The following is a 144,179-nucleotide window of genomic DNA, read 5'->3' on the forward strand; positions in this document are numbered from 1 at the left end:
TGTTCCTTTTGAAGGAAACTCCACTAATATCCCACAGCCATGGAAAAACATCAAAGACAAGCTAGCCAGAAGTGAAGCAAATGGTTTGGCAATGAACTATAGCACGGCTGCATGCACATTTATTAACATAGCTGCTAAAATTACAGGCCCGAAATCATCAATCGAGATCAACCATCACTCGCATCTATCAGTGAGGAGCTTCTGTGTCTTCAGAGAGAGATGTAATCACTGGAGAACCAAAAAAAGAGGCTGATGATTTTGTTAAGTACTTAAAAGTGCGAGATTCAAGGACTTTTACATGTACAGGTATAAACCCTTTAACAGCAACGAGCACAACATTAACAACATTACTGCTAACAGCGGTAGATGTTGCTATGGTAGCACTGGATTTAGGAGGTGTGAGGAAAGAGAAGCTCATTTTCAGACGTTAAACAGTTTGCAGTGTGAATATCAGCCTCACAGGCACTTTCAGACGGACAGCTGAGGGAGAACCATGAGCTCTATATGGAACCAGTTCGTGCTTAAATGGTTCACTGCATGGTGAAATGTTTCTTCAGATGGAGAATGTATATGGTTCTATGGAGAACTTGGTTCTGAATAGTGCCGAAAGGGTTCTTCTATTGTTAAGAGCTTAACATCCTAACAATAGAAGAACTCTTTCTGGTGCTTTATAGAACCATTTTCAAAAAGTTCTACATAGAACCATATATATATATATAAACACCCATATTTTCTTGGGTACAGTGAAGCATGCAGCTTTTGTCTTTTGTAAAAAGTAGTTTGGTTACTCCTGTTACTCGGTGCAAATTTATGAAACAAACACATCCATATTTATATTTTGCATTGTATCCTAAGTTTGTTACTGTACTATTTCCATCTCATGCATACAGCTTCTGTTCTCTTTTCGCACCCTTTCATTTTTTCAGTCCTCCTTTCCCACCAGGACTCTACCGTCTCTAACACCTCTTCGCCTTTTTTCCTTCGCCAGATCCCCCTCTCCCCCTCTCCCCCTCCCGCCCTCTCTTACGTGGCCTCTATCTTTGCCAGTGTTGTTTTAGGCACAGCAGTGGAAGGTAAACAGTGAGATTGAAAATTCATGTCAGTCACTGGAGTGAAAGGGAGAGAGAGAGAGAGAGAGAGCGCAAGCGGGAGAGAGAAAGAGAGAGAGAGAGAGAGAGAGAAGGATACAGGGAGCTAAGGAGAGCGAGCGAGGAGGGAGAGGAGGCCGAGGGAGGGAGGGAATGTCAACACGTTTTACTAACACAACACTGAACACTTTGGGGAGCGAGAGCGAAGGAGGGAGAGAGACCGAGCGAGCGAGAGCGAGGGAGAGAGAGACAGCGTCTGGACCTCATCTAGAACAAAACTTATTCCAGCTAATCATTTCCACAAGAAAAGGAAACCTTAAGCGCTTCCGCCGGGTTGTAAATTTACTTTAAAGGTCGAGTGGTGCACGCAAATGCTAGCCAAACCAAAACAAATGTGTTTTTTTTCCTTCTTTCTATAATCTTTCGGCCTTTTGTGCGTAGGATCCATCTCCACCACGGCCCCATCCGTCATGGCGCTGTCTGGGGGGGAAGCACTTCCCGTGTCAAAAGTTCACTCAGCCGGGCCGCTCTGCTGGTGATTGCCGGGAGAGGAGCGGGAGAAGCCGCGGCCGGGGGAGGTCTCCTATTAGATTGAGCAATATGAGGGCAGGGAGATTGGATTTGAGCGAGGGAAGCGGAGCGCTGTGACGGATAGAGAAACGGAGCTAAATGTCATAAGGGCCGCTGTGTCGGGGGCGCCGGAAGTGCCGGCGGCGCCATTTTTCATCATCCGCCGCGGAGAGGGAGACGGGCCGATTGGATTGGGAGGACTGTGCTGAAGATGAAAGTTGTTTTATGAAAACTGACAACAGCCTCCCTTCTTACACAAAACCTCCCCTCTGCTGATGTATGGAAGGGGTCGTGTTGCTGAAGTGTCATTCAAAGTGGGACAATTTTCCTTACTTTTAGGACAGCTGTGCATCTTTCACAACTTGAGTGGAATGTCAAAGGAAAATAAGTGGGAAACCAGGAGTTTCCAAAAGTTTCCTAACAACCACCTGGAAAACCTGACCACCAAAACTGTCCCCATCAGATAAACAGTGTTTAAAGCTTTTACCTTTGAGAGAAAATCAAGCTCCACTCCTGCTTCTGAAAAAGATCTACAGGTGTTTCTATCCATCCTTCCACTGTGAGAACACAACGCTATGGATGTGTAGCTGTCAAGAAGCCTCACTGAGAAAAGGAAAAAGACAAAAGCTGCTGGTGTTCTCAGAACAATGGACTGACCACCCAGAAGTCCAGGCCTTAATGACGTGGATCATGAGAAGCAGAAAGTGCAACCAAGTTCTAAAACTCTGGAGATGTGGAAAAATATCCCTGCAGCTGAAAGTCTCATAAACAGAATGAAGGCAATGTGTGGACACTAAATATTAAAAAAATGATTCTATATTTAATTGTTGAGACCCTTCATGGCTGTTTCGACTAGACATTAAATACATGAAGCGTGTCTCTTTTACATACTGTACATTGAGGAAATCAGATTTCTTTGATCATTCATTTGTCCTTCTGCTCCATTTATGCAATATTTTAAATCTAATCAAACTGATTCATCTATAACTGATTCTGAATGTAATAAAGTGTCATCTTTTGTTACAAAAAATGAATTGGACAGTAGTTTGAGAATTTAGTTAAAAAAACATAAGTGACATCAGTACATCTAATGAAGAAGACAAAGAAGATGTTGGAATGTAAAATAATTGATTTTTTGGGAAATAAAAATGTGAATTTTAAGGTTTTTTTGTTTTCCCACTTTTTTGTAGCAATACTCTTATTTGGTTATTAAGTTCTGGTTGAAAACAAAGGGGTTAAATTCTATAAATGCCCAATGAAAAATTGTCCAATCAGATTTTTTGCTCTGTAGCAAGTGCGCTCTCCCATTGGTTAGGCCTTCAGGAGCTGAACTGAAGGACTAAAGTTTCAGATTAACTACTAAGATAATTAGGAAGTGACAGTGAAATCAACCAATCATGTCTTGATTCCTAATAGGTTGGACAAATTTTGTGAGAAAAAGGTCACTCTAGGCCTTCTCGAGGTTCTAGATATGTCACTGAAGATATAGAGTCTAACCAGTCAGTTCTTAGGAATGGAAAAACAGTAGCAGCTCTATGTCAGGGCTCTTTTTGAACTGCTACAAGGTAAAATGTATGTTAATCTCTTTTACAAGCTTCAAATGCATGTGTGTTTAATCCAGAATGGCTAAAAATTTATCATAAGAATGCCATTAGCTTAGTGCTAACATACTACTAGAAGCCCATAGGTGCGCTAGCAGAAATTACGATTATGGTAGAGGTGTTTTTCCCTTGTTTTTGACCAAGTTTTGATACCTATGACCTGAACTGAAGGCCTCACTCTAATTATCATGGTTGGCCCCTTGTTAGAAATGGAAAACAGTGGCAGGACAATGTCAGAGCTTCAGATAACTTTGTTTAATCTAGAATGACCAAGAAAGGTTCATGTGAATCACTGTTAGCGTTATGGTAGAGGTGTTTTTCCTTGTTTTTGACCATACACTGTTTGAACCAAAGGCCTAGCTTTAATAGCCACGGTTCGAAACTTGTTAAAAAATGGAAAGCAGCAGCAGCAGCTCTATGCCAGGGCTCTTTACTGAGGTGCTACAAGGTAAAATATACATTGATATGTATGTTAAAAGCTTCAAATAAAACAAGGAATATCTTTTATAAGCTTTAAACATCTGTGCTTAGTCTAGAGGTTCATGTGAGTCGTCATTACCTTAGTGCTAACATACTACTAGAATCCCATAGGGGCAGTTGGTACCCGATTTGAACTCGATTTGGACTACGCATGTGCAAAAGTGTACGTCAACCAACCCAATTTGGGCTAGCATACGTAGTCCAAATCGGGTTTCTGGTGCAAATCGGACAGTGACAGGGATGCTAGCAGAAATTAGCATTGTTTGTAGAGTTATTTTTCCTTTGTTGTTGACATTTTGCCTGAATTGAAGGCCTAACTCTGTTACAGTTGGCTACTTCAAATGGAAAACAGTTACAGCTCTATGTCAGGGCTTTTTACCCAAATGTCCAAGTTTAATCTAGGAGCTTAGCACAAACATACTACTAGAGTCCCATAGGGGTGCTAGCAGAAACTACCTTTATGGTAGAGGTGTTTTTTTCCCTCATTGTTGACTAAGTTTTGGCATTTATGGCCTGAACTGAGGGCCTAACTCTAACAGTCATTGGATTTACAATCGTGTGCAAAAGTTTTGGCGCCCCTGGTTCAGTGACGTTCCGTTGATTTTCTAAGTGAAAACAAGTTAGCACATCCTCTATCGACACACGCTTGCACAATTATTGTATATTTGCTGAATCAAACATATAAATTGTGGCCTGTGCCAAAGTTATGGCACATTGTATGTTTCATTTTTTCCTCGTAAATTTCCTCAGCAAACAAATAGAAATTGTGCACCAGAATTAATGCCATGCTTGAGTTCGTTCAGGATGTGGTCATTTATTTTCACTTAGAAAAGCAACAAAATGTGTCATTTTTTAACTTTTGCATACGACTGAATGTGCATAGATGCCAGTGTTGATGATCTGAATGAATAAAAATGAGTTAAACTTTGAGTAGTGGAATTGGGCGGGTGTGGTTTTGAAATGCCTGCTGTTTTTAAGGTGGTATAGATTTGCCAAGGCACTTTATAGACATATTTGAAATCAACCCTTTTTTTTCTTGCCAAATGCATTTGCATTGCTTTCACCACCGCCTCAAAAGTTGTATGCTGTCAGCGAGAGGGAGTGAAGGATGAAGGGAGGGAGAGAAAACACTCTCTCCTGCGCCGGCTTTAAAAAATCTCACAGAGAGAGAGAGAAAGATAGAGAGAGAGAGAGAGAGAGAGAGAGAGAGAGAGAGAGATAGAGATGGATGGCAGACAGATGAGTACAAGGCACACAAAGAGGTGACAGGTAGATCACGAGAGAGCGAGGGAACAAAAGAAGGACAGAAATAGACTCCAAAAGAGTCAGTGTAGCTTGACACAATGGGTGTAAGAGAAGACAGGGCCAGCAAAGTGTAGCACACATACACTCCGAGCTGCCGGCTGTGCCCGACCGTATAGACAGCTGAGAGATAGTGGAAAAACAGAGGAGGAAAAGGAGGAGGAGGAGAAGACGGAGGGATTCCCCAATGACACCTCATCTCTCCCTCTCTTTCTCTCCATCCCCTTTTCTTCTGTTCCCTCCTTTCTCCACCAATAAATCATTCTGACTTCTCTTTAACCAACTCATTCCCAGCAGAGGGAGAGCGAAACACTGAAAACTATCCCTCTTTCTCCCCATCTCTCTCTCTCTCTCTCCCTCTCTCTCTCTGCATCTCTCCCCTTCATAAAAACACCATCGCCACAGCAACATGCCCAGAGGTGACACGAGAGACAACAAACCATCCTTGATGTAAAAACATAGCATGATGGGAAGGCGAGCATGTGTGTGTGCACGCTCTGCCTATCGCAGGTGCGCTCACCATTAACACTGAGCCCTGCATGCAGATGAGCTATAGGCGTAGGAGTGAGTGAGTGAGAGAGAGAGAGAGAGAGAGAGAGAGAGAGAGAGAGAGAGAGAGAAAGAGAAGCGAATCAATTTACTCGCCTAAGAGGATTTCACATAATAATACTGTATTAGAGGAGACTTACACATACTGTAGAGGCGGTGTGGGGGTGGGAGTGGTAGTGGGGGTGGTGGGAGTATAAGGTTTAGGTGTATATAATAGGCTGGGAAAGTGAGCGAGTGATTAGGAGAGAGGGGGGGGGTGAAGGGTCTGTTCCTGCTCCTCAGCTGTAATTACCCCAGTGGCTAATATGCTAATGCTAATTTAAAGGTAAAATAAAGTTTTGCAAAGGGGGAGGTGACGGGTAAAGAGTGAGGGAGGTAAGGGGGAAGAGAGAGAGAGGAGAGGAGAGGGGAAAGAAAAGAGGAAGAGAGATGGTAGGAATAAAAGAGAGAGAGAGAAAGGAAAGAGGAGGGAGTGGGAGAGAAAGAAAAAAGGTAGAATGGGAGAGAAAGAAAGAGGAGAGAGAAAAATAGAAGAAAGAGAGAGAGAAAGAAGAGGCAGAGAGAGAAAGAAGAGGGAGAGAGAGAAAGAAAGATGAAAACAGAGAGAATGAAAAGGAGAAAGACAGAAAAAGAGACAGAGAAAAGAAGAAAGGCACAAGAGAAGAAGATAGAGGAGCGAGAAAGAAAGAAAGAAAGAAAGAAAGAAAGAAAGATTGGGAGAGGAGGGAGAGATTGAGAGAGAAAAGAATTATGGTGGGAAAGAAAAGAGGTAGAGAGATAGTAGGAATGAAAGAGAGAGATGGAAAAAGAGGAGGGAGTGGAAGAGGAAGAAAAAGGAAGGGAATAAGGGGGAGAGAGAGAATGTGGGAAGAAAAGAGAGAATACGAGAGAGAGTAAAAATAAAAGATGGAGCGAGGGAAAGAGGAGAAGAGGCAAGAAAGAGGTGAGAGAGAGAGAGAAATGAAAGGGAGAGAGAGAAAGAGAGAGAGGGAGGAAGAAAGATGAAAACAGAGAGAGAGAGAAATGCGAAAGACAGAAAAAGAGAATAGGATAGACACAGAGAAGTGAGAAAGAAAGAAAGAAAGAAAGAAAGAAAGAAAGAAAGAAAGAAAGGAAAACAGAGAGAGGGAAATGGGAAAGACACAAAGGCAAAAGAGAAGAAGATAGAGGGAGGAGCGGGAAAGAAAGAAAGAAAGAAAGAAAGAAAGAAAGAAAGAAAGAAAGATTAAGAGAGGAGGGAGAGAAAGAGAGTGAAAAGAATTATGGTGAGAAAGAGAAGAAGGAAGGAGAGGCAGGCCAAAAATAAAAGATGGAGAGAGACAGCTAGTGAGAAAACGGGAGAGAGAGGGTGATGAAGAAAGAGGGAAGAAAAGAGAAAGTGCAGAAAGACAGGTTGAGTGAGTGAATGAGAGAGAGGAAGAGTAAACAAACGAGAGGGGCAGAAAAAAGAGAAGAAGACAGAGAGAGCGCGAGAGAAAGAAATGGGAAAAAAGAGACGTGTAAAAGAGATAGAGAGAGAGAGATAGAAAGATGAGAGATAGAGACGGGGAGAGAGATAAAAAGACAAGAAGAGAGAGAGAAGGAGAGAGAGAGAGAGAGAGAGAGAGAGAGAGAGAGAGAGAGAGAGGAAGACAAGGAGAGACACAGAGAGAGAGAGAGAGAGACAAGTAGAGAAAGAAAAGTAGAGAGAGGGAGAGAGAGAAAGAATGAGGAGAAAGAGACAAAGAGAGAGAGAAAAGGAGAAGGAGAGATAGAGAAGCAAAGAGAGAAGGAGGAGAAAGAGACAGAGACAGAGAGAGAGAGAGAGAGAGAGAGAAAGAGAGAGAGAGAGAGAGAGACAAGAAAAAAGGAAAAAGAGAGCGCAAAAGATTCGGAGAGAGAGACATGGGGGGAAGGGGGAGGGAGAACAGAGGGAGAGTAGTGGGAGGAGAGAGAGAGAGCGAGAGAGAGAGAGAGAGAGAGAGAGAAGTTGAGAGGCTGCTCTCGCGCTCGGGCTGAATAAACTGGCCCCTCCTCCGTGCGCGAGTGTAAAATGTCTCGGAGGCGCGTGGAGGATCTTCAGCTATAGAAGAGTGTCTCGCGCGCGGGACCTGCAGCATTCTCAGAGCGGTCAGCCAGGAGAGAGGAACGCTGGTCAGCGCTTTGAGGGACACTTCTGATTTTTTTTAACCTCATCTGAGCAGCTCGAGCGATTCGGTGGTCCCCGTGGGAGAGGGCGGCCAGGAGGGGGTCGAGTTTAAAATCCTCAAACCGAACGAGCGGAGCGCCGCTGAGAAGGAGCGATGGGGACCCTCAGCATGGATCCTGACTCCCACCACCACCGCCACCACGCTTCCAGCGTCCGCGCGCCTTAAAACACGCGCTCTTGACCCCCCGCGTTCGTGCTTGCCTTGCTCTGGGATGGTGGCATCGCCGCGGTGACCGGAGAAGGAACCGGAGGGAAAAGAAACGGATACCCGGGGAGGGAAGGGGGGGATTATGGCTCTCGCCGGGCTCGCGCTCGTTTTCCTCACCAACTTTTACGTGGCCGACGGCAGCAGGCACGCGGTGTACTGGAACAGCTCCAACATACAGTAAGTCCAGGCTTATCTGCTGAAGTCCTGCAGGTCCTGCTTCTGCATTCACATTGGGTATTCCTCATTATAGCTCCCAAATTTATGGAATTGTTTCCAATCCAGCACCCGTTCCTGCTTGGGAATGCTTCCATTTGTCCACTTTTGCTGTAAAAAAAAAGAATTTAACGGTAACCTTTCGTAAAAAATATCACAATTTCTTTGCGCCTTGAAAACCTTGTTAGAAGTTTTTGTCGTATCCATAAAACCAGGAGTTCCGCTCCATTTGAATCCCGTTCTTTTCCGGAACTGGTCTCCAAAGGTCTTTGTAGATCGTTGGTTCTAGCATAAACTTGTAATGGTAAACATCTCCAGTGTTGAGGGGACGTCCTCCAGCCAGACATTCTAAATGTTCCTGCTCACTGTAGTCCTAATCCTAGTCCTTTACAATCCTAATCCTGAACCCCAGTTCTCTCTTAAAATTGGTCCTTCGGAACTGAGGAACCACTTGGAGAACCTTTTTTAATCAAAGTTTGAAGAACCTCCTTGAGATGTAAGCATTTGATACTTCCACCATACTTGCAAGACAAGGACCATTTAGGAACCGACATTTTTAAGAGTGTAGTCCAGCTAAAAAAGATGGTGCAGGGAAGGGTTCTATTTAGAACCATGAGTTCTATGCAGAGCTATCTGCATGCTTAAATGGCTCTTTGCATGGTGATTGATGGAGAATGGTTATATGTAGCACCAAAAAGGGTTCCGATGTCAAGCTTGTAACCCTTTTTGAACCCCTTTTTGGAGCTAGAACCTCGACGTACAGCCATAAACAACACATTATCCATCAATCTGAAGAAAATTCAGCATGCAAATGGTTCTCTGAGTGTTCATAGTTCTATACAGAACTGTTGTCTTTACTAAAGAACCCTTGAACATCCATTTTTTGTAAGAGTGTAGCTCTTGCTTGTGCAAATCCCAGTCCCAAGTCCTAGTCCTAGGCCTCTTTCCCAAGACCCTAAAGAGGCTGAATGAAGTGGGTTAGTGAAGGGAAGGCTTCACGAGGCTTTGTTGACTTGTCTGCTAGTTGCCGTTTCCTTGCTTTTCCAGAAAGAGCTGGGCCTGTTCTTGGATTAACGAAGGTGCAAATGGCAAAGAATCCCAGATTCACTGACTGCTTCTTTCGGAAGGCCAATGCTTTACAGGAATTTGCTTGAGCTTAAACAATGTTTTGAGCTCCATGTTCATGGATATGTTCTCGTGTGTGTAGTAGGCTGGGCTGAGGGTGCTGTAAAGTCCCCGGTTGGCACACTACGGCCTGTTTTCCAGGTAGAAATGTCCCGTCGCCGAAGCAGAAGCTGCTGTGTCACAGTTGTGGCTTCTATGATATCACATTCTGGGTTGTATAGAAGCGAGAGGTGTCCTTCGTAATCAATCATACAAGATTCTATCTGACTAATTGTACCTATTTCTTTATATCGTCGCTGCCCAACTTTACATGAGAAGGCAAAAACACTCTTACCTTTCAATGTAAGTGTATGTAAAGATATTTTATTCGAAGTGATTTTAGAGCATTTCTATTGGTTCGTTCATCATGAAATTTTCACACAGCATAAAGGATATCATAAAAAATCGACAAAAATAGAGATGCATGGTTTTCTTTGGACATCTACGATATTCATTTACGTTATTGGGAGTTATGTGTAGCTATTTCTGCAACCAGCTAATTTCCATATTGGGTTTAAGTTTGTATACGGTTAAGATTAAGTATACAATGTTTCTTATGAAGTTAAGCGTTTTATCGAACGGATTGAATGTCGGGAAAGGTGTTAAGCATACATGGTTCCTTAAAAAGTTAAACGTTTTATCAAATGGATTGAATATCGTGAAAAGCGCTAAGTGTACAAGGTTCCTTTAAAAGTTAAGCACTTTACTTGACATATTAAATGCTGAAACAATCTTTTATGTGTTTGCGCTTGGAATTTTTTGAAGGTAGTTTTAATTGAAGGTAAAATATCGTTGACCACTTTTTTTCACAGTTTTAAGGTGGACGAATGTTTTCCACTCCTACATTTATTAGCTTTAAGCTACAGTGGCTTTTTGGTTTTGGCTACGAAAACAGGACGCTGTTGTGCTACCCCACATGGCCACATGGTGGAGAGAGCTGGGGGTTTTTTTTGCGGCCTGGTTATTTGGCGTGAGGCCTTTTCGTTCTTAGCCATCGTAGCGCGAGCACTTTCTGCGGTGGATTTAACAGCGGTTCTAAATGGGCTTCCCGGAGTCAGACTCTCCTCATCCCTCTCTCTCTGGCACGGTTCTCCCAGGGAGTCTCCGTCTGTCTTTCGTCCTCCTCCTCCTCCTCCTCTCTGCGCCCTCTCTTCCCTCGTCTGCCGTTTTTCACCGTGACCTCAATGTGTTAGCTACGTGTCACCATTCCACGATTCCATCTCTCCCTCTCGTTCCCTCTCTCCCTCAGACGTTCAGATAAGTCGGACATTTGGTAGATGACACATAGAAGTCCATTAGCATCAAACAGTCCAGTCGAAAGTGACAGGCCACTGCTTTGAGAACTCTCTTTGTTTCTTTAAGAGAAAAAAATCGACAAAATAATGCAGAATCTGACCTAGTTTTGGGGTTCTAGCCACCTGGGGTGGAATACAAATTTAGTTGAAATCAAGATCAAGTGAAATCCATCTACTCCAGACGAGACTCCGTTCACTGCATGGAGAACGCTCGTAGATGTAAAGGTGCAATCACTATTTTCATGTTTACACTTCATTAAAAGTTCATTGTAAGTTTGACGCTACGGCGCTAACCAATATTTAACCCATGGTGGTTGTTTTTTTTGTAAAGTTCTACGCACATTCTTACTAAATATGTAAAATTTATATGTGAATGTACATTTAACATCGTTGCTGTTAGGACACAACCTTGGATCTCTGTATGTTTTTTTTTTACAGAGTTTGAAAACATCACCTTTCATTTAAAATAATAAAATTTCACAATGAACGGACCAACAGAAATGCTCCAAAATGACTTCAAAAAGTTTTGTTCCTTTGACCGCCATGCAAAGTTAAGAAGATTTTTTTCTTCTCCTGTAAAATTAGCGTTTTGGAAATATGGATCTAACAGCGATGATATATTTTCATTTACTCTCTTTAAATAGTTTATACTTCACGCATACTAGGTTCCATAGTATCACTGGGTAAATTTAACAATAACAAAGCAAAGAATATTGCAGTTAAAGCACATTAAATGGATTGTGTTTGTGTTATGGATTGCTGCAACTTAGATAACTATATCATTATATAACCATAATATTATATATAATTAAATAATACTAAATAAAAAAATAACTAATCATATTTAAAAGCAGAATCACTGTAAAAAGTATAGTAAATTACCAGTTACTAACTACTTGCATTATCATATTAACAGTAAATAACAGTTAAATAGCTACTGTATACTGTAACTACACAGTCATTGGGGCTGGATTTATTTTTTCATAGCAACTGTGAATGTTATGCAACTCAGTAGCCAATATTTTACAGTACACTTGCATATCCTTGCTGTTCACAAAATTATTTTTTTCTTACAATTATTTTTTCTTCATAATTTGAGCTCAGCAGTTGCCCTTTACATTATTTGAAAATTTCATGATGATAGGACCAATACAAATGCTCCAAAATTGCTTGGAATACACTCTCTTTACATTAACCTGTATTAAAAGTAAAGAAAGTTTTTGCCCTCTCCTGCAAAGTTACAATTTCTGAGATACATCTTCTTTCTTAGGACAGTGATGATAAAGAAATGTTTACCCGAACTATAAATATTTGAAAAAGACAATATCAGTGACCGTATTTCGTGATGTTTTGCACTCTCCAATTTTTAAAAATGCAAATATACATTTAACAGATGTTTTAATTTTGTTTATATTTTGTACAAATATGACCAAAAACATGTATAACCAATATAAAATAGCACTTGTGTCACCGAATCATTAAAAAAGTCCTTAAAACACCAAAACCTGAATCATCAGAAAAAACAACTTCAAATGTATGAAGTCATTACATTAAAATGTTTATGCCTCTTTAACTCTTTTTTGATGTTATATTACATAAAGCTGTGTAGCACAGCTCAACCTCGACCTTACGGTAATTGGCTGCGTTATTACAGAAAATACCTTAAGATGAGCTGATTTCACAATAAAATGATAAATACGGTATTTTACTGTAAAAATGTGTTAAATGTTGTCAATTCATAATAATCATTTGTTAATAATTAACAGTGTGGGCCCAGACTTCGCTGACACAATGAAGACAGTTTGGGATTAGGTGCATTTTTAAGTGAAAAATAACAAAAATAATAAAAATAAAATTCACAATTAAAAGAAAAATCCTGTATTTTTACATAGTAATAATAAAGAGCTCCTGCACTCTCACTCTAAAATGGAATTCACACAAATCTGAGAAGCAAAGCAGGAATGAACATTTAGTGGTAGTGATAGTAGTAAAACAAAATGATTATATTTTAATTTCTCTCTTTTTTCAAACAGTAGAAACAAGAGCTCTTGTTTGAAACTTTTATTCATGGGCTGCCCATCGAGGCAGTAACGCAGATGCTGCAGTGTTCAGTGCTGGAGTCATAAAAATTCACACTCCGTCTGCGCTTCCGTGAGTGGTCTTGTTTAAGGAGCGGGAAGGTTGTAGGCGGTGGAGAGGATTTGCGGGTAATCCCCGATTTTTCCGTGAGTAGAATCCCGCATGTCTTCCCTGCTGTTCTGAGGGAGTGAAGGAGTAGTGGCCTCAGCTAAAGAACAGGGTTCTTCATATTTATCACATCAGAACCTTTTCACTCGAATGCCGAGCGCTTCGATTCAACTCCTCTGAACTTCGCCATAATGACCTGATGATAGATTGAGGACAGCTTCTGGGTGTGGGTGCTGATTGTGAGGGAGGAAAGGTATGAAATGAAGAGAGTTGGAGTGGAAACAATCATTTTATTAAGAGTTTATATTGTTATTACTGAGTTTATAAAGTGCTTTGTGCTTTGAAAGATCAAAACCGTTTCTCTTTGGTTCCCGAGGTTGAGATTAGGGTTAGGGTTAAGGTAAGGCTTGGAAAATTCTGACCACACATGTTGCTGTTTGCCAGGCTAAACCTAATTTTGGACTAAATTTCGGGGTCTGTGGTGTAGAGTTTGAAAATGCCTGTTTCAATTTCATGATGAATGGACCAAAAGAAACGGCCCAAAATGACTTTACATTGAAAGTAAAATAGGTTTCTTGCTTCTCCTGTAAAGTTACAATTTTGGAGATACGAAGTTTTGTTCCGACAACAACAATATATAAGATATGCTATTGTAACATATAAGTATTTACATATTATGCTGTTGGGCCGTTTTTTCCACAATATTTGTTGACTACAAGTCAATATATATGTATAGATAACTACATGTATATAATACATACCCTATGTAGTACACACCTCTGCACATTTTACTGCACAATTACTGTTAATTTACTGAATTTGAAATATTTAAAAAAATTAATAACATGAGGCCTGAGCAAAGCCAATGGCAAGTTATAGTGTATGTTTTTTTTCGACAATATATCACAGCTGCAATATGTATAAGTTTTGGTGATTTGAAACACGCGGAAGAATATTTTGTAACGAGGTGCTCCGGACCCCTTCCCCGAGCGGATGAATCTGACTTTTGCAAGCACCTTGAAAGAGTATTCAGTGAGAACTCGGTCAAAACTTGGTGATGGACGTGTCTTCTGAGGATGTACCTGAATGATCTACTGTTGTCATCATATCTTCATCAGTATAATGCTGATTTTGCGTATATATATATATATATATATATATATATATATATATATATAGATACACACACACAATATAATATATATATATATATATATATTCTCCATTTTTGTCTTTCAGTTTTGGACATAATTCAAAAGTACCATTGTACTATACATTGTTTGTAACTTTCATGCTGAATGGACCAAAAGAAATGACCCAAAATGACTTGGAAAGACATCTGGTTCCATTGACTTACATTAAAAGTAAAGTAGGGTTTTTTCTTCTGCTGTAAAGTTACCATTTTGGAAATATGAGGTTTTGTTCCGACAGCAGTGACATACATATGTATGTGTATAGATGTTATTACATGTTGGACATGATATTCTGACATGGTATAACAGACTTGTATATGTGTGTGTGTGTGTGTGTGTGTGTGTATGTGTGTGTATGTGTGCATGTGTATGTGTGTGTGTGTGTGTGTGTGTGTGTGTGTGTGTGTGAAAATGTTCCCTCTCTCTAACTGTATTTCAACACTGATGACACCCTCTTACCTCAGCTTGGCCTAGTTACACTGCACAGAGAGAGAGAGAGAGAGAGAGACCTGATATTAAAGCACTGCCTCCATGTATGAACATCAGTCTGAGCTGGGTATTATTAAGCATTATCTGAACATATCATTTCACATGCTAATACTTTTACTCAATTATATTACTAAGTACTGTACGACTGACTGAAATGGGTCTCTATTGTATCATCAGTATTGCGCTCTACTATGACTAGAATGCACATTCAATTCTTTGTCCATTCCTGCAGTAACCTACACTTACCAGTCATCACTTCTGCTGTGTGAAGAGCAGCAGGTCTTTGTTTTTAACTGCCACCATTTAACAGTAGCTAATGTTCTTGCAATGCACTTTGGTACATATAAGGCTTGGGAATGGACGTCACATCCCATTGCATTAAGGGACCATTCCGCCTTATTGGCACCAGAAAGGGTTTGTCTACTGTTACAAGCTTGTTATCCTAACAATAGCAGAACTCTCTTTGGTGCTACATAGAACCACGTTCATAGAGGATCTTTATAGAAACATATACAACACTTTCTCCATCCATCTGAAGAACCATTTCACATTTCAAGTTCTACATAGAACTTGTGGTTCTGAATATAGCATTTGAGCATATAGACTGACTAACCCTGCCACGATTTGAAGAAACATGGCCGATGGAATCAATAGTGCCTGAAAATGCAAAAAAGAGATCAATTTCATTCACAGCCTACATTTTATTCAGTTCCAATCAAGCCATTCTCATTAAGTTCATTCTGTTGTGCTGGTTCTGCTCCAGGATGGCTTTGCTGCTGCTCACACCTCCACTTTGGAGTGTTAGCATTGTTTCAGATCCAAATGATCCAGAAAAGGGAAGAATAGAGTCTGACAGACTTCAGTTCCTGTGCTAATAGAAGCTGGATGTACTAAGAGGTTCCACTGAAGTTCTACAGGCGACCCAGTAGCAGTAATATTGTGGTATCTAGAAAAGTGCATTTCCTGAAGAGAATGCAGTGAATATGCAGCTTGAGGTTGCTAGAGTGCTGACAAATGGTTGCTATGGTATTTTAGGTGGTTTGTAAAATGTTACCAACCATTTCTATGGTGTTCCATTTGGTCACATAGTGGTTGCTATGGTATCCCAAGCGGGTGCTAGAGTGTTGCAATGATATCCCAAGGGGTTGCTTGGGTGTTGCTTGGTGGTTGCTATGGTATTCCTGATGGCTGCTAAGGGGTTGCTACATTGTTGCTATGCTATAGTATCCCACATGTTTAATACAGTGTTGCTAATGGACTTGTATCATCATAATACAAGCATTATACATAATAGTTTTGCCCCTTGTTCATTACTTTGGAGGACAAAAATTGCCAGTTAGCGATGATTTCACGAAAGCTGTTTGTCCAATCAAAAAGCTGAATACAAGCACACTATTCCCAATCAGACCGAGCATTAAAACTATGAAGAAAAAGAATAATAGTAATATACCGTCAAATACCAACAGTGTTGCGTGTTGCTTTGCAATCTCTAACAAATTTGTATTTCCAAAAAATTACATGCTAATTTTTTAGGTTGTTACTAAATAATACATCAGTAATTGTAACAGTAACAAGTTGGTGATAAAATAGTCAAGAATTAGATGCTAATCTTCTAGTTGTTAATAAACAAGACTAAGAAAGATAAGGAAGTTTGTACAGTGATATATGTGGCATGGCGGTTTTTCCGTCCCTGAACTAATTTCAGAGCTTTTTTCACATTTATAGGTGTCAGTTTTATTAATATTATTTTTCTATTTTGTTTTGCCAACTAGTTAGCACTAAAATTACTAACTTAGTATTTATTAACACCTAGAAAACTGTTATGTAAGTTTTAGGTTAGTAAAACTGTTATCATTATTTTAAGGTTCAACAGATTTTTGAATAATAATTGCATAATTTTAGGTTAGTATAACTTGTTATTATTATTTTACCATTTTATTACCAATTACAGCCACAATTACTGCAACCTAAAAATTACAACATGAATATAATAATAACTTATTATTTGTTAACAACTAGAAAATGATCATGCAATTGTTAGGATAGTATAACTTGTTACCATTACTATACCAGTTAATTACCAATTTGTCATGCTATCATTATGTATTATTTATTAACAACTAGAAAATTATCATGTAATTTTTGGTTAGTATAACTTGTTACTATTATTTTACCATTTTATTATCAATGTAAGCTACAATTACTTATTATTTATCAATTACTACAACATAGTGATGTAATTTCTAGATTGATATAACTTCTTAGAATTATTTTTGTTATACTACTTTTACCAACTAGTTATCTCTACAATAACTAACTTATTATTTATTAATGACTAGAAAAATATCATGCATTTTTTAGGTTAGTTTAACTTGTTATCATTATTTTACCATTTCATCACCAATTTGTTACACTATAGTTATTTATTTTTTACCTTTTTTATTACCAATCTGATCTCATTACAGTTACTAACTTATTGTTTAGTAACAGCTACAAAATTAGCATGCAGTTTTAGGTTAGGTCTTGTAATCACAATATTACCCCATCATTACCCACCCTTTATCAATCTGTAATGTAAAGCACTACCGGAAACTCAGTACCGACTTTTAAAACCACCTACTTTTTACTCACATTGTTTTTGCTAGGCTAACTCAATTCAGCGGGACGCATTATTTCATTGGCATAACAAAACTTTAACCTGAACATTGATTTAGACTACTTTACCCACCTCTGCGTGTGTGTTTGCTCTGTTAATGGTGTATCACCATTATTACTGCTTTCTGTTCTTACCTTTTGTCCAATCAGTTAGTCCTACACTGCTGCACTGTAGAGCAGTATAAAGGCTGAGCCAGCAGGGACACCAAGAGTTCCACTGATTAAACGTTTAACAGAACAAGGCGTGATAGCAGGTCGCTAAAAGCAAGTGACTGATCAAAAACGAAGCTCAGAAAAAGGCTTTGAAGGCTGGCCTTCTGAACTGTGGCAGGCATAATAGGAGCTATTGCTGGCAGTTTCTCCATTAACCCTCAGACTTGGAGCTAGTGGTGGACAATGTGGTGATTTCTTTGTAATCTTGGTAGGTTCTGTTACAGTCTGCTTTAGTGAATATATCAAGAGTACAGTCAGTACTTCTAGATCTCTGAACAACTGCATGGACAGATGTAGGCCCCTTCCAAACATAGATTTAGGCCCCATCTACACAAGATTTCTGAACACTCAGTTTTCCGTATTTTGTTTTGGATGCTGACATCAACTTTGAGCTGCCGCTGGCATGAAAGGTGGTATATAAATAAAGATTATTATTATTATTATTTAGTTGTTATTTTTATTAACTTGCACATACCTGTTGCTGTGTCCATTTATTAAGCATGCAGGACTCAAACTCAATATTAAAACTCAGCAAGTAAACTTAAACTGTGCGCTAAAGTTTGCGCAAAATGCCATATTTACGTGTGTTCCCTGTAGAGGATGTGTTAACTTATTTTCACTTAGAAATCCACAAAGCCTACTTTGAATTGCTTTTGGAGATGCAGCTGCACACATGACGAAGCAAAAGACAAACTTCCTTTTGATGTCCATTTGATACAACAGAGATTGTTGTAGTGAGTTCAAATCAGTTGCAAAAGTGAGCAGAACTGTGGCCCTGAATGGTTGTACATGGTCAGCAACAATACTCAAATAGGCTGTGGCATTCAAGTGATGACTGGTGCCAAGAAAACATTACCCACACCATTACACCACCTCCACCAGCCTGGACTGTTCACACAAGGCAGGTAGGGTCCATGGTTTCATCAGACCAGACTACTTTTTTCCAGTCTTCAACTGTCCAGTTTTGGTGAGCCTGTGCCTCCTCTCCCACATAGAAGTGGAACCTGATGTGGTCTTCTGCTGTTGTAGCCCATCCACCTCAAGATTCAATGTGTTGTGCATTCTGAGATGCTTTTCTGTTCCCCACAACTGAGTGGTTATCTGAGTTACGGTAATCTTTCTGTCAGTTTGAACCAGTCTGGCCATTCTCCGTTGACCTCTCTGATCAACAAGGCATTTCCGTCCACAGTACTGCCGCTCGCAGGATTGTTTTCATTATTGCACCATTCTGAGCAAACTCTAGTGATTGTTTTGTGGAAATTCCAGAAGATCAGCAGTTATAGAAATACTCAAACCAGACTGCCTGGCACCAACAATTATGCCACAGTCAAAATCACAGAGATCACATTATGCACTACATTGCTGCCACATGATCGTCTGATTAGAACTGCACGAATGACTAGGCATACAGGTGTTCCTAATAAAGTGCTTGGTACGCACACAGCGAACAAAGTGATCCAGTTACTCCTTCGTTCTGCACTGGGAGGCGAAGCGGTATCAGAGTTAAAATAGCACTGGCAGCAGAGTATTCTCTGGGTAGAGCTTTGACTTGGGGGTGCGGTACAGCATATGTGTGTGTGTTGTTCTACAACTAAACGTCTTTGTTTTGAACAGAGTGGATTTGGTGTAAACAGTGAGGGAGAGGGCCCGTTGGCCACGGAGAGCCAGAAAAACAAATAAATAAATAAACAAACACAAAACAAAGCGAGCAGGCCGCCTCATTCATCTTTCCGGATATTTGTAGCAGAGACAGCACCTCTCTTACAGACACGCGCATATCTCTGACAATTACTGTCCGGTGGTCCTAACACCCCTACACCCCTGCACTCACGCTTCAGTGATGCGAGACCCGGAAAAAAAACACTGCACATAATTGAGAAACAGAGGTGAATAAATACATACTGGATCACCTGCTCATTCCCTATATCCCTCTCTCTCTCTCTCTCTCTCCCTCTCTCTCTCTCTCGCTCCACTCCTGTGGATGTATGTTTTATTCATTTACTTATTAGCTCTCCACACACCAGAATGTGTGAATGAGAAAGAGAGAGAGAGAGAGAGAGAGAGAGAGAGAGAGAGAGAGAGAGTAGGGGAGAGAGGGAGTGGAGGAAAAAGATAGAGGGAGAGAAACAGATAATAAGAGAGAGGTGGGAAAAGAGAGTAGTAGCGGAAAGAGAGATAGAGTGAGAAAGAGATATAGAGACAGTTGTAGCAGACAGAAAGAGGTGGGGGGAGAGAGAGGGAGAGAGAGAGAGAGAGAGAGAGAGGGAAAGATATAGACAGTAGCAATGAGAGAGAGGTGGAGAGAGAGAAAGAGTGGGAAAGAGAAGAGAAGTAAGATAAAGAGAGTGAGAGAGGTGGAAGAGGAAGAACAAGGGAGAGAGTGGGGGAAAAGTGATAGAGTGGGGAGAGTGAGAGAGAGAGAGAGAGAAGTGGGAGATAAGAAAGTGGGAAGAGAGAGCTGGAGAGATAGCGTGGTAGAGAGAGAGATGGGGAGAGAGAAAGTGGACAAGAAAGATATAAAGAGAGAAAGAGACAATAAGAGAGAGGTGGGAAGAGAAAGAGATAGTGGGAAAGAGACGTTGAGACAGTGGCAGTGGACAGAGAGGTGGGGAGAGAGATAGTTGTGGAGAGAGAAAGTGGGAAAGATAGCAGAGAAGAGAGATAAAGAGAGTGAGAGAGAAATGGGGAGAGGAGGAAAGAGAGAGAGAAAGTGGGGGAGAGAGATAAAGCGAGGAGAGAGAGAGTGGAGGAGAAAGGTAGAGAGAGAGGGAGAGAGAGAGAGATAAGAGACAGGTGGGGAGACAGAGAGTAGTGGAGAGAGAGTGGGAAAGAGATATAAAGACAGTGGTAGCAGAGAGAGAGGAGGAAAGATAGATAGTGGTGGAGACAGAAAGAGAGTGGGGGAGAGAGATAAAGCGAGGAGAGAGAGAATGGAGGAGAAAGGTAGAGAGAGAGGGAGAGAGAGAGATAAGAGGTGGGGAGACAGAGAGTAGTGGAGAGAGAGTGGGAAAGAGATATACAGACAGTGGTAGCGGAGAGAGAGGAGGAAAGATAGATAGTGGTGGAGACAGAAAGAGAGAAAGGGAGAGAGATAAAGAAAGTGAGAGAGAGGTGGGGGAGAGAGGAAGAAAGAGAGAGAGAGAGAGAGAGAGAGAGAGAGAGAGAGAGCTGGGGTGGAAAGAAAGTGGGAAAAATGAGAGAGAGCAGGGGAGAGAGTGATTGGAGGCAAGAGAATGGGGAAGAGAGAGAGAAAGGGTAAACATAAACCCCAGCCCTCTGAGAGCTCAGCCCAGGAGCCCAAAGAGGGGGACCAGCCTGGGACAGTCAGAGAAAACACGAAAAACTGCATCACAGAAAAGGCAACACAGTAAAACAGCAGAGCTAAATTTTGACACAAGGGCACTAGTGGGCATTATTTAGTGCAGGATCCTCCATTGGAGGGCAGGAGCCTCTTTGAGGGCCACATGTCCTCAGGAACAGGGAGGTGGGCTCCATTTACGGTCAACCCCTTTTTTTGGCTGAAAAAAGTAAAGAGTTTTAAACAGATCTAGTACAAGACCCCTTTGAAATCATACCATTCCAGTCCCATTCCAGTCCTCACGAACATGGGATAATGCAGCAGCTCCGGAAATGGCACGCAAGTCAGTCCACCAGATAAGGCACTGGTTACAAAAGGCATTAAAGAATAGAAAAAGGAGGCACTAATTAAGCTATATGTCATCCTTTCAGACCTCAGGCCAACACAGTTATTTATCTCTGTACCTGATTGCCGTTTCCCTGCCCTTAAATCAATCAGTTTCCCAATCCTTATAATACTTGCTTTGGTAAACCCAGCCACAGCAGTGTTTAAAACAATGAACCTCTTAGAGAAAAAATGGGTTTGAGAACAAGGTTTCATCTAATCCAGGGGTCGCAACCCAAATGCTAAGAAGAGCCATTTTGTCCCTTTAATAAAAATCAAACCACTTTGGGAGCTGCAACATTTTATGTCCATTTCACCATCTTGGCTGTAAACATGCCTCAGTATGTGCTAATGTACTAGTATATGCTAAAAATATAATATATAAACCAAAACACAGACTTACTCTGCTCTGCTTTAAGTTTAGCCCAGCTATAGCCACTTTTCTCGCATCTCTGGCAGGAAACGTTTCCTCAAAAGTGGAACAGTTTCTTGTAAAATGTCTCTCAACGTTTGATTTTTTACGAGGCTGAAGTCAGCTCCTCATTCGCCAGCTTCTTGTTCAAATGTTCCCGTTCCACCTTAAATGGTGCCTGAGGTGCCAGAATGTAACCGCTGCACCATTTAAGGTTGAACGAACGAAACTCTGATTTCACCTTCACGACTTTTTAGTGTTTGACAGTTTCTTGTTGCAGATTAAACATATCCGGAAACCAGCTGAGCGCTTATAAACGCAAATAAGTCAGTTCGTCTCCAAATTATCAATATTCATCTTAAATCTTTCTCTTTGCCTTTTCATTAGCCACTAGCTAGGTGAGATTGTTGTCTGCGTTGCTGTGAGACCAGCAGTCTGCAGGCCAAACTTTAGGGTTAAAGGGTGAAATAGCAGATATAGGCTACATTATCTCCAGTATTTAGGACCATTTATTGTTAAAACTGTGTTGAACAATAAGCAGAGCTTTATTTTACTGCAAAGGAGGATTATTTTATTTTTACCTAAAAATCTAATTCTGTGGTGGAGCTGCAACAGGGCAATAGAAGAGCCGTATACAGCTCCAGAGCCTGTTGCTGACCTCTGACGTAACCCATAATGAGCCTCATTTTCCCTTAATATCTTAAACAGCCCACAAGCCTCTAGTACATAAAACCCAGACACACATTTTTCCATGACATCAGGTAAACTGTTTATCAGAGCCCAATCCACCAAATGACCTAAGTATCGCCTACCCACATGGCACTATAGGGAAATGACAGGAATGGAGCCCCCTGAATGGACATTTTTTAATTATTTGAGGCTCTGAGGTCCAGAGTAACTGTGTGTGTATGTGTGTATATATATATATATATATATATAGTACCAGAACCGTACAATATATGTCATTTGTATTTTCATGGGGCCCTTGGCTCATGGGGGTCTTAGGTGGCTGTCTATATTTGCCTGGAGACCATCCCTGCCAACCCAACACTGCCCTCAGGGAACAGCAGCTTTTGAGCAGCCTGCAGCCTCATAGTCTTCATTCTAGCTGCAACTCAGATTAGACCTTGGCTTCCTTTCATGCAGGGGCAAATACAGCACTCCACTGGTGCCCATCCTGAAAAAAGACCCCAAAAGCCTTCTGAATATGGTGTACCAGATTCTCATATGATAAACTGGGGAAGAGAGAGAGAGAGAGAGAGAGAGAGAGAGAGAGAGAGAGACAGACAGAGCGACAGAGAGAAAGGAATATAAATAGAGAGAGGACAAGAAATAGAAGAGGAAGGGCAGAGGAAGAAAGAAAAGAGAAGAGAAAGAGAGAGAGAGAGAGGTGGGGTGGGAAAGAAAGTGAGAGTGGAGTAGAGAGAGTGGTGGGGAGGAAGAGAAAATGGAAGAGAAAGAGAGGGTACATGGGAGCAGAGAGAGAGAGAGAGAGAGAGAGAGAGAGAGAGAGAGAAGGGGGGTTGAGTTGGTAATTATGGGGTTTCGTGTAGCACTCTGGTGTCTTCTGTGCACTAAAGCTGTCACCAAAATCACAAAATACAAAGCGTTCTCACAAGCAGAATAACAAACACCCACCACAGCCCTGCAGCCACACTGTATTACAGACACACTCTTCCATTAGACCTGTCACCACAACAGAGCTGTACAGAACACACAACACTGCTGTCATACTTACTACGACTGTGAAACACGTTACGATTAATGTAACATGGTTACAGATTGGCTGTTATTTTGATCAACATATTTGGCTTTTTTGGATTTTGTAAAAACAAAATTTAACAAAATAAAACAAACTTGGCATCATTTTATTGTCTATATTGCACTACTAAATAGGGGAATAAACAGTGATAAATAAATGTGTAAATAAATATAAATGAATATTTATGAATAAACAGAATGAATGAGTGTAGAAACAAGGAGGAGTGCTTAATGAAGTGGCTAGATGGTGTATACCACTGCTGTCGGAACAAAACTCTCCAAAATGAGAACTTGAAAAAACCTACTTTACTTTTAATGTAAGTCAATGGAACCAGAATTTTTTCCAAGTCATTTTGGGCCGTTTTTTTGGCCCATTCATCATGAAATTCATACACAATGTAAAGAGCAACAGGCATTTTCAAATTATGTCAAAAACTGAAGAATGAGGTTTTGTTCCAACAGCAGCGATATATATATGCTAAACTGAGATAACCAAGGTGGCTCACTAGTGATCAAATGAAAACGGGTGAAAACCTTTATCTTAAATATGACATAATTTCATGACAGTATACTACAAACTAATGATAGCTAAGTAAGGTTCTCACTGCCATCTGCTCGGATATGTCCTCATCCTCCTTAAGTAGCTTTTTCATTATTCTTCTCGGTGTCTCCCTGTTTATGTTCAAGTCCTTACTGCTGTTCTCCATCTTCATATGATTTATTTATAAAAACCTCTACATCTGTTTTGAAAACAAACAAACTCTGTATAGTGCTGCCTGTTGGTATCATCTTTATTGCCTATATTTCACTACTAAATAGAGAAATAAATAGTGGTAAAAAGCTTCTCCAGTCATATTTGTGAAGTGAGCACATACGCATACATTTGCATAATAGATATATTTGCATAATAGATATGTAATATTTCTCTGGCTGTTTTGCCTTTTTTTCCTATATCTATACACCTCTCTCTTATTTATCTACGTATATGTATATCTATGGTTCTTTACCATCCACTTGCAGCTCATAACATTGGTGTGATTTTGGTCATTATTAATGTTTACAAGACCATTCTCTAAACTCTGTCCTTTCAAATTAAAACAGCCTTTTTTTACCCTGCCTTTAGGAATGATATATGTAAAAGAACTATGTTCTGATTGGCTGTCCAGTGTTGTGCCTCATTCAAAACCCACACAAAGCTGAAACACTGCTTATAACTTCAGTGTGAGTGGATGATGTAGGTTGAGTAGGCGGATACATGTAAATGAGCTGCTTATCATGACATCACAGAAGCATTTAATCTAAAAACAGCATAGTTTCCATGTATGGACTGTGTGGACTATATAAACCATCTTCTGCTGTATTTTCTCTTCCATTGATCTGGTAAGCTCGTTTTATTTCTTTAAGTATGTCGGCTGATGTGATTACGTGACACATTAATGCCGTTTTTAATGGCTAGTTCGTAACACTTCTGCGAAGCTGAGGCGATTTCGACTGTTGCGGCTGAGGTTCGAATGAGTTGCGGGACACTTTACATTGTGCAATTCAGTCGCAATTCAGTTTCATGCAGGTTTCAAGCAACTAAAGTTGAAGGCTTGAATGAAATAAAAGAATAATGGAACTGACTGATCATGAATGCTTTTAAAATTGTAACAGTGCCGTTATAATAGATTTATAGTGCAGATTTGCGGGATTGAACAAGTGTGAGATTTCATGCTTAAATCATCTGCAGTCTGTCGCCGACGAGCTGATGTGTGTATGAGAGCACAGGTGCGTCCAGATGTTGTGCAGATGGCTGGTGAGACGCGGGTTCAGCTGAGGTGAGCTTGCTGCAAGCCAGCTGCGCTCTCCATCATATCACAGCGCAGAGTCCTCCCTGAACCTCTGTCCATCACTTGTCCTGCTCGGCCTGACGCTTATTCGGGTAACACTGTGGAAAATAACTTGGTTAGGGGGTGTTTGTTTTTTGGAATTATTTCATAAAGGTTATTTTACATGCAATTAAAAAAATAAAAATAAAATAAAAATAATAATAATAATTAATAATAATAATAATGGCAACACTTTGTCATCCAGTAATTTTGAGATGGTTCCTGATGTGAGTCAAAGCATATTAAATAAAAGAACATGAGAGTGCAGTTTCGGAAAAGTTGTAGTTGTAGTATCAGCTATAACATTAAAACTACCGACTTGCTACACTTATTGTCCGTTTTATCATCTCAACTTACCATATAAGTGCACTTTGTAGTTCTACAATTACAGACTGTAGTCCATCTGTTTCTCTGCATACTTTATTTGCTCCCTTTCACCCTGTTCTTCAATGGTCAGGACCCCCCACAGGACCACCACGGAGCAGGTATTATTTGGGTGGTGGGTCATTCTCAGCACTGTAGTGAGACTGACGTGGTGGTGGTGTGTTAATGTGTGTTGTGCTGGTACGAGTGTAGACACAGCAGTGCTGCTGCTCGGATATGTCCTCATCCTCCTTAAGTAGCATCTTCACTCTTGTACTGTCGATTCCACCCTGTTCATATTCAAGTCCTTGTTGCTGCTCTCCATCTTCACACGATTTACGTATGAAAACTGCTACATCAGTTCTAAAAAAAAATAATGAACTCTATGTAGCGCTTGCCCTGCGATGGACTGGCGACCTGTCCAGGGTGTATCCTGCCTTCCGCCCAATGACAGCTGGGATAGGCTCCAGCACCCAGCAAAAGTAAAAAATTACACTGTCGTTTACAACAGAATTGTGTGAAGAGATGCGTAAAGCTACATTTTTTAGAGTGAAAACATAGGCACTCATTCAAAAACACTCATTCTGTTAGCATACATGCTAAAACATTAGTATTATTTACTTAGCCAACAAATAAACATGACTCATGCTGCCCTGAAAACATGTTAGAGCACCAGCGTTTTTTGTTTTAAGTTTCATCATATGTCATAAGAAATAAATGTACTGTTTTCTTTTATTTACATTCATTTTTCACAACCCAGCACACTCAGTTCACATTTAGCTTGTTGAAGTGTAATATAATATGATGTGAATCTAATGACTGTGTGAAATTATTGCAGTCAGCTTGAATAATTGCGATCATCTTAAATAATTGCAATCATTTAAAAATTTTGTCTGAGCATTTTGGTGCTAATATGCATGAGTTTATATATTAGCTCACGGTAACCGGCCCAAAACTCGATGGGCTACCAGAAATTCTCCGGACTCTGATGATTACCCACTGGTCTGAAGCCACTTAGCTTAGCCTGATGCCTTCTTATTTGAAGCCATTTCGCCTCAGGTCGCTTGAAAGCCCATTTCCACGACTGTTACCATGCTAACTTGATTAACTGTCCTCTACCATGGACGCCAATAACACACATACACACGGTTGAACAAGAAAATGTCATCTCTTTCTTTCATCTACACATTATAAACCGCATAATGTGAAAAAAGCTTAAAAATATGTCATAAAACAATGACTTGGAACAGCAAAACCTCTCTCACATCTCACTGGTTATAAACATCATCTACTGCCAAAAGGATGAAACAGTAAAGCCAAAGGCAAAATAATAATTTTTACGTTAAATGTTTTTTTCTCTCCATTGAAACCCTTTATGAGGGAACAGCATGTGGTGAAATGTACCAAAACAGCAACCTGGGAACACCAAATGATCATGAACACTATCTCTATAAGTTTTATGCTCTATAAGTGTTTTCCTCTCCATAAAACCTATTGTTATGAACTGGCTTGACTTTAAGCATTTTTGAATGGGTTTCTGTGGAAAAAAAGCTTGATATAAAACTTTATGGTTTATCTTTAGTTTACAACATCAGAAATGATGCTGGTATTTATAAAAACCTTATGGTACTTCAGAATTATGATGTGTCAAATTTGTATTCAATGTGTGAACGGCCAAAAAGCACATTTATATTTTAGAGGGGTCACTGATTGATGGTGTGAGAGCTAACTGATAGAAAGAAAAAGCATAGCCAGGAAAAACCTGCCATGTTAGCAGTACGGCGATAGCTAAGCACTACACACACCACAGAACATGTTCTATTTCAGCTTTCATGCTAGTCACTTGACTTTGCACTCTCAGATATCCTTGAAATGGGTGTTATTTTAGCCTAAGTTAGCTGGAACCAAGCCTGCTGTGCTGTGTGGCACATCTGACCTGCTAAATAAGCTCTCATTAGCTTAGCCAATACGCTACAGTCCCAAACACCTCAGAATGGGTTTAATTTCAGCTTTCTGTCACTCCAACACCGGTCATTCTGCTTTTCTCTCTCAGACATTAGTATTTATCATCTACACTTGTTCCAGCAGAGCAGCAGTTATTCAGAAATAAGCCTGTACTGTGGTGTGTGGCACTGTTTGTGTCTGTAGCTGCTAAGCTAACATGAAGTTAGCTGATCAGGCTGTAGATCCAAACACCACAGAACAGGTTGAATTTCTCCTTTCTGCTCCTTTAGCAACAGCTGCTTGACGTCACCCCTCAGATTTGAATCATTATCATCTAACTAACGTGTCAGTGCTTAGTTCAGCAGAATTGAACATGTTTTGTGGTGAGCAGAGCTGTTATTATGCTAGCTAAGCTAATGCCAACCAGTTTCTCTCTACAGTTGGCATCATTTGATGTTTAAAAATAAACATTACCTACAAAACCCAGAAAAAGCATCCTACAGCCACATTATTCACATGATGTCAGCAATTTTTATGTTTCCATACATCATTTTTCTCTCACGATAATATCCAGCATACAACAGCCATTGAGTGGCTGAAAAAATCATAGAAACCATTAGCTAACTGTTGGTGTCCAGTCACTGAAGGTATAGTGTTGTCCTGAAGTGTTGAGAGCACAGAGAGAGAATTTAATGGCGTCCTACAGGAAATTAGTGGTCCATCAAGTTTTAATCCTAAAAGTTTGTCTTTTTCTTTTAGCGGGGTGGAAACCCCTGTGGTGTTAACCAGTTCTGCCTGCTATCCTTTGCTAATGGATTGATAAGTAATAAAGAAATAATACTTTAATAATTATATAAAAAATATAATAATAAAAGAAAAAAACAAAAACAAAGTAGGCCTCCCAAGAGGGGCCCAAAGTAGCACAATATTAGGCATATAATTTTTATTATTTTCTTATTTATTATTCCATAAAGAAAGAAAAAAGTTAAATCAGTTGACTAAATGAGATGAGTGCCAATGCTAGCTAGCACCACGGATATATCAGTATAGCAGGATTGGTTGACACCACAGGGATTCCCAATGGCTGTGTGATGTATTTGCATAATCACAAATTTGTGTACTTGCCTCGTTCTCTCTTGGTGGGTTGGTGGTCTTCCCTCTCCCCTGATGACTTAGCCTGATGCTAGCATCTGTTAGCTGACGAAATAGAATTGGCAGCTAGCGAACTCCCCCAAATGTGCTGAGCTAGCTAATAAAAATAAAGCCCACACAAAAGCACTTGCAGCCTTTCAAAACTGACTTCCACCTTCAAGACGCATCATCGGATAGGGGTTTTCCTAGTCTTTAAACCGGGAAGTCTCACTCTTAAGACTAACCCGTTACTGCTATAAGAGGCAATTAGGCATGTTTACAACAGACGGTAGCGATGGTACCTTTTTTATTTTGGCCGGAGTGCGCCTTTAACGTAAAAATCACTGTTTTGTCTTTGGATTCTAGTTTTGTTCTTCTGGCAGTTGATAGCATTTATGATAAAGAGTAAGGGGTGTGATATTTGATGTGTCTAGGTGTCTGTTTTGGTACATTTAGCCACTTTAAGCCATTTCTTCATAATGAGTTAAGAAAATGAGGAGAAAAACACTGAAGGTAAAAATGCCGTTTTGTCTTTGGGTTATGGTTTCTTTCATTTGTCAGTAGACAGTGTTTATGATCAGTAAGGTATGAGGGAAAATTGATGTTCCTTGGTTGTTGTTTTAGCACATTAAGCCGCATTAAGCCTTTCCGAATGGCCCCCTTCTCGTCACCATTATGTGCACGGCGTCAGAAGTTTGATCGACGGCGGGGCGGCTCGCGCATCAGATAACGGCGTTGACTTTGCATATGCAAATGGGCCGCCGCATATTCATGAGCAAACAGAGAGATGTATCTGTGTGACAGAGAAGACCTGGCACTCATTTATCAACACGCTGTTATCACAGAGGCGGCCTGTCAACCAGCCCGCGCCTCACGCAGGGGTGTGTGTGAGTGTGTGTGTGTGTTTTACGATGCTACGTCGAGCGAAACGCAGTTAATTAATAACAGTAGTTAAAGTAGGCCTGTTGAAAGGGGGGGGTTACATATCTACATCCACTTATCAGAGAAATCAGCGTTATTTATTGGAGCAAGTTTGATTCAGTTAACTGAATTGATTATTTTGAACTGTTTGATTCAATGATTCATTGATTAAGTTTACTCTCAACTCCTTCATGTACAGTTATGTTTTTTAAACGAATGAATCTGATGTTGTTAATATTGGTTGTTCTACGTTACTTCTAATGTAAATCAATGGAACCAGACTTTTTTCCAAGTCATTTCGGGCCATTTCTTTTAGTCCACTCATCATGAAATTCACATACAATGTGAAGGGCGACAGGCGTTTTTAAATTATGTCAAAAACTAAAAAACAGCATAAAACATAACGTATATTTATGTTGTAGACATTGTGACCCCTGGTTCCATTCACCACCACTGTAAAGAACTGAACGAGTCTGTTTACATCTCAGTGATTGAACCATGCAGACTTTTTTGTTTATTAATAAGCATTAGTAAGTATTGATGAATTATTATTTCAGCAAAGTCTTCAGCAAAAAACATGGACCTGAACATCATATGATACTGGAAAACAGTTCGATTTGATTCAGTGTATCAAACAATTTTTCTGTACATTCAAAAGAGTCAAACATCCAATTAAAGGATTCAGTGATTCATGAGCCAAGTTCAACTTTACTCTCGCCTCTTTCACGTACAGTGCCGTACTAGCTACGGTAGCTTTAGTCATTCATCCTTTGTGAAGGAAACAGAAATTTAAGTGTACTTTTCAAAAGATGTATGTAATGAAAAGTACATACAGATGGACGCTCCTCAAACCAATCAATGTCAAGTATAGGGAGACACAGCCCAAGTATGTCAGGGGTGTCAAACTCACCCACTAAAAGGGCCATGTTAAAAAATCTCAGCTGTGTTTTTGTCATTTTGCCATGACCTGAACTGGCCACTGTTTATTCAGAATATGCCAAAACTGCAACAGCAAAATAGGCATTGAATACCTATTCAAAAATAATTCTAGATAAAAATAAATAGTTCTAAATAGCTTTTTAAAACTGCCTATTTTCTTGAACTAGACACCAGATATCTTTTCTTTTTGCATAACTGCTGGGTCATAGAGGGTTGTTGGGGTAGGGGGTCGGAACGCACAATATGTTGCAGTGCATGCTGGGGGTTGTAGTGCCTCTCAGGGTGAAACGGGCTGATAAGAATAGTAAATTAAAATAATTTTGCGGGCCGAAAAGGACTGAGTCACGGGCCTGACTTATCCCGCAGGCCTTGTGTTTGACGCATTGGATGTAGGTGATGACAGCAGGACGTAGGTGTGCCATGCTATTTCGTGCGCTTGCTAAATTGCAACAATCTTTCGTCTCCTCTCCTGCCCTTTTCTTCAATTCCTCCTTTCTTTCCTAATTTGGACATTCATTTTTTCACATCACCACACTTTGCCACCTATCTGCTCTCCCAGATATCATCATGGGAGTTGAAGTCTCTTAGCTGCTGGGGTTGAAGAAGCGGGATTTTTTCTATTTTTTGGAGGAATAGATTTCTGTAAACAGTGCTGTGTATTCTGTGTATTTTTCGAGGCTTTATGCTCGTTCTTGTCTCTGATTATTCACTTCAGAAGCAGGGCACAGATGTGACATGCGTTTCATTACTGCTCCGGATAATGATGCAACACCAGCACCCCTTTCTTGTTCTCCTTTTATCATCCCATCCCTTTCTCTCTCTCCCCAGTGTGAACATGCTTTGTATTTATGCAGGTTCTGGTAATGAAGAGATGTGTGAAATAATGAGTGATGATGATGATGATGATGATGGTCTGGGCCCATTGCAACTTCTATCTTGAAACATATAAACACAGTGTAAGCCAATAACATAGTGGCTAATCTGTCTACATATTTGACTATTTAACTACTTTATTTACTGTTTATTTTTGTAAATATCATTACTATTTTAACCCATTCATGTGTAACAACTGAGGCTGTGTTCCAAAAATTAGGCCCCGGCCTAGGTGGGCTGTAGGGCTGCTGCGATTAGTTGAATTGATGACGTTGACACTGTAAATGCATCAGCATTGATATTTTAAACTGTTGTTTTTTTTTATTTTTATAAATTTGCCTTTTAAATTTGTAAAACACTTCAGTTCAAATAGCAAAAGCATTGCCTGAATACCACTACGTAACTGTTACGTGTATGACATCATTCGTTTTTGGCTCCAGTCATTGGTCGGCTCCATTCAATGCTACAGTTTTAAAAAATACTGGCTTGGTTGCGAAAGAGGCCTTTTAAAAGTTTCCAAAGATCCAAGTAGCACAAAACAAAAAGATGGTTTGTACAGTGTGCAAAGTTTTGGTGACCTCCACGAGCAGGGATTATTTGGGTGGTGGGAGCTAGTGTAGATATTTCAGAACTGGAGTAATGTGCTCTATTCTCTTCGTCCTGGTTGCTGCTGGCTTTTAGGATTAGCATCATGCCACCAACAGGCCACGCTCCTCCCTTCTTTTACTGTACATGTGTCTTCAGCTTATATGAAGCTGTTCATCACTAGAGTCAATATAATGTTTGCATTATATGTTTGCATTATATTGTTCATATGGTTCATTTAGAAAGTAAGCATACCCACATACATTATAACTTCCACCAGAGACTGCGCCTTCAAAATAGCCCAGTGTGGTGGAAAAACTGCAAATCTGGCAACCCTGAGCAGGTGAATTACGCTTATGCGGTGTCTGGTTGCCATTGTAATCCCACATGCCTAAAATCCCTACTGTTTAAAAGATTGGGATTGGGAAGGCATTGCTCCCCTCCTTCTTTAGTTTTGGGGTTGGGTGCAATGACCCAATACTCTGCACTACTTGAAGAGGAATGCCACCAATTTTTCTAAATTTCTGCAAAATGAAATGCCTAAGATGTAAACAAAGTAGTTTGGTGTGAAGTGCTCCGTTTTAAGAAACTTACCGATTCAGAGCTGTTCTCAGTGGGGCGATAGGAACCAGACATGCCTCTGAAAGACACCGTTTTACAGTAGCTTTGAGATTAAGATGTTAGGGGATGTACATGCAGAGCATTGTGAGGCAAATTAGTCCCTAAATAAAACTTTTTTTTCAGATTGGATTTAATAGTAAATAAAATGGCTATATTTGTGTTGTAGACATTGTGACCCCTGGTTCCATTCGCCACCACTGTAAAGAAATCAGTAAGAGTCAGTAAGTTTCTCTGGAACTAACCATTAGACACCAAACCGCACTTAATGACTTTGCTTACCTCTCGATGCCTGAATTATGCAGGATTTTTTTAAAAACTGGTGGAGTGACCCTTCAGCAATGCTGTAATTCAGTGCATCAATTGACAATTGGGGGAAAAATGTATACAGGCCAAAATGAATCAGGTCTGGAACACTTCAGTCTACCACAGGACGTGATAGCGAATACACCATTCATTTTTCCCACAGAGAAAACCAGCTTAGGCCTCACTTCCTTATACGGGCATGAGGCCGACTACAGAACGACGCACGACTTCAGAGGTCTATAGACCAGGCCACGCCCTCTCTCCCCCCCACACACATGCACACAAAGCATCGGACGCTCCCTCAGTGCTCTCCTCTTCTGAGCTCTGGCCTGCACACAAAACACCCGCTATCTCACACTCAGCCAGCCATCGGAGACAATGTGAGAAACACACCCGCGGCCGCACATGCTAGCAAAGACACCTGGCTCGTGTACACACAGACGGAGAGAGAAAAAGCACAGCTCGGCCTGGCTTTGGGAATTCGGGCTACTGTGTGTTCTGCCTTTCTTTTTTGTGGAATTAATTTGGCTCAGAGGTTTTGTAGGTAATCAGGTAAACACAGAGAACGATTTCAGCAAGAAAAGAGGAAAAAACAGCGACAGAAGTCCAGCCAGCGCAACACGCGTATTTAGGGTACACGTGTATGAGCGCTTTTTAGCAAATGCGAGCGTAAATGTGGGCATTCAGGTTCATCAAGAATAATGTGTTATTTACTAAATGGACGCTCTGGTCAAAATTAAATGTGTAACTATCGCTACTTCGGCTGTAAACATGCCTACTCGCCTTCTACAGGTGTGCCACAGACGTCTCTATGGTGGTACCTTCTGATGATCTTGAAGGTGGGGGGAGCTTTTAAAAAACTACAAGCACTTTGTGAGTTCAGACCATGCCTTCAACGTGGTGGTGGAAGTATGAGAAACGACTGATTGAGGGAGGGGGGGACTCTGAGAACTTGGGCTGGAGTTCTGAGCAGCTTCTGCTTGTAGCTAGAAAGCCGAACCCCCATAGCTGTAGAAGGACTGATGCAGGACTGAGGAACAGGGAGGAGATGGGGTGGCGGTGGGGATTGCCAACGCTTCGTCACAGCAACGGAAGGTGAGGATGTGAATTTATAGGGTGTTAGATTGGAAGAAGGAGGGGTTTCAGGCATGTTCCTCCCCCCAAACTTCAGTTATAACATAACTACATTTTGAGGGAACATCACATTTGTATTTATAAGCCTTATCAGTGGCTATGCTAGCAATTAGCCGTTCTTTATCATAGTGGTGGGATTCCCAATGATTATATGAGATACATAATATGGTCAGAAATATGTGGACACCATTAGCACAAGAACTGTGCATTAGTAGCTTCATGAAATGGGTCTTCATGGCTGAGCAGCTGCAGAGAAACCTAAGATCGCTATGTGCAATGCCAAGTGTCGGCTGGAACGGTGTAAAGTACGACTACTGTACTCTAAAGCAGTGGAAAGGTTCTCTGGAGTGATGAATCATGCTTCACTATCTGGCAGTCTGATTAATAAATCTGGGTTTCGAGGATGCCAGGGAAACACTACCTATTGGAATGCATAGTGCAAACAGTAAAAGTTTGGATGAATGGGAATAATGGTCTGACTGAAACATTTTTAATAAAAAAAACTTTTTAATAAGGATGTGCATTTTGATATTTGAGTATGTGCAAGGATTCATGAACGGATATCCAGTTAACCACAGAGAAAGAAAAAACATGGAAAAAAAAGCTTTTTTAGGTTATAGCACTGGTGTTGCACTAAAATATAGCAGCACACAGAGGAAAGTTCGGTGGAAGAGGGATAAGGGGTCTAGTCTGGACCCTGAAAAACGGCCCCCAGACCATCATCCCTTCACCTTTGCATGGTCTACCGCTTCATGGCTGAGCTGTTGTTGCTCCTAGACACTTCCATTTTCCATTTCACTTACAGTTGTCTAGGGCAGATCTAGCAGGGCAAAAATTTCACTAACTGACTTCTGGCAAAGGCCGCTCTCCAGTACGACCCATTCTACTGTCAATGTTTATCTATGGCTTTGTGCTTCATTTTACACACCTGTTAGCAATGGGTGTGTTAACTTTTTCTTTTTCTTTTTTTTCTTTTTCACTCTCTCTCTAACACACACAGTCTCATTACACGTAACTCATTGCGGCAGACACTGTAATTAAGAACAACAAATAACCCCTCCGAAAAAAACGCAATACAAATGCTTAATATACATCAGCTCGGCCTGGTTGAGCAAATGTCTCATTTCATACCTTGTTAACACATGCAGAAACGTGCAGAGCGGCAGTGGCTAATATCTGAGGCCTCCTTAACGTAGCGGCTCGAATCGGAAATGCAATTTTCATCGCCGATTATAGATTGGGAGGTGTTTAACTGTAAGATGGAGGTTCTGGAGAAGTCTCATTGCCCCCTTCAACATTAAAATATCTCCATATTCCCCTCTAGCAGCAGCCGGGGGGGGTTAAATGGAGAATTTTTAGCTCTATTCTTTTTTTTGAGTGTGTGTGTGAAGTATGGGGATTTTTTAATGGAGATTTTGTCCATTAAAGCCATCATTAGCCAGGCCAAGAGTGCTGCCTGTTCACCCTAATCACGAACATAATTAGAGAATTAGCGGGAGATGGAGTGTGTGTGTGTGTGTGTGTGTGTGTGTGTGTGTTAATGAGCAGATTTAAAATGGACAAACTGAATTATGACCTTGTCTCATGGCCGGCTTTATCAGCCACTGTCAGGCTAACATGCGTGTATGTGGTGAGAAAACTTGGCCTGTGCTGCTCCGCTAGCATCTCACTCCATTTAAACCTGTTTATCTGTCTCAATGTCTCTCATCCTCTCTCTCTCTCTCTCTCTCTCTCTCTCTCTCTCTCTCTCTGTATCTCTTTCTCTTGTTTGGTCTCTCTGTCCTTCACGTTCTCTCTTTCTGTCGTTCTTATTGCTCTTTTGCTCTCTCTCTAATTCTCGCACTCTTTTTTTGCTCTTTCTCTCATTCTTCCTCTCTTGCGCATGCTTGTGTTCTCTCGCTCCTCATTCTCTTTCTCTCTCTCCTTCTCGCTCCATTCTCTTCATCCCCTCCTTCTTTCTCTCTTTCTCTTCCCATTCTCTTTCTCTTGCTCTTTTTCTTTCTCCAGTTCTCTCTCTCTCATGCTCTGTCTTTCTTGATCTCTTTCGTTCTGTCTTTCTCTTTTTGCTCTTTCTCTCGTTCTTCCTCTCTTGCTCTTGCTCTCCTTCTGTTTCTTTCTCTCTGTTTCTCTCTTGCTCTCTCTCTCCCTGTACCCATTTCTCTCAGTCTCTCTTTCTCTGTCCCTCTCTCCTTCTCTCTCTCTTCCGCTTTCTCTTTGCTTTTGTTTGCTCTCTTTTGTCTTTTTCTTTCTCTTTCCTTCACTTTCTCTTGTTTTCTAATAATTCTTTTTCTCTCTTTCTCTCATTCTCACTTTCTCTTTTTTGCTTTTTTCTTCCTCTCGCTCTTCCTCTCGCACGAGTGCACTCTTTTGTTCTTTGTCTTTCGCTGTTTCGCCCTCTTTCTTTCTTTCTGCCTCCCTTTCTTTGTCTTTCTCTCTCCTTTTCCGCTTATTCTCTCTCATTCTTTCTCTCTCCCCATTTTCTCTCTCACTCTCTTTCTATGTATTTTGCTCTCTCTCTCCCTCTCCTTGATCTGTCTTTCTTTCTCTTGTTCTTTTTGTTCTCTCTCTCCTTTTGTTCCATTCTTATCACTCTCTCTCTCTCTCTCTCTTTCCTCATTCTTCCTCTCTCGCTCTTTTGTTCTCTTTGTCTCTCTCCTTCTCTCCTGCTCTCTCTCTATCACTTTTCCCTTTCCCTCTCTCTCTCTCTCTCTCTCTCTCTCTCTCTCAATCTTTCTCTCTCTCTATCACTTTTTCCTTATCTCTCTCTCTTGCTTTCTCTCTATTTTCCTGTTCTCTCTCTCTCTTTCTCTCATTCTTATTGCTCTCTTTCACTCTCTTTACTCTCTCTCCTCTCTCTCTCTCTCTCTCTCTCTCTTTCTCTCTCTCTCTGTCTCCCCTCTCTCTCTCTCTTTCTTGTTTTTTCTTGTTCTCTCTCTCTCGCTTTCTCTCATTCTTATTGCTCTCTCTCACTCTCTTTTCCAACTCTTCCTCTCTCTCTCTCTCTCTCTCTCTCTCTCTGTCTGATGTTTTAATGTTGATGAAATGATCTTGGTTGGTTGTCTAATCCATATGATACAGGATACACAGCATGAGCATCTAGTAAATCAGTTCCTGAAACACACCCGCTCATCCGTGTGTAAGTGTGTGCGTGTGTGTGGGGGGGTTTGGGTGTGTGTACAGATGCTGAGCTCCTCCACTATGAATGCGGCTGTGCTGAATATCAATGCTGTCCCACCGCAGCCCTCATTGTGAGTGTGTGAGTGTGAGTGTGTGTGTGTGTGTGTGTGTGTATGTGAGAATGTGTGTGTGTGTGTATGTGAGAATGTGTGTGTGTGTGTGTGAGTGTGTGTGTGTGAGTGCAGCTTTACACTGTGTCATGTCTCAGGAGACGATGCCAAACAGAGCAGGATTCAGCGGAAGAGAGCGTTCATATAAAAACAGACAGGAACAGAGGAGGTGAGACGGCCGAGTCCCATTACAGCAACATTAATGTACAGTATAAACTACAGCTCTCCATCAATAATGAAGACTAACAGGGGTGATGATGAACCACTTGCTAGAAATGATTAACGATCGTTCACCACTGCTTTAAATTTTAGATCATTGGTCACATTAATAATTATTATTGTATTCTGTAATAACTTAATGTAGATTTCATTGCTATAAAAAACTTGAAAATACATTTTTAAATGTTTTATTCAATATTTCTGAAACTGGGAAAAGTTATTAAATGGTAAATATTATACTGCAATTATTTCTATATCTGCCTGGAGATTTGATGACAATTTTTCACATGTGAGGCATTTTGGATATTAATTTTATTATAACTTTGTTCCTGATATTAATTATAACTTCATTCTCCATATTAATTTTATTATAAGTTCTTTCTGGATATTCAATTTATTATAATTTCATTCTGGATATTAATTTTACTATAACTTCATTCTGCATATTAAATTTAATTATAGCTTCATTCTGGATAGTAATTTTATTAGAAGTTCTTTCTGGATAGTAATTTTATTGGAACTTCTTTCTGGTTATTAATTTTATTATCACTTCATTCTGGATATTAATTTTATTAGAACTTCATTCTGAATAGTAATTTTATTAGAACTTCTTTCTGGTTATTAATTTTATTAGAACTTCATTTATGGACAGTAATTTTATTATTAATTCATTCTGGATATTAATTTTATTAGAACTTCATTTTGGATATTAATTTTATTACAATTTCATTCTGGATATTAATTTTATTAGAATGTGCATGTGTATATTCATTGGATTATAACTTAAATTTAGATATTGCCTTTACTTGAACTACATTGTGAAAATTCATTTTATTAGAACATCATTCTAAATATTTATTTTATTTTATTAGATATTTTATTAGAACTGTATACAGGATGTTAATTTTATTTGAATTTTCTTCTGGATTTCAATTTTATTTTAATCAAATACTGGATGTTAATTTTATTATAAATACATTCTGGATATTCATTTTATTAGAAAATAAATGTGTATATTTATTTAATTATAACTTAATTGTAGATTTTAATTGTACTAGAACTGTGGAAATAGTTCAGTATACTGGGTGTTAATTTATTCTAGATGTTAATTTAATTATAAATCCATGTTGAATATTTTTTTTATTATTTATTATTAAACTTTTATTAGTTTTTAACTTTCTATTTTATTAGAATCATGTATGTGAATGTTACCGTTAATTCATTTAATATTAATTTTACTAGAACTTCATTCTTGATATTTATTTGATTAGATCTGTATTTTGATTTTATAAAATTTTTATTCTAAATATTAATTTTATTATAACTTTATTATAAATGATAACTAATTGTTTTGCTGAAAAAGAGAAGCAAATGATTTAGAATGGAAGCAGCATTTAAATAATGAAGTGTTTATGTGTGTTTACTACATTTACACTGTACAAACTCCCCTGTCCACACAGAGCTGCAGAGTGAGGCTGGCAGAGAGCAGCTTTACTGCTGAATTCACAACCAGGACAAACATCACACACACACACACACACACACACACGCGCACAGACGGTGCCAGACACGTAATGAATGACAACCCAGAACTCACAAACACTAAATATATACAGGTAAACACACACACACACACACACACACACAGCTGTACACTCTGTGTGAGGATGAACAGAGCAGGTTCTGATGTATTGCACTGTCACAGGTTCTCTTTTAGAAACACTGCCAACATCTGTCACCAGTTAACCATGATAGAGAGAGAGAGAGAGAGAGAGTGAGAGAGAGACAGTGAGAGAGAGAGAGAGAGTAAGAGAGGGGGAGAGAGAGGTGAAGAGAGAGTGAAGGAGGAAGAGAGGAAGGAGAGAGAGCGGGAACATGGAGTGAGGGTGAGAAAAAGAGAGAGGACTGAGAATGATGGAGAGACAGTGAGAGAAAAAGACAGTGAGGGAGAGAAAGAGGAAGGGAAAGGGAGAAAAAGAGTGAGAGTGATAGAGAAACAGTGAGAGAGAAAGAGACTGAGGGAGTGAAAGAGTGGGAGAGACAGTGATTGGTAGATGAGAGAGAGAGAGTGAGAGGACTGATGGAGAGAGAGAGATTGAGAATGAGGAAGAAAGAGAAGGAGAGAGAGAGTTGCTTGACTAGAGAGGCTGAGGGAGGTGGAGAGAAAGGAGAGCAGAGAGGAGAGGTGGGGAATAAAGGAGGAAGGAAAAGAGGAAGGGTGATGATGATGATGATGATGATGATGATGATGATCTGATCCCTAAATGTACACTTGTAAAAATAATACTTTTTTTTTTTATTTTATGATTTTTTTTTTATTGTTTTAATATACATACTTTTAGGTGTATCATGAGTTTAATTTTTAATAAGAAAAACTTGCTGTTCTACATTTTTGTCATTAGTGAAACACTGAGTTTTAGTATATGGGCGTAGCCTTATTTTAGCCACACCCCTGCATTTTAGAGCAGGAATTGAGACTGCTTCCCTGCCCTCATGGCCACATGGTGAGGAGTTAGATCCCATTGTTTTGTCACCGAAGTCTGAAAATCAGTGTGGAAAATTAAGAATTGTCAAACCCGAAACACATTTTATGCAGTTAAGTAAACTTTTTGGGGTTTTAAAAAAATGTATTTTTTTACGTGTGTACAGCTGTTCAAAGCTATGTTTGCTAGTCATATACTAGCTAGCATTTATGAGTTCTGCACAAAAGGAGCTAAAACTTGTCATTATCGAAACAATCAGGTAAAGCTGAAGTAGTGATGTGAGCGCTTTGACAGTGAAAATATCTTTGTTTTGATAAAATAAGCATAATTTAGGTATTTAAGTTTGAAGTCCAAGTTGGTTAAAAGTCTGAAATAGGTTTTCAACTCTGAACGAATTTAATAGAATGATCCACATAACACTGTAGGACCCTACATTCCGATGTGCCACAGAAAGAAGTGAACGTATATGAGTGAGAGAGAGAGAGAGAGAGAGAGAGAGAGAGAGAGAGAGAAGAGAGAGACAGATTTCCGGTCGAAAGTTGCAAGTGGGTATTGTTCTCTCTGAATGGAGAGAAGGTAGTATTCAAACTCTATGGTCATGCCAATGAGACCTATTTAAATTTGAATCAAGCCTCTGGAACAGCGAGAGGGCGAGAAAGCAAAGAGCTGGTGAGTGAGAAAACAGAAGAGCAAAAAAGAACGACAAAAAGGCTAGCAGGCCGGGGGGAGACATGTGACCCGCCTTGACGATCAATTGTAATTAAAATGTGGGTCAACTGTGATTAAATTGAACTTTCACGTGACATCACTGCGGTTATGCAGGAGCGTTTACCATCGCCATGCCTGTCTTTGTGCGTCTGAATGTGTGTGTGTGTGTGTGTGTGTGCGCTCGCGCTGGGCTTCACCCAGTAATTTGTAACATGTTGGTGGTCAGAAATAGCTGATGAGAATACCTCTGAGATTTGGCTCAGTTTGGTACAGAGCTGGTGGTGGGTTTCAGCAGCACAAGCCTAGAGGTTTAGGGCCTGGAGATTTAAATACATTAGCATGTCAATGCTGTGCTTGGGCTTACATTTGAATTGGCCCCCTCTGTCTGCTGCGAGTGCAAGCTGTCCGTAGCCAGGGTGAGCTCGGGCGTTCGACATAGGCTGCTCCACTCACTCACCGGCACATGAGGGCAACTGGAAGAGGAAGTTTTGGGAATGTTCCTACTTTACAAATGGTTTTGCTTGAATAAAAGAGCAAAGGAAGATGAACAAAGTGTAAAGAAATCAGAAAGTTTTCCTGAGTGCCTATCGTCAGGAGATTGATCTTTCTGGATGGGTCTCCTTTTTTCACATCGCTCAGCAAAATGATGGCTAACATGAGCGTCTGTTAGTTAACCTAACAGAATTAGTTAGGCAGTTAGTGTTCTCCTCCAAGCATGTTGAACTTGCAGTAAGCGTTAACAACTGTTAAAAAGATGTGCAGTGTTGTCAGGTTGGGTGGGTTCCGACCACATTGGGTGGACTGAAAAGTGCTTTAGCAGGTGGACAAAATTTGGGCCAGTTTGTCATTGTTTTAGTGGGTTTTTGGACAAAATTTGGGCCAGTTTGTCATTGTTTTGGCGGGTTTTTGGCCCATTTGTCTTTTTCCACACATCCAATCAGCTATCAAAACTTTGACTGACATACATTTTAGCCGCTCATGTTCATCTTATGCAATACATTAATTATAGTAGTACATATGTTAAAATGACCTTTTCTAATTTGTACTTTTTGGTTATTTTTAGGGCATTTTGGCATGTTTTGAAAATTTTTAAGCTGTGAACAAAATCTGGCCACGCTGAAGATGCAGGGTACATGCTAGCCTTCATCCTCCTAGCTTGGTAGCTTCATATCATAGGGGGAGACCTGGCTAGAGGGAGGGAATTGGCCATGACTAAATTTGGGTAAAATTTGGGTAAAATTTGGGAACAAGGTCCAAAAAACGGTAATATATCACAAAACTATATTGCAATACTTAGCAAACGAAAGATATTTAAAAGAAATAATATAGAAGCAAGTGATAAAATTGTATATCGGGGCCTCTAGTAATTCCCACCCCTAGCACAAATCATTCATAACCAGCTTTAATGAAAGCCCAGTTGAGAAAGGCCTACTAGTATTTTGACCTAGCATACAATATTGTTGATGCTTTTTGTAATCATTGCTATACGGTTTAAAGTCGTGTCGTATTACAGAATGATTGACAGTGGCGTCTCCCTGGCAACGTAAACAACCAATGGCAGTTGTGAGCAACACGGCCAAAGATGCTAGGGATGGACACGCAGCGGGCAGGATCGATGTGGTTTGATTTTGATTTTGAAGATCGAGAGCGTCCCCACAGGAAAATAGACAACTTATTGATCACTTTCTAAAAAATGATTGAAAGTGCCAAACTGGTCATTTTAAAGGTCTGGGCTGTGCTTCTGAAATTAAGGTCACACAAGCTCTTGTTATGAGTCAGCATGGTCATTTTTGTGGACACAGTGGAAAAACTTCTTATTGTGCACCACACCTGTAAAGTATAATTGCAGGAAAACAGAGTGAGCCTTGATGTTAAGGGGGTAGTTAACATAATGCTTGGCAAAGCTAACAGTTAAGGTGGACCACTAGCTATCGCGCTCTCGTAAATAAAGTGAATTGCTTATAGCAGGATCCTGCAACAGGTGGCTAACACAAGTAGGAAGCAGTGCCTAGCTACGCTACAAACAGGAAGTTTTAGCTTCCTCTCCCAGTTCATAGCAAAAATGGCACAAACACTATAATAAAAGAAAAGCATGAAAATGAGGAGGCTTTAATGTTGCTTGATCTGTGGTGTTCACATGGTACCAGAGAACATTCTGGCTGGTGATACCTCACAGCTCTTAACGTGGAACTTGTATTTACAGCTTTGCTAGCTTTGAGTGCAACTTCATCGTAGTAAACATTTAAAGTTACAAGTTTACAGCGATCGTTAATTACATGTGTACTATGCCACCAGTCAGACCCAGCACTCATGAAAGATGCGGTGCGTGTGAGATGGCTGAGGCTCGCTTTTGTCACTTGTGATTAGCGCTAAAGTTTTTGGACTTTGATTCGAGCTTTGGCATGAGAACATGTTGGCGGCTATTGACAGCGCAGGCGAGCCAGTGAGGCCCCATCAGGGCCTCGAGTCTCCTGCCGACAGCTTTGTCGTTTGTAATTAGAGGCAAATTTTCTGATTTGTTGCTGGGTGTTTTTCCTCTCCCCTCACTTCGCGTCCCTGCCCCGACAGGCCTGTCTGAGGTTATTGACAGCAAGCAGGAGGCTTGTCACAGGCTCCGTTTGAAAACAGTACACAGGAGTGAGTTAGCATGGGGGAGAATGTTGAACAGGGGCTAGCAGGCTAGGCTAGGTTGCTAGTAAACACAGCAGGTAAACAGATATAGTCAGGGGTTAGACTGGAATTTGGAAGATGGTGGGGACGACTGCAGGGGAGCTCTGGCAAGACTGGAGGATGTGAATTAATAGACACTGAGTTAGTTAGCTAGCTAATCACCAGACAACTGGCTAGCTAGCTCTATTTACATGTAATTTAATAAACAGATTTGGAAATTACAAGGGCTGAGGGCTGTAAAGGTAAGATCACTGCATATCCCTGCTGAAAAAACCTAAAGAAACCCTAAAGCTAAGCCAATTCCCATTAGAAAGCAAAGTAGGTTAGGTTTTAATCCTAACGTTCTTTTTCAGCAGGAATATTAGTCAAATTTGGGAGCATAACTATGTTCTCAGGGTCTTAATTTCCCTCAGCTTTTTATTTCATACATCATACCTCAATATGATATATTAAAGAATCTCATAAAAGAGGGAACGCACTTGCACTTGGCTGGGCTAGCTTCAGTGACCTCTAGCTAGCTGAGCAAACTTTGTAGTGCAAACCATTTTTTTGAGAAATCGAAATCTAGAATACATATAACTTGTAATGCTTGATTTGTCCGGTTGTAGTAAGGTGCATTTCCCTACTTTTTGTTGCAGTCCTTTACTAGCTAAATAGCATGATAACAAAGTAAGCTAACAAAATCTAAAGGAACGGATACTAGCTGGAGATGTTTGCTACATTAAGCCCTGTTTGAAAGTGGCTTAAATATCATAATTTTGAAATCCTGGGAAGATGAATGAAAGCTGAGTCATGCTGGTTGACCAGAATACCAACATCCAAAACACAACATATGCTGGTGTTTCTAGCAGGAGAAACATACAACCCTGGAAAAATAAAGCTGTTCAAAATTACAGGGGTCTTGACATTTCAGTGAGAATTCAAGAAGAACAGACATTTCAATGGGGAACACAGAGCCCTGGGAACATAGGGAAAACCACTAAATTTTCAGTTTGTTGTTTAGGTGGACTTGTGAACTAAACCCACCAGCAGGGCTAATATTATCTTAATTGTAAGCTGCTTTAACCAGGTTAGGTCAATGCTACCCTCCTTTGAATGTCATTCAGTCCACAAGGAATTCCATTTTGACCAGTTTTTTCCTTTCACTCAGGAGTTTTACTCCTCGCAAGTAATTACACATCACACACACACATGACTCTATGTGGGGAAGCACAGCCCAGAGCCTTCACAGGTCTCTATCATGGCCTCTGGACACAGCCTGTGGCATTCGGCCTTCGACATTAACGAGCTGTCTCTCGGTAGCTGAGCCAGGCTGACCCATCTGCAGAAATCATCTTTAAAAGCTTCCATGCCTTCTACTACTAGCAAGCCTCATATGAGCAGAATATCACCAGGGACTTTTCACCTGTGCTCTATTTATAGCGAGCTCAAGGTCAAAGAATAGCAGCTGCAAAGTGAAGAAATGTAGCTATCACTGTCTCCCAGTGCTCCCTGCAAACTGTCCGGCAGGCACCTGTAAGGAAGCTTGGGTTTTTACATCTAATAGCCAGGTGGTGAGAAAGTCCCGCACCCAATTCCGTTAAATTTAGATTTGTCACTTGGCCAGATTGGATGGGCCTTAATGCCTGCTAGCTAGAACGTCCGTTGCGCTAACTCCCCAAATATCAGAGGATTTCTGAAGGCCCAATTATTTCGCCTCCATCTAGGTGCTCCAACTGTTCCAGTTAAAGCTAATATAGATCATATTTAACTCATTAAAGTTCAGCAGTTCTCAGTTTAAGAGAGAACATTTAAAGTTTGCCTTCACCTGCAGCGGATTTGCGTGAAGGCTTTTGTGAGGGCTTGTCAGCTCCCGCTGAAACAAATCCAGTATCTTAGGCCTGTAAGCGCTAGCCTGCGGCTACGCTGACGCCACAACCCTTCTGGGGAGGGAAAACAGGTCTGAAGCCCTAAGAGCACACGAGAAAGCCATGCCACACAGCCTAGATCCCTCATTTGTGAGGCAGCTAACTATGTGGCAGGAGATTTCCAAAGAGGATTTCTTTACCAGCTCACCTTGTAGGCCCGGAATTTCAAATGAGATTTCATCGGCTGCTAGTATGCTAGCTGTTTCGTGGAGGGTCTAACTTGCCGGGTGGTGGGGCCAGAGTTTATCAGTCCCTAACCACCTTTCATGCTGGGGAGCCTCCCGCCAGGTGCTTATCGCTGCTCACCCACCTGCCTGGCCCCACCGCGCCGCCGAACAGCACTTTAGCCGCTAGATATTTACTATGTAACAGAGCATGCCTCCCCTGTTAGCCCACACTGCTCGGCTAAACAGAACACGACCTTACATGCTGCGCTATAGGTCTAGCTGTGTTATCTGTCTTGGGATTAGCTTGCACTTCAGATGCTGGTCAGATTAGCATGTGTGCTACCATAGTGGTGGTGTGCGTTAGCCAGGAGGTTTGGTATGTTGGTGTCTGAGGGAGGCAGATTTCAGGGCAGCTCTACAGTGTTTTTATGTGCGAGCCAGGTTTGTTTGGGGGATTTTGAGTGATGTAGCTTTCTCTTGATTGATAGAGGAAAGAGGCCTGCCAATGTTTCATGGCCCTCAGCTAGCGCTTAGCATCTTTTGATGTGTGCAAAGGACTTGTGTCTGACACCATTTGGTCTCCCTGTGTTTGAGCACTGAACAAGAAATCTGATATGTTGTTTTGCTCAAGGTTTTCGTCATATTTGACCCACATTGTGTTTGTGTTTCCTGTACATGGTTAGCGTAATATTGAAGTATCTGCCGTAGGGACTGTGTTAAGCTGTTGGAGCTGATAGAGGGATCTCCGCAATTCACACATAATGCTGTGAATCAGTGAAAAACAGCTGCCACTATGAACAGTGACGTCTCAAACATGCACAAAATCACACTACATGCTAAGGAAGTAATCGTTTTATTACAGCATGTTTACAGTTTGACTAATAATTTTGGAGTGATATTAATCCAGTATAAATCTGCAGTGTGTGTAGATTTACAGTCTGACAGTAATAATTGTGGAGTGATTTTAATCCAGTATGAATCTGCAGAGTGAAATTTTTACAGCTTGACAGTAACTGTGGTGGGAATGGTCTTCTGCAATTGGCTGAACCCAGTTAACCACATGCTAATGGAAAAACAGAACCAGGTAATAAGCATGGCGATGCTACGTGTTGTTATTGTTATTGAGCACGTCCCGTGACGCAACGCTGGCGTCTAGGACAGGGCCTGTCAATCTGGTAGTTTCAGGGAGATTACGCTGATACTTTATCCTCTATGAATCAACCAGATGGATCCTGCACAGACTCCATTACCCAGACTCCTCTAGTAACACTAATCCAGATGTAATAGTGCTGTAAAAGGGATGGCGCTTGGAAAAAGAAGCAGATCCAGCATGTATAACTGGATGGACAGATGAGGAGCAGAGCGATGGAGGAGGAGAAGTAGTGGGCTGTGCAGTGTGGGGTTTCTCTGAGTGTGCGGCTGACAGCGTGTAGAGGCCCAGCGTAAATCCCGGCTCAGAGTGAAACCACAGGGCGAAATAGAACAGCTTACACTCGCAGAGGGAGCCTTCAGAACATCACATTCATCCTCTATCCATCCCTCTCTTCCCCACTTCTCCCCCCGACACTGTCTGCCCCCCCTTCTGTTTACTCCCATCTCATCTGCTTTTCTTTTTTTTCTCTTTCTTTCTTCTTCACTCCCACCTTTTCTTTCCATCTCTTTCCATTATTTCTCTCTTTCTCTCTCTCCTTTTCTCTTTATCATCTTGCGCTCTCTTTCACTCTTTTAGTCTCTCATCTTTTTCCTTGCGGCTATTATTCTCTCTTCCATGTCTTTATTTCTGTCTTTCTTTCTCTCCTCTTTTTCTTTCTCTCCTCTTTTTCTCTTCCTTGTTTTCTCTCTCGGTTTCTTTCACCCCATCTCTTTTTCTTTCCATCTGTCATGCTCAGTATTTTTCTCTTTCTTTCTTTCTTTCTTTCTTTCCATCTTTCAATCTCCTTTTTCATTCTACCTTTTCTGTCCATCTTTTCTCTCCCTCTCTCTGTCTGTCTTCCCCTTCTCTCTCTTCCTTTTCTTTCTCTCTCTGTCTCTATCTTTCCTTTCTTTCTCTCTCTCTCTCTCTTCCCCCTTTCTTTCTCCCTGTCTCTCTTTATTTTCCCTTTCTTTCTGTCTCTTGCTCTCTCTCTGTCTCTCTTTCTTTCTCTCTCTCTATCTTCTGTCTTCCCTTCCCCCTTCTTTCTCCCTCTCTTTATATTCCCTCTCTCTTTTGCTCTCTCTCTGTCTCTCTCTGTCTCTATCTTCCTTCCATCTACCCCCCTTTTTTCTCCCTCTCTTTTCCTTCTCCCTTTTCTCTCTCCCTTCTCTTTCTCTCTCTCTCTCTCTCTCTCTCTCTCTCTCTCTCTCTCTCGGGACGTGCTGTGACGACCCATAAGAAGAGTAGTCACGGTCCATTGAGCTGGACGGCCAGCAATTTGGAGGAGTCCCGCTCACAGTTGTACCCACGGGGGCTTCTTCTCTTTACTGTGGAGGTGTGTGTGTGTGTGTGTGTGTGTGTGTGTGTGTGTGTGTGTGTGTGAATGAGGTATGAGGTTTGATTTTGGAATTTCAGATGATTCATTCTGGACATTTTGCTGTATTGTAGTTCAGTTTATTCCTCTCTCTGCCTCAGGCTGGCTTTGTGGCTCTGTCTGTAAGAAAACCTCCTGCCCAGTAGTCATATAGATATGTATGTGTGTGTGTGTGTGTGTGTGTGTGTGTGTGTGTGTGTGTGTATGTGTGTGTGTTTTGTAGAGAAAGAGAGAAAGAAGACATGCCATCAGTGTTGGGGTCAGATGGGTCAGATTTAATGGGAGACAATAAAACTCTTCACGTCACGTTCGTGAAAGCACTTCTGAGAAATATGGAGCGAGTCTGCAGACACGTCTTTAATGTTGAGCAGCATCTCGTCGCTGTTTTGTTTCATTTTAAGACTACGGTTGATTTCATTAGAGCTCAGAGGCGAAACACACTTCAATCAGGCAAAAACACAAACACATAATTAATCATATGACTGTGATATTTTTATTTCTATATGGATTATTCGACTGAATTGTTTAAAGTCAGTGTTCAAAACACATTTCAGACTTTTAACAGACTTTAGACTAAAGTCCTTTTGTTTTGAGTAACTCTATGCCTTAATTATGTTTATTTTATTAATCATAATTAAGGTATGGGGTTAATAAAGGTATATTGAAAGTATATTGTAGCTATAATAAAGTTTATAAAGTATATAAAAGGTGCATTAAGGGTGAATTAAGGTATATTAAAGGTATATTAAAGGTTAATTAAGGTATATTAAAGTTATATTAAAGGTTAAAATATATTAAAGTTATATTAAAAGTAATTAAGGTATATTAAAGAAATATTAAAGGTTAATTAAGGTACATTAAAGGTATTTTAGAGGTTAAGGAATAAAAGATATATTAAAGGAAAAATAAGGAATATTAAAGGTATATAAAGGTTAGTTAAGGTACATTAAAGTTATATTAAAGGTTAATTAAGGTATATTAAAGATATATTAAAGGTAATTAAGGTATATTAAAGGTTAATTAAGGTACATTAAAGGTAGCAAACATAGCTTTGAACAGTTGTACACACATAAAATTATAATATTTTTATTAAAACACAAAAAGAAATTGTGTTTTGGTTATGATAGTAATGTTCCAATTTGATTGTTAGACTTTGGGACAAAACATTGGGATCTAAGTGCTCCCCATGTGGCCATGAGGGACAGGGATGCAGTCTCACTTCCTGTTCTGAAATGTAGGGGTGTGGCTAAGATAAGGCTTCACCTATGGACTAAAACTCTTTGTGTTTCGGGTGTGATATGAAACTGTAAATTTTTTTTTATTTAAAAGTAAAACTCATAAATCACAATCTTCACTTTAAAAGAAATCAAAAAAGTCTATTAAAAATAAACAACATGGAAAAAAATGTAAGGATTATTTCCACAAGTGTAAATGTAGGGGTCAGGGATTTTGTATACATGAACTGGCCACTTCATTAAGTTCACCTCCTTGTTTCTACACTCATTGTCCATTGTTACAGACTGCAGTCTGTCTGTTTCTCTGCATACTTTATTACCCTGTTCTTCAATGGTCAGGACCCCCACAGGACCACCACAGAGCAGGTATTATTTGGGTGGTGGATCATTCTCAGCACTGATGTGGTGGTGACATATTAGTGTGTGTTGTGCTGGTATGAGTGGATCAGACACAGCAGTGCTGCTGGACTGAGAATAGTCCACCAATCAAAAATATCCAGCCAACAGCGTCCTGTGACCACTGATGAAGGACTAGAGGATGACCAGCACAAACTTTGCAGCAACAGATGAGCTATCGTCTCTGACTTTACATCTACAAGGTGGACCAACAAGGCAGGTGTGTCTAATAGAGTGGACAGTGAGCGGACATAGTAGCACTGCTGTGCAACACACACTAACACCACCACCACGTCAGTGTCACTGCAGTGCTGAGAATGATCCACCACATTATCTACTCTCATCGTCATTTTATCAGCTTCAGTCATATATATATGTGTATAAATTCAATAAGTTATTGACTAAATTAAACCAGGGTGTTCACACTTTTGCACAGGACATTATGTTGTTTACTGTAATGCCCACAATATGAATGACAAACAATAGAGATATGATTATATGATCAGGTAGTAAAATATTTAGTTAGATGTCGTTTAAGTTAACCTTGAAAACTAAGAAAGAAGGGGACGAAATCCCTCTGTGGCATCCCTCTCTCTCTCTCTCTCTCTCTCTCTCTCTCTCTCTCTCTCTCTCTCATTTTTTTTCTGGAGTGTGCACTTCTTATTTGGGCCGCTGGAAAAAAAAAGGTAAAACTGCATGAATATAAATATTTTCGCCTCTTAATTCTTCGGCGCCTACGGTTGTTTTTTCCACACTTTGTTCACGCGTGGCTGCTTGCGATTTATGACGTGCGGCGGTCCAAAGCATGCTGGGTATTATTTTCACCCTGCCGAGTCTTGTCCTTGGGTTTAATGTGTCGATAAATGAGGTGTATCCTTGCTCCTGGTTCCACACACACACACACACTCACTGAGTGCGGCACTGATTGGCAGTAAAGCTGCTGTGCTGGTGGCTAAAATATACCTTAATGTGTTAGTCAGTCACCTGTAAGAGCGTTGCAGAGTGCACATCTGTATTTGATATAGTCTGAATATTAATATACAATAACTCTATTCTGAATATTAAATTTACAATAACTTCATTCTGAATATTGTTTTATTACAACCCCATTCAGAATATTTATGATAACTTTATTCTGAGCAATATTTTTATTATTATTACTTAAGTTGGAATGTTTTTTATAATAACTTTATTCTGAATATTAATTTTACAATAACATCATTCTGCATATTAATTTTAGTAAGACTGCATTTAATATACATTATGTGTATTAGCTCTATTAAAACATCATTGTGGATATAGATTTTATTAGAATTTGATTCTGAATATAAATTTGATTAGAACTTCATTTTGGGCAGTAATTTCATCATAACTCCCTTCTGGATATTAATCTTATTAGAACATCATATTATTTTCATCAGAACTTTATTGTGAATATTAATTTTATTAGAACTTTGTTCTAGATATTAATTTTATTTAAACGTTTTAGTAACTTTATTTTTGATATTAATTTATTAGAATTTCATTATTGATATCAATAATAAAAAATTTTTTTCCTAAATTTTAATTTTATAGTAACTTCATTCTGCATATTGCGTTTATTAGAACTTCATTTTTGGATATTAATTTTATTAAAACTTTATTCAAAATATAAATTTTATTATATTTCATTCTCAACTTATTAGTTTTATTATAACATTTTTCAGAATATTAATAATAACTTTATTATGGATATTAATTCTATTAGAACTTTATTCTTAATTCATTTAATTAAAATCTCATTATGGAAATTATTTTAACTTCACAGTGGGTACCATCTTTATAATAATGTTGTTACTAATATTAACCTTATTATAACATCATTTTGGATTTCATTCTAGATTAAATGGATATAATTCTGGAAATAAATGTTATTATACGTTTTCTTTGGAGATACACTTTATTATAACTTGATTCTGGTTATACATTTTATTAAAAATGATTTCTGGATATACATTTTTAATTATATTAGAACTATTTCTTGATGTTACACAGTTTTCTCTAAATACTATAACTATAAATATATATCTTTAACTAAAGAATTCACGTGAAAAATAAAAGTATTGGTATTGGTGATACTAGCCTGAGTAAAAATCATAATCACCCATCCCTAATTTTCACGTTTTGTCTTGCATGTAAAGCCCAGCAAGCATTTCAGAAATGGCCTGGCCATTAAGAACTGGACAAGAGCTCATAATGAAACAATAAAACAATTAAAGTGTGGCTTCAGCAGCAGCGATTGCTTTCTAAACGAGCTTTTCATGCTCCGCTCGTCTGGCAGGGCAACAGTATTCCACACAATTCCACATCATTACCAGCAGCATCACCTCTGCATGTCACGGCTTTACAACACTATTACATTACAGACTTACAGAGCACACACACACAAACACATTAGCGCTGATCAGGGTCGTTTACTCTATTTAATCTCTTAGTCTCTCGCTCATCACTCTCACTTTCTCTCTCCCCCTTTACTCTCATACACACAGTACACATATAGCAAGCCAAACAGTAAATATTTAGGAAACACTGATATGAAGTTTGATATATATTGAACTTTATATAACGTGTCAAACACAAGGCCCGCGGGTCAGATCAGGAACACCACACAATCCTGTCCGGCCCACAAAAGTATTTGAGTGTTCTATTAATATTAGCCCGTTTCACAATGTGCTGCACTACAGTCCTTAGGATGCACTGCAACATAATGTGCTCCGACTCTTCTACCCCAACAAAAATCGAAGGGACCGCAGTTACACCTCAATTCTACACAATTCTATGCAATTCCACACCAGCCATATCACCAAAATGCATCTCAGCTGCAGTTCAACCAATATAAACACTTAACGTTAGCTCAGCAGCTTGGAAATTAGGCCCAAGTCTTAATGAACTTGCAGCAAAGAAAGGATGCCAGGTGTTTAGTTCAAGCAATTAAGTAAATGACTGAGCTCCTAGGGGACATTTAAATTTTGAAAATTTCAAGTGTCCATGTAATATTTCAAGGTCTACGACAAGTGTAGTTTGGGTAATTAGCTGATTAGTCATTAGCATTTGTTCATGGGTTATTCTGATAAGGAATCTTATTATGAAGATTTTGCTGGGGAGATGTATGTAGATCAGGAAGAACTGAGAGGCTAAGCTGTAAGCTGAGGCTTAGAGCAAGCTGTTGGAGAAAGTTCTGGTTTTGCATGGCATAGCTGTGGCTAACAACAGCTGGTTAATAAAGCACCATTACTTGTGCGAAACATGTCTTATTTAATAGTGGTGAATGCTCCAACTGGTGTCAGAAGTGGGATACTTACATTTTGACATATATTGGATGTACATTGAAATATACTGAATGAATATTGACAAATATACAATGATCTTTAATATATACATATACTATATACACTGATATATATCTAAGGAACATTGATTTATGTTGAATGAACATTAAGATATTTTGAATGACCATTGATGTGTTTACACTGCACTGTGATATATATCGAATGAACACTGGGATAAATTGAATGAAGTATGCAATGTACTTTGATATTTATGGAGTAGATATTGAATGGGCATAAACCTTGATATATATTGAAGGAACATGGATATACATAGACTACTGTATACACTTACTGAGCACTTTATCAGAAACCCCTGTCTTGTAGCTTCACCTTGCTGAAGTACACAGACTGTAGCCCATCTGTTGAGGCACAGTTTGTTAGCCACCCTTTTGCTCTTCATCAAAGGTGACTTTCTGATCACAGAGCTGCTCTTGGCTGGATATTTTTGGGTGGTGGACCACTCAATCTAGCAGCGACACTGACATGTAAAAACCTCAGCAACACATATATTACTTTTTATTGTTTAATATATGTGTTCATTCTGTAAGTGAATATGGATCTGTATATATCCATATTCATTTAATATAAGTTTCATTACATTCCAATATTCATACACATATAACGTGCATACAGATGAGCCAAAACATTGCAACTACTCACAGATGAGACTGTAAATAACGTTGATTATCTCGTAACAATGGCGCATGCCAAGGTCCGTTAGACAGTAAGTGAACAGTCGGTTCTCATAGTAAACATGTTGGACGTAGGGGAAATAGGCAGGCATGAAGACATGAGTGACTTTGACAAGGGTCAAATCGTTTTGGTCAGTTGACTGGGTTGGAGCATCTCTGAAACGACAAGGCTTGCATGGTGCTCCTGGTCAGCAGTGGTGGGGTGCTGCATATGACCAGTCTGATTGCCTTTGCTAACCGCTGTTCACCTTTGAAAGTGCCTAGAATAAGCGTGCAAGCCCTGGAACTGGACCTTGAAGCAATAGAAGGTGGTCTGATGAGTTCTGTTTTCTTTGGACAAAGTTGACGTCGCTGATGATGCCACGAATGAAACCACAGCAGGGAATGCTTTGCGACAAGTGACGTTAAAAATCCATGACAATGCCAAACTCCACACATCAGCAGAGGGCGATGCACCCTTTCCAATGAGACCCGGATCGCATTGCTACCTTCAGGGAACCCGAGGCACAAACTTTGCCATAACTTGGCAAAAATAAGAGTGATTGACTTCACACTTATCAGGATTATAGGGTGCTATGCCCTCTCTAATGCCACAACTTTTTATTTAGTTTTCGGGAAACCAGAGATAACGATATTCAATATCTGATCTTTGAAGCACTGTAGATTTGTGGTGAAATGATAGAACGTAGCCAAACTCCACAGGCCAGAAGAGCATAACGAGCCCTGGATTGCATTGCTAGCATTCAGGGAACCTGAGATATGGACCCCGGAATCTTGCAAATTTTTGTATCTGACTTAGGTGCACCCCAGGTGGCCTTGCCAAGGTGCTCGCCCGTGGTGGAGGTCTGGAAAGCCATGGAAATTTAGAGAGGTGTAACTTTGCAAAAGTAAGAGTAACTAAAACTAAGTAACTTCAAACTTTACAGGATAACTTTTTATTGTAGTTTTTGGGAAATCGGAGATAACGATGTTCGCTATCTGATCTTTGAAGCCTCATGAATTGGCGGTGAAATGATAGAACAAAGCCAAACTCCACAGGTCAGAAGAGCATAACGAGCCCTGGATCGCATTGCTAGCATTCACGGAACCAGAGATACGGACTTAGGCCTACCCCAAGCAGCCTTGCTGAGGTGCTCGCCCATAGCAGAGGTCTGGAGAGCCATGGAAATTTAGAGTGGTGTAACTTTGCGAAAATAATAGTGACCGACTTTAAACTTAACAGGATTGCAGGACGTTATGCCTCCTTTCCAACAACACGTGGCTTTTTATTGTAGTCTTTGGACAACTGGAGATAGATGTTTGAAGCACTGTAGATCGGCAGAGAAATGATAGAATGAAGCCAAACTCAACAGGTCAGTAGAGCATAATGAGCCCTGGATTGCATTGCTAGCCTTCAGGAGACCAGAGATACAGACCCCGGAATCACCAGGCTCCTCACCTGTTGTTATCTCTGAGGTATCCATGTTGTTAGTGGGATAATCACGTGATCAGCTCCTAGTCAACATACCTTTAAAGCGCCATCAACGAGTGGTAAGGTCGACAAGTTTGTACATCCCCTAATTACAGTGGGCTGTACAGTGGAGGCAGTTGATAAGAGTTTTTATCACTGCTATTAGAGACGCCTGAAGCCTCAGTGAAAACACACACATTTCACACACTGTTCAGATCAGATTTCTCTGTTGTGTGTGTGTGTAAAATAACAGACAAACGCTTCTCAAACATGTCACCCAGTGTGAGTGTATGTGGATATATCTGACATATGAGAATATAGTGTGTGAGCGTGGGGGTGGGGGTGGGGGTGGGGTGGGGGTGGTTATCTGTAGAGAATTAGAAATCGAAAGCTATTTACTGAGCTTATGTACATAAACACAGCCTATTTGTCTGACATGAAATCGAAGCTTTATTCACCAACAATCTCTTCTTCACTCGCAGCACTGAGCAACAGAGCGGGGTTAAAGCGTCTGAAACAATGGGAGAGAGATACAGAGAGAGAGAGGGTTCTTCACTGATTATGCTCTCTCACTCCTTCTCTCTCCACCCTGCTGTAAATGATTAGAATGAAATTGAATGGATTTTTTTTTTTGCCTTTTGCAGCCGCTGGCTATACTGCTGCTGAGAGAGAGAGAGAGAGAGAGAGAGAGAGAGAGAGAGAGAGAGAGAGAGAGAGAGAGAAAGGTGAGATAGTGAGAGAGAGACAGGAGAGGGAGTGAGAGAGAAACAGAGAGAGAGAGAAAGGAGAGATAGTGAGAGAGAGAGAGGAAGTAGAGGGAGTGGGAGAGACAGACAGACAAACAGAGAGAGAGAGAGAGAGAGAGAGAGAGAGAGAGAGAAATGAGGAACGAGAAAGAAACAGAGAGAAAGAGGAGAGTGGGAGAGAGAGAGAGAGGAGAGAGACAGAGAGATAGCAGAGAGAGAGAAGAAAAAGACGAGAAAGAAAGGAGAGATAAAAAGAGAGTAAGACAGAATGAGAGGAAGTAAAGATCAGAAAAAGAAAAGAGAAAAAAGATAGAAGAGGAAGACTTAATTAAAAAAATGTAAAATTACATTTTCAATTAAAAATTAAAACTTCAGTCAAAAGAGAAAGAAACGAGTGAAGCAAGAAGATGGAAAAAGAATACAAAGAAAGAGAAAAAAGGAATGGGAGAAAAGAAAAAGAAGGAGAGAACATAGAGGAGAAAAGAAGGAGAGACTAAACAGAGAACGAAGGAGAGATAGCAGAGAGATAGAAGAATAAGGAGAGAAGAAGGAAAGAAAAGAGAAAAGGAAAGAAAGATGAAAAAAGAAGAGACCAAAAAGCAAAAAAAGAATCAGTAAGAGAGGAAAGAGAACAGAAGAGAAAGGATAAAGAGAAGAGAAAAAAAAGAAAGAGAAGAAAGAGAAAACGAGTGTAGAAGAGCGAGAGAATGAAAGAATAGTGAGAGAGAGAGAGAGAGAGAGAGAGAGAGAGAGAGAGAGATGGGTATGAATGAGTTATGTTGGCAGTACCATTCAGTCATCTGTATGAACATACATGTGTACCTATGATCTTTACTGTGAAAAGTAATGGAGGAGAGAGAACGAGGGATCCAGGTGGAGGAATACACAGACGTATCAGTGGCATAGGCAGAAATAAATTTTGGGGTAGGCCTGTAAAAAAGTGGGTGGGCCAACTTGGTAGTTGCAGTATAGACAGCGCTTTGAATGAGCTTCTGATTCAAACACTGGCACAGCATTAAGGCAATAGTGGATAGTAACAACTGCTGTGGAGTGATTGGAGGGTTGAGGAAAATAAGGCGGAGCTTGGCAGAGAGCATAATAATTTTATTGGCTATAATAAACTAACAACACTCTCAGAAAACAACAAAACGCATTATCTTAAAGAATTCAGCTTAATAAGTAACCTGATAAGTACTCTGACTGGGTAGGCCTGTGGTCAATTTGAGAAGGCCCAGGCCCACCCAGACCCACCTGGGGCTATGCCTGTGATATATATATAAATAAATGGCATAAATAAATGATTTAGAGTGAGAGGGAGGAGGACAAGGACTGCTCAGGAACAGATTCCACATAATGATGTTCACTACATCTCTCTCTCTCTCTCTCTCTTTCTCTCTCTCTCTCCCTCACATTCAGTCAATATTCTCACTATCTTTCACTCTCTTGGCTTCTCACGCTGAGCTGTTTTTTTCTTATCAGTTTCTTTGCCGTGTTGTGGAAAAACCCCAGCAACTCAGCTACCAGCACCACACGCACTGACATGTCAGTGTCACTGCTGTGCTGAGAATCGTCCTCCCAAATAATACCTAAACAGTGGGCCTGTGGTCAGAAACTGACCAGTGAAGAGTGGGGTAGAGGGGGGCTGATAAATTGTGTACGAAAACATATGGGCTGCTTTCTTCAACTGTGCACCTCTATAGCAGAGTGTATGTGTTTCTCATAAAGTGACCAGTGAGTGGAAGTAAAGCATTGGTGTTTCTAATAAAGTGACCAGGGTGAGGTGGTACAGGTTGGTGTTTCTAATAAAGTGGCCAGTGTGAGGTAGTAGAAAGTCTGTGTTTCGAAGAAAGTGGCCAGTGTAAGGTAGTATAAGGTTGGTGTTTCTAATAAAGTGACCAGTGAGGGGTAGTCTAAGGTCAGTGTTTCTAATAAAGTGACCAGTGAGGGGTATTCCAAAGTCAGTGTTTCTAATAAAGTGACCAGTGAGAGGTAGTACAAGGTTGGTGTTTCTAATAAAGTGACCAGTGAGGGGTAGTCTAAGGTCAGTGTTTTTTTGGTGTTTTTTTTTTACACTTAAGTGTTTATTCTAAGGTCAGTGTTTCAAGTAAAGTGACCAGTAAGTGGTGGTACAAGGTCAGTGTTTCTAATAAAGTGACCAGTGAGCGGTAGTACAAGGTTATTCTTTTCAAATAAAGTGACCAGTGAGGGGTAGTACAAGGTTATTCTTTTCAAATAAAGTGACCAGTGAGAGGAAGTACAAAGTAGTTGTTTCTAATAAAGCAGATGGTGAATGCATATCTACATTTCACACTTATATTAAAAACAGTATGTTCATTTTCACCTTGTACCTTTCCAGGCTCATAACAGGAGCCACATTTTCAGCACTGAAATTTAAGTCGCATAGCCATGAATACCAAAAAGCTGTGTGTATGTGTGTGTGCGGTCCTCCGCTGGGAAACATTAGCATAAACACGTAGGTAAAAAAAAGTTACCATTCCAAAGTTCCCATTTCATCTCCATGAATATTTGATGGGGTTCCTAATACACGTCTTACGGATCCCGGCAACCGCGGCCCCTCGGAGCCCCGGCAGCTCCATCTGCATATATGACTGCGGGATTGTGGGGGACAGGCTAATACTTCAGCAGCCAGCTGGGATCGGAGCTGTGACACTTCTGCTGATTCTAAACGAAAAAAGAACTCTATAGTGCTGGGGGCCACATAGACCAGCAGCTAACTAGCTGGAGATTTGCGATGCTGTAGCTAAACTAACTATAATACATTGGTTCTAAAACCTGATTGGCTGATCCATGTTCTAGGTTAGGCGCGCCCAATCCTGGTCCTGGAGAGTCTACTACCCTGCAGTTTAGCTCCAACTCAGGTCCAGGTAACAAAGGCCTTCAGGAGCATCTTAACATTAAAGCCAGGTGTGTTGGATCTGAACCCTCTAGGGTGGGAGATCTCCAGGATCAGGATTGGGCACCCCTGTTCTAAGCCATTGCAAAATACCATATTCATGCACATATGACTCCACTCATCATTTGAAGTCTGTATTAATGCACCAAGGTATTAAAAAACAAAGAATTGTTGTTTAGATAATGTTATGCTGCTTGGCAACAATAGCCTACTGTTGATGAACTACATTGTATGGCATGTTGTGCCTGTCAAACAACATCCTTCGCTCATAATCCAGCCTTGTGTGGCTTATCGTCAGGGGTAGAAACGGACTAGAACGCACCGGTTTGCCATCATATCCACCAAGATAGCAGCCAAGAGCGATTTTCCAGCTGTGGCTCAGAAGCTTCTAGGGCTGGCTGTTTGGGTGATGCTACATCACAGCTATGATGCAGCCTGGACCGGCCGCTTGAGAGACGCTGTATTGCGGCTATGAGGTGTTCTGGCCTGGGGACCTGATCGACATGACATTGCAGCCTGTGCTGGCTGTTCGGTTGGCGCTGCAGTGCGGCTGTGGGGCCGCCTGGACCAATAGTGTTCAGCTGCATGAGCAGTGCTATGCTGCAGATACGAGGCCTCTTAGGCCGGCTGCCTGAGCGACGCTACGTCACAGCTATGTTGTTGCCTGAGCCGGCCACTTGGGTAATGCTGCATTGCTACCCCTTCATAGCTAAGGACATTTTCGGCCTTCGAGGATTCCCAGGCTGGCCTCCTGTGTGATGCACCAATAGTTGGTGTGAGACTTTCCCCTGCAGCCAGTGACTCTATGCCGTGGTCAGTGAAACCCCCCTGCCAGCTGTGGGAACTGTGGAGTTGTTGATTATATATTTTGATACTTCCTGATTATAAAGCATCCTTGAGCATGGGAAAGGCGCTATATAAATAAAAGTGATGATGATGATGATGTCCACTCTAATTTAGCATATTAGTTAATGCTGCTCAAATATAAGGTAGTGTTATGAGCTAGCTAGCCTGCTAATGTCAGCCATTCATTGTGAGCCAAGTGTCTAAATATAAATGATAAACGTATTTAATGTAAAGTAACTGGAAACGTTTTTGACAGTCTAGATCACGTAATGAAAAAGGTATTTTAGTACTTCAATGCAATAGCGGTTGATTTGACAAGCATTTGAAAATTAGCTTTGTAGCCTCGGCCATGTTGGAAAGCTCGTTTGGAATCCTGTACGTTGTGTCACTGGTTAACAGTAGTTTCAGCAAAGTGCTGTTGACGTTCAGGAGGTGTTTTTTGGCGCTGTTGGTGTAATTTTTTTGAAAATGTCAATAGCTGTTCAGAGCTATTTCTCTAGCAGCACTGCTGTGTCTGTTCCACTTGTACCAGAACAACACTAAGTGCTAGGAATGATCCACCAACCAAATGTTACCTGCTCTGTGAGGGTCCATGGTGGTCCTGACCATTGAAGAACAGCGTGAAAGGGGGCAAACAAAGTATGCAGAGAAACAGATGGACTACAGCCTGTAACTGTATAACAACAAAGTGCACCTATATGATAGGTGGAGTTGATAAAATGGACAAAGAGTGTGGAAACAAGGAGGTGTACTTAATGTAATGACCGGTCAGTGTATGTACACATCTGTTACAGCTTTAAATAAAATGGAATGGAATGCTTCAAGCTTTAAATATCCCTATTTAATCTAGAACAGCCATCAATTGTTAATGTTAGCTTAGCTTACATACTGCTGGAACACCATAGACATGCTAGCAGAAATTAGCAATACCATAGTGGTGGGTTTTCCTCATTTTTGGACCGAGTTCTGACATTTATAGGCAGATCTGAAGGCCTAGCTCTAACAGACACAGTTTGCGACTGGATTTTTTGGCAAGCGTCTGGTGTTTAATAGGCTCTGCGGATTTGGCTTGGAGGGAAAAGAGATTCCGGTTTATGATCGTAAACTGCAGAGACGCGCTGGAGCTGAGGCTCCGTTAATGTTTCATTTGAGCTTTAGCGTCTGACGAAACGGCATAACGCAGATTGAAAATGTGTAAAGAGCCAGCGGTGCTGCCTGCATGCACTTACTGATAGACCCTACCCGTGTGTGTGTGTGTGTGTGTGTGTGTGCGCGTTCGCTGCTGAATTATTAACACATCTTACCGCAAGCTGTGTTTTGAATCATGATGTTTTTGAGAGCCCCTCGCTACTCTGTGTATGTGCGTGCTTGGCAGTCTTCCAGTCATGTGACTGTACTAAAACAATGCATGCAATATAAATGAGGTTCAGTGTGCCAAAGAAGTGATTGACCCCAGGCTGTGGAGGTCACACAAGCACATATACACTGTATTTCTGAAAGTGTCCCATCTAATGAGTGAATACAGCTACTTTAAGGTGCACCGATGCTGACACTGGCAGTCAAATCTCCATAGAAAAGCACTGACCGATAGAACAGAGTAGCTTCAACTCTAAGGTCACCATGCTTAATGCCACGCATGGACTAGAGGGGCATAAAGGCTCCCAGCATTGGGCTGTGGAGCAGTGGATATGTGTTCTCTCCTTCCAATCTCTTTGGGATGAGTTGGAGTGATCCAGAACTCAGTACCTGACCTCACTAATGCTCTTGTGGCTGAATGCAATCAAATCCTCACAGCAATGTTCCACTATCTAGTGGAAAGCCTTCCCAGAAAAGCAGAGGCTGTTACTGCAGCAAAGGGAGGCAAACCCCCTGTTAATAGCTTAAGGCCCAATCCCATTTCACTCCTTGCCCCTACCACTTAGCCCTACCCCTCCATTTTGCGCGTTCACGCCTAGGGGTAGGGTGTCCTGATTTTTGTTGAGATAGACAGGTAGGGTGAACTGTTAGGACTACATGACCCTCCAAATGTTTGCTGATGTCCAAGTTTCACATTCCACCTTAAATGAGCAGCAGTTGCATTCTGGCGCCTCGGGTGCACCATTTAAGGTGGTACGGGAAAATTCGAACAAGAATCTGGCGAATAGCTGACTTCAGCTTCATATCACTGAAGAATTAGGGGTGGGTGATAATAAATAATTGCCCCCCCTCTTTGAAGGCATATGATTCCCTAAATGTAAATAAAGCCAAGCAGGCTTAACTTCAGAAGAAACACTGGATAAGCTGGTGTCTACAAACATTGAGACATGTATACAATGTATGCACACATACATATATAACATGCACAGTGATAGAGAGACAGAGAGAGAGAGAGAGAGAGAGAATGTGGAATGTGTGAGAGAGTGACCTTGTTCTCTTACACTGTCTCCTTTACTCAATCACTCCACACACTATCCCACAATCCTCTACCACAGACCAAGAGAGAGAGAAAGGGACGAGGAGACAGAGGGAAACACCCAGAGACAGAGAGAGAGAGGGAAAGAGAGAGGGATAGAGGGAGGACACAGAGAGAGAAAGGGACACACACAGATTACATTGTGTGTAAATTTCATGAAGGATGGATCAAAAGAAACGACTCAAAATGACTTGGACAGAAGTCTGGTTCCACTGACTTGCATTGAAAGTAAAGTAGTTTTTTTCCTTCTCCTGTAAAGTTACCATTTTGGAGATATGAGGTTTTGTTCCAACAACAGCGATATGTTACATATATTGCATATCTCTATTTGTATGGGTGTATAAATGTATGATTTTACAGTATGTATTCACATATATATATATATATATATATATATATATATATATATATATATATATATATATATATATATAGATATAGATATATAGATATAGATAGATAGATAGAAGATAGATAGAAAGATAGATAGATTAATACACACACACACTTTACAGGAGAAGGAAAAAACATACTTTACTTTCAATGTAAGTCAAAGGAACCAGACTTTTGTCCAAGTCATTCTGGGCCGTTTCTTTTACTCCATTCATCATGGAATGTACACACAATGTAAAGGGCCACAGGCATTTTCAAATGATGTCATAAACTGAAAAAGGACAGAAAACAGAATACAAAAAGTCGTACTGAGGCAGAGATGAGTCTCACACCACCACACATATTAAACATCAGCAGCAGTGACTTTTTGGATTATAAAGCTCTAAAGAGGTGTGATGAGGTCTTACAGGAGGCGTTCTGAGGGACTGCTGCAGGGAGAGACCCCTAAACACACATCAACACGTCCCCCTAAACACACATCAACACTTCACTGACACACACACACAGAGGGGAGGGGCTTTAATTAGTTTTAATTACAGCTGCTTCTCTCCTCTGTATCATAAAGAGCGCTTCATATACACAGTCCAATAACAGAGAGAGAGAGGGGTGGGGGAGAGGGGGAGAGAGAAAAGGAATGAGGGGGAGATAGAGAGAAAGAGAGAAAAAAGGGAACGAGAAAGAGAAAGAAAGAAAGAAAAGGAGAGATAGAGAAGGAAAGTGGAAAAAAGAAAAGACAGAGAGAAAAGGAGGGTGAGAAAGAGAGATAAGGAAATAGAAAGAGGGAGAGAGAGAGGAAAAAAGAGAGGGAGACAGGGAAAGAAAGTGAGAGAGACAAAGAGAGAAAGTAAGAGAGAAGGAAAGGAAGGCTGAAAGAGAATGAAGGAGAGAAAGGGGGAGATAGACAGAATGAAAAGGAATGCAGGAATGAAAGGGAGAGCAAGCGAGAGAGAGTGAAAGAAGAAAAAAGCTAGGGGGAGAGAAAGGGAATAAGAGAGAAGGAGAGGGACAGAGAGGAAGAAGGAGAAAGATGGAAAGACAGAGAGAGAAACAAGAAAATAGAGAGAAAAATAAAAGAAAGAAAGAAGAAGTAGAGGAGAAAGAGACATCTCCCCAGATAGATGGATATAGAGAGAGCAAAAAAGAGACAACAAGTGAGAGAGAGAGAGAGAGAGGTAGAGTGAGTGAGAAAGAGAGAAAGAAGGTGACAGAACAAAGGAAAAAATGAGGAAAAAGAGAAAGAGAAAGAAAAATTGAGAGAAAGGAAAGAAAAAGAGGGAGAAAGAGAAGAAAACAAAGGGGAGAAAGAAAAAGACAAGAAAAAGAAGAAAGAGAAAACAGAAAAGAGAAAGCTAAAATAGAGAACGAAAGAAAGAACGAAAGAGGAAGAATTATGATGAAGAGAAAAAGATTAAAAGAAAGAGGGATAGAGAGAAAAAAGGAAGAGATAGAGAAAAGTAAACAGGGAAAGAAAGAGAGAGAAAAAGGGAAAGAGAATGAAATGAAAGTCAGAGAGAAAGAATAATGACAAAGAGAAAAAAGAGAAAGATTAAAAGAAAGAGAGATAGAGAAAAAAAGGAAGAAAAAGTGCAGAAAGAGAGAGAAGAAAATCAAAGAAGGAAGAAAAAGTAAGGAGAGATGGAAAAAAGAGATTGACGGAAAGAATGAGAAAAAAGAAAAGATTAAAAGAAAGAGAGATAGAGAGAAAAAGGAAGAAAAAGAAGAGAAAGTAAGAAGAAAATAGAAAGGGAGAAAAACAAAAGTAAAGAGGGAAAGAAAGAGAGAAGGAAAGAGAGAGAAAAAGAGAAAGAGGGAGAGAAATGAAAGAATCATGAGAAAGAAAAAAGAAAAAGATTAAAAGAAAGAGGGATAGACAGAAAAAAGGAAGAAATGGGGGAGAACAAGAGAAGAAAATAGAAAGAGGAAGAAAGAAAAGGACAGAGAGAGAAGGAAAGAGAGAGGAGAGAGAGATAAAGGGTGGTAATTGTGAGAGAGAGAGAGAGAGAGAGAGAAAGAGAGAGAGAGAGAATGGGTGGTAATAGTAAGAGAGAGAGAGAGAGAGAGAGAGAGAGAATGGGTGGTAGTAGTAAGAAAGAGAGAGATAATGGGTGGTAATAGTAAGAGAGAGAGAGAGGTAGAGGTGGTAATAGTGAGAGAGAGAGAGAGAATGGGTGGTAGTAGTAAGAAAGAGAGAGAGATAATGGGTGGTAATAGTAAGAGAGAGAGAGAGGTAGAGGTGGTAATAGTGAGAGAGAGAGAGATGTAGAGGTGGTAATAGTGAGAAAGAGAGAATGGGTGGTAGTAGTAAGAAAGAGAGAGAGATAATGGGTGGTAATAGTAAGAGAGAGAGAGAGAGGTAGAGGTGGTAATAGTGAGAGAGAGAGAGATGTAGAGGTGGTAATAGTGAGAAAGAGAGAATGGGTGGTAGTAGTAAGAGGCCACCGCCTGAGAGACAGCAGGTAACAACCTCCCCATACCCCCCCACCCTCCTGACCCCCATCCCACATACCCCGACTCCACTTACCCCCACCCTCCATACCCCCACTCCACAGACCCCCAACATTGCAAATGTCATTAGTTTACTAATGTATGGTTATTATAATTTAATATAATATAATTATAATTATAAACAGTGATAATAATAATAATACTCTAATATTGTGATTATAATAATTAATATGGTTATTATTTATGTTGGTTCTTTTATCTTAATCAGTACTGTTTTTGTTGTTCACTTCTACTGTTGTGATGCTTTAGCAATACTGTACTTCACAGTCATGCTAATAAAGCTATTTTGAATTTTGAACTTGAACTTGAACTTGAACTTGAGAGAAAGAGACAGAGAATGGGTGGTAATAGTAAGAGAGAGAGAGAGGGGGAATTTTTTAATTCCTAGAATCTAATGTTCACCTTAAATCATTGATTTCTGTTTATAAATCTCTGGCAAGCTTTGGTAATACAAATGTAGCATATTTGTCATGCCAATAAAGCACCTTGAATTGAATTGAATTTAATTGAGAGAATGGGTGGTAATAGTAAGAGAGAGAGAGAAAGAGAGAATGGGTGGTAATAGTAAGAGAGAGAAAGAGAGAATGGGTGGTAATAGTAAGAGAGAGAGAGAGAGAGAGAGAGAATGGGTGGTAATAGTAAGAAAGAGAGAGAGAGTTAATGGGTGGTAATAGTAAGAGAGAGAGAGAAAGAGAGAATGGGTGGTAATAGTAAGAAAGAGAGAGAGAGTTAATGGGTGGTAATAGTAAGAGAGAGAGAGAGAGAGAGAGAGAATGGGTGGTAATAGTAAGAAAGAGAGAGAGAGTTAATGGGTGGTAATAGTAAGAGAGAGAGAGAGAGAGAGAGAGAGAATGGGTGGTAATAGTAAGAAAGAGAGAGAGAGTTAATGGGTGGTAATAGTAAGAGAGAGAGAGAAAGAGAGAATGGGTGGTAATAGTAAGAGAGAGAAAGAGAGAATGGGTGGTAATAGTAAGAGAGAGAGAGAGAGAGAATGGGTGGTAATAGTAAGAAAGAGAGAGAGAGTTAATGGGTGGTAATAGTGAAAGAGAGACTGGGGGAAACAAAGCCGTGTGTCAGAGCTGAAGCACTGCGAGCGTCTGGCTTTATCACGCCGGTCCAGTCTCTGCGATTGGCGGTCCAGACTTGGCAGGAGTTTGGCACAAACTGCGCAGATAAAAAAAAAAGTCCAGTTTGAATATCAAATGCTGAGCTATAGGGAGGGCCGGAGAGACGGAGCGATAGAGAGAAACGAGGGGGAGAGAGTGAGAGATGAAGGGGGGTCAACCCAAGGAGATAAGGAAGGGGGAAATGAGAAATCCATGAAAGAGAGAAAGATAGATGTTTTACATATGGCCCCGCTCAAAGTCGGCAGGAGAAAGGGAGGACAAAAATGGAGAGATAATTGGAAAGATATAGAGATGTAAATGACAGGAGTGAATAAAGAAGACTGAGAGATGGAGGGTGGTGGGTGCTCGGAGAAGACAGGCAGAGGAATGATAGACTACGTGGACGAATGATAGACTAGAGAGCGGGAATAACAACACTGATAGGTAAAAAAAAGTAGTCTGGAAAGTAGAGACAGAAATTTATGATCTGAAATTTGATTCATTTACAGTTCTTTAAGAAACGATTCAAGGAAGCGAATCTCAAATTTGACCATGATTTGATTCAATTACAGTTCTTCAGCAAATAAATCAATGCATGAAATCACAAATTTAACCACAAATTAATTTAGTTTGATTCTTGGAGACACGCTTTACCTTATGAAATCTCAAAATTCACAAAAATGATTCAAAGCATGATGAACACTAAAAAAATCAATGATTCAATTCAGTTTGACTCTTTTGAAATTCACCACAATTTGATTCAAACTGATTCTATAGGAAATTATTCAAAACATCATAAAGACTAAAAATCAATGATTCGATTCAGTTAGACTCTTTTGGAGATCATTCAGTGGATCAATTATATCTCAACATTCACCACCATTTGATTCGATTTGGTTTTTAAGGAAATGATTTAATGTTTCATGAAATCTAAAAACTCACTATGATTCAGTTCAATTTGATTATTTAGGAAATGATTCAAAGCATCATGTAATCTCAAAATTCACCTCAAAATCTCAATATGATTTGCTTCAAACTGATTGTGTCAGAAATAAATCAATGCAGCATGAAATCTAAAAAATCACTATGATTCAGGGTGATTCTTTAGAAGGTGATTCAAAACATCATGTAATCTCAAAATTAATTATGGCTTCACTCAATGCATCGTGAAATCTAAAAAAATATTCAATTCAATTTGATTATTAAGGAAATGATTCGAAGCCTCATGTAACATCAAAATTCAGTACAATTTGACTTTAAACTGATTCATCAGGGTGATTCTTTAGAAAAGAACTCAAAACATCATGTAATTTAAAAATTAATTATGGCTTGACTCAATCTGATTCATTAGGAAATGACACAAATCTTCATGAAATCTAAAAACTCACCATGATTCAGTTCAATTTGATTATTTAGGAAATGATTAAAAATATCTTGTAATCTCAAAATTCAATACGATTTGACTTTAAACTAATTCTTTAGGTAATGAATCAATCATAATATTTCACAAATTGCCACAATTAGATTCTTTAGGAAATGATTAAGTGCAGCATTAAATCTAAAAACTTGCTATGATTCAATGTGACTCTTTAGAAAAGGATTCAAAACATCATGTAATCTCAAAATTCATTAGGAAATGACTCAATGCTGTGCAAAATTTCAAAATTCACTTCAATTTGATTCAGTCTGATTCTTTAGGAAAATTAGTCAATGAATCAAGACATTTCAAAATTCACCAGAATTTGACTCAATTAGATTCTTTAGGAAATTATTCAGTGCATCATGAAATCTAAAAGCTCGTTACGATTCAGATTGATTCTTAAAGAAATGAATCAATGTGTCATGAAATCTCAAAATTTGAATTGGAGTTTTATACTACAAATTAAAAGAGCACCTTAAATTAATCGACATTGCTAAAGCCCTGATAATCATTCATTTTTGTCGGTACCAGTGTCACCGTGGTAACGTTTTTATAGCTATATGCTGTCAGTCGTGTACTGCTGTGAGGCACAGAACAATGATATTTTCAATGCAAATGTGAAAACAAAACTGATATTGCCGGTCTTTTTTAGATAGGCATGCCTCAGCTGATATTCCAGGTTTCAGGAACGGTATCAGAAAAAACAGCATTGTGCCATCTGTGGCATATTGTACTGTTAGTTGTGCAGCTATGAAAAATGCTAACACAATGTTCCTGTTACACTCCAACAGTCTGAATGAATGAGAACTGCTCTCTCTCTCTCTCTCTCTCTGTCTGTCTTATCTTTCATTCACTCTTTATCCTTTCTACCATCTCCTTGTCTTTTGCATAATTATCTCTCACTCACTCATTCATTTTCTCACCCGTCTCTCGTTTTTTTTCATCCCTGATTCCCAGAGAAATTCTCAGCATTGATCTTCTTGGCTCTGTGTGTCCCAAAACACATGTCCATCAGTATTTTATCTATCGCTTTCTCTTTCTCTGTCTTATGTGCAAGCGCTCTAATATTAAACTTTCATTCTCTTCAGCTGAGAGAAAAAAGGACTGACAGCTGACAGGAGGAGGTAAAGAGAACACACACACAGAATGTGTATGTTTTTCTCTATTTGTGGGAAGAGAAGGTCCGTAAAATGTCTGACAATGTGGGGACATTCAGCTGGTCCTCATAAGGAAAAAGGCTATTTGAAGGCTCTTTGTGGGAAACCAATACTGTGAGAAGTCTGATATTGTGGAGACATTATGGGGACATTGTGGGGAGATTCGGCTGGTCCCCATAAGGCACAAGGCCATATAAAGGCTCTTTGTGGGAAACCAAGGTCCCCACAATACTGTGAGAAGTCTGACACTGTGGGGACATTGCCCGGACATTCAGCTGGCCCCCAAAAGGTAAAAGACCACTTAAAAGCTCTTTGCGGGAAGCCAAACTATGAAAAGTCTGGGGGGACATTGTGGGGACATTTGGCTGGTCCCCATAAGGTAAAAGACCATTTAAAGGCTATTTGTGGGAAAGCAAGATCCCCACAATACTGTGAAAAGTCAGACATTGTGGGGACATTATGGGGGCATTACAGGGACATTTAGATGGTCCCCATAAGGTAAAAGACCATTTAAAGGCTCTGTGTGGGAAGTCAATACTGTGAAAATCTGACATTGTTGGGACATTGCAGGGACATTAAGTTGGTCCCCATATTGTAAAACGCCATTTAAAATGCTCTTTGCAATACTGTGAAAATCGACATTGTGGGGACATTGTGTGGATATTCCACTTGTCCCTATAAGGTAAAAGATCATTTAAAGGCTCTTTGTGGGAAGCCAATACTGTGAAAAGTCTGCTATTGTGGGGACATTATGGGGACATTGTGGGGACACTTGGCTGGTGCCCATAATGTAAAAGACCATTTAAAGGCTCTTATAATAATGCAAAATTCTGGGGACCTTGTAAAGTGCTGTGAAATTGTGACATTGTGGGGACATTTGGTCAGTCCCTATAAAGAAAAATGCATTTGTAATGGAACTTTTATTTATTAATAAAAGTGCTAAAAGATTAGCGTTTGATTCATGGGATTATGTTTACTTTGCTATGACATCAAGAGCATTAGATGCTAGTACTAGTCCCGAATAAGGGGAAAGTCCTTTTTAATAAAAACCATTTATCAATAAGTAAAAGAGCTAATAATTAGCTTTAAGTTCAGGAGGTAATGGCTGGTTAGCTGTAGGAAGAAACATCTGTTCTGAATGACAACAACTGAATTATGTAGAAATGTTGAAAAATTGGTGGAGTTCCCCTTTAAAACTGGTTGGAGTTGGGTATGTGGAACTTTTAGGTCCCTGTACACACACACACACATATACACACACAGACACAGTGATTGGCATATGTCAAGCATGTCAACAACATTCGGAGTGTCATATTGATTGGGCCCGGCAAGAGCAGCAGTCACAAGAGAGAGAGGGGGGGGGGAGTGAGAGAGAGTGACAGTGGAGCGAAAGCAAGGCAGAGAGGTGTCAAGAAAAGTGAAGCTGAAATGAAGAAAGTGAAAGTTAGACAGATGGAAGGATACTGATAGAGAGAGTCAAAGAGAAGTGAGGAAATGAGAAAGAAATGGAGTGAAAAAAGGGTGAAGGGAAAAGAACTGTTTTTAAAAAAAGAGTGGAGAAAGGAAGAATGGGCTGTTCTTGTTCAACAGGACGAGCTTTGATTTGATCCGCAAAAGATAGGTGACCACTAGATGAAATATTTATCACTCTCCAGTGGGGAATTGAGAGTCGGGAGAATTCCTGATCATTTTTGGGCCGGTTATTGTGGACTAACATGTGGAGCATTCTAGCCACTTAGTATGAACTGCAGTAAAAAAAAACTATTAAAATTCCTTTTTTAAAAATTTGTCATGAGTTTAATAAACCTTTTTCATGTCATTACCAAAACAGAAAGAGTTCTAGTCTATAGGCGGAACGTTATTTTAGCCACACCCCTGTACTTCAGAACAGGAAGTAAGGCTGCATCCCTGTCCTTCATGGCCGCGTGGTGAGCAATTAGATCCTATTGTTTTTAAGTAAATGTGTCCCAAAGTCAAAAAATCAGCATGTAACATTAAAAATTTGTCACTACCGAAACACATTTTCTGCAATTAAGTAAACTCTTTTGTGTCTTAATAAAATTATTATGATTTTATGTCTGTACAGCTGTTCAAAGTGTTTGCTCATCATGAAGGTAGCCAGCGTTTTTGAGTTCTGCTCAAAATTAGCTACAGTTTTCACTACTGAAAAGTCACAACTGAAACATTTTGGTAAAGTTGCAGTAGTGTTCTGATTGTTTTGTTAGTGATAAAATGGAATGTCCAATTATTTGTTTTAATAAAATGAACATAATTATGCTAAAGGGTCACTCAACGCAAAAGGATATTACTTACTTAAAGGTCCAAAATCTTTTACAGGGAACTTAAATATGGCATATTTCTGAAAATTTCAGTGCACATTGCTATTTATTCTGAAAAAAAAATGTAAAACTTTTACACAGGCCACATTTCAAAATGTATCATCTGTCATAATAATTGCTATATAAAAAAAAAAAATATAGAATTAATTGTAGCCTATTGAATTTCACTTGATGGTATATTCACACATTATAATAAACACCAAAATACTAAAACTTTCTGTTTATAGCCAAATTCAAAACAGGACTGCTGTAGTCCACAAGATTTTGCTGATGGGCTAATGAGACTGAAAATGAAATCTATGAAGCTGTTCTATCTTGTATTAACTGGACATTTGTTTGTTTGGAACTGTTTAATTCAAATCTTATCACTGGTTAAATGAATTAGAAAGTCAAATCCCTTACAAATTACATTACTGGACCTCCTCTTCCTGCTTAAAAAAACAGCAAAATCTAAACTGGTTTAGGTTGGTTTATGCTGGTCTAGTACTGGTTAAGCTGGACACCCAGCATGATCATGCTGGTTGACCAGCGTACTAGCATGCAAAACACAGCATGTTCTGGTTTTCCTGGTGACCAGCCATGGTCTGTGCTGGTTTTTCTAGCAGTACTAGTAAAACTAATCCAGCTTAAATAGGGCTACGGTTAGCTAGCATTAGTTTGTAGCATAGCAGCTATGATTGTACCACATTTAAGATTTGTCCAGTTTTGATTTATACCTAGCAGCTTGGTTATCTCAACAAATATGTAAGAGTAGGAAATGAACAATGTTGCCTAGATTTTACAAAAAGCTAATTTGAGCACAAGCTTTACTCTGTTAGCTGTTAGCTTGTAAAAAGCTAGCTTTAACTGGGTTTGCTGTGAGCTTTTCTCCTTTTTTCTTCTTCTTTTTTAGGAAGAAGGCAATGATGTGTATGTAACACACACACGTATATCCCGTCTCTCTCCCGCAGTTCTGTTGTTTCCGCGCACACACACACACACACACACACACACACTCGTGGTGTGGAGGAGGTAACAGGAGACTGGTGGGAGAAGACAGAGGACATAGAGGTTAATGCAAACACACACATCAGCCTAGACAGACTGTGATACACACAAACACGCACACACGCTCCTCTTCAGCCATATCATGTTTCTCTGAGCTGCTTCTCCGGCCAGATGCGGTCAGCACGGTGACTGGGCCTACAGCTACTGCATTGGCAGTGCGTTAGCATGAGCTCCTGATTGCAGACAATTAAAACAGCAGAATCTTGCCTTTGCTTTGATATTTCTCTTCATAGCTCCGCAGGGGCGGTTTAGTGATTCTGGGGCTCTAGTCAAAGACAGGAATGGGGCCCCTGGATGCACATTTTTAAATGAGTTCGGCTCCCGAGTGGCATATTGGTTTACGCTGCAAATAAAATGCACATCTTGGCGAATGAATATCCACAACTTCTCATTTAGAGATTGTTTTAAGAATAGTATAAGATGATTTTACTTATGTTTAGAGAAATTCTCACTACATTAGCAGGTCATTTTGCTTGTTTTCTGAAATATGCTTGAAACAAGCTGCATTATCCTGTAATATAGTGAGATAATTTAGTATTTTGAGAGAAGTAATTAGTAACTTGAATAGATAACTTTTTCTAGGAACTAGTGTAGATAACAGAAGCTATCTAATATACACACTAGCATTATGTATGGTCAGCAGAGCCAGCGCAGCACTCTGTTCTGACTGAAAAATCAAATTATTGTTGGGAGTGTAACAACGACAAAACCAAAACCCTCACATTATACCTAATGAAGCTGTTTACAAGTGCTGTGAACGGCAGAGCACGATGCAATATGATGACAGAAAATGGTTTCTATTTTTGACGGCTCACATCTTCCTGCCGTTCCACATTGAAATTGATGATGAGAAGCTCTTCCACGAAGTGCAGAAAAGGAGGAATCTAAATATTGTCAATATTGTGGTGCTGGCATGCGTTACGACACAGGGAAGGCCATGATTCTGCTGCGTGAAGTGCTCTTTTATTAAACACTCTAACCCTCATAGTAACGACATTGCCACATGAAAATTGCTGTAAGTATGCAATCTAGAGTTGCTATTGGCAACAGAGAAAAAGCCACTTTGGTGGTCCCCACCAAACACCCTCCACTTACCCACCACACCCCCCCACACAACCCACTATTCCATTACCATCACATTTCTACCTAATTTCACTCTAAAACATGGTGAAATTCTCTGTGATGCTTCAGTGTTGCCAGATATTTCACTGAGATCATGAGCTTGTTTCTTTTTTTAAAGAACGATGCCAGTTTGAAATTACATCATCAGGCTTGAGTATCCCTGTAATTATATTTTAGGCATTGTTATGCCATTATTGCTTCAGGGTTGCCAGATATTTCACTGAGATCATGAGCTTGTTTCCTTTTTTGAAGAAAGATGCCAGTTTGAAGTTACATCATCAAGTTGGAGTATCCTTGTAATTATATTTTATGCCTTGTGCTATGACATTATTACCACCGTTTTCCCAACATGCTTTACTGCTATAGCTAAAATTGTTTCTGTTCATCAGCTGTTGAAAAGTCTAGGCTCAATTTCAACATCACTGATGCTTCATTCACTAACAAAGCCTATGTGAATGAACTCTGGACAGCGTCCTCAGCTTGACATCCATTGCTGAGGGGCCTTTGACTAGAGTTTGTTTGGTTTGCTTGCCCTCTGGCTTCTCCTCTGTAAGTAAGCAAGGGCCGTTTGTCCACAGAAAACGACTTCTCAAACATCTTTTTTCCTGCTGTTTTCAATATGGCAAGCATGCTGGGCAGCTGTCTCGGCCAGACCAACGTGCCATCACTATTTTCCCCCAAAACACGCGGGCTGGCTGAAGCTTTGCAGGCGTGCTTTGAATTTTTTCCACATAATCAATCGTAGATGAGAGAGTGATGGACTAGAATGACAACAGCATGTCGGCAAATGTGACTGTTTAGTTTTTCGCACACATATTGCTAGTTATCACACTTACCGTCTTGCTGTTACGTTTCTATTAAACAATGAGTCAGGTATGTTTAGCTTCAGCACTCAGCTTCATGTTCGTCAGTGTCTTCCTTGGTACTGTTGTTAAGATCGCATATTGAAACTCTTCTTGCCCAAAAACTACTGAAAGATTCGAGTGCTGACAATGCAAAGCTCATAACTCTGAATTTCCTATCTCTGACTATTAACAATGTCAACAGTACTAGGAAGGGAAAGTTCATGAACAAACTTTAAGTTGGCTTGAAAAGGCCAGCTAATTACTTTAAAATGTTAAAGTGGTGGAAGACTGTTGATGTTTGTTAAAGTCTTGCTTAAATGTTGCTGTGCGGTTGCTGTGGTGTCCAAGATGCTTGGTAAGGTGTTGCTAGGTGCTTGCTATGTTGTCCCAGGTTGTTGCTTTAAATTCAGTGCTACCATAAATGCAGTGCCACCTTATATTCATTATTAGTGCTGTTACTGCTGTGCATTTGGCTGTATGCGTGTGAGTCTGTGTGTACTGTGTATGAGTGTCTGTGTGAGAGATGTGCATTGTGACCTCACTTGTGGCAGTTAGACTTGAATGTACTGAATATTCTGCAATGTGTTTCCTATGGGAAAAAATATCGTCTTTGATCGATTGTTTTACAAAAACCATACATCAGATTGGTTAGAAAAGCACACTATTTGCGTCTTACAATCCTACAATTTCATGGTTCTAGCTTGAAAACTGTGGGACGAGAAACATTTCAATTTTTGAGCATAGAATAATAATAAGAAGAAGATCAGAACAACAGTAAGCTGGCTTTTTCAAGACAACTTAATGAAGTACCACATACCTACTTATAAGTTATAGCAGTATTTGCTTTAGATCAATCAACATACAGACACTGTAGCACTTTTAAATGTAAAACACTGATCGTAAAGTTTGCCGTTTTGAGAAGACAAAAATAAGTTAAAGTTATCACTCGTATCACTAACGTGATCTAATTCCGAGCTCCAACTCCCTACATCCGAGTTAATGCTACAAAAGGTGTGGCCTTTGCTGTTATTCCCAAGATAGCACCAACACAATGGCTGGCACTAGGCTAATGTTGCTAACAAACAAACAGCCCTCATCGTTTCTCTAAAAATACATCCCAAAACCTTCCCTCAACCTGCTCAAACTGGTTCCAGGTCTTCATTAAGGTCGCCTAGACCTGTCGATGCGATTTAGAGCACAGTATGTCTTACACTGAGAGTCTACACTACTCCTAAGGTGGACTATGAATAAATTTTTGTAGTTTACAGAAAGTCATACCATGTTCTCAACTACATCAACAAGTCTGTGCAACTATAATGAGTGTACTATTACAGAAATGACTTGGGCTATTTAGGTGACTATTGATTTCTAGTGTTTGCTAGCATTGTTAGCTTTGTAGTTCCAGTTCTAAACTACAGAAGCAACATGTCTGGCTGACTATAAGACTGTTAGAGGAAAATTGGGTAAATTTGGCATTCCTTTCCAAGTTATTGCAAACCAACAAAAACGTGTGTTTTTTTTTTTAAAGGGGTCAGGAGACCTTTGACGGACAGCGTAGGTAATAAGCGTTTGGTAAACTGTTATTGTAGTAACAGTAAGCAAATCTGCCTGCCTTGCGAAAAGGGTCTGTGGGCACTTGGCCAAAGGATGTCAGTATTCAGCACTGGTTTGTTGAAAGTGTGTGTGTGTGTAGGCCTCAAAGAAAGCCCTCTGAGTACGGGCACTTTAGCCCATTACACCACTCCAATCTCCTCCGCTCTTAACCGCTTTATTGATTCTCCATAAGAGCCTCCGTACTACCAATATCCAGGGTTGTAAACATACTCTGCACGGTGTGTGTGTGTGTGTGTGTGTGTGTGTGTGTTGGTGAGTGTGAGAGGTACTGGGATCTAGTTGTAGTAGATAGAAAGGTTAAGGGTTAATACGTAAGTGAATGTTGACTCCACAGTTCGATAAATGAACTGTTGCATACTCCGTAAAACACAACAGCCTTTTCTGCGAACAGAAGCATTCTCACACTGTAATCCAACACTGAGCTTAAAGGCTTGCAATTCGCAGTATTCCGATGACATCATGCAGTTGTGCTGCCACCATTCTGATAGGCTACTTCAAGTTGATTTGGTGGTGCAGTGGCAGTTTATGAGATAAAGCCTTTCCCATGCACCAAGGATGCTTTCCAGTCAGTGTCAAAATACGTAATCAACAATACATGACTCAGAACTCACACACCTCCACAGTTCCCACAGCCAGGGGGGTGGTTCACTGACCATGGCATGGAGTCACTTAGTTTGCCTGCGATAGAGTCCTTAGTCCGATGTAGCGTCGCTTAGGCAGCCGGCCTGAGAGGCCTCTTAGCTGCAGTGTAGTGCTTCTCATGCAGCCGAACACTACCAGTCCAGGCGGCCCCACAGCTGCAGTACAGCTTCAACCAGGTCCAGGCTGCAATGTCCCGTCGATCAGGTCCCCAGTCCAGAGAACCTTGTAGGTGTGATACAGCATCACCCAAGCAGGCGGTCCAGGCTGCATCATAGCTGAGATGTAGCGTCACACAAACAGCCGGCCCAAGAAGCCTCTGAGCCACAGCTGGAAAATCGCTTTCGGCCGCTATCTTGGTGAATATGATGGCAAACTCCTCAGCCAGTAGGGAAACATCAAAACATACACACAAACAATACAAAACAAACGAAAAAACAATGTGAAGCGGCAGCCATATTGCACCAGCGTACTTATAGCAGAGCGCATACATCCACCACACACACACCTACACACATGTTCTAAGCTGCTTATCCTTCTGGGTCATGGGGGGAGCTGAAGCCTATCCCAGCAGTCAATGGGCGGAAGGCAGGAAACACCCAGGACAGGTCGCCAGTCCATCGCAGGGCATGCATTCACCAGTAAAACGCTTTTTTTTTTGAATACTTAGTTTAGAACAAATTTTTAAGGCATATTAACCAATATACTTCAGTATATTGCCTTGAATTTATTTGATTGGTTGCTGTAGTAATAACAAATCAAAGCTGAAATCTAAATGGCTGAGCTTTCCCATTGTGTTACTTCTACTGTGTTCCAAACCACATACTAGCACACTAAATAGTATGTTAAAAAAATGGTGCAGTACCATTAGAAATGTGCTTGTTACCATAGCAGGTAACATATATAAGTCTTTGTGTTTAAGTAGTGACATTAAAACATGAGACATGATTTTTTGAATAAAGTTTTTAAAAGGCTTTTTCATTTAAAAAAACATGAAAAAGTAAAAAACATAAGTATTATTTTTATAAGTGTAAATTTAAAGGTTAGAGTTTGGGAAAGACACCTCTCAACAGAAAGTTCCTAATTAGCAATAGGCGTATTACTCTCAATTAATGCCATGGGTTCAAATAGATCACAACATAATCCTTGTAAATATCTTTTTTTAACTAACTTAATTTGGTAGAATGAAACATATTATTAATATTACTTGATTAAGGAGGGCAGATTTAGGTTAGATGCATTAGCAGACTCTAGTGTGTGATTAAACTATCATATTTAATATTATAGGGGGGGCAGTTTGAGTATAATTTAAATCTTTAGGTTTAATTGTTACTATTATTTTGTTGGATTTTAATGCTGTGTTTAAGATTTATGAATTGAGACTTTAAACTTGATCATTAATATAGCCTGATGCTAACTTTAAAATAAGATTTTTTCTTAAATAAGAAAAAATTAAAGAAATAAAATAAAACAATAAAAAAAAAAATACAATAGCAGGAAAACGGTCAACGGTCAAACGGTCAAGTACACTCAACATTAAAGATCTCACTGAAAACCTGATTGGAAAATGTGAATGTCCCACTACAGAAAAACTGTTTTAGTCTTACCATACTGGTAAGTGCACTAAAGTTGCCAGTGTCTCCTCGTGGAAGATGCTGAAATCCGATAGGTTCCAACAAGTAGAAACTTTTGGGTGACTCACCATCTCAGATTGCCCTGCATAGTAAACTATGTGCACACATGAGTAACACACTTGCAAAAAAATTGCCAAAATTCAGTCTCTACAAACTCAGCATAGTGCCAGAAGTTGAAAGGAATGGGAGCTGCCTCAACCCCAGCATATATTATCAAAAGCAGAAAAGATTTCCACTATGCTTTATAGCCCAGCAGTCGGAGAGCTTTGTGACTTGAGTTGTGCTTTTCTCTTCAACAATCGCATTTTTCCAGGTATGATCATAATTCTCTTAATTCTCTTATTTGTGACTTACTATCTCAAAATTATGATGCAGCGTCTCATAATTATGACTTAGTATCTCATACTGACTTAGTGTGTTATAATAATTACTTATTACTCATATTACTTATGAGACTGATTCTCATAATCGTGAGCTATGATGTCATAATAATGAAATGTTTTTTTTCTTTACTGAGATGTTAAAATTGTTTTGATTATGAGACATTATAATTATAATGTCTCATGATATAATTATAATGTCTTATGATTATAATCATAAGATATGAAGATAGGATCTCATTATTGTGAGATAGCAAGTCATACTAATAAGTAGAATCTCATATTTATGCAATTGAATGGCATGACTATGAAATATTATCTCATTATTATGAGATAGCAAGTTATAAGATGCTATGTCATAATTATAAGTCACTAGGACATAGTACGTTTTTATTATGACATACTATGTCATAATTATGATAGCAAGTCATAATTAGGACATAGTAAGTTATTACTATGAGATACTAATTGTGATATACTAAGTCACAATTATGAAATACTAAGTCATAATTATGACATTGCAAGTCATAATTATGAGATACAAAGTCTCACTTATGAGACAGGATCTCATTATTATGACACAGTAAGCCATAATTATGAGAAAATAAGTCATACGTTCGAGATATCTCATCATTATGAGATAGCAGGTTATAATTATGAGATGCTCAAAGATACTAAATAGAATCTCATTTTTATGAAACAGGAAGTCATGATTATGAGATATTTTATTTTTATGAGATAGCAAGTCATTATTATGAGGTGCTATGGCATAATTATAAGATGCTAAGGCATAATTACGGGGAACTGTCTCATTGTTATGACTTCTTAAATGGCTATTTGGCTAATAAATGGCAGAAATAGGCTCAGAATAAAAATGAAGAATTTAAAAGAATTTAAATCCTGAAGGAGGATGAATAACTTATTTAAATGCATCATGTACATTTCAGATATGGCATTTTTTGCATGGTTACTGAGCATTTTTATAGGTTGCAATTGCATTAATGTTGTATACTGAGCAGTTCACTATTTCTTGTTATCAATGTGCAGTGCATGCAAACCTTTCTGGGTTAGTCGCAGACTCTTTTCATGTGAATGGATTGGTTTCCTGCCGTAGGCCTGCTAGAACTGCAGCAAATGTAAATTTGATATACAGCAACTTCGTCAGATGTCTGTTACTATGGTTATGCTTGCCATATTTTATTTCAGAAGACAAGTGAAGCGTGAGAATTCAAATTCGCCTCCAATAGCTAGAAACGAGCAAAGCATCAATAGCATCAATGCGCCCTTGCTCAGCACTTAAACTCCAGTCGTGCTGGAGAAACTCACCAGGCAAACTTACTGTTTTCCTCATGGTAGTTAATCAAAAAAACAGAGCCCTCTCTATTTGTCACTTTAGGCCTTCTGGAGGTTCTAGATATGTCACTAACTCAATGGTCTCGAACCCTGGTCCTGGAGAGCCTTCCTGGAGAGATCTTCCTGATAGAGCTAAGTCCCAACCACAATTTGCCACACCTGCTCCAGCTACTCAACCTCTTCTTAAGTCCCTGATTGGCTGGATCAGATTAGGTAAGGGGCTAAACTATGCAGGAAGGTGGCTCTCCAGGACCAGGGTTGCACTAACTGAATGTGAGATGTAATCTAGCCAGGTTTCGAAATGGAAACAGCTAATATATGTTAGTCTGTTAAATAAAACATGGAATTTCTTTTACAAGCTTCAAAAGTTGTTTAATGTTTAATCCAGAAAGGCCAAAAATGTGCACCACCGTTAGCTTCCTGCCAACATACTGTACTTTAAAAAACCCATAGGTGTGCTAGCAGAAGTTAGCATTATCATAAAAGTTTTTTTTGGTCTCGTTTTTTTCATCAGAGACAGAGACAGAATCTCATAATTATGAACTATAAGGCACAAGTAAGAAATTTTATCTAGTATCTATAAGTAGAATCTCATTTTAATGCAATAAGACATGATTATGAGGTATTCTCATTATTTTGAGATAGCAAGTCATAATTAGAAGATGCTACATCATAATTATGAGATACTACATAGAAGGTTATCATGACATACTATGTCATAATTATGATATTAAGTCATAATTAGGGCAAAGTAAGTTATTGCTATGAGATACTAAGTCGTAATTATGACATTGCAATCACAATTATGAGAAACTCCATATAATGACATCTCATTATTATAAGATAGCAAGTCATAATCATTAAGTACTAAGTCTCAATTGTGAGATATGACTGGAGGAGTCACAGTAAAACTGCTAATACATGTTATTATTTTACAAGCTTCAAAAGTCCAGGTTTAATCCAGAAAGACCAAAAAATGTGCACCACCATTAGCTTCCTGCAAACATACCGTACTATTAGAAATCCAATAGGGGCGCTAGCAGACGTAGCATTATTAATAAACGTGTTTTTTGTGTCTCATTTTTTGACAAGTTTTGATATTTTTGGCTCAAACTGAATGCCTAGCTCTAACAGTCATGGTTCCCTACTGATACTGTCCATACATTACGCCAATAAAAACACCACCAGATCTGTCAAGGTTGCACAAGTTTTCGCTTTGGTGGTGATTTTCTTTCTGTCTTCAATTGCAACCTGTACAAAATAGTGTTTACTTTTTACTTTCGCTCTCAGTTCCTTTGCCAACTTTGACTCTGACCCTTCCCTTTCTTTTTGTTTTGTCCAGCTCCTCCTTTCCATCTTGCTCTCCGCCCTCATCCCTCCATTACCGTTTAACCTCCGCTTCTTTATCACCCATTGTTCCCCTCCTGAATCCATCAGTCGCTGTCTTACGTCATCCGTCTCTGTGAAACACACACTCATACACGGTCGATGCTAATTCAATTTTAATTCACGACACAAAAGCTGCACTGTTGCCGAAAGCTTTTAAAATGGAATATACAGCTCAGCCACTCTCCCTCCCTCCTTCCCTCCCTCTCTCTCTCGCGGTGGTAGCTCCAGATAATTGGTGCAACTAAAAGCTGCCAAGTAAACAAGGTGAAAATAAGAGAGACACCAGGCAGCACACGTATGGTGAAGAGTTAATTGCCAACTAAGGTTTTCTTTTTGATGATGCATTCTCTTTCCATTTTTGACCCCATTAACCCCTTAAATGGCCAGGGCCCACCAGCAGGCCCAAATACCTATTACACAAGCCTATAACCTAAGAATAACTCAGTCAGTTTGCATAGAAGCCCCTGTAGTTACTGAATAATAGGCCTTAGTATGTAATAACCTTCAGATTTAAGGGGTTAACATCTGGTCGTTTCATTTGACCTGCACTGTGAGGAGAAACAAATATTCAGACACTGTTGTTTTTGCTATTTAGTATACTTACAGTGCATAAACTGACTGGACACCTCATAAAGTCCACCTCCTACACTTTATCCATTTTATCAGCTCCACTTACCACATAGGAGCACTTTGTAGTTCTACAGTTACAGACTGTAGTCCATCTGTTTCTCTGCATACTTTGTTACCTTGTTCTTCAATGGTCAGGGCCCCCACAAGACCACCAGAAAGCAGGTATTATTTGTGGATCATTCTCAGCACTGCAGTGACACTGACATGGTGGTGGCGTGTTAGTGTGCGTTGCGCTGGTACGAGTGGATCAGACACCGCAGTGCATGTTGCACATTTCTTAAAAGCATGTACAGTGCTTTAATTATTTGTATGTCACTAAGTAAATGTTTAATAATTCACACGGTAGCACTTACGTCCTGTGCAAAAGTTTGGGCGCCCCTGGTCAAAGTACATGTTAATCTTTTAAGTGAAAATAAGTGAACACATCCTCTACAGCAGGGGTGTCAAACTCAACCAGAAAAAGGGCCGTAATGAAAAATCTCAACAAATCCATGGCCTATGTTTTTATTTCATTTTTAATTAATGTTGTGCTGTAACCCAACCTGACCACTGTTTATTCAAAATATGGAAAAAATGTCAACAGTAAAATACAGGCACTTGTAGTAGACCTTGAAATATTACATGAATACTTAAAATATTTCAGTGTAAATGTCCCCAGAAACTAGGTCTTTTACACCTTAATCTATTTGCTTGAACTACACACCTGGCATCCTTTCTTTGCTGCAGGTTCATTAAGACATGGGCTCAGTTTCTGAGCTGCTGACCTGACGTTAAGTGTTTATATTGGCTGAACTGCAGTTAGTGTGTTTGGTGATATGACTGGTGTGGAACTGTGTAGAATTGTGTAGAATTGAGGTGTAACCGCTGTCCCATAGACTGTTGTTGAGGTACCAGAAACCATAATACTAATAGAAAATTAACATACTTTTGCGGACCAGGTAGGATTGCTTGATACATCTGCACATTTTAATGCACAGTTACTGTTTATTGGCTGAATTTAACATATTGGGAAAAAATTTAACATAAAATGTAGCTTGTGCAAAGGTTATGGCACAAAAATAAAAAAGTGCAGAAATGCACAATGCTATATTTAGGTTTGTGCTCTCTAGATGTTGTGTTCACATATTTCCACTTAGAAAATCAACAAAAAAGTCATTTGAATTATATATTTACTGAATATCATCTATTAGATAATGAGTAAGTTGGCATTTATAGTGTCAGCAAATCTTGTATTCATAAAGAGTGAATTTGAAAATCAGTTGTCCATATTAGAGATATTAGAAGTGTTCAGTCAAGTGTTTTTCATTTTCGGCCAAAGTATTATTACAATATCGCTAATCGACATCCTACACTGGGTATCGGCGCTGCAGTCATAATTCCTATATTGTGACAACCTTACTGTTGATATGACCATAATTAATTACTACTACTACTTGCACTGCCATCCAAATGCCACTTAAAGCTATTAAGAGAGTCATAAAGGCTCGATTTCAGTTTCAGTTGAGTGCCCCTCTGAAATTATGAGAAAATGAATGATAGTAATGAAAGTCTCTCTCTCTATCTCTCTCTCTTCATATTATGAAGCACATAAACAACACACACACACACACACACACACACACACACACACACATACGCACCTGCCTTCACTGCTCAGTAGGGAGCCATGTTCTTTAGTTGCACCTGAGTGAGCAGTACAGAGAGATGGGGGGGCGAGGGGGGGTTCTGGTGGGCGAGAAAGAGAGATTAAATCCTCATCATTCTTCCAGAAAAGACAGAAAGAACGAATGACAAAAGTGCGGTGAAGGAAGCTGACTGTGTGGCTGTATCAGCCGTGGACCTGTCAAAGCTCAGAGACAGTAGCAGCAAAGAGTTTTTTTTATCCATAGACTTGACAAATGATCCTTTTTCTCATTTGGTCTTGTTTCATTTCTTTCCTTTCACTTTAGTTATCAGCAGGAAGGAAGTTTAGGTGACCCTGGTTGACACAGTCGACAGTATTGGAAATCGTCTATGAAATTTAGCTGCAGTTAGTTATTAGGTAAATAATGATGCAATATAGTATAGAAATCTAGCTTATAAAATGGGATGGTTCCGGTCCTAAAATCTGATTTGCTGAACCACGTATATTGAGGAAGTAAGAAGCTGTTTTTTATTTAAACTGAGGGGCTGACAACTTATGTTCTTAACTAGAACTAGACTGGATAGCTAGCTAACAGGCTAAAAGATAGACAACAGCCTAGACAGAGTCATCATCAATATCACAGGCTTTAAATGAAGTACTCATGAAATGATTATCTCTAAAACAGCAGTATAAAAGTCTAAAAAATATCACTTGAAATACATGCTTCAAATGTTCATGATTCAGTCAGGAGTAGTATCAAACCCAGGCTGAATCCCAAACGGCTCCGTATTCCCTAAATAGTGTGCAAGCTATGAAAGTTCTAGCTTCTGCAGCCAAATAGCGCATCATTTATCGAGTATGGATGTGGCTGAGCCCCAAATGACTATTTCTTAGCTATGTTTTGCACCGTTGGGCTGCAGGATCCAGTATTTACATAGTGCACTACGTAGGGAACAGGGAGACATTTGAGATTCAGCCCCAGCACGAAAAGAGGGGCGCCGCTGGATTGGTGCTATATAAGACTCGCGGTGGTAATCTGGTGATCAAAAAGTACTTATAAAGGAATGTTTTGCATTAAACCGTGCTGTGTTATCATATGTTCATTTTTATATGACAAAAAGTTTAAAAATTCATTAACTAACCACAATACACAGCATCGGCCAAGAACGTTCTCCTCATTCAGCAGTCCATGGTTGCTTGGCAACGACACCATACTCTAAAGGAACATGTCTTGGTTGAATACTTGTTTATGTTGATTATAATAATAAATACATTTCTGAAAAACAGTGTATTTTATTATGTTTTATGTTGGCCGCCATTTTCTAAAAGCAATAAGCCACGAAAGGCCGTGCATTACTGCAATTTTTTCACAAGGAAGGGAGTTTTAGGCACTCCGCTTTGCGTACCATATAAAATGAATTTCTTTAAAATGTTTCCCGAATATGTTAACTACAGCAAATAAACAGTAATTGTGCCTTAAAATGTGCAGAAAGGTGTTCTGTGTAATTTGAATTGTATAATTACTAAATATCATTAATAAACTTTGACCAGGTGCTGAAACTTTTGCATATGACTGTAAATGTAAATTTCCCAGTTTTTGTACATTGCTCTATTTTTTTTACATTATTGTTGTTTACCAAGTAACTAACTGCAATTGTCACTGTTGCGTGTATTAATGCTTTCAATACTTATTGATGTGTCATACAAATATAAATACTCTTTCATCTCAAATAGCTGAACAGTTTCAACTCAAATACCTGAACCCTTAACTCAGTTACCCACACTTTCAACTCAAATGCTTAAATCCTTTTAACTTAAGAGCCTAAACTTGTTGAACTCAAATATCTGAACATTGTTTTACTCAAGTACCCAAACACTTTCAACTCAAATAACTAAACATTCTTTCATATAATGCTTCTTTCTAAGCAAGAATGTTTATGTCTCCGAAGGTCCTGCACAGACACTGTGTATCTCCTTCTGCTTAATATGATTCAATATAATAATTCAAAAGCATGATGATTTTGTTTGACTGTCTCAACATGACTGAAAAAAAGCTTGTCGTGCAGCAGTTTCATTTCCAACATAAATTTTAGCGCAGCAGTTGGAGGCGGTGGCTTCATTAATATTCACGCTGCCCGTCGGGCTGCCCGCCTCTTGAGGCGTTTGGAAATAGTTTCTTTTCAGGTGCCACGCTCTGATTCTTGGCATTTAAATAAGTCCTGCATGTGATGTCTCGTCTAACGCTGGAAAATAAACTCTAAGAATACCAACAAGAGGGCAGCCTTAACCCCTCAGAAACTTTATATCACACTACATCTCCTAATATGACGACTGGCAGCAACACTGTGGCTACAGAACACCAACACGTAAGGCAGAATTAGGCCAATTTCCATTGATTACACCTATTTAGAGAAGATGTCTAAACTTTGGACTGCATCTAAAATTCAGTAATCCAAATTCACTGCAGTATAAAGCATTAAAACCCAAGAGCTCAGCCCTAAACCCAGTCCTCTCTGTCAGCTGGTCCTGAGACTAACTAACTCGCTGACCCCCTAACACACAGCAGCCTCAGTCTAGCACTTCTGACCAAAGTCTAATGAGAGTAGACACAGTGACAACAGCTATAGAGTATGAATTGGCAGGGTATCTCTTCACCGTCAGAGACCCACAACAGCAGAGACAGATCCTGGCCAAGTGCAGGCTCAGTGACCACCACTAACTGCTATTAGTTCTATAAAGTATGTCCAGAAGATCGTCGTGCCAATAAAACTACTTTGAATTGAAAACAAAATGAGATAGTTCTCTCTTATTGTCTGTGGCAATGGGCTTTGGAACAAGGGGAAGTTGGGTTGAGGTGTGTGTGTGTGTGTGATTTAACCACTTTTCTCTGTCACACACACACAGGGACAAACATACACGGTAATGAGGGGTCGGCCTTGAGCACTGCAGCTAGCACCTCCTTGCACACATATTGATTCCTGAACAGATTGAAAACCAGACTCCCCTACTACACCCACACTAACACAGAGCCATGACTCCATCACACTCAGCCTCACCACTACTATCCTCCACAAAATACGCTTAGAGGAAGGTGTAGTGATGAAACTGAGACTAGAGTGAGAGAATAAGGATGTACCTGTGTTCAGGTTTTAAGTAGGTTTCGGGGTAAAATTATATCCCTGGCATTATTTCAACAGTAACTTACTGCACCATATTAACAGGACATAAATAACAACTGTATATTGTGACTGTATATTGTGACCTGGACCACAAGACTGCCGTACTCTCCTGTACTTTTACAGTAAGTAGTTGTAATTAAAATAAAGTAATCTCCTGTATTTTTACACAACAGTAAAAGTACTTAGTCAGAGTAATTTACTGTAATAAATAAAGGCTTTTAATTTTACCAGTTCTATAATTGTGTGTGTTATTTACAGAATTTGAAGTAAAACATAAAATAAAGTCACAAACAATATCATTTTTATTCATCACACAATGTTTATGCACAGAATCTCTCAAGTAAAATACACGTTTTACAGACGTTTTAACATTTCTTATTGTTTGAAACCCACTTCTCGTGATACTATTAACAATACATTTTTGTAAATATGCATCAAAAACAATCCTAATTCATTTTCACGTGATCGTTTTTCTCTTTATCCCTTCAAAATAAACAGGCTGTTTTTGTTACTGTGCCTTTAAGACTGATATGTGTAAAGAAGTCTTGGTTGGCTTGGTTCTGATTAGTTGCCCTGTATTGCATCTCATTAAAAAAAAAGAAGCTCGAGCTGATATGCTACTTAAAACTTCATTGTGAGTGGGCAGAGCTAAACTGATGTAGGCAGATGTACGGAAATGGGTGGGATTTTGTGACATCACAAAAATGATGAAAGTTCAGTTTTCCATGATGTGAGCCCTTTAAGTGCATTATTAGCCACCCCAGACCTCAAAATCACTGAATGTGTTTTTGATCCTGAGAAGCAGAAAATGCAACCAGCTTCTAAGACTGAACTTTGGAGGTGTGGAAAAATACCACTGCAAATTTATTTCATAAACTGAAAGTGAGTCTCCTGAAAAGAATGGAAGCTATAAATACTGAAAAATGTGATATTAATTATAGTCATTGAGGCTTCGTATACTTTAGACTGGAAATGAAATAAATGAAGGGTGGTCTCTGACTTTTGTTTGTACACCTGTGTAAAAGGCTAGTGTGTGTTTGTGTTTCGAGGGCAGATGCTCCGCTTTAATTAAACGGAGAGTGAGGGTTAATTAAGAGGAGAGTGGAAATAAGCACAGTGAGAAAAGAGTGGAGCGCTGTTTGCCCGTAATGCCGTCTGCTGATTCAGCTCCCTCTCTTTCTGTATTCCCTACTGTCTTGCTGTCTAAGCACTGGATGCATGTACTAGTATAGTACCCATATGATCTCCTGCGCTCTCTCTCATGTATAATCACTTTCCCCTCCCAGTTTTAGTTCAGTTTATTATATCTGCATTACGCGTATCTTACTGACATTCACAACTTCAGAATATATATATATATATATATATATATATATACAGAGTATATATATATTAGGGGTGAGTTTCCTGTTTCCTCAGATGGGTATCAAGCCTAGTCCAGGACTACGAACTATATTTTCCTTTCAATAGATAATCTTTATTCAGAATGCTGTGCGGTCTTAATCTTTAGTCAACATATTATTGTAAAAAAATAGTTTTGAAAAAATTAATAACTTTAATGTTACTGTAACACGATTCAATTTCAAGTAATTTCGAACTATTGGACCACTGATCTATTGGTCTATTCACACAATGTAAAGGGCAGCTGGTGTTTTCAAATCTGTCTATCCATCCATCCATCCATCCATCCATCCATCAGTCCATCAATCCATCTCTCTATCTTTGCTGCCAGAACAAAACCTTGAAAGTTCACATTAATATATATATATATATATATATATATATATATATATATATATATATATATATATATATACACACACACTGTTGATGGAAGAAAACCGTATCTCCATTTTTGATGTTTTTGCAGTTTTTGTCCTATTGTCCTTTACATTGTGTGATAATGTTGTGATACGTGAACTAAAAGAAACGGCCCAAAATGACTTGGAAAATTCTTGTTCCATTAACTTACATTAAAAATACAGTAGGATTTTTTCTTCTCCTATATATATATATATATATATATATATATATAAATATATCTTTTCTTAATCCAGTGTCATGTGTTTTTCAAACTGATAGCTCACTCTCGCTCTCTGGTTGTACTTTAGTGGCATTGATCCGCTCTGCTTTGATCTTGCTCTAACCTGCTGTCCCAGAGTCCCTTGCTGCTCAGCTCAGCAGCTTGTATCCCACACGCCTACGTCCTACACACACACACACACACACACACACACACGCTACAGCTCATGTGTTTGATGCGCATTCATAAACTAAAATGGTAATAAATCCAAACACAGAAAGCTCCTCTAACTGAACGAGGAGAATAAAATAATGTTAGCTACAGCTGGTGAAAAAAAAAGAAAAATGCCTGTGAAAGAGAAGAGCAGCATATGAAATGGATATGTGTCTGTGTTGGGTTCTCTGATGATAATCACCATATGATGAATGAAATTCTCCCATTCTGCAGTATTGCTATATTTTTCATCATCACTTCACTGCCCTCTACTGGAGACAAACAGAACAACAGCACTTTTCACATTTCTCTCTGTCTCTTACTCTCTCTCTCTCTCTCTCTCTCGCTCTCTCATGATCTGTCTTTCAGAGCTCCCCAATTGTTCGCACATTGTCTGAGGCTATTGTGAATTATCTCTATTATCTCTATTATGAATTATCTGAAAACACAATTTTAAAACAATTTTGAGGCAATTAGCATCCCTGGGCAAAAGACAATAGAGTCAGAATGAAACTGCAGGGCTGTTTATTGGTATAAGCACTATATAAACAGTTGCTTAGGGCCCCTCAGAAGTACACAGGGCCCCACACAAGTGCAAGTACACCCTTGGTGAAGTAAAGCTTTGGCAATTTTCCGCTTGATGTCAAAGCCAAGGTAGATCAGTGAGTGTATACCCAGTTGCAAACCATGACTATGAAATCTAGGCCTTCAATTGAGCCATATATGTCAAAACAAGAGGAAAAAACCCACCTCAACGATAATGCTAACTTCTGCTAGCACCCCTATATGATTCTACCACTTTGTTAGCACTAAGACAACAGTGGTTCACGTTTTCTGAGTTAGCTTCTACTTCAAATTACACTTTAAAAGGTGCGGCAGTTACATCCTGGCACATTTAGGCACCAGGATGTAAATGCTGCAGCATTTAATGCTGAATGGAAGGCAGTTCTAGAGTAAACAAAGACATTTGAAGCTTCTAAAAGACATTCCATGTTTTACTTGCAGCTTGTGACAAACAAATTAACATGTATTTTACCTTGTAGCAGTTTCACAATGACTCTTTCAGTGGAGACTCTTTTAATCTCGCCAGTTAAATCTAGCGTTTCTGTTCAGGGGCCCAGCCATGTCTTGGTGTGGGCAAAGCAAAAAATGCCCAGTTGAACACCACAAACTACATTTTGCGTATAAAAGCAATAAACGAATAAACAAACAAAAGCCCATCAGTGTGAACATAATGAAGAGATATAGGTGAAGTGAATGGAGTGAGATGAGCAACAGATCCCTATAGAAGGTGGGTAAGAGAGTGAGAGAGCGAGAAAGAGAGAGAACAGAGAGTGAGAGGTATAAAGGCTGCATTTTCGATCTTCATTTAATAATTGAATAATAATCTCCCATGAGAAGTGACCTAGAATGAGAGAGGGAGAGAGAGAGAGAGACATCTATGTACTGTCACCTGCTGGTTACTATGGGTTATTACACCATCCTACCTCTTTTACACATGCACATCCACTCACATGCTGTTCTGGTTAAGACAGGAAATGGAAGAAATAAAGCTATTGATGTTTGGCTCTTTCGCTTGCTCTTTGGGGGATGTGGGGGGGGTGACAGTGATGAATGAGTGTGGAGGAGTAAACAACAGAGTTGCGTTCCTGCCCGCTAGGCCTGGGTGATATTAGAGGTGAGGAAGAAAATTCATACGGCGTAGTATCGCAATATTGTTGAAAAATTAGTACTGTCATCCAGTGGTCCAAGACAGAATAATTGTCTTCGCTCTGTCTGAGTGGGTTGGATGGTCCACCTCCCCCCCCCCACACTTAGTCTCGCAAGACTAGACTTGAGTACACATGAACTTGTTTGAATTTTTATGCTGTGATCCACTGCTAACTAGGGTGCGGCCCTTCCAAAACCTGCCTCCATATTCCCCTAATTCCCAAATTTTTATAATCTGTGAATTCCTCTTGTCTCTTTTAGTGTCCGGAGTGCAATACAACACAAGCAAAACGAGCTAGCTGGCCAAACTAGATAGTTAGCTCATTATCATTCAGGAGCACAGGTGCCGGATTGGTTTGGGATTGATTTAGAAATTTGACACTCAGTTTTCCATATCTAAACAAGTCTACGTTCCTGCCCACATTTAACCTAAAAATTCTCATGGTTGTCCCCAGATGTTCTTGTTACCAGATCAGGTCTAGCCCTGTAAGATTAACCAACATGAACGCCTGTTAGCTGACATACAGAATTGGCAGTTAGTGTTCTCCTCCAAGCGTGTTGAGCTGTCTAATGATGTTTGGCAGTGGTGTCTTGGAAGACGGATGTGATAAAATTCATTGGTAGCGTCTTATGATAGAGGAGCCCACAGGTAGCGAGTGTAAATTAGCCAAGACTTAAATGGGTAAAGTAATATTGTAAGACAGAAGGCCCAAGTATTTGTTTTATTATTTTTCATGTGTATGCAGCCATTTGGTTAAATCATAGGATACCAGAATCCATTGTTTTCTTTCTCCACATGATTCTTTTGTTTTTTCATTGTGGTGAGAGAAACACTTTTGCCAGTGGTGGCGCTGGTAGGAGGAAGTGTAATGAATTTTGCCTACTTTTCAGTTCTATTTTGCTTCAAGAAAAAAATTTAAGACAGAAAAATGTAAACTTATTAAACATAATAAAGTTGCATTCAAAAGCAATACATCACTATATATATATAAATATATATATATATATATATATATATATATATATATTTAGTACATAATAAAATGTTTTAAAAATTGCAATAGAAGTGATTCCCATGGCTGAGTGATATGGCCAAAAATCTAAGCACAATGATACTGGAAATTATTGATAATTATTGCATGCATTTTCTCCATATTGCAAAATTCTCCATTTTAATAGGCTGATTTTGGTCACTCCGCATTGCGTCCAATAAGAAAACCAAATCATTTTACTTAAAAAACTCAAAAATTTCACTAGGTAAACACTGTGGACTGCTCACTAGCTAACTGTCCCTCTGGTTTGTGTAAGAGTTGCCATATTGCTTTTATAATTTCCAGCTAAAAAATGTTCAAAACCTGCCCAAATGCATGAAAAACTCCCCAAAAAGTACACATCAAAGAATCTAAGGTCATTTTAACCGCAATATGAAATAATACAGTATTAAACCAGTATAACATCAATAATACACTGTCTATGTTACATTATTTGCTGCTGTATTGCCTTTGAAAATTTGCAGGTAAGTATGTTAGTTGTTAGAAGGCACTGTCAGACATTTGAACAAAAACATTTATTTAATGCCTGAAGAAAGAAACTACAAGTAATTTAAAATAAAATGGTTAAATTATTTCCATTGCATCGTATTTGCTTATCTGCTCTGCTGAATAGATCACAGGCTGTTACCATTTCCTGCTATTGCAGAGCTCTTTACAGTCAGTAATGTAGTACTGTAAGTGAACTGCACAATTTATGCCATGTTAGACCCAAATGCACATACATAACGTCAATAGTAATAGTGGGTATGTTAACCACTGATGTCGATTGTGAACGATACAGATTTGTGGAGCAATCCACTAATGTATGTCAGTCAATTTTGTCCACCCACCAGAGCACCTTTGCCCACCCCAAATCAAACCAAAGTCCTGTGTGAACCCACCCAATCTGGCTACACTGCTTTTTGCTGTTGCAAGTGAATGGCTAGACTTCTTCTCCTTTCCATATCTAGTGTAAAAACAGCTCACACTGCCACCTTGTGTACCCAAGTGGCGATTGCTCAAGGTTTAAGCTTCTGCTTTTTTTTATCATTATTGTTTTATCACCCAGTCCTACACAGATCCCTCCAGCCTCTTCATATCAAGAACTCTTTCTCCCTCTGGTTTGTTCATTAAAACACAAAGATCATTTCTGGCTCAACCTTGCTGCGAGATTATAATGCTTAATGCTTTAATAACAATGTCACGACCAAAAAAAAGTTACATTCATTCACTTTCTCTCTCTCTCTCTCGTTCGCACACACACACACATTTACTCGTACACACACTATTATGCAAGAACCTTCCCGTCCTTATTTCACCTCAGAGCTGGGAAACTGAGATGACTGTTAGATAACGAGTAAATGGGTGCATGACTGTGTTGAGACAGTGGGCTACATTATGTGGGCTTGTGAACAGTGACTAAAGCCTTTTCTGTAAACGACAATGTGTTTATCACAAATGACTGTGCAACAATCAGGGATCCATTACTGACCAGGATTATTAAGTAAGCAAACAGCACTTGAATAGGTCCAAAATAAATGAAATAATAACATGCTAGTGTTTACCCCTCCTACCCATGTTACTTTTCAGGTCTTCTTGGGCCTCCTAGATTATGATCCTTCCTGGTAATACCATTATATTTACATTTATGGCATTTAGCAGACGCTGTTATCCAAAGCGACTTACAATTTGATCATTTTACACAGGTAGGCGAAGGTAGTGTTAGGAGCCTTGCCCAAGCACTCTTATTGGTGCAGTGTAGGGTGCATGCCTAAGTGGGGAACTGAACCCCACTCTACAGCATAGAAGGCAGAGGTGTTACCCACTACCCTATACCAACCACAGTTGATAACACACATGACAATAATGAAGAGTTACAAAAAGATTTTGCACATGTTTTGGCTATACAGTATGCTTAACTATAATTCAACATTTGGTACCTGAACCACAGGCCACAACGATTTTGATGGTGGAACGTTTTGTCTCCGAATGGCAAAGCAGTTAGCACCCCCAGTGGCAAATAATACGCAATTTAGGTACAAAACCAATTTCAAAAAAGCTGGGACGGTGGGCAAGATGAGTAGGAGTCCAACCACATGTGCATCTCTGCTGGTGTGGGTTTCCTTACACTGAAGATGCTACATAAGGGCCAACAGCACCCTCTTGTGGGGAAACCAAATCATTCAAGAGAAAAAGAATTCAACATGAATATCAAAAGGAAAATCTTTAAATGCTGCTTCTGTTTTTTTACAGTTTAAATGAGAATTTGTTCCACTTATTGGAATGATATGATACTTGCAACTTTTATAGCACCAGCGCTACATGCTCAAAAAGTATGCATAGCCCTGATTGGGCTACCAACGACCCCTCTGCTCAGTGTTTTAGGGCTTTAGAGAGTCTGCTTTAGAGTTGCTACATAATGTTGAGTTTATAGTTTAAAATGCTGCGCTACCGTGCTGGACTGTGTTGCTGTGGCGAAATTAATAACGTTATTATGCTAAGAAAATGGCCTAACAGTGTGATCTTTCACCTGCATACAATATAAACATCACTTGAAGCTCGTAACACACTCTAAATGTCAGTATTTTGGTCAAATCTGAGCTACAATTTGCCATTAGCTTGAATTAGACTTAACTTTCTATAATCCATCAGTAGCTACAAAAGGACATTGTTGGGCAGAGCATGGACAGGTCAATTGGCATATAACATATTGGCTTATAACATTTTAGTCTATGGTGAAACAAGAGACATCCTGTGATAGAACAATTAGCCATCACTGCAGTTACACTATGCTTATTTTAACAATGTAGAGCAGTAAGTCACTGTTCTCAATTTATTATTAAAAAATGTGTGCTGTTGCGTGGGCAAGCGTGTATGTGCATGTTGCATGAAAATGTAGGCTGTCTAGATGATACCAGATTGTTTGTCTAGCATACTGAGATGGTGTTTCTCAGGACACATTTTGTTCCTGGTCTTTTTGTTACAAGCAACATGAGTCATCGCATCAAAATCATTTGGAATGGAATCAGGGCTGAGACAAGAGCGATTTGAAGCAATGTTGCTATTATGGGGATCAATGCAGTGGAAATGGCCGGAATTTAGATTGATTTAGTGATTCAGTTAATGAAACATCACACCCCTGGGCTCCACAGTGTGTGTATGTGTGTGCAAGTCCATATTAACTTAATGGGCTTTTAAGGGCTAAAGCTTCAGCTCCGCCCACGAGGGGGCTCAGCAAGCAGGACGGAGAATTAAATAAAAGTAAAAGTTAGTGCAAATATGTTAGTCTCGCAAGCCAGATGCTGGTGTGTTTCAACTCTCAGCATGGCCAAGAACTTTGACAGGAAGGGGCTGTTTGACTGACATGGCCATGGGAAGTGAAGCGCTTCTTTAACAACTTTTAAACTTGAATAAAGTTTTCAGCGTAGTGACTGTCTCTTTAAAAGGCTCGGTCAATGTGTGTAGAGCTGCTAACTGCTTGCAAAAGTATCAGATAAAACCAGCTGCATGGGAGGAGGTTCGCATGGATGTGCAGATGCAAATGCAACATGAACGCTTTAATGTCACAACACTTTCATGCAAATATAGGATAATACTGTATGTTGCAGTATTATTTGAAGATAGTGATGGGGAGCTGATTTCAAAAGAGTTCATTCTTTGACTCTTTGACTCCACCTTATTTCAGACGTAATGTTGTGATAGGATCAAGTAAAACTATTTCCTGAGCTTATTATTTATCAGTCCTGCTGAAAAGCCAATAGAAACCAAGTGTTTCTGTTGGTTCATGATGGTTTTATAATGTGTTTTGGCTTGATATCACAGTATAAAGGGTCCTAATGGCTTCACCGGTGACCAGTGGCTGATTCTAAATGCATTTGACGGCCTCCCAATGGATCTAAAGGTGTTCTACAAGAAACTAGTGGTCTCTATTGAAAAGCCAATTTCCATTAGGTTCCATTAACATGTTAACCTGCTAGCCTAATCGAGTCCTTCTATCTGTTCCATACCAATGCTGCTCACCAGCTGGAGGAAAGCATCTGAATACACTGAAGTAAATATCTTGTAGATGTTCTGTTGATACATTACTTACACTAAGTAGATGTACTGTTAATATGTTACTTCTATTATGCAAAACCTAACTTTACCCAGCCTTACCCAAAACCTAGCCTTACCCAACCTTACCTAAAACCTAGCCTTACCCAACCTTACCCAAAACCTAGCCTTACCCAACCTTACCCAAAACCTAGCCTTACCCAACCTTACCCAAAACCTAGCTTAACCCAACCTTACCCAAAACCTAGCCTTACCCAACCTTACCCAAAACCTAGCTTAACCCAACCTTACCCAAAACCTAGCCTTACCCAATCTTACCCAAAACCTAGCCTTACCCAACCTTACCTAAAACCTACAACCTTACCCAAAACCTTACCCAACCTTACCCAAAACCTAGCTTAACCCAACCTTACCCAAAACCTAGCCTTACCCAATCTTACCCAAAACCTAGCCTTACCCAACCTTACCCAAAACCTAGCCTTACCCAACCTTACCCAAAACCTAGCCTTACCCAATCTTACCCAAAACCTAGCCTTACCCAACCTTACCCAAAACCTAGCCTTACCCAACCTTACCCAAAACCTAGCCTTACCCAACCTTACCCAAAACCTAGCCTTACCCAACCTTACCCAAAACCTAGCCTTACCCAACCTTACCCAAAACCTAGCCTTACCCAACCTTACCCAAAACCTAGCCTTACCCAACCTTACCCAAAACCTAGCTTAACCCAACCTTACCCAAAACCTAACCTTACCCAATCTTACCAAAACCTAACCGTACCCAACCTTACCCTAAATCCTAAACTTACCCAACCTTACCCAAAACCTAACCTTTCCCAATCTTACCAAAACCTAACCTTACCCAACCTTACCTAAATCCTAAACTTACCCAACCTTACCCAAAACCTAACCTTACCCAATCTTACCAAAACCTAACCTTACCTAACCTTACCCAAAACCTAACCTTACCCAATCTTACTAAAACCTATCCTAACCCAACTTTACCTAAATCCTAAACTTACCCAACCTTACCCAAAACCTAACCTTTCCCAATCTTACCAAAACCTAACCTTACCCAACCTTACCAAAACCTAACCTTAACCAATCTTACCAAAACCTAACCTTACCCAACCTTACCTAAATCCTAACCTTTCCCAATCTTACCCAAAAACCTAACCTTAACCAATCTTACCAAAACCTAACCTTACCCAACCTTACCAAAACCTAACCTTAACCAATCTTACCAAAACCTAACCTTACCCAACCTTACCTAAATCCTAACCTTTCCCAATCTTACCCAAAACCTAATCTTACCCAATCTTACCAAAACCTAACCTTACCCAACCTTACCCAAAACCTAACCTTTCCCAATCTTACCAAAACCTATCCTTACCCAATCTTACCCAAAACCTAACCTTTCCCAATCTTACCAAAACCTATCCTTACCCAATCTTACCAAAACCTAACCTTACCCAACCTTACCTAAATCCTAACCTTACCCAACCTTACCCAAAACCTAACCTTTCCCAATCTTACCAAAACCTATCCTTACCCAATCTTACCAAAACGTAAACTTACCCAATCTTACCAAAACCTAACCTTACCCAAAACCTAACTTACTTAACCTTCCCTGAAACCTAACCTCACCCAAAACCTAACCCTAACCCTGGCCCTAATCCTAACCATAACCTTAACTTCAGCCCTAAACCTAATCCTAACCCTCATGTTTTTAACATGTTACTGAGAGTCTGTTGAGTGTTTGTTTTATTTAAAAAGGATCACTCAAAATAAAGAGTCAACGAATCCTGTGGCAAGATTCAAGTATCGACCCCAGAAAACTGGGAGACATGCACATCAATTTGAAGAAGGTTTGAAGTCAGGACACAAGTGGACGCCACCCAACCCTAATCTGGGGCACCCCAACTTTTGCATTTAAGTGTATATACCAGTAGAATAAGCCCAGGGCCCTAAATACAGCTGTTTGTGTGTGTGTGTGTGTGTGTGTGTGTGTGTGTGTGTGTGTGTGTGTGTGTGTGTGTGTTTTATTTCTTGGCGGCGGAGCAGGGCTCACACGCCTTGATTTTGTTCAGTATTGAACGTTAGCACCCTGCAGACTCTTAATTGCATTACTGTATATCAATAGTTCAGCAGAGTTCTTTTGTAACGGGGGCTCTGCTCCACACTGCCAGCGCAGAATTGAAAAAAGTCTGCCAGGATTTGGCAGCCTGGCTCTGTGAGGAGCTCAGCATTTGCCAGTGAGGTAGTTTCTGCACTTCTCTCTGAATCAGCAGATGAGTTGACTACACTGTGTATGTGTGTGATAGTAAATTCAGCATAGACCCATCTGATTAACTGTTTCTCTCTCTCCATCTGGAGGGGGGGATCATTGCTCAAGTATCAATTCGCCTGGTCCTAATGCTTCTTTCCTTTTCAGAATCCTTCCAAAAATATTAAGACTGAATATTTAACATTAATTATCATAACTATTTTGGTACATAATGAAAGGGCTTATTGTTGGTTCTGAGCTTGCTGTCTTGAGACCCCTACCATACTCCTATTAAAGCAATAAAGCATGAGAGGCCATGCATTGCAGTGATTTTACAGCAATACTTATGTAAGTGTGAAAAAATGATTGCAGCAAATAATTTTGTAATGCATATGTATTATGAATAGGGCTGTTGAAGATGAATCATGATTAATCGCACTGATTTTGTGTAGTTAATTGTGATTAATTGCATTTGTCAAATTTAGAGGAAGATAAAGAGTGTTTTAAATTTAAAAAGCAATACATCAGGATGTTTTTTTTTAGGAGTTTTCCATTTAAAAACTAGTGCATCAGAATGTATTTATTACTTTAATTGATTCAATAACATTATTATCATCTTGGGAATGCTGCAATTAATCATTATTTTGTGTATTTAATCACAATTAATTGCATTTGTCTTATTTGCTCTTTAGAGAAAGATAAAGATATTTCTATTCAAAAAGAATGCACCAGAATGTATTTATTACTTTCAATGATTCAATAACATTTTCATTGTGGGAAAAGGTTCATGTGAACTTCATCACGCTTGTAAATGATACTTCAGACTCGATGTACTTCAGTGATAAACAAATTCACAGCATGGCAGTAGCTGGAAATAACCGGTTTTAAAAAGAGCATCATTAATGGAATCTGCAATTTAAAAGCTGTATTTGAACGAGATCACAGTCAAATAGTCACTGCAGCTGACCTGCATTACTAATCTGTTATGAATGCTGTAACTTTGACACCACTCATTTTTACTAATAATAACAATTAATATATTGTCACTGTTGGAACAAAACCACGTCTCTCCAAAATGGTAACACTACAGGAGAAGGAAATAAACATTCTTAACTTTTTCCTAAAGTAATTTATGGCCATTTTTGATATTTCATTCATCATAAAATTTTACCCCAATGCAAAGGGTAACTAGAGTTTTCAAATAATGCAACAAAGTAAAAAAACAATGAAAATGGAAGGTTTTGACTGTGATTTTTTGTATTATGTTTAAAACTTTATATAAGTAGTAAAAACATCTTTATTTTCTTTTTAATATATGTCACATTATGATCTGTTAAACCCAAGGCTTTAACAGAGATAGTAATAAGCTAAATATATACAAAACTCTAATTTATTGGGTACTTTCTGTTGGGAGGTGGTAGGCAGAGCCTTATTTTAGCCACATCCCTGCATTTTAGAGCAGGAAGTGAGGCTGCATCCCTGACTGTCATGGCCACATGGTGAGCTGTTAGATCCAATTGTTTTGAAGTACATGTAACCCAAAGTCTGAAAATCAGTGTGGAACATCAAAAATTGTCATTACTGAAACACATTTTCAGCAATTAAGTAAACTTTTTCGTGTTTTAATGAAAAATGTTATCTTTTTTATGTGTGTACTGCTGTTCAAAGCTGTGTTTGCTAGTCATGTACTGGCTAGCATTTTTGAGTTCTGCTCAAAATGAGCTACAATTGTCAATACTGAAACAGTCACTACTGAAACATTTGGCAAGGTTGGTTGATTTTAGTATCGGGGCACTAGTATTGGATAGTATAACTTTGTATACTTTGTAAACAAAGCAAAGAAACCCACCCCTACTCTCTCTTTTGTCTCTTTTCAGTCTGCGGAGGGAAGGCTACACCCTGCAGGTGAACGTGAACGATTACCTGGACATCTACTGTCCACACTACAACAGCAGCCAGAGGGGCGTGGCTGAGCAGTATGTCCTCTACATGGTCAGTTATCGCGGCTACCGCACATGCGACCCGCAGCTGGGCTTCAAGCGCTGGGAGTGCAACCGGCCCCACGCCCCTCATGCACCAATCAAGTTCTCTGAGAAGTTCCAGCGCTACAGCGCCTTCTCACTGGGCTACGAGTTCCACGTGGGACACGAGTACTACTACATCTGTAAGTGTGGACACAATATAACACAACAATTCAATACTATAGGGGTGGGTTATATGGCCTAAGATGTCATATCATAATAAATTCTATGATTTCGTATCATGTACAGTCATGTCCATTAATATTTGGACAAGTTGTTATTTTAGCTGTCTATGACAGGATATTGGAGTTCAAATTAAAAAATAAATATGAGCTCAAAGTCCAGAATTTCCACTTTAATTTGAGGTTATTTACATACATTTTCATACATTGCCCCCACATTTATAGAGTCTCTAACTAATAGGACAAACTATCAATCATACATTTTATTGATATTTTTGATTCTTTTGAATCCTTTGCGGTCAGTGAGTGCTTAAAACCCATGAACGTCACCACTTCCCTGGTGATGCTCTGCCAGGCCTTTACTGTAGCTGTTGTCAGTTCCTACTTGTACTTGGGGCATTTACATTCAGTTTTCCTCCAGTAGGTCAAATGCATGCTCGATTGGTTTAAGGTAAGATGACTGACTTTGGGTCTTTGTCCATCTGCACTGTAAAGCACCGTCCAATGAGGTTTGAAGCATTTGGGTGAATCTGAGAAGACAATATAGCCCTATACACTTCAAAATTCATCAGCAGTCATGCCATCAGAAAACAAAGTAGCACTGGCAGTTCCAAAGCCCACACCAACACTACCTCCACCATGCTTCACAGATGAGATGGTATGCTTTAGATCATGAGCAGTTCTTTCCCTTCTTCATATTCTTCCCATTATTTTGGCACAGGTTGATCTTTGTCTCAGTTATCCATAAGATGTTGTTCTAGAACTGTACAGCCTTTTTTAAAGATGTTTTGACCTTCTGGTCTTCCTGTTTTTGATGCTTGCCAATGGTTCACATCCGCTGTATTTACTCTGGTGAAGTCTTCTCTGAATTGTTGACTTTGACACAGATACGCCACCTTCCTGGTGGGTGTTCTTGATCTGGCCAACTGTTCTGAAAGGGTTTTTCCACCACTAAAAGAATTCTTCTTCAGGGCCTTCTGGTGTTTCTAAGCTCACTAGAGTGTCCTTTCTTTTAAAGTATATAACAAATAGTTGATTTGGCCACACCTAATGTTTTTGCTATTTCTCTGATGGCTTTGTTTTCACTTCATATTAAGCTTAAAATCTACACTTTTAAAAACTAAACTCTAGACTTCTTCCCTAATAATAGGGATTAATAGGGAATAATGTATAAAATGGGTTGTAATTCCTACCTGAATTAGCTTCAAATACCTTAAATGTAAATAAAAGTCTGCAGTGAGGTCATTCATTATTTAACTTCAACATGCTGTAGTAGGCAGCTGAAATAAAAGTAACTTTGTCAACGCCCAAATACTTATGGACCTGACTGAACCTATAAGGCAGGTGAAGCTCATAAAGTGGCCATGGATGGTGAGTGTGGGGAAGTAATATCAGATAGCCTGGAGACAAAATGACCATTGCAGTCTCAGATTCATCTGTCATGAGTCTTGCTCTGGACCTCCAGCAATGAGAAAATGACTTAGAGACAGTTCTGTAATTCTAATGTCTGTCCATTGGCATCAGATCACTGCAGTTAGAGGCGGGAGAAAATTTTAAATATCTGCTCGTTCTCCTCAGAGTAAGCCGAGTTCAGGATCAATCAACCACTAACAATCTTACATGCAACGTGCATAGCAATCTACTCAACAATAAGACATGATTGCATTACCTTTCTTTCATTCCTTACAGCCATTATGTTTGTCAATGTATTGTGATTATAACTGCTGCTTTTTGTGATGTGTCAATAACTGATTGGTCCTCCTCTGTTTTAGCCACGCCCACTCATCACCATGGCCGCAGCTGCCTGAGACTGAGAGTGTACGTCTGCTGCTCACCAGGTACCGTTCCACACAAATGTCTGTCATTTTTTCTTCAATCCATCCATCCATCCATCCTCCCAGCTGTCAGTTCTTCTTTCCACCAGTTTGTCAAACCATGTTTCCATCTATTTTCCTTTCATCCATGCATCCCTCCATTTATCAACCCATTTTTCCTGCTATGCAATGACCCACCCATTTATCCAATCATGCCTCATCAAACCATCCATCCATCTTTGCTTCTATCCAACCAGCCGTCCATTTCTTTGTTAATTTGTCCATTCTTCCCTTCATCATCTCTCCTTGCATCCTTATTTCTATCCAACCTTTCATAAAACCATCCAAGCATCTGACCGTCACACCTATATATGCTTGTTGGACATCCCATTCCAAAAACATTGGCATCAACATATAGTTGAATCTATATATCCAGTATTATAGGAAGGCTTTTCGCAAGATTGTGGAGTTTCTGGGAATTTGTGCCCAAAAGTTCCTATGTGAGATCAAGCATTGATGTTGGACAAAAAGGCCTGGCTCACAATCGATGTTGCAATTCATCCCAAAAGTGTTTTAATAGGGTTAAGGTCAGGGCCCCTGTTGAACTATACATTCCGGTAGGTAGTGTTCTCCTGGCGTCCAACAAACCTAGATTTGTCTATCAGACTGCCAGATAGTGAAGCGATTTATCACCACGGAGACCATTTTGCACTACTCCAGACTCCAGTAGCAGCGTGCTTTACACCCCTCCAGCCGACACTTGGCATTGCACATAGTGATCTTCGGCTTTCATGCAGCTGCTTAGCCATGAAAACCTGTTTCATGAAGCTCCCAATGCACAGTTCTTCCAGAGGCAGTTTGGAACTCTCTAGTGAGAAGATTTCCATGCGCTAAATTGTTATTTTGTTAATTGTTCACTAAATAGGCTGTGTTTCCTTCCTTTCACTTGAAAAATCAACAAAACATACATATATAGGTATATTGAGAGGGAGGGAGTTTGATAAGATGGTCTGGTCTGGTCCTGCAGCATTGAACTGGCAATAATATGGTGCACTATTTTTACATAACACACACACAGACTGGCCACACAGACAGCTCACTTTTCTCTCTCTCTGCCTGCGTCAGTGTTGGTTGGTTGTGGCGTGTGCAGCCAGTAGACTGCTGTGGACTTCTTGCGATAACTTTCTCCCCACTGTCACATTTCATTTTACACACTGATTACAGAAGCAGCTACTCCTGTCTTCACACTCTTTCTTCTCTCTCTCTCTGCATCAGGGCTCGACAGGTGTATCATTTGTCCAGTAATATCAGCCGATATTGAGGATTCACTGATATTTACCATCTTTTTTGTATATTCTAACAGATACAGGTGAAAATAGTTAACTTTTAGAGCTTAACTGACATTTACCACCTGCTCACTTTTAATACAGCAGTACAGCCTGGGGTGGGCGATATGGCAAAAACAATACATCACAATACTTCATGGCACAGTATATTCATTTTTTTGGACGTTTGAGAAGTTCAAACAGACAAAAAAGGAACCGCATAAAAAAAGAACTGTGAGTACAACAAACATCTTTCAATGTTCTACATACTGGGCTGCACTTAACCCATGAAACAGGCTTAATTATGTGCTCTTTGGCACGAAACATGCAGTTTGCTAGTATTCTTTAAGCACAGTGTTTGCATTTTGTCAATACAGTTTTGTGCAAAAGTTTGCACACCCCAGGCCAAATGATATGTTCTGTTGATTTTCTACGTAAGAAGTGCAAGTTTACAATGTCTACACAATTTCTATTCATTTGCTGACTTTAACTATTGGAAATAAAGAAAACATGAAATATCAAGGGTGCCATAACTTTTGCACAGGCCACATTTTATGTTTAAATGTCATAAAATGATTCCACAAACAAACAATCACTATGCAATAAAATGTGCAGACATGTGTTAGAGGATGTGTTTTTAAAAAAATCAACAAAGTATGTCATTGGATGGGGGTGCCTAAACTTTTGAATATGACTGTGTCCGTGTTCGTATTGGTCAGTCCTGAGTCTAAATCTCCCCCTCTGCCGCTATGCATGTACTGCAAAGTAATTTGGAACTATAAGACAAGCATTCTCTCTCTCTGTCTCTCTGTCTCTCTCTCTCTCCCCTCCCAGTGCTGTCTAGTGGTGTGTAATCTAACAGGCACTTTGTTGTTATTTTAACCCTTCCACCCCCCACCCCCTCTCTCTGTCAGTACTCGTGCATTAACAGCCTCTCCTTCCCTGTGTGTGTGTGTGTGTGTGTGTATGTGTGTGTGTATGTGTGTGTGTATGTTAACCCCTGCTCCTGCTCGCTGTGTCTCTGGTGTCTCTCTGGGTTCTGGTGTCAGGATGAGTCTGCTCTGATTGTTCACTGGAGCTTGAACACATGAGTTCATATCAGCACACTGCGGCCTTGAGGAGGCACCACTGCAGCCCTACTGCGCTCTCTCCCCCTGACTCCCTCCCTCTTTCGCACACACACAGATCTAAGCAATTTGACCAGAAGTATATGGACACCCCTCCTAATTAAATTGAGGTACATCTGTTGGTAACAGATGTATAAAATTAAGCACATAACCATGTAATCGCCATAGACAAACATTGGCAGGAGATTGGGTCATACTGAAGAGCTCAGGTGCCAGACTGCTAGGTCTGCCCTAGTCAACCGTAAGTGCTAGTATTGTGAAATGTGCAAACTCTGCAAACTCACAGAGCTAGGGCGCATAGTGCATGGAAATCACCTAGGCTGCGAGCCTAAGATCACTTTGAACCATGCCAAGCATCAGCTGGAGAGGTGTGAAGCAACCACCTCTGGACTCTTTAGCAATGGAAATGTTCTCTGGAGGGATAAATCATGCTTCACTATCTGGCAGCCTGATAGATGAATCTGGGTTTGGTGGAGGAGGGATAATGAGTTGGGGCTGTTTTTCAGGGTTTGGGCCCTTTAGTTCCAATGAAGTGTAATGTTAATGCTACAGCATACAAGACATTTTAGGCATTTTAGGCATTTTCTTGTTCCAGCATGACTTTGTTCCTATGCACAAAGCGAGGCCTATAAAGACATTTTGACAAGTTTGGTGTGGAGGAATTCCAGTGGCCTGCACAGAGCACTGACCTCAACCCCACTGAACATCTGGAAGTTCAAGATACTTTACTGACTGTGAACATGAGCCGTATATTTTTTGTGTCACAAACTTCAAACAAAGCATGTAAAGTCTTTTACAAGCTTCAAATGTCCGTGTTTAATCTAGAACGTCAAAAAAAGTCCATGTCAATCACCGTTAGCTAAGCGCTAATATACTATTTGAACCTCACAGAAAATAGCATTATTTTAAAGGCACTTTCTACTCTGGGGGAAAAGGAGACAAAGTTGTAAACATGTTTTGACAAAGGCATGACATTTGAATGCATAGCTCTAATAGTCACGGTTTGCCACTGCTAAATGTATGTGTTATGACAAAAACTGAGCTAAAACTAAATCTCATTAGGTTCAATAGGATTTTTTGGCAGCAGCAGCTATGAAAGAATGCATTTATAGGCAGAGCGTGAAAAGTCAATTACAGTAGTCTAGGGCAAAGGTAAAGAGAACCGTGCAGGTGTTCTGATTTTTCTTCTTTCTGGCCGTTCCAGCAGCTGATGCAGATGACGAGCCACAGCCCACAGAGCCAGACTACACTCTGAGACCTAACATCAAAATTGATGACCTCGGTAAGTTATTACACAAACGTGCATGAGGGTTATTACTCATACTCACGCACAGTTTCCAGTAAAGGGGTGAACTGGGCGTTTAATCTGTCATAATTAACACCTGTAGTAAAGTCACTGTGGTGAATATTATTCATCTTGCCATTTGCACCCTCGCATGCTATCACTCTTAAATTTCAGAAATTTATATGAAACATTTTGCATTTTAACCAAAATAACACTCACATTAGAGCTCGAAATATGACGGGACCTCCTTACACTTCCCAAATATGTATTGGGCTCGAGTTGGGTTGGCGTTCAGGTTCACACAGCTAACAACCCCTTTAACGGATTTTACCCCTGCTTGAACTTCTCTCCTTACTTTGTTCTTCCTGCCTACTTTCATTACCTTAAAACAGTTCATGCTTGCATTGTTGACAGAATTTACCCCTGAGGCCCACAAAGCCTAGTAATTATGGCAAGTAAGTGCAAGTTTGGACGCCCTTCAATTTGGTAAAGAAATCCACTGATCAACCCAGCCCAACCCAAAGAAGTGGCAGTTAAGGATACATGTGGATGTCAAGCCAAGATCTGAAAGAAGCCAAGAAAACTCTCAGACGGATGTGCTCATGTGCTGGCCAGAAAGGCAAAGCAAAACCCCCATATGACAGCAAAAGACGTGCATGAAGGTTTAGAGGACATCAGACTAGTGGTGCACCATTCTACCATTAAGCGTTGTTTACACAAAAATTATCTGCATGGTAGAGTCAGCAGAATGAAACTTTTCCTCTGACCGCTTCACAAAAATCAGTGTCTGAAGTATGGAAAACAACATGTAGATAAACCATAGGCATTTTGGAAATACGTGCTGTGGACTAATGAAGTAAAAATAGAACTTTGGCCACAAAAAATGAGCAGCATTTGATGAAAGCAACACCTTGCCAACTTTTAAGCAGAGAGGTGGATCTATTATGCTTTGGGGTTGTGTGGCACTAAATATCAACAAATTCTAGAAGCAAATGTGACACTGTCAAGAAACTTAAGCTGAAAATTGGCTGGGTTCTACACAAGACAATGATCCAAAACACACCTTAAAATCTACCCTTAACTATTTAAAGAAATGCAAGCTGAAGCTTGTGGAACAGTCTCCCAACTGAAACATTACTGACAATCTGTGCAGACCCTAAACATTTCTGCGCATGCAAGGCGCCCCAAGTACAACACTAAACTAGAGTGGGATGAAAAAAAAAGACAAATGTGCAGAAAATGTTATTTTTCAAAATAGTTTGCGGCAGAAGTTGTGTTTGTAATTTGAAGTAATTTCGGCCAAACCTTTGCATACAACTGTGTGGAAAGTAGTAGAGTTTTAACAGCTGAAAGCTAATATCTTGGTATATCAGCTCTGCACACCATGAGAGCAGTGCTTTATAGAAAGTTTTTACACACTAAAAATGTTTTGGATGTTGTTCAACAGCATTGCTTGATGAATAAATTCATTAAAGCACAATTTATACTTCATTTTGGGCTTTTTTTTATTTGTTTTTTTTTTTACTCATTGATCTAATAATGGCTATTGTTGCTATGTGTATATTTAACCAGTGGCTTCATTAGAAATATCAGGTTTTATCTGCCATTTTTGGCAACAATGGGCAAGTTCGGGTCAGTTTTTGGACATAATTTTGTTGAGCTTTGGTCAGTTTTGGACTCGAAACTTGAGGGACGTGTCTGGCCAGGTCCGGACCACACTTAGTCAGGTCTGGGTTGGGATCATACTCAAAACTTCATGCTGTGGTTTGGGATGGATCAGAAAGTTGTTGGGTTGGCCAAAATTTTAAGCCAGATCAAAGCTCTAACTCACATGCACTCTCACATCAGACTTTGAGGGCACTAAAATCGCAAAGTGACCCCTTGTTACTAATAAAACAAGCAGGTGACCCCTTGTTACTAAGAATAAACATGCATCATTTGTGTATGCCCACAAACGCCACTGCCAGCTTGACATAAACAGATTCAAAATGTCACTATATTTCACGTGCCATATTAGCAATAGCGCCACCCACTACTGATGACTGTTAGCAGCTTTATCATGTAGCGACAACAGCAGGGTAAATAGTCGTGAAGGGCAACAACACAGCCTAAACAAGGTGTGAACTGTGATGCTATAGTTAGCATAGCGCTGATGAGTGTCACGATGCCAGCATTAGCTCTGATTAGCTCTGACAGTGCTAGCCCTCTTGTGCCCCTTTATCCTTTAGCCTGACAGGAAGTCATGTTCTGCTCCGTCACAATGAGTCACCTCAAGGACAAGAAAGTCTGGGCCACTAGCACAAGAGAAAAGACTGTTTTGACTGTGACTGTTGTTAGTAGGCTAATTTTGTACTGGTCATTTGGTGGAACTTTTAGGGAAGAACAGAGAAGTGTTGGTTGCAGGTCTCTATCTTGCATTTGATTCCTGAATGGACAGCAGATCACTGAGTACACTTGGTGGCCACTTTATTACAAATCCTTACCGTGAAGCTCCACTTTGCTGTGTACAGTTAGAAACTGTATCTGTTGTTGCACAGTTTGTGTTAGCCATCCTATGGTCCTTCATCAATGGTCAGTTTCTGACCACAGATCCATGCTTGTCTGGATATTTTTGGTGGGCGGTTCACTCTCAATCTAGCAGTTATGTGTGTAAAAAAATCCAGCAACCTTATACACTCATACCAGTAACACTCACACTACACATGTACCTGTACCATGACATTGTTACTGCTTGTTTGAGACTGACCTACCACCCCAATAATACCTGTTCATTGGTGGTCCTATGGTGGTCCCTTTCCATCCATGAAAGGGGTTGAAAGTGGCTGATAAACTGCAGCAATAGATTAGCAACAGTCAGCAGAGATGTTCACAAGTTGCTTCCCTGCTAGAAAAACCAAAATAGATGAGCATAGCTGGTCACCAGCAAAACTAATGCTGGTATACTGGTCAGCAGCAACGGTAGCTGTTATGCTGATCGCCCACAAAACCAGCATATGTTGTGTTTTAGATGAAAGTGCTGGGTGACCAGCTAAATCAGCAACAGACCAGCATAGACCAGCTTAAACCACCATAGACCAGCATGAAATGCATGCTGGTCTGTGCCGGTTTTTCCAGGAGGGTTGACGTGAGTCATGATTAGCTGCAGGCATTTTTGAATGTACAAAAGTAAACTTAAAAAACCTGTCAGACTTCATGAAAACTTGTCTTTCATTATAGAAAAACCTTCTGTTTCAAGTAAATGCGGTGTTTAAAGAGAAGAGGCAAAACAGCTTGAAATGGCTGGTAAGTCTGTAGTCTAGCTAGCTGGCTAGCATAGTAGCATATCCAGCTGAAATTGTATTATGTTATACAGGAACGGGATCTTTTTCTTACTAAAACCTCAGCCAGATGAGCTAACAACTTTAGCTACATTAGCTAGTGTGCTAGCTAGCATATTTGCTATCCAAACTACATACTAGCCAATAGACTCTTTTCACAAGAAATGGAAGTGTGTAAACGTTGGGTAAGACAGTTATTTACCTCAGAAATACAGGCGTTCCTATCACTTTAGCTCACCACAGAAAGGTGTGTCGCTCTTATTTTGTCATACTTGCCAAGCTTGGAATTCGAAGATGTGTCCAGAATTGTTGGAGACAATGTGGGAGTCCAAACTAAATAAAGGACATAAATGCTTTGTAGAAAAATTCCTTCACAGCTATCAGAGTACAGTAATGACAGCTAACATCTTTAAATGAATAAATTAATGGATGTGTGAAAATAACTATAACCAAAACACAGGATTAGCCATGTTAGCTGGAGATGCAAAAGCAGTTCGCTAACAATAAACTAGTTAGCAAAAAGCTAAACATGCATACATTCCGGCAGGGGGGCGTGCGGGGTCGCCATGGTCCGTAGCGCCACTGTAGACATTTTACACAAACACCAGCTCCATGCCGAACACTCGGTCTGTCAGATACTGACAGTTTTTGAGGGAGAAAATGAAAACGGTTCCTCTGAAAGCGGCTGTAGCAGCAACTTTAAAGCACAAACTGCGTGTCAGCATTGGTTAGCAGCAGTGAAATGTTGACACAGAGGTTCTGTTCCTCCACGTGACGAAGTTTATTCCTTTTTTCACTGCACAAACTCATTTTTCCTCTGCTTATCGTCAGCTGACAAACCACTAAAACTGAGATAAGGTTGTTTTGATTCAAGCTTGAACACTTGAGTAAGCTGTTCACGCTCAACTCGTCATTGTTGCTAGCGTTACTTCCAGCTGAAAAAATGTTGCTAGCGTTACTTCCAGCTGAAAAAATGTGCTAATGCATGTAGCGCTTCAGTTTGAAGGTATTGCTGTAACAAAACACTTGCTACTGAAAGATGTATTGAAACTAATGCCACTGTGAGGCTGTGGGAGAATATGAAATTAAAGGTTTTATTATTTTTGCCAGTAAGGTTGGCTTTATTAAATCAGTTTTGTTTTGTTTTTTTTTTCAGACTGAAATTTGGCAAGTTTGTTGAGTCGTGAGTGAGTCAACATGAGACTTGAGTGTGACCTGAGTCTGAGTCATTGTAAACCTACAAAATGCACCGGTGTGGTAGGTTTTTCTGATGAAATGGCCAGTGAGTACAGGAAAAATGTAGATGAATAATGGGAATTGGCTGAATGGTTATCATTAGAGACGACTAGTTTCCTGTAAAACACCTTTAGATCCCTTTAGGAAACCTAACCATATCTGGAATCAGTCCCAGAGCACCTGTTAAACCATTAGAATCCTCTACACCATGATATTAACCCATCAGGAAAACACAAAACATCATTAGTGACTATTGGACACCACCAGGAACTTGTAATAGTTTCTATGATTATTTTCAGACAGATTTACCAGCTGGACATTGATCAGTTTACATGAAGCTTAGCTCTGAAAACATCCCGATTGAGCCTTTAATGAAAATAAGAGATAAAGAGCTGCCGGTTTTGACTGTGTGTCATGTTGCAAACTGATGTAGTTGGGTCGTCTCGGGGTTGGACCCGCTCAACGATTTCCAATACGTGAAACTGGACCTCTCGCTCTCCTTGTAATACTGATTGAAGTGTCAGCTTTCAAACAGGCCAGAGAGGAAGGACGGCAGCCGCAAGAGGGCAAAAGGCCTCATAATGGAGTACTCAGTACAACTCACTAATGAACTCATGTTGCTTAAAGGGAACATATCTTGAAAAAACATTTTTTCTGCTTCTACAGAGAAGCTAAATATGGCATTTTTCTGCAAATTTTAGTGCACAAATTCTGTTTATTTGCTAAGTTGAACATACTGGGGGAAAAGTGCCTTAACTTTTGCACAGGCCACATTTTATGTTCATATTTTTTTTCCCACAGATTGAATTCAACAAATAAACAGTAATCATACATTACATTGTGCAGAAGGATGTGTTATTTTACCGTCACTCAGAAAACCAACAGAATTTGTAATTTGACAGGGGTGCACAAACTTTTGCAAATAACTGTATATGCATATTTGGACCACAGCAGTTTAGCCCCGCCTATTTACGCTTAATATACAATTAATGAGGAGTGTTTCAGCACAGACACTGTTTGGAATAAGGTACAATTCAGGGCAGCCAATCAGAACAGAGCTCAGTTACATATATCAGTCTTAAAGACACAGTAACAAAAACAGCCTGTTTTTAAGTCATACAAGTCAAATAAATAAGTGGACCTAAAGGAAAAATCAGCCAGGATGTGTAGTTTCTGGTGTGTGTATATATATATATATATATATATATATATATATATATATATACACATACACACATATACCATAAAGTTACTCTCAGACCGACTTGCTGTTTTGTATGAGACTGGAAAGTAAACATGCATTTATATATATATATATATATATATATATATATATATATATATATATATGCATGTTTACTTTCCATTCTCATACAAAACAGCAAGTCGGTCTGGGAGTAACTTTTAGAGTAGTGATGGTGATGGTGATAGGAACCAGACATCCATGAAGTTTTAATGCCTTTCAAAGCTGCCTTGCAGAAAGTTATTCCATAATATGATTATGTATATGTCGCCTGATGTGTTATTGAGTTTGTTTACATGCACTTACACTAATTCTATAATTACAGAAAATCAGATTTTGTCAGTAATCCGATCAACATGTTTACATGCTCTTGAGTAATTGGATAATGGGGAAACTCCAGATCTACATGAGTCAGACAGTAATCCGGTTTCTGCTTTGCAAACAGCCAGTAAGACGTGACGTAAAGAATGTGAATGAATGTGGTTGATACAGTGTCGTTAAAAAGTGTTTTGCTGCCATCTCACGACAACGCTTGCTTATTTCTGGTACCACTGTCTGTTTTGCACATGCGCATACTGAGAAATCCGAAAGCAATCAGAGTAAGAGTACATGCACTGAGAAATCCGATTACTGGATTACTGACAAAATCTAGCTCTCTTTATCGGGTTTCTTAATCAGATCTCTAGACCTTACTCTGATCTAAGAAATCGGAGTATGCTATTTACATAACCGTTTACATGATCAGATTATTGAGTAAATGCACTCATTGTTTTACTCTAGTTTTGACCTAACGTATGTTTTTAAATCCATTCATGGCAGAGGGGTACATGCAGGGCATTGCAAAGCAAAATAGTCCTCAAAGAAAGCTTACCACTATTTTACCATCCTCAATATTACACATGGAAACTTAGAAGACATGCATAGGTTCACTGGTGGTTTTGGATGGTAAATAAAATGGCTATATTTGTGTTGTAGACAATGTGACTCCTGGTTCCTATCACCACCACTGTAATGAAATCTGATTTGGCACAAAGAACCATATTGAGCCACTCTGAATGACTTCACAGTTCCTCTTTAACAACCTTGTTGAATCAAATGTGATGATGTAGGTTGGCAGTTTATACACAGTGGTAACTATAAGCTTCCATTACTTGTTAGCTACATTAGCCTTGTAGATCCAGTGCAAAACTAAAGAAGCAAACCTCAGACACCAAACATATCTTGGCCTGATTATTTGGGTTATGGGGAAAATAGTACAAATTTGACTTCTGCATGAACCATCTCTTTAAAATGGAAGTTACCTGATACAAGTCTTACTATTGAAGATCTGCATCAGTTGTGCTGTACAAACAAAAGCAGAACCGGTTTTAGCCTGTTGTTTTGCATTATGTAACGAAAGGTTACGAGGCTGAACCTCCGTCACGGGTCACGAGGGAACAACAAATCAAATCTAATGCTGGTTAGTCATGTCCGTGCTGTTACTCATCCTTATTGGGAATGCATACGCACATCACAGCACTGTTATCAAAACACTGTGTATTTGATAAATCTGAGCGATAGTACCTGCACCGAAGTCAGCTGACTCATGTGGAAAAGCAGACTGATGACATGTAGCACTACTACCTTCCCAGCTGATGTGTCTGGAATTTCCTAATAGCTTGAGGCAATTTCCAGTCATTTTGATTACAGGGGCTGTTTACAACCTCCATTCTGTTTTTCTTTCAGAATAGAAATATGTTTACTTAGAAGTTTGTTTCGCTGCAATATATTGCGTCAAGCCACACCCTTTGTTGGGTACCTATGAACAAACTTAGTCAGAATGTCTTAAGAAAATTAGTCATTAGTCCTGCTTTGAGTTCATTCATAAAGTCCCACTATAGGACAGACTTTAAACGGAAAAATTCAAAACCTTTTTAAAGGCCTTGCAGGCCTCAGAGTCTAGTGCGCTCAATGCTATAGAACTAAAAAAAAAAATGAAACATACTTCTAAACATAGGTGCTGGACCACGCTACTTAGGGAAGCTGGCTTGTGGCCAAGTCTCTGAGGCATTCTAAGAAAAAAAAAAAAAGAGCTTTACAGAAGAAGCTGCTGTGCATAAAACACGCCAGCGCTCTTGTAGGATGTAGTACAGCTGCATTGAGAATACACTGCATGTGATGCTAAAGACTGCAGGCTGACATATTGGGACCACAGCTCAGTGATAGTGCAGCACCAGCCACAAAGTTTGAGCCAACTATTTATTTATTTATTTCATAATTGAGTGTTTAACATTGTCCACGTTTAGTTAGGCTAAAACATAGTTACGGATGGAACAATGACCACTTTTAATGATATACCACACTGTAAAACTCAAGAAGAGCTTGTGAGTTTGATCCCCGCTGATGCCACAGCCATCCGTAAGTGCGTTATAAGTCGGGGATGGCCCTCCCTGAGAAATGTGATGTTAACATCTGTTAGTTGAGGTAATTGGCAGTTAGCACTCTCCTTCAAGCTTGTTGAGTGGAAGAAAGGGCCACCTGACCCACCCGGAGAAACTTATTATGCACTTACAGATGGCTATGGCATCAGCGCAGATCGAACTTGCAAGCTCTTCTCGAGTATTACAGCATGGTACGTCATTAAAAGTGGTCATTGTTGCCTGGAATCAAAGAATTTGGGGTTGACTCCCAGCCCTAACTCTCGGGAAGTTGTCAGTATGTATGCTGATTGCCTACCAACACATCCATGTGTATTGTCTTCCATACACTGGGTGCAATCTTTTTAATAGGCAACTTTTGCAGGCAGCAAGCAAGATGAACAGTCGCATGCAAAAGTTTGTGAAATTCCAGGTTTTGTTGAATTCTGAAGTGAAAATCAGTTAAAACATTCTTTAGCGAGAACAAACATCAGCACATTTTAATACAAAGTTACTGTTTCGTTTGCTTAGAAAATGAAAAAACATAAAATGTGGCCTGTGCAAGAGTTTTATAGGCACATTTTTTGTGTAATGTTTTTACTCCCAATCTGATTTCCCAATATTCCCAATTTGACTTGAGAGTGCAAACTTTTGCATGCGACTGTATAATATTCAGAAAAGAGGATATTGTTAATTAGTTATATACTGCTTTTGATATGTAGTCTTGTTTTGTATAGTTATTGTCATTACTGTCAACAAACATTACAGTATTAAGTAAGTGCTGTAAATATTAAGTCTCTGTAGATGGTCAGGAATTGTTTTTTACAGTGTGGTATGTGCTCTGACCAGGGTGACAATCTGTATAGATCTGTCCAAAGATGAAATGAACACTTACGCACACAGAACTGGTTGTGCGAGATGGAGTGGTGACAAAAACAGAATGTCCTCACTTTGTAGTGCCACCCAGATTACACCCACAGTGTAATCTAGTGTTGTGGTCCAGACTCTAGGTATTTTTTGTTGTCTTCAACTTGTGTTGGACTCCATAGTAAATGTTCTTAGACCTTTCTTGGCTATTGGTCTCTCTGCCAATGTTAATGCTGATAGATAAACATTTATAGCACATAGAAATCACCTTAGCATTACGGAGAAATGTAACATATTTCTGTTGGGTGACATTCTGCACAGTAGCCCAACATCACCCAAACAAAAACTGGCTTCGTTACAAGCACTAAACCTTTAGCAGAGCTCAGTAACACAGAGATTAATGACTGATCATTACATTGATTTATCAGTCTACTCAGGCTTTAGCAGAGCTCAGTACCACTGAGATTAATAACTGATCATCACATTGATTTATCAGTCTACTCAGGCTTTAGCAGAGCTCAGTACCACTGAGATTAATAACTGATCATCACATTGATTTATCAGTCTACTCAGGCTTTAGCAGAGCTCATTCAGTCTTGTGCCCTAGCGTGAACGACACTTCCCTTCCACAACTGGATATTTCAGCCATGATCTCAACATCCAGTGGTCATGTGAAAAATAAGATGGATAGACTTTTCCATGTGCCTTGTTAATATTTATTCTACATGTATTCTGAATATGTCACTGAATATGTCAATATGTATTGTAAAGAAATATGTTGTTTTATAAATTTAGGATAGTGTATTCTACCCAACTCTACCCAAGTATGGCTTACTTTTAAATGACTCCAAAAACAATGTGAAAACACCAAGAAATTTGCACTGACTATTTCAGACTTGGTCTCGGCCTCGTTCTCATTTGAACCTGATCTCGAATAGTCACCTGTCTTGTGCCCTAGTGTGAGCGCACGCACACATACAGACTAATCACACAGGTGACTCTGAGATGACTCACTAATTTTAATTTTGGGTGCTGCCTCTAGGCCTGTTCACAGACTCTGTCTAGACTACATGTTCAATCACTCAGGCTAGAACTGGTTAATCATCTCATTAATCTTACTAACCACTGAACCACTTAAAGCAGGAGTGCCCAATCCAGGCCCTGGAGATCTACCACCCAGGAGAGTTCAGATCAAAATAATGTTCAGATGCCCCTGAAAGCCTTCATTGGCTGGATCTGTGTGTTTTGGAGCTAAACTCTGCAGGGTGGTAGATCTGCAGGACCAGGCTTGGCACCCCTGACTTAAAGGAATACTTCAGAGCTCTGCAGCATCTGCTGCATGTGTAATATCCAGTTAAACTCCAGAGCTCATGATTTTCATGCATTCCCTGGTATTTAGAAAACAACTAGAAGCCAACAGGAAGATACAGACGTTCCCCCTTTTAAGTCAGCATTGTAATATTTTTTATTAGTTTAATAAGTAGTTTATTGTAAACTAGACAGCAAAAATGTGTTTGCTATGCTAAATTGTAGCCTGTAAGACTGTACGTTTGTTTTTATCTACAAGAAATTATAAATAATATACTTCATTCATCTACTAACAATAATAGAAATATCAGCCATTGTGGATATGAATTTTATTGTGATTTATTTTGAATATTCATTTCCTATTGAATTCAGTCTGGATATTAATTTATTACATATTAAGCCTGAATATTACCACCATTATAACTTCATTCCAAGTAGTATTTTTATTCAAATTTTTGGATATTAATTTTAATATAACTTTATTCTGAACATGAATTTACTATGACCTCTTTTGGGATATGTATTATAAACTCTTTCAGGCTATTAATTAATAACTTCATTAGGCATTTTTATTAATTATTCTGAAACTATATTATAAAAATCAATTTTATTTTAATTTCATTCTGAATATAAATGTTAATTGCAACTGCATTCTATATATATTTATTATTGAATTCAGTATGGATATTTATTTATTACATATTGATCTGAATATTGGCATTATTATTACTTCATAATAGTAATTTTATACATATATTCTAGGTAGTAATTTTATTTTACCTTCATTCTGGATATTAATTTATAATAACCACTTTTGGGATATTAATGTATCATAAACTCTTTCAGGATATTAATTAATAACTTAATTTTTATTATGTATTATTTCTAGATTTCTAGATATTTATTTTATGAAAACTTCGTTCTGAATATGAATTTTATTACAACTGCATTCTGAATATCAATTTACTTGAATGCAGTATGGATATGTATGTATTACGTATTAAACTGAATATTGGCATTATTATTAAATAATAATATTCATAATAGTATTTTTTATACATTCATTCTGGGTAATAATTTTATTTTAACTTCATTCTGGATATTAATTTATTATGGCCTCTTTTGAGATATTCATGCTTTTGGGATATTAATGTACTAGAAACTCTTTCAGGATATTAATTAATAACTTCATTGATAAAATATTATTCTGAATATTTATTTCATTAGAACTTCATTCTGAATATTAATTTTATTCTAATTACATTCTGAATATTACTTTATTAAAATTTCACTCTGGTATTAATTGTATTATAACTTCTTTCAGAATATTAATTTATTATAAATGTAACTTTATCAGAATTCTGTGAACAAATATTACTTTTTTAGAACTTCATTCTGATTATTAATTTTTTTTATAACTTCATTCTAAATATTCATTTATTATACATTCCTTCTGAATTTTATAACAGTTTTATTATAACTTAATTCAGAATATTCATTTATTATTAATTCATTCTGGATATAATTTTATCCAAACTTTTTTATAGATACTAATTTATTAGTTCATTCTGGAGATTAATTTATTTAGAATGTCATTCTTAATAATAACTTTATTAGATCCTTATTCTAGATATATGTATTTTATTAGACCTTCATTCTTGTTGATGTCCTACAGCTTTCTCAGTCATTTTAAATCCAACTACAGCTGTGGTCATCGTTCTGGACACATCTACAGCTCTCTACTAAACATCTGAAAGCTGTGAGGGTGTACAGGCCTCACAGATTAGAATTATTTTATATATTAGTTTTCAATGCCTTTAATGATGTTATAATGACATGATTTCAAAACTCTTAAACAGTTGTGGGGTTATGAGAGTGAGGAACAGAGGTGTGGACCCGTCAGGGTTTAAGGGGCTTACTCACTCTCTCTCCCTCTCTCTCTCTCTCTCTCTCTCTTTCTTTCTCTCTCGGTCTTTAGACGACTACGATAACCCTGAGGTCCCTAAGCTGGAGAAGAGCATCAGTGGGAGCAGCCCGTCCCGGGACCGCCTCCTCCTCACCGTGGCAACGCTCTTCCTCATCGCGCTCTCCGTCTCCTAGCACCCACCTCTGGGACACTATCATGCCAACGAGGCCTAGGGGAATGTAGCGGACAACTGTGGGGTGAGGCCAGTGGGTGGGCCAATGAGGACTGAGGAGGAACTCAAACCAGAACGAACCTGAAAACAAAAACAATAAAAGGATGTGAAAGAGAGCATTTAGAGGTGACTGGACGTCGAACAAACACCAAGATTTCATCATTGGTGCTACCGTGCTGCACGCGTGCTAGCGGGATGCTAAGGCCTTCACGCATTAAACGGTGGAATCTGAACTTCACAATGAAAGCTTTGCCATTCAGCTCAAGCTGGACCATCAGACAGTGTGTGTTTGAGTGAGTGTGTGTGTGTGTGTTTATTTCAATATGCAAATGTGTGTTATTTACTTCATGCAAGATCACCCCTTCACTCTGATTGGCTGACAGCTCTATTACTTGTTGACTGGCAGGTTAGCGGTCGAGTTGAGTCGATGCTTAGATCGGTCCTAAAGATTAACGCTAAGCATTAAAATTCAAGTCGCTAGTGCGGAACAGCAGCCGCACAGTTCAGTTCCTGCACAGGCAATGCCAAGCCACATTGCACAGGCTCAATTTTGAGCGGTACCCAATTTTAAGCGCTCTGGTAAACCTGCAGGATTACCATGTATTTACAAACACGTCAGAAATAGGATTGCCTAATGCACTGCGTACGCTTATGGAATTAAACAGTCCAACAGCCAGAATCCCCCAACAACTTCAGAAAAACAGTCCACCTGTTTGTTTGGAGACATCTGCACAGGTTCAATATGCATTACAAACATGGGCCATCTAGTACCAAGGTTAAGGCAGTCTCACAGGGCCAGATTTCGTAATGAGAACATAAGGGGACGATTTTTGGATACTTCTGTACAGGTTCCACATCCATTATAAACATGGGCCATTTACCATGAGAAATATTGGGCTAAATAGGAACGTAGACTATTAGGGTGGGAACAAACTGAGTGTGAAATGTCTAAACCAGTCCAATGCCTTGTGAAAAGGCTTAAAATGGGGGTCAGTGGTGCACCCTTCAACATCTCATTAGCACACAGATGTCACGTAAGTTAGCATGGCTGGAATGTTCCCCACAAACTCCAATTAAGCATGCAAATGTTTTGCTTTCGTCATTGATTGTACTTTGGACGTTGGAGAGAATTTGGGGGCAGGTTTTAGAGAAGACGTACCCTTGTTTGCGGCAGATATTGCTGCAATCCAGTAATTTGGAAGCATCTGTGCAGATTCCACATCCATTATAAAGTTGGGCCACCCAGTATCAAGATTAGACTTATTAGGTTGGGAACAAACTGAGTATGAAATTTCTAAACCAATCCACCATCTCATGAAAGAAGAACTGAAAGTAGGGGACGTTGATGTGCTCGTCAGTCCAATGGACGACAACGTGATGCAAGTTAGCATGGTTAAAAGTTCCTCCCAAAAATCTCAACTTAAGCATGTTGCGTGTTAGAAGAACACATTATACGCAGTAAAAATAAACATTATCTTGTGTAAAGGAGGAACAGTTCCATGAGCTAAAAACAGTGTTTTGCAACTGTTTTTTTCTTGTAATATTGATTGTGCTTTGAATGTTAGAGAGAATTTGTGGCACGTTTTTAGAAGGCGTAAACCCTTGTTTCCCTCAGATTTCATCACAATCCAGCTAGCTAGCTGGTGTTGCTTGCGATATCAATTGTGCTAGAGATGATAGAGAGAATTCGGGGTGGGTTTTAAAAGGGGCACATGATCACATCTCTCCCCACAGGACAGGTTTCACAGAAAACCAGATTTTCAGAAAACCAGTCCATCTGTTTGTTTGGATGCATCTGCACAGATTCTTCATCCATTATAAACCTGGGCTATCTACTACCAAGGTTAGGAGAGTCTTGTGCGGATTTCGAGAATGTCTCAGGGACAACCATGAAAAATGTTGGGTGAATTTGGGTGGGAATGTAGAATTACTAAAGTGAGAATAAAATTTCAAAACCAATCCAAAGTCATCTGAAGGCGGAGCTCAAAGTAGGGGGGGCAACGGTGCCCCCATCAACATTGTCCAGAAGACAACAAGCCATGGATGTAACGTAAGTTAGCATGGCTGAAAAGTTCTCTCAGAAAACTCCAGTTCTGCACGTAGATTTTGTGTGTATGAAAAACACTGTAAAAATAAGCATAGCTAGCTAGCTTCTTTTGCTTGGACTCTCAGTTGTACTCTAGCCAGTAAAGAGAATTTGGGAGTGGGTTTTAAAGGGGACCTACACTTATTTGCAATGTGTTTTGCCACAATCCAGATCCAAATGTTTAACAAATTGTCCCTAGATGTTCGTTCTCATTACAAGATCATGAAACTTGAAGTTAAACGAAAGCCTTAACTTGTAGCCTTAACAGAAAATGACAACAGCATAGCTTCAGCAGATAAGACTGCCACAATTAGTCAACAACGTCAACAACATTGTTTTTGGAAGTTATTGTGTTGTTTATTTTAAGCATAAATGCTTTAGTAATGCTCTATTATGTCAGTAAGCTACATGTGGTCATTTTAACAGACTGCAATACACTATAGGAAGCATAGGGGGCGATGTGGCTTCTATTTTAAAGCAAAATAAAGGCTTCAATTTCAAGCGGTATCCAATTTCAAGGCTCTAGTAAACCTGCAGGATTACCATGTATTTACAAGAATTGCCTAATGCACTCTCCATGCTCATGGAATTAAAGTGTCCCCAACTACTTCAGAAAGCCAGTCCAGTGGTTTGTTTGGATCTGTTTCACTTACATAATAAACACAGGCCATCTAGTGTCAAGGTTAGTATTGCTTTCACCCATGAAGGGTTTTTACAGTTTAAAAATCTTGTAGGCAAATCTTTATAAAAACGTTAACAGCATAGCTTCATGAATAGGGCTGCATAATTAGCCAATAAATTTGATTAGTAGCCGTCATTGCTGATTACAGACTAGGGCTGTAGGGCTGGCTTGACTCTGTTGAATACTCAAGTATTTGTTTATGTTCTATTTAGTATTCATAAGTATATAAGGAAGGTGAACACAACTGTGTACAAGTTTAGCGCTTTATTGCCACTGTATTTGGCCACAGCTTGCCTCACACATGGTCGGAGTGCTAACAGACCCCGACCCTCCAAACCTCAAACGCACAAGCCCAAGTCCCCAGTTCTTCCCATGTTGCAGCCAAACAGTCCAGTCCAAGGGCATAACATTGTGGCCTCCAATGCCACTCACCACAACAAGAGTACATATATATATATATATATATATATATATATATATATATATATATATATATATATATGGAGAGATACAACTGAAATTCATTCTTATCACCTCATCCTATAGTGCAACAAACTGTACCACTGTCCACGTGGCCACTCAAGTTAAAAGAGTGAAGTGCAAGTAACCATATTCATATAAATAACTTATTCATCTCTTTTATTCTCTTTTTATTATCTATTTAAACAGTTTTCTAGCAGGTTTAAAGCACAAACAGCAGATCTGTTTACTGTGAAGAAAATCACAAGTTTTTACTGCTGTATCACAAAAGAGTCTCCTCCACACATTGTTGGTACAGCACAGGAGCTGCAAGGCAACAACCTCATAACCCGAGTTAAGTATCGTTTTAAACATAGTTAGAACGCCACAGAAAGTGGTCATGTGGTTTGTGTGGATCTCTAGGGAGGTAACACTTGCAAACAGGTGGGAAAACATAGACTCGACACATCTATTTCATCAGAACATTGTTACGGCCTACTGGATATATTCTGAATGGCAGTAATAAACATGCTTAAAGGGATGGTTAATTATGAATCATAAATATTATTGGTTTAAAGGTTTTTAAGAGTACTCAAAGCTTGTAAAATGCTATTCAGGCCAGCCTTGTCATTTATTTAAGAAGAAAGTGCTACATTAAACTCTGTTACATTAATAAACTACAAGCAGTCGATCTTACAGATTGCAATACACTGCCGGAAACATCGGGAGCGAGTGTGGGAGGTGGATTGGTTTAATAGGGTGCAGTAATATGGTTACTGTTTACTTGCACTGTAAAATTAGACAGATTGCAATAGACTGCAGGAACCACAGGGGGTGATGTGGCTGCTAATCATTGCACCGTCCAGTTAAACAAATTGCAATATAATGCAGGAACCATATGGGGGCAGTGTGGCAACTAATTAACTGCACTGTTTAATTGAACACATTGCAATACACAGCACAAGGGGGTGATGTGGCTACTAACTAATTGCACCATCAAATTTGACAGATTGCAATGCACTCCAGGGACCACAGGGGGCAATGTGGCTACTATATATATTATATATACAAAAGCCTTTGTCAAGAGAACAGCAGAAGGTTTCACAGTTAAATTAGTCGATTATTCAAATAATAGTTGATAGATTGATTGATTATAGAAATAATTGCTAGTTGCAGCCCTGTTCATGGTACATGACAGCTCAGTTTCTCCTTCAGATCAAGTCAGTTCACTCAATCATCGATGAAATATTGTAGCAATACTGTTCTTTGTGAGAGAATGTGCTTCTTGAATTCATCCCATGGATCTTTTGCGATGTGTGTGAATGTGTATGAGTGCACTTGGAGCTGGATTTGGGATGGTCATCTAAGGCTGGTGATGCCAAATTGTTCCATGTTCAGCCAGACCTGGACTGCATTCTCTACACCGAGGATTCATCTTTATGGACTTCAACATGAAGATAGACACATATAGACTCAACCTGAATATAACGGTGGACGACCGGATACTTTTTCAATAAAAAGAGCAGGAGCTCCAGTGAATTCTGGGAGATCAGACGGATTCAGCCTGGAACAAATCGTAAACGCTCATCAGTAGTTACAAATATTGAGTACAGTCTGTTTTCTAATGCTAAACTCGCACACAGCTAACGTCACACCTACGACAAGGACAACTTCAAGAACAACAAAGTAATCTCCGAATGGGCCGACAAATGTTAACATACAGTTTTGCTATAATTACATGCAAATAAGTGCTTTGGGTTTGGGAGCATATATCTTGACAACATTCTCTTAATGACACATACTGTCCGTCAAAACTTTGGGGACAACTAGCTTTTTTTAAATAAATGAGCATGTTTTCTTTGTTGGTTTGCGATAACTTACATATTAAATAGAAAGCTGTTTACATCTTGCTTTTTTTGTACAAAAGCTGCAAATCTGAAGAAAAGACCATGCATTTTATCCCCTTGATGTGATATCAGCACTCAAACCTTTCAGGTGTTTTTGGGCCATCTTTGGGCCAAAAGACTTTGAACATGTACTTTTAACAAGAGTTTGGAAAAGAAAACTGTCAAATCATTATTACAAACCTGCTCTTTACACCAAGAAGGCATGTTGAAGCTAAATATTAGCCAAGGGTTAGCACATCGCTGCTTCATGCTAACAAAAGTTGTAGGTATTTTCCTCACCATAATTGACAAATTCATGCTCCGCCCACAAATGCGTTCTGTAGTTGCTACTCTTGCTAGGTTGAAAAAGTTTTACAAAATTTTTGCAAAACTCGAATTGTTTCTCTAGGTTGTCAAAATCAAGCCACTTGACTTTATTGACTTTATAAAGTCGTGCTTCCTGCTGTTGTCGTAATGTTTACATTACGTATATATGGCAGTTAGCTAGCTATGCTAAAACTTTCTGCTTGGCTTATCTATCAGAAAGATAGTTATTTCCTAAAAACCTTAATTGCACAACAACTAACTATCCCTGTAGCATACTCCAGAGGCTAGCGGAACGTTCCGTTAGGAGTTCGACATTTCCCATCGGCCACAGTGGATGTTTAGTACTTGTAGTTTAAGTCCTGACGTGCCTGTTAATGCACAACAACAACCAAAAGAAAACAACATTGGATGCTTTAGCATGTGTTCAGAACACTTTTATAATAATGGCTAATGCTATAGCAAGAATATCAGTTATTTCTGCACAGCTGCATGCCATAGCGTCGCTAATACACTACACTAATTTTGCCATGAAGCATGGAACATTTTTTTCCCTAACACGAACATAAACATAAACCGATTTGAAACAAACAGCCACAATTTACATACTATTTTGAATGTATTAACTGGGTTGTAGGCTACAGTTTCTTATTATGCTGAATGGATTTTTGTTAACGTTCTGTAAAGCTTGTAAAACCTGGCAACAGAACGCATTTGTGGGTGAAGCATAGACGAAAACACGACGAAAATCAAGCGTTAAACGGAAGATGTCCCCAAACCTTCGAAGGACAGTGTACTTTCTCTTTTGACTTCATGCCTAGCACCTTATCATCCTGGGACTGGGGTGACAGAGCCGAGCTCAAGGTGCTTCAATTAGCAACAAAACAGAACATGGAAACAGTCCAGGCTTTCTTACACATAGTGTAGAAGGAATGGACAAGCTAACAAAGCTACCAGGTCATCCTTCAGATTAGACAGCCACTCTATCCATTCTGTTACTACGGTTAACATAGCGACACGCTGTTGTAGAACAACCTTAATGATGGACAGAACACTAACGACTTGAATGACTTGAGGTGGAAGCGTTTTTACAGACTTCAAGCTGAAGTTGACTCGTCTGTTGATTTTCTTGTGTATTTTAAGGGGTTTGGGTTTTGAATTTCGTCCAAGAAGGGTGTATATACGGTGTGGGGCTTGGGGTGACTTTTCGGGGTTGTTTTTTTGTTTGTTTGTTTGTTCGATAGTTTTTTGTTTGTTTGTATGTTTGTTTTTGCAGATGGCAAATTTCAGAAGAGTTGATGAGGCAGAAGATGGAAAATGTCACTCTTCAACTGTTGCACTTAAAAACGTAGACACGAGTGTGTGTGTGTGTGTGTGTGTATGTGTGTGTGTGTGTGCGCAAGTGTGTGTGTGTAAACATTAAGACTGACTGAAAGTTGTTGTGCGTGTTTATAAATTACCTTTGGATCCAGTTTGTGTGTAAGTCTGCGTGCATGCATGTGTGTACTTGTCTTACTATCCCTGTGAGGACTACATGTCCTCACAATGACAGGACAATATGACACAAGTGAGAACATTTTGCACAAGTGAGGACATTTTGCCGGTCCTCATTTGAACACATGCTGTTTTCACCACAAATTCAAATTATTTTGAAAAAATAAAAAGAGCTTGTCTTTTGGAAAATGTGGTTAGGTTTAAGGGTAGGTGTAGTGTTACTTGGCGACAGTAATACATAAATCAATGGAAGTCCTCACAAGCTTTGTAAGACAAATGTGTGTGAATGTGTGTTTGTGTGTTCGTGTGTGTGTGTGTGTGTGCTTGTTTTCCGACATTTCGCCCATGCATGTGTGTGAGAGAGACTCTGCCGTTTGGAACAAACAAAAGCATTTATTAGTGTTGGAAATGTTTAAAATCATGTTTACCTTTGACTGGAATGAACTTAAAGAACTTGAAAATAAAACACATTGTAAAAGGAGAAAACCATAACAAAGGTTATAATAATAAGCATAATAACAAAAGAATATGCCTCTGCCTGTTATTTTACCTTACAGCATATCTCTGGCATATTAGTTTACAGCTAGAGCTGCTAGGCTAATGGGGCTAACAAACACTGGAAGTAAATAGTCATCCAAATTGCAGTAACACTGATGTGGTGGTGTGTTAGTGTGTGTTTCGCTGGTACGGGTGGATCAGTCACAGCAGTGCTACTGGAGGTTTTAAACCTCAGCGTAACTGCTAGACTAAATATTCAGCCAACCTCTGATGGACTAGAGGATGACCAACCCACATTCTTTGATTTTACATCTACAGGGAGGACCAACAGGGCAGCTGTGTTTAAAAGAGTGGACAAAGAGTGGACAGTGTTAAAATTCCTGTGTTTGATCCACTCGTACCAGCACAACACACACTAACACACCACCACCACCACATCAGTGTTACTGCAGTGCTGAAAATAATCCACCACCCAAACAATACCTGCTCTGTGGTGGTCCTGTGGGGGTCCTGACCACTGAAGAACAGGGTAACAAAGTATGCAGAGAAACAGATGGACTACAGTCTGTAACTGTAGAACTACAAAGTGTACCTGTGAGGTAAGTGGAGCTGATAAAATGGACAGTGAGTGTAGATGGTCACCATCACAGATTTATAGCATGAGGATAGCTTCACACAAAGGGGTGTGGTCCTTACAGCTTTACCAGCTAGGTGATTGGCTCTTTGAAATGAGGGGCGGGGCTTTTCCTGTAAACAACCTACAGGTTCAAAACATAAACTGTATACTGGAACATGTTATCATAGCCATGTCATCCTTCTCCATCCCTCCCTCCTTCTCTCGTTCATCTTTCACTCTATTTTAAATGTCCACTCTCTCCTCACTGTACTTCTTTCACCTCTTCTTCCCTCACTCCATTTAGTCTCTCTATCCCTCATCTTTCTATCTCTCACTCTTCCTCATTTCTCCATCATTTCTCTTGCCTTGTCATCCTCTTTATCCCTAACTGTTTTTCTCTTCCTCATCTCTCCGTTCCATTCTCTCTCTTCATCTCTACATTCCACTTTCTTTCTTCATCTCTCCATTCCTCTGTCTCTCCTTCTCATCTGCCCATTCCTCTCCTTCTCATCTCTTGCTCCATTCTCCTCTCTCTTATCCCTCCATCTCTCTCTCTTCCCTCATCTCTCCATCCCTCTCTCCTCTTTGTTTTTCCATCTGACTCCATTTTCCTCTCTCTCCCTCATCTCTCCATCCCTCTGTCTCTCCTTCTCATCTCTTCATCCTTTTTTTCTCTCCATCCCTCACTCAGTTCTTCTTCCTCATCTCTCCATCCCTTTGTCTCCTTCTTGTCCTTCATTTCTCTCCATCCCTCTGTCTCTTCTTCACATCCCTCCATCCCTCACTCAATTTTTCTCTCATCTCTCCATCTTCTCATTGCTCCATCCTTCACTCCGTTTTTCTCTTTCAGCTATCCCTCACTCCATATTCCCTCCCTCCCCTCTCCTTCCCTCTCTCTCCCTCATCTCTCTATCCCTCACTCGATTTCTCTCTTGCCTCTCCATTCCTTTCCCTCTCTCTACCTCTCCATCCATCCTTCTTTCTGTATTATATCTCTATAGCTTTACTTCATTCCATTTTAGACTGCATCTTTCTCTTTTTCCCTCATTTCTCTGTCCCTCTCTCCCTCTGTATCCTCACTCCATTTTTCTCTCTCTTTTTTTCATCTCTCCACCTCTCTCTCTGTGTGTGTGTGTGTGGTTAATCTCTCTGAGGTAGCAGTACAGTGGAGATTAGATCAGCTGGTTACTGTGAAGTTAATCTGATGCTCGTATCTGATTCACCTTTACACTCTCGTTCAAACACACACAGCTCCTAAGAAGTTCCACTACATGAACCTCAGTATCGGAGAATGTTTTGAACCTGATCTTTTTTATCCAGGCTGCTTCTTGCTCACTAGGTTTACTTTAAACTGGGTAAATTTTACTTTGGGTAAATTTTATGAAAGCAGGTTTTGCCTTAATGATGATCTGAATTTTCTTTTCGAAGTGATTGTTAAAAGCACATATTGGTCTATATTAGTCAAAGTTGTGTAAAAAAGAGTGCAGATCTGATCACTTTTAATAATGTATGAACTACTCTGTGCCTGATTAACATAACTTTAATTAATTATTTTAATTTCAAATTAAACAGTTAAAATGTTAATAAAGTCTCATCTCTTCATCCTTCTTTCCTCTCTCCCCTCCTCATCTCTCCATCACTCTGTCTTCTTCTCATCTCTCCATCCTTTGCATCTCTCCATCCCTCTGTCTCTCCTTCTCATCTCTCCATCCTTCTCATTTCTTCTTCCCTCACTTAATTCTTCTCTCACATCACTCCATTTTTTTCTCTGTCCTCTCTCCATCCTACCTCCATTTTCCTCTCTCCCCGTCATCTCTCCACCCCTCTCTCTATCATTTTCCTCTCTTCGTCCCTCTCTCTATTTCTCTCTCATTTCTCCATCCCTCTTTTTATCTCTCCACTCCTCTCCCTCTCTCTACCTCTCCATCCATTGCTCTTTCTCTATTTCATTTCTCAATCTCCCCTCTTTCCATCTTTCCATTGTTGTCTCTCTCGTTCATTTCTCCATCACTGTCTCTCCACCACTCACTCCATCACTCTCTTTTCACCACTCATTCCATCTCTCTCTCTCTCTCTCTCTCTCTCTTTGTGTGTGTGTGTGTGTGTGGTTAATCTCTCTGAAGTAGAAGTACAGGTGAGATTAGATTAGCTGGTTACTGTGAAGTCTATCTGACGCTCGTATCTGATTCACCTTTATACTCGTTCAAACACACACAGCTTCATATCAGCAAGTACATTCTGGAACTGCTACATTCTACATGCTTGTATTCTGCCTACTTACAAGTAACTCACTATGCATGGAGTTTAAAAACAGACCTCAGAGGCACCATTAAGGTCTTTCAGTGACTACTAACTACGGCTATTTACTCAGTCACATAGACTTCAGTACAGCTTTGACGCATTTATTTTCAAGTGATATTAATTTGACTTCTTAAGTATATTTGAAACTCAATCCTGGAGCGTGTTTTGAATCTGGTTTTTATTCAAGCTGTTTTTTGCTCACTAGATCTGACCACCTTAAATGACATAGTAACTACTCTGCGCCTGATTAACCCCATTTCCAAAAAAGTTGGGATGCTGTGCAAAATGTAAAGAAAAACTGAATGTGATGATAAGCAAATCATTTACACCCTATATTTCATTGAAAGTAGTACAAAAACAACATATCAAATGTTGAAACTGAGAATTTTTATTGTTTTTTTAAACAATATATGCCCATTTTGAATTTAATGCCAGCAAGTTGGGACGGGGGCAGGTTTACCACTGTGTTTCATCACCTCTTCTTTTAACAACGCTCTGTAAGCGTTTGGGAACTGAGGAAACCAATTGCTGTAGTTTTGAAAGTGAAATGTTTTCCCATTCTTGTTTGATACAGGATTTCAGCTGCTCAACAGTTCAGGGTCTCCTTTTTTGTATTTTTTGTTTCATAATGTGCCAAATGAGCGAGTGACAGATCTAAACTGCAGGCAGGTTAGTTTAGCACCTGAACGCTTGTACTACAGAGCAAAGCTGCGGTAATACATGCAGAATGTGGTTTTACATTGTCTTGCTGAAATAAGCGAGGGCTTCTTGGAAAAAGACATCATCTGGATGGCAGCATGTGTTGCCAAAATCGGTATACATCATTCAGCATTAATGGAGCCTTCACAAATGTGCAAGTCACCCACGCCATGTGTACTAATGCACCCCCATACCGTCACGGATGCTGGCTTTTGAACTGTGTGCTGATAACATGCTGAGTGTCCCCTGGTTCCATTCACTACCACTGTAAAGAAATCTGAGTCAGCTAGTTTCTCTACAATGAACCATTTCACATCAAACCACTCTGAATGACACTGCTGACGTCTCAATGATTGAACAGTGCAGAAACAATGCAGCTGTTAAATCATACATCTGGCCTAAAAAGCCATTGGGAGGTGATTTTTTTTCCACAATTCAGGTGAACACTACAAGAACCAGACCAATGAGGTCAAAACCCAACAGCCAGACAATAGAGGCCTAGAATCAGCACAACCCTTTCCATTCGCTAATGACTCGTGTCTCTTGCGGGGTATTTCCCATTCCCTAAGCCACGACTTTATGAGCCAGCTGTCTACAAACAGAATGGAACAATAACGATAAAGAAGGAGCACAAAGGCAGCCATTTAATTAAACTCTTGAACTCATGAGTAACATTTCCCACTTCAGACAAGACAGACGGTCCTCCATAAGCCTCGCATCCAGGTGTTGGAGAAGCTACAAAAGTGCAGGCTGGATTCAGAACCTGTTCTTTTATTTCACTTCCCAATGATAATGATTAAGCTCTTAAGAACAAAGGTGCCTACACAGGTCCTTTGGAGAGATTCCACTGAAGCACCACTTTTGATTCCCTAAAGAACTTTGAATACCTTTGTTTTGTGAAGATTGTTTTGTAAAGGAGATATTTGTGAAGGTTCTGTACCAATTTAAACGTGACAGTTCGGATTGACTGCAGTTCTTTAGGGCCGATCATATATCACAAAACACCTAAATTTGATTGTCTGATTTGCTTGGGTACTATTCAGACTTACAGCACTGTGCAAACGTCAGAGACTATAGCAGAGGTGCTCAATCCTGGTCCTGGAGATCTACCACCCTGAAGAGTTCAGATCCAACACACCTGGCTCTAATATTCAGATGCTCCTGAAGGCTTGATTACCTGGATCTGGTGTGTTAGATTAGGGTTGGAGCTAAACTCTACAGCGTGGTAGATCTGCTGGACCAGGATTAGGCACCCCTGCCATAGTCTTGAAAAAAGATGGTTGCTTGAGGCTTCTTTAGTAAAGAGAAGTTCTATAAGGATCCATTTGCATTCTTAAGTTGTTCTTTGCTTGGTGAAAAAGTTCTTCAAATGAATAGAAATTGTGTTATATATGTGTCGCTGTTGTCGGAAGAAAACCTTCTATCTCCAAAATGACAACTTTACAAGAAAAAGAAAAAACATAGTTTACTTTTAATGTAAGTCAATGGAACCTGAAAATTTTCCAGGTAATTCTGGGCTGTTTCCTTTAGTTTATTCATCATGGAATCTACAAACAATGTAAAGGGCAACAGGCATTTTCAAATTATGTCAAAAACTGAAAAATGACAAAAAATGGAGATACAAGGTTTTCTTCTGACAGCAGCGATATGGTTCTACAAGCTTGACATCTTAACAATAGCAGAACCCTTTTTGGTGCTATACAGAACCACGTGCATTCTTCATTGATCTGAAGAACCGTTTCACCATGCAAAGGTTTTAAAAAAATTTAAGCATGCAAATTGTTCCTTGTAGAACTCATGGTTCCAAATAGAACCATTTTCATTACTAAAGAACCCTTGAAGAACCATCATTTTTAAGAGTGTACCCTTTTATTGATTTGTTGTTCAGCCAGAATGACCTTTAAGATACTTTGGTCTTCCTCCAATGTGTCTTCTGTGAATATCACAGAAGTATCAACGTATCAACACTACTTCCTTTGGAGAAATGAACTATTTCCTCAGACAAAAGCAGCCCAAGTCTTTTAAATCTGGTTGTGTCCACTCTTTGCCTTTATTATAGCTGTTCTTTTCAGGAAACTTCAAAAAAACCTGCAGAGCTATTTTTCCACACCTGAAAAGTTCAGTCTTAGAAGTTGGTTGCACTTTCTGCTTCTCACATTCCAAGTAATCCCAAACACATCCAGTGATGTTTAGGTCTGGACTTTTGAAGTGGTCAGTCCACCGTTCTAAGAACACCAGCAGCTTCTTTGTTTGATTTGCAAATTGGCTTCTTCACCGCTACACATCCTTTCAGACCCATAGCGCTGAATTTTCTTCTCACAGTGAAAGGATGGACAGAAACACCTGTGGACTTCTGAAGCATGTTGGTGGCAGTTTTGGTGGTTTAACATGTGTTCCAGGTGGTTGTTAGGGGCTCGCTTTTCTGTCTTTTAATCAGTTTTTCGACTCTTATTTTTTTTTACTTTTTTTGACTTTCCTCTTTATTATGCAAGTGGAGTATCTTATATTGAGTATCCTCAGAAATATCTCCTGAAGAATGAGTAGCTTGCACTCAATAGCCCTGATTGGAGATTAAATAAATGAAGGGAGGTCTCTGACATTTTCACAGGACTCTATGCATAAAAGGGCTGAATACACTGAATATAGATAATAAAACAATACACGTTTTTAACTTAAAGCTCCACTACTGACTGCATTCCCTTTCACTCATTTAGTAAGCTTACACTGCTCTGCCTCTGCTGAAGAGTTTCTTAACGTGTCCTCTATTACCTAAGTGTACCTGAATTCACCCTGATGCTCCTGTGCTGCTCTGTTAAGGCCACAGGGCTGCTGATTACTGGAAAGGTTACAAGTTCATCTCTTGTTTTAAGTCATTTCAAAAGTACTTACATGCTTTGGCGTGTTTACCACCTCTAGAGAAAGGGACGGATAATTACAGAAGTGAAATTTGTCTTGTGCATAAAACTGTCAGTCAGCTGGCGCAGGAGCAGAGGCAGCAGTGACTAATGAGCTATGTGTGATTGACAATGTGGACATTCAGTAGATTTTGTCATTTGGAGATGAAATACAGATCAGAAACTGATTAATCATGAGGAAAACACAAGGTTTCTGTATTTTAAAAATAAATGCACAAAATTAGTTGGTGTGCTTTGTAAGTAAGTGAGGCAAAACTGACCTCTCAGACTCCCATTAGCAGAAATCCATTCAGTTCAAACTGGATCTTTACAATTACAAGGGTAGAAATAGCTCAGTGGGTCATTATTGTGTAGTCTATAAAGATATTTCAATTTATGCTGAAACTGTTCACAAAAAAGAACAGAACAAATAGAATAAAATAGAAACAGCATAGAAACAAGAACAGAAGAGAAGAGAAGAAAAGGGAAATAAAAAAGAGAAGATAAATAGAAAAGAGTAGTGGAGAAATGGATTAGAATAAAATGGAATATATATATAATGGAAAATTATATTAAACAAAAATAAACAGAATGTAAAAAAAATAGAATACTAGAGAAGAAAAAATAGGATGAAAAGAGAAGAGAAGAGAATAGAAAAACGGAGTAAAAAAAGAAAGAGAAGATAATAAACAAGAAGATAAGGGATGAGAAAAGAAGAGAAGAGAAAAGGGAGTGAAAAAGAAGAAAGAGAAGAAACAAGAAGAGAAGAGAAGAAACAAGAAGAGAAGAGAAGAGAAAATAGGATGGAAACTGAAGAGAAGAGAAGAGAAGAGAAGAGAAGAGAAGAGAAGAGAAGAGAAAAATGAAGTGAAGAGAAGAGAAAAGAAAAGAAAAATGGAGTGAAGAGAAGAAAAGAGAAGGGAAGAGAAGAGAAAGACAGAAGAGAAGAGAGGAGAAAATAGGATGGAAACACACAAGAAAGGTAGAAAAGAGAACAGAAAATAGGATGGAAACAGACAAGAAAGATAGAAAAGAGAACAGAAAATAGGATAGAAACAGAAGAGAAGAGAAGAGAAGAGAAAAAGGGAGTAAAAAAGAAAGAGAAGATTAAAGAAGAGAAGAGAAGAAAAGAAGAGAAGAGAAAAAGGGAGTAAAAAAGAAAGAAGAGAAGAGAAGAGAAGAGAAGAGAAGAGAGAAATAGAACCAGAATACAATAAAATAGAGCAGAAATGGAAAATTAGTGTAATGTAAATGGTAGTAAAAACACTGAGGCAACATGTAAGATTTCAAAAACAGAATAACAAGAACAAAAAAAAGTACAGAATAGACATACATAATATAGTATTATATAATAGAATAATATAGAACAGAATATAAAAGGGAAGACAAGAAGATGGAATCAAATAGAACAGAAAAGAATAGAAATTAAATAAAAATAGAAAAGAAAAGAAGAAGTGTGGAACAGTAAACTAGTTCCAGGTAAGATGTAAGAACACGCTTTCTGTCTTCATCAGGCTCATCAGAATGAAACTGATAGAGAACACTGCACTGCTGCATTAGTGGGACATTGGAGTTTCTAAAAGCAGTGCTGCTGTGAAGCCTATGGGGTCATTTTTGCCCTCTATCCTACACATTTCTCAATACAAATAGCAAAATCACTTTACTTTGAATCCTGGAAGGATTCGGAGGAAAAACATTGGACTATGTTATATGAGCTGCTTTGATTAAGCACTTTCAAGTACAACCATCAGAGGTCACTGTTTGGCCAGCACTCAATAGGAAGACCAGAGCGGTGCCCGAGACTGCTTACGCTGACTTGCAATATAAATAAATATATCTAACAATGGCTGTTGTGTAAGAGGGGCCTACCAGTAAGGGATTATAAAGTTAGGATTTAGTCTAGTGGGTTATGATATAATCAGCATGTGAAACAGGCAGGAGTGCTGCTCTGACTCCGACACATGCTGTTCTGTACCCTGTCCAAAAAAAAAAAACCAAAAAAAAAAGCCCAATTCTGCCCCTTTTGTAAGCTTTCTCTGAATGTTATGAATAAATTGCAGAAGAAAGCATAAAAAAGTTGTCCAAAGCACCATAGACGAGTGATTCATACATGAAATTGGTGCCACATGGTGCCACTTCTCTGTGAATATTCAAAAAGAAAAACACATTTATCCACATATACACGCATATATATCATCTCCAATCACCATATAGGTGCATCTTATAGTCCTACATTTACAGACTGTAGTCCATCTGTTTCTCTGCATACTTTGTTAGCCCCCTTTTACCCTGTTCTTCAGTGATCAGGACCCCCACAAAGCAGATATTATTTGGGTGATGGATCATTCTTAGCACCGCAGTGACCCTGCCGTGATGGTGGTGTGTTAGTGTGTGTTGCACTGGTATGAGTGGATCACACACAGCAGTGCTGCTGTGTTGAGAACAGTCCACCAACTAAAAATATCCAGCCAACAGTGTTCTGTGACCACTGATGAAGGACTAGAGGATGACCAACACAAACTGTGTGGCAACAGATGAGCTACATTCTCTGACTTTACATCTACGAGGTGGACAGTAGGTGTATCAAGGTAGCAAGGTAGGTGTATCTAATAGAGTGGATAGTAAGTGGACACAGTGTCCACTCCTACCAGCGCAACACACCCTAACACACCACCACCACCTGCACATCAGTGTCACTGCAGTACTGGTCTCTGATTAAATTTTTAATCGTTTAGTAAACCACCAAACCAAAATTTGGCCATTACTACTTTGAATCTTGCCCCAGACCTGCCTGGTCCCCCTCAGTTTCAATGTCATTCCTACAAACATGGCTAACTGATTTTGAGTTTCTTTCACTGCTAGCAATATAAGTGATCTGACCTTTTTTAGAGTGCAGATGTTTTCTCTGATAGAGAGATAAAGGCCTCTATTCACTTCCACTGCAATTTACATTCCAGCACTGGTGCATTTAACCACACAAACCACAGTCCTAAAATACTTGCTGTACCAATACACTCCACACCATTTGTGCCTATTAAAAGTTTGCAGACAGTTGGCCTGCAGCAGGCCTGGGGTCAGCGTTCATTCAGAAACTGACCTGTCTCTGCTGACTCGTCTCTTGCAGCTCCGATAAGTTTGAGCACTATAAGTTTACCTGACGTGCGCATATAATCTCTGGGAGGCTGCCAGACTAAGTAGCTTGGCAAGGCAATTTGTTGTTGTCTGGCTGACGAGTCATAGCAGACTGCGCTGAGGTCAGGAGAGATAACACAGCTGGGCATGTGTGTCTGTTCTGTTTACAGATGTGTAAAAGTTTCCATTAACCTAGCCGTATTTGCACTCTTCATAAGCGGTCTGAATACCATGAACTCATGCTCTAGAGATGCACAATATGAAGTTGGTTAATCATTATATTGCCCTTTGGAATATCTCCATTGCGGGCTGCAGAATGCAAAAGAGCCCTCTTGAAACCTGAATCCACACCCAGGTTTGATTCTGGGCTCTTTTGGGAGAGGGGCTCATTATTGCTGGTTTGCTTTCATGCAAGGATTCTATCCAAACCATGGACTAGTTGCGCAATTCCATACATCACTTTTCTGCATGCAGGTTTGCAAAATGGTAGGCACTAGCTCCAAATTCCAGTTTGCTTTTGCCATGCAGGAGCACCTGAAAACAAGGAGCCTTTCTCGTATCAGAAGGTTTTAGCCATGCAGGCCAGGACAATGTGTTTTGTGATGCTCTCTTTCTTGAGAAGCCAATGCCGTCATGTTACAAAATGAACCAATCACACAACCCCACACCCAACACCGGGAACAGATAGCGTCTACATGTGCAGCGGACTGCACCAGAGTTTGCTGGAAGCAAACTCCAGACCACCAATATCAGGAGGACCACAGGTTCTCTGGACCACTTCCAGGCTCGAAAACTGCTTTCACACTTGACCAAACATACCGAACTTGGTCCTGAGTCTGGAAAAAAAAGTGTAAATGCCTGAGGGGGCGTTCATACTTGTAATTTGGTTCTCCTCGCCTGAACCAAAGCAGAAAATGATACATCGTTGTATTTTAGATCTGGTTTGCTTAGCATTCACACTGACTTACTTAACGTCGAAAAGATGTACACAAATAAACGTCATACAAATAAAAGGTCACAACTGATTGGGCAGATCTTATGACGAACAATAACTTGTGATGAGGCCCACCAAACATTGTGCTGTTCTCTGTTCTATCTAAGCTTCTTGGTTTTATTTCTGCCTTGTTTTATCTGTCTTGTGATGTTAGAGCAACAAACCATGCAATTCCTTGTGTCACCATGGTTTTGAATGACAAAATCCCTGTAACAGCCTCAAAACTTTGGTTCCTTTATTTAAATGTTAATAAAGCTTTAATAAAGCTGAGCTAGTAGCCTAGCTAGCTAATGCTAGTTATTTAATAGCATGCTAGTTTACCTAGCACAACCTGCACATGAATGTTCAAATTAGAGGAGCGTGTTAGCCTGTTAGCTTTTGAAAGAATAGCAAATTGTGTTTTTCAAAAACCAAAGTAAAACATTTTTTTTACAAATCTTTGAAATGTTTTTAATATGCAATTTAACTGCAATTTAACACTTTCATTTCCTAACACATGTATGCTAATATTAAGAGGATATTGCTGATATTGATATTGCTAGTAATGTACTGCTGTCAATATGTCTTTTTGTAGAAATACAGCTTTGTACTGTATAGTACAACGTCATTACAGGATGATTGCTTTAGTCTATTATTTACAGTAACTACATGTCAACACTGCTGCCTGTATTTTTTGTGGTAAACAGTATATCAGGCCTGGGCAATATCTAAAAATAATTAGCACAATATTTTTCTGGTAAAATAAAAATCGTGATTATCGATTATATCACCCATCCCACCACACGCCACAGCCTCAACCAACAGCACTGGCTTACTTTCCACTCTATTTTAAGTTTATATGCTTCTTTGAGCCCTGCAATGAACTGGTGACCTGTCCAGGGTGTATCCTCCCTTCCACCAATGACCACCGGGACAAGCTCCAGCACCCCCCTGTGACCCAGAAGGATAAACGGTTTAGAAAATGTGTGTGTGTGCTTCTTTGAACAGTAACTGTTTAATCAAAATCACTGGTAAAAACATAAATAATATAATACCAAATAACTCAACTTCTTCTAAGAACTATTTCAACCTGTCATTTTAACAGCTGTTACAGCAAACATGCGCTCATGAGCTTCTTCTGGTGTAGATTGATGGCGACTTATGTACTAATAGCACTCCCTGCTGGAGAAACCTCAGACTGCAAGCTCAAATTCCAAAGCCATGTCCACATGCCTTACATAAAAAACATCATTTTAGCGTAGTCAGGAATTCAGCTATTACACACATAAAACATTGTTTGTACACATTCAATATTATTTCCTGATCCTGTTTCCCAGCTGTAGTTGGGGATCAGAGGAATCTGTACTTCTGAAAGATCCAGAGCTAGAGCTAGCTGCTTTAGGGTAATAGCAACTACCCTGGTTGTTTTTGCAGTGACTCACACTGAAGCAAGACGAAGTTTCAAGTCACCTCAGCATTTATATTTGGTTCCATGTACTCAAGCTAAACTTATCATAAAGTAAAATAAGTATGAAGCACATGTGTCAGGCTCCAGTCCTTGCGGGCCAAAACACTGCAGACTTCAGCACACTGCCTCATTAAACACAACTGATTCAGTTCATGAGCTAATTAGCAAAGGCCTTCATGAACAGAAATCAGAGTGGTAGGCCCCCAGTTTGACCTGCCTGGTATAAAGGAAAAGCCATAGGTAAAGCTAGCATTACACTGCCCAACAGGCAGCTTCTTAAACATCTCAGAGAAATGCGAATCCCAATTTCCCAACACATTCAGGAAGCTGTTTAACAGTAAATTAGTCCTCTTTAGTTCCCTGTCAGCTTCCCAACATGGCAATTATGGCCTTTTAGGGATTGCCATCTAGTTATTTGTGAATCATTGAAGATATGTGATTACATTGCCCTATCACCCAGGCCTACAGTGTATGACCGCCTGGAGACCCTAGGACTGCTTTGAGAAGCCCTGCTGTAGAGGCTTATTGGGCCTGCATATTCACTACAAGTAGGCCTACTGTTACAAATCCTTTACCCAGACTGAGTAATTGAAATGTCATTGATATGTTCACCATTGTTCACCAACTTGCTAACATGGAGCTTGCTTGCATTATGACTCTGGCAGTCAATTGAGTGCAACTTCCTTGTGGTAAACTGGGATAATTGCGGAAATTCACATTACTCACGCACTCCAGCAGGGGCCGGCACCCCAGGGTTTTGGGGTTGCCTCGCTGTTCCGCCCTGACTCAGCGACATGAGGGGAATCTGCCTGGAAGAGACAGCCTGAAGCATGTGCATTCGGCCTGCCCACTCGCCCATATGGCCAATCAGAAATAACTCCTCGGCGTGAATATGTGAGAACTCATTAGCATGCATTAGCTCCCCTGGAATAGCCTGTTGCGTGGAAAGTGAGAGCACACTTCCGTGAAAAATGTTTTTATTTTATTCATAATGAGCACAGCACACTCATTACAGTCTTCAGTAGCCTCATTACTCTGCATAAACGACTCCCACGGGCCACAATACCGGATTTTTTTTTTTCGCGCACAAAGGAATTGAAGCCCGCCAGTTCTGGATGACTGTGGTTCTTTTTTCCATTGCAGTGTTGTAAATGAGCGTAAATGCTTAGACAATGAGAATTGACTTATTCAAAGGGGCCAGATTAGCCGTGTAATGCTCAGCATTGGCTGTGTTCAGGCGCTAGAAGGGAGAAAGCACAGCACGGAGGAAAAAAAAACAAGAGGCTAATCCACCAGTAATGATATTAATAACTCCCCTGATCACATTCGTCGCCGGTGACGACTTCATATTCGGGGGGCCACATCATTGTCATTCCTGCGCCCGCTTTTCCAGGCTAAATTCAGGCAAGCATGTGAGCTATCAGCCATGCAGCAAATCTATATACAGCAAAGGCTGCTTCATCAGTTCGAGTGTCATTCTATAATGGGTACATTTCATCTTCCCTGTGACCTGTCTTTGATGCATTTTCATCTATGTATATATACTTTATATATTTAACTCTCATCTTTTGAGGGGATTTCCACAAGTGTATTATAACTTCCGTATAATAAAAGAGTAAAGATGTAAACAGAATCATTCAGAGCGGTTTGATGTGAAATGCTCCATTCTAGAGAAACGTATTGAGTCAGAATTGTTCACAGTGATGGTGATGGGAACCAGACGTCCTAAACACATTCTAAAAAGTGTTTAATACCTCTAAAAGCTCCCTCACAGAACATTATTACATGAAAGGGTAAGGAACACACTGTCAGCAAATTCAGCAAAAAAGCAGTAATTATGTATTAAAATGTGCAGAAGTGGGTTCTCTGTAGAGGGTGTGTTAACTTAGTTTCACTCAGAATATCAACAAAGTATGTCATTTGACAGGGGTGCCCAAAGTTTTGCATACAAATGTATATGGGTCATTGACATGATGTGCATATTTTTTGTCCATTATTTCATAAATACACAAAATTTCAAATTATTGAACAATTCCTCTTTTCTGTTAAAGAATTTTGAGAGCATCCATAGAAAATTCATTTTAGTTTCATTCTCAAAATTCTAAAAATGTCAGGTGGTGCAACCGTCCAACCATATAGATAGGTTAAGGGAACTATCAAAAAAGTTCACTTTTAATAAATAAATAAAATAGTTTGCCATGATTTTATGTTTGAAAACTTAAAATAAAAACCATGATACAATATAAGGTAACTTTAAAAGTGCTCAACTCACCGAAAAACCTTTGTCTACAAGTTCTTACTTTCTCAAGAGTCAGACAGCACAACCAAAAACAGAGGACTCTTATTTTGACATGCCCTTTATGGCGCAATGCCAAGGTCAGTAGGCCTTTCACAAATTTTGGAAGAAATGTCATTTTTGAGTTGTAGATAGAGCTGTTCAGTTTACCGTGTCAGGTGCTGTGACCTCAGAAAAAAACATGGAAATGTGCAATTATAATAATAATGTTTTCAATAATTAGTTTTAGTTTAATAAGTTCAAGCACAAAGGTTTCTACAGGTGTTCAAGTAGATGACTGTTTAATTTGAAATTAGTCTGAAAGGTCACATGGTGCAACCAGACCAGCACAGTTTTAATACCCAAAATAGGCAGTTAAAAGCTTTGATGTACATATATATGTACACATAAAAATACATGTCCTTTTTAATAACATGCATAAACTTTTTTAATTTTGGAAAGCCTTATTTGTCATTGACTCATTTAACAACTGATATCTGACAGTTCTTTTGCGACTCTATGAACTTCCATGACAACCATCCAGCGAATCCCAAAATTATCTGTCATAACTTCAAAAAGTGACACCCCCCCCACCCCTCTGTTGTTGCCAACAGTGTCTGTGCAATAATAACCCAGTAAAAACTACAGACTTAATACCACAAATGTATAAGTATTAGAGAAATCTAGAGTGCATACTTTAATCAGTATGACTCATGAGGCAAAACAAACTATTTATAAACTTTAATTTTCCAAACATTTTATTCAAACAGAAGACGTAAACAGTGGTTTGATTAACTGTAATCTTCAAATAATGAGAGATAAACAACAAAAAAACAGGAACTACTTGCAAATACTGCATAATCTCAAAGGGGAAAATTTATCTGAGCTTTCCTGTTTATTCAATTCTCTCTCTTTGGAGTGGAAAAGGGACTACAGAGAGATTAGCACGCCTCCATAATTACTCAGTCAGTCTTGTGTTTTTAATAGATTTCAGCAACTGTGACTGTGACTTAGCTTTCTGAGCCAAGTCCAAGTCCTACCTGTTACAACTCGCATAACCCAAGCACAGAGACGTGGCAGGATTTACTACCTTCATTTTCTCGCATTTCTATTCCACGGTGAATTTATATTCAATCCGCGTATCATTCAGTGCGTGGCACAGATAGACCTTGGAGGGGGCTGGAGTTCAGACTGTTCCGGGGCCCTCTTGGTTGGTGTGTATAATTGTCTTTTATATTGCTTTTCTTTGAGAACCATTTCAACAATTCCCTGTTGTCTGAAGAAAACCTTGTTCTCCAAAATGATAACTTTACAGGAGAAGGAAAAAACCTACTTTACTTTTAATGTAAGTCAATGGAACCAGAGTTTTTCCCCAAGTCATTTTAGGGCTGTTTCTTTTGGTCTATTCATCATGAAATTTACATACAATGTAACGGACAACGTGCATTTTCAGACCATGCCAAAAACTGAAAAATGCCCAAAATGGAGATTTTCGTCCGACAGCAGCCAAATAAAGCTAGTGGGTCGGCTTGGGTTCCACAAGCCTCATTGCTATTGGGCTCCCCTTATTGTGCACACATCACCACAGTGCTGGAAATCCCACCAATAAATCACTTAGTCTCTTTTAAAAAACGTCAACGTGTACAATATCGCTGTTTTGAGCAGTCAAACAAATGACGCTAATTATTTGTTAAATCGAGTTTCTGTCATTGTGAGAAAAAAGCTCTGTTAAGCTCTTTTACAGAAAAGGTCTAAGAAATTCGACAGCATAGTGGATAACCACATCACTGTATCACTATAAAGACAAGTCTGATTTCTTCATTGATCCATCCATGCTTTGCCCACAAATTGATTGATTCGTAGCTTCTGTTGCTGATATGATAGTGATAGTGATATGAGCGATAACTTTAAAGTATTTCCATCCCAAATAAGTGAATTTTATGGTCAATGTTATAGATTTAACCAATTACTATGTCTGTATGTTTAGAGATCTAAAGCAATTCTCAGGTAAAACTCTTTAATTCTTTATTAGCTCCAACAGTGTGAGCAGCCATGTTGATTTGACTTCATACACAGAGCTTGGAGTTGGGAACACCATCCTGATTTTCCGAGTAGGAATTCACTGCTATGGGGGCATTTAGATTTTTCCCAGTTGGAAGCAGGAAATTCAGAGTTACAAGCTTCAGTCGAATGCTGTATAACTGCCGATTTCATGTCCGCTAACAGATGCCCGTGTTGACTAGCTTTGTGCTAGCATAGCATGCCACCCACATAGAGAGAGCAAGGCCAGTTAAGCTCTCTTGATGTCCACTTACAGTTGGCTGTGGCATCACTGGGGATCAAAATCTGCGCTACAATTCTTCATTACCTGTAATTAGAGTTTTGGCAATGTTCTGCTGTGAGCATAGATACGTTCTTTTGTTCTAATGCTAAACAGCTTCCTCCCTGGAGGCTGTGCAAAGACTGATTATTACTTTTGAGCTGCTGGATGTCCAAGTCAGGTCTCCAACATGGTGCGGCTATCGAATTTCTTAAGCTAATTGACTAATTAAATAAATCAAGGAAGACGGATTACCTATAAGTAAAGCCAGAGTGTCCTCAGATCCACTCAGGCATGCTATAACATACTAAATTAAAGTCTTGCCATACAAGAAATGTTAAAAAAACATATTTTTTAAAGGAGTCTCATAAATAACATTGCGCATAAACACAGTCAAAAACCCAGACTGGGTGTACGTGCATGCAAGCCCAGCTGATTCAGTGCCGACTTCATGGTTAGGAAGCCTGAAGCAAGATGAGCAGACAGTTGCACTCAACCTGAGCTGTTGTAAGCTAAAGACTGTAATGGAATTATACTCTTCTTTGGCCAAATAGAGTTACATCCACCCAGCACACAGATCTACTGACAGTTTTATAAGTGGGTAGCATTTGGAAAGTCTTTTTTCAACTTCTTTGTCCTGAAAATGACAAAGGACAAATGTATGAAACGTATTCAGGAGGGATGCACACATTATGGCTGATTCTGATTCAATACCAATGGCCGAATTTTCTTTCTTTACTTTTTAACCGGACGATCACTCATTGTGTGCAAAGTAAATGCACATTAGCACTTTTCCAGTACTTTCTCTTAACCGATATATACATAACATTATTTGCTCTTTAATGGAAAAAAAAGTCCAGTTATATATTTATATTTGTAAATGAAAAATTGATCCACTATTTAAATAACACCAATCAAATCAAGTGCTAAATTGAAATTTAGAGGTAACTAGCTATTTAGCACAATGAGTCATGTATAATTAAACTACGCTATTTTGTTTTAGGTGTAGTAGCAGCATTTAAATACAGCGTGAGCACACTTACCATAAAATTGCAGATCAGCCAAAATCAAAATAATACTTTGTGTTTAGAACAAAAATTTCAATCTTGGCCGATTCTGGATTCATCATGGATCCATAATATCCTGTATGCAAAAGTTGCTTACTATTACAGGCTGAGAGGGAGAAGTGAAATGTGGCCTATGCTAAAGTGGTGTAAAGCATGCTGCCACTGGAACTAAGGGGTGAAGGGAAATCTTAATGCGTCAGCAGACCAAGACATTGTGGACAATTGTATGCTCTATATTTTGTGGGAACAGTTTGGGGAAGAACCTTTTCTGTTCCAGCATGACTGAGCCCCAGTGCACAAAGCAAGGTCCATAAAGGCGTGGCTGGATGAGTTTGGTGTGGAAGAACTTGACTGGCCCTCACAGAACCCTGACCTCAACCCCAAAGAACACCTTTGGGATAAACTAGAACAGAGATAGTGAGCCAGGCCCACTCGTCCAACATCAGTATCTGACCTCACAAATGCTCTTCTGGACAAATGGGCAAAAATTCCCACAGACAGTCTCCAAAATCTTGTAGGAAGCTTCCCAGAAGGCTGGAAGCTGTTATAGCTGCAAAGGGGGAGTAACTCCATATTAATGCCTATGAATTTAGAATGAGGTGTCATAAAAGCTCCTGTAGGTGTCCCAATACTTTTGTCCATATAGTGTACATTTCAGGAGTATAACAATTAAAAACCAATTTAGATTGGCATTTCAATATTAACTGTTATTAATACACTCACTTCCTAAACACCAACCTTTATGTAACAAAATAATGAAACCACAACATCATGCCCCTGTCACTGGCTCAAAAATTAATTTAATTTATTTTTTTTACAGAAATGAAACTGATACTCAAATATTAATGTACCGTTTCATTTGCTTATTCCAATTAATAATAATTATAAATATAAATATATTGTTAAATAGATAATTTGGCTATAGCTATTTTACCATCATCACTGTTGCACATAAAACCTCAGAAGATAGGTGTAGGTTCACTGGTGGTTTTGAATAGTAAATAAAATGGCTAGATGTGCATTACAGACATTGTGACCTCTGGTTCCATTCACTGTCACTGTAAAGAAATACAAGTCTGTACGTTTCCCTACAATG

General features: G+C 39.5%; 1 protein-coding gene across 1 annotated transcript; it reads left to right on the forward strand.

Moving 5' to 3' along the window:
- The first annotated feature begins 8,043 nt into the window (after positions 1-8,043).
- efna3b (ephrin-A3b) lies at positions 8,044-119,164 on the forward strand. The gene is made up of 5 exons (XM_036592890.1): positions 8,044-8,163; positions 99,528-99,814; positions 101,626-101,691; positions 105,324-105,401; positions 117,750-119,164. The coding sequence occupies exons 1-5, from the start codon at positions 8,069-8,071 to the stop codon at positions 117,869-117,871; spliced, it is 648 nt and encodes a 215-aa protein (XP_036448783.1). The 5' UTR covers positions 8,044-8,068; the 3' UTR covers positions 117,872-119,164.
- Positions 119,165-144,179: the final 25,015 nt, after the last annotated feature.

This window comes from Colossoma macropomum, unplaced genomic scaffold (assembly GCF_904425465.1).
Source record: "Colossoma macropomum unplaced genomic scaffold, Colossoma_macropomum, whole genome shotgun sequence".
Lineage (NCBI taxonomy): Eukaryota > Metazoa > Chordata > Actinopteri > Characiformes > Serrasalmidae > Colossoma > Colossoma macropomum.

Excerpts from the sequence above, each read along its gene's own strand:
- efna3b (XM_036592890.1), top strand. The coding sequence starts at position 8,069 with ATGGCTCTCGCCGGGCTCGCGCTCGTTTTCCTCACCAACTTTTACGTG. Across the intron at positions 99,815-101,625 it reads ACACGAGTACTACTACATCT|CCACGCCCACTCATCACCAT; the intron begins GTAAGTGTGGAC and ends CCTCTGTTTTAG. Across the intron at positions 101,692-105,323 it reads GTACGTCTGCTGCTCACCAG|CAGCTGATGCAGATGACGAG; the intron begins GTACCGTTCCAC and ends TGGCCGTTCCAG.